The 101,282-nt window shown below is 40.4% G+C and overlaps 4 protein-coding genes across 5 annotated transcripts; 2 read left to right on the top strand and 2 right to left on the bottom strand.

Annotated features, from left to right (window-relative positions):
• Nucleotides 1-32,882: 32,882 nt before the first annotated feature.
• On the bottom strand, nucleotides 32,883-36,809 carry mzt2b (mitotic spindle organizing protein 2B). 2 transcript variants are annotated; one of them, XM_061061575.1, is made up of 4 exons: nucleotides 36,603-36,809; nucleotides 36,345-36,508; nucleotides 34,280-34,417; nucleotides 32,883-33,671 (listed from the first exon to the last, which is right to left on the bottom strand). In XM_061061575.1, exons 1-4 carry the CDS (start codon nucleotides 36,776-36,778, stop codon nucleotides 33,526-33,528), a joined length of 624 nt encoding a protein of 207 aa, XP_060917558.1. In that variant the 5' UTR covers nucleotides 36,779-36,809; the 3' UTR covers nucleotides 32,883-33,525. The 2 variants fall into 2 exon arrangements, with proteins under 2 accessions (XP_060917558.1, XP_060917559.1); XM_061061576.1 differs by lacking the exon at nucleotides 34,280-34,417.
• Nucleotides 36,810-38,529: 1,720 nt separating this feature from the next.
• On the top strand, nucleotides 38,530-49,397 carry trim23 (tripartite motif containing 23). Its single transcript, XM_061060820.1, has 12 exons — nucleotides 38,530-38,685; nucleotides 39,390-39,552; nucleotides 41,478-41,599; nucleotides 41,732-42,010; nucleotides 43,196-43,378; nucleotides 43,553-43,768; nucleotides 44,384-44,518; nucleotides 44,636-44,765; nucleotides 44,855-44,965; nucleotides 46,400-46,524; nucleotides 46,615-47,905; nucleotides 48,089-49,397. The coding sequence occupies exons 1-11, from the start codon at nucleotides 38,587-38,589 to the stop codon at nucleotides 46,792-46,794; spliced, it is 1,743 nt and encodes a 580-aa protein (XP_060916803.1). The 5' UTR covers nucleotides 38,530-38,586; the 3' UTR covers nucleotides 46,795-47,905; nucleotides 48,089-49,397.
• Nucleotides 49,398-49,454: 57 nt separating this feature from the next.
• ppwd1 (peptidylprolyl isomerase domain and WD repeat containing 1) lies at nucleotides 49,455-56,526 on the bottom strand. The gene is made up of 11 exons (XM_061060819.1): nucleotides 56,359-56,526; nucleotides 56,144-56,246; nucleotides 54,886-54,989; nucleotides 54,430-54,550; nucleotides 53,873-54,320; nucleotides 53,588-53,778; nucleotides 51,847-52,039; nucleotides 51,575-51,756; nucleotides 51,416-51,497; nucleotides 50,646-50,828; nucleotides 49,455-49,688 (listed from the first exon to the last, which is right to left on the bottom strand). Exons 1-11 carry the CDS (start codon nucleotides 56,489-56,491, stop codon nucleotides 49,545-49,547), a joined length of 1,884 nt encoding a protein of 627 aa, XP_060916802.1. The 5' UTR covers nucleotides 56,492-56,526; the 3' UTR covers nucleotides 49,455-49,544.
• A 589-nt stretch (nucleotides 56,527-57,115) lies between these two features.
• On the top strand, nucleotides 57,116-86,563 carry cwc27 (CWC27 spliceosome associated cyclophilin). Its single transcript, XM_061061334.1, has 14 exons — nucleotides 57,116-57,342; nucleotides 57,592-57,688; nucleotides 58,221-58,333; nucleotides 58,437-58,580; nucleotides 58,742-58,840; nucleotides 58,931-59,034; nucleotides 59,287-59,356; nucleotides 60,043-60,122; nucleotides 60,232-60,268; nucleotides 60,358-60,512; nucleotides 71,742-71,845; nucleotides 79,827-79,936; nucleotides 80,012-80,121; nucleotides 86,088-86,563. Exons 1-14 carry the CDS (start codon nucleotides 57,301-57,303, stop codon nucleotides 86,248-86,250), a joined length of 1,428 nt encoding a protein of 475 aa, XP_060917317.1. The 5' UTR covers nucleotides 57,116-57,300; the 3' UTR covers nucleotides 86,251-86,563.
• Nucleotides 86,564-101,282: the final 14,719 nt, after the last annotated feature.

The raw sequence follows: 101,282 nt of genomic DNA on the forward strand, positions 1-101,282 counted from the left end.
GGAGGTTCATGATGAGTTAAGGTTGTTCTGTTCACAGTGTTGAATGTGATTGTGTTTGTTTTCCTGTCTCATATTCATTCTGTGCCTGTGGTGAGCGTCTCATGATGAGCACGGCGATGTTTCTGTCCTCCTGTCGTACTCACACTTATTCTCTTATTCTCTTATTTCATTGCTCAGCTTGGAGGCCATGTTGTCTTTGAGACACTCGATCATACATGTGCGGAGCAAAAATGTTCTCCTTCAAATTTAATTATTTTGTTGACTATTAAGTGTATTACAATAAAACACAAAAAAATGATTTCAAACTCTTATATCCTTTCCTTTTACTTCTCGTTTTCTTTCAATTACTGCAGACTCCTTTTCCAGCCTCCCTTATTTCCTCATCAGATTCTCTCCCTCCATAATTACCACTTATTAATCTTGAATGAGAGCCCTAACACGTTGCATGGTTTTAATACAGCCTGTTAATATGGGAGGTAATTTATGGGGTGTGTGTGCGATGGAGGGATGATGGAATGAGTGTCGTCCATCACTGAAATCATTAGAGACTAAAGCCTCTCTGTCACTGTGGCTCAATCAAAGAGAGAGAGGGGGAGAGAGAGAGAGAGAGCGAGAGAGAGAGAGAGAGAGAGAGAGAGGCAGTGATTCCTCCTCTGCATGACACACAGGTGAGTCCAGCCAAGACAGACATTTTTGCAGCTTTTCTTAGTTTTCAAACTGGGAGAGAAATTTCAAGTGTGAACAAAAGTCTAACATACTAAACATTTTAGTTTAAGAGTATGTTTTATTTGTTGATATTTCCATCCCTTCACCTTCACATGAACACCCCTCTGGGACTGGGTATCTATGCAGACAAAGACTGCACTCAGTACACTTCCTGTTGATAACAACCGATATATATAATTGGGATTTTTGTCCCTCTACTGGAGAGACAGGACAGTGGATAGAGTCGTAAATCGGGGTGAGAGAGAGAGAGAGCAGGGGAATGACATGCAGGTCTGATTTGAACCCGGGGCCGCCCCTCTTTGAGGACTCAGCCTCTGTACATGGGACGCGTGAACTAACCACTCGGGCCACCGGCGTCTCATACTGCTTTTTTTTTTTTTTTTAAGACGTCAAACTCATCACTCACTTTGAATCTTTGCTAAGTGAAATGTTATCAAAAGCTGCGTTCACTCATGCAATACAATCCTTAAAGAGGGGGATGAAAAATTAAATACAGACAAAAGTAACGCTGCTGATCACTTATGGGCCTCTACATGTGTGGGGGGTCTTCTGCCTGTGTTTTGATGTTTGGGTTGACTCGGGACATTTGTGGGCAGGGAGTGGATGTGTACTTCCCCCAGCCAATGACAGTGCCCAGGTGAGTTTAGGAGTGGATACAACTTAGCGATTGGACGCCATTCAAACTGCTGAATCATGTAGTGGCAAAGAATGAACATTGCTACTGTCTCTACCTTTGAAAACATCCTGAAATGTCGTATGTGTGAACTCAAAACGGACACATTTTTCACCTCATCCAATATTTTTCCTGCCAGCCCGCTAAAAAAAAATCTTAATTTTAGTTTATTCCATGACCAGCTAAAAACTCCTCTCATAGGTTTAGGTAATTATTGTAGTGTTAAAACTTAACAACATGCATTCCTACTGGTTTGCTGAGTAAGACTGGTTGTGACTGGTCCACAGTATATGCAGAAAGAGTCAGTTCAGCTCAAGTCTCCATTGTGTGAAGTTCACCTTTTTCCGACTTAGCCGCTCACCTGCAAATAAAAGCTAGAGGTTACAGCACGTCGTCGTACCTTCATTATTATTGTACACGCTGCACAAGACACTATCTTCTGCTTTTATTCCCCACTCAATTTCTTCTTCATCCAATCAACCGAGGTCCAAGTTATTCTCATTGATGTCACAAGCGCCGCCGTGTGACATCATGATGCGGTGAGTCAAATTGAGAGGGAAATATGTTTAGAGATTCAACAATTGTATAGCACGAGTCAGGCAACGATTGATTGTTGTATCCATATTTTTGTCTCATCCTTACACTGAGTAATGTACAGTACAATGTATGTTGTGTCACTAACATACATTAAGTTATTTAAAGTGATGTCTTCTTCCTAATAGAAACCAAAATGTACTTCTTTAAGAAGTGCTTTCCGATCTAAAAGTCCAGCGTTTGTTGGACCAATCCATCAGTTTTTTTACCAAGGGACAATCTGGGTTTTATGCCGACTTCAAATCCACATCTAAACATTAAGTTATATCCAGACATGACGCTACAGTAGAAGGGTAACTACAGCTTCATATTTGGAAGCTTTGGGCCCGTTGCAAAAATGCTGTGTTCCATGTCTCAGGAGTGAGAACAGTTTCAAGAAGAAGCAAATGTATTCCTGCGTCTCCTCTCTAAGTCTTTCTCTCCTTCTCCTCCCCTCTTTCCTTTCTTCTCCTCTCCACTCCTGTCTTTGTGTTGTGTGCCCCATTTCAGAGGCTTTTCAGGGACTGAAGTGGGCGCTTGGCTACGCTGAAGTGTCTGCACTGCTGTGTCTGAGCCTGCAATTCAACCACTGTATGTGTGTGAGGGGGGTGTATGTATGTGTGGGTGTGTGGGTGTGTGTGTGTGTGTGTGTGTGTGTGTGTGTGTGTGTGTATGTGTGTGTGTGTGTGTGTGTGTGTGTATGTGTGTATGTGTGTGTGTGCCGGAGCCTGCAATTCACCAATTTCACCGCTAATTAGCCCACAAAGGCTACCGGCAGGGAGGAGCAGAGGAGGAGGAGGAGTGGAGAGGAGGGTGGAGAGGGGTGGCATACGCGGGAGGTCCAGGCCTGAAGGGGGTGGGGGTGGGGGGGGGGGCGGCGATGCTGGCACAGCTGAGACATATCACAGGACGAGACAGACGCCTTTGTGTGTGTGTGCGTGTGTGTGTGTGTGTGTGTGTGTGTGGCTGGTGTGATGATGGAGAGTCTTTGTATCTGTTGCAGAGTCGGAGCTTGTGTCCCTCGTCTGCTCTCTCTCTCTCTCTCTCTCTCGCTCTGGCGGTGGCCGGGTTGGTTGCAGCTGTAGTTCAGCGAGTCTTAACTCCTGAGGCTGGTCCCAGCATGCCCAGCAGTCCCACTACGCCCACTGGCACAGACTGCTGGTCCGCTGCCATTACTACCCCTCTGTGTGTGTGTGTGTGTGTGTGTGTGTGTGTGTGTGTGTGTGTGAGTGTGTGTGGAAGTGAGGCACAGAGAGGAGGAGAGGGGGAGAGATTCACATCCGTCTTGCCAATTGTTGTGTTACGTATCAGACGGGGCCTTCGGGGAGGCAGGCGGCCTGGCTGCTCGCCACCTGAGCTGTGGAGTTTATCCAATGTTTTGTTGTTGTTATTTATTTATTTGTTTGTTTGTTTTGTTTCCGCTTTGTCCTATTTGCACAAATTCACATACAGGGCATTTGTATGTTAATGAATGTATGTATATGTGTAGAGAATATTGCTGTGTGATGCCTGTTAGAGTTTAAAAAATGTAATCATGATCGATCATTGTTGAATTTTGAAATAGTTGTACTTACTGTTTGTAATTCTTAAATACTCGAAATGTGCAATTTTATTTATTTTTATTTAAAATGTATTCATCCAGTAAAACCTCATAAACCTTGAGAATCAAATTTACAATTGGCAGGCAGCAGAACATTTGACAAGTTACACACAAACAACACAAGAGCAATTAGAAACACTGGTCATCATATGCAGAGTCGCAGAGCAGAGAAGTCATCTTCAACCTGACTCTGATGCTTTTTATCTCATTTTTAATAAGTTTAACGAGACCAGCTCTCCTGCAGCGAACCTGAAACTTCTTTTTTAAGTTTCAAGACTCACTTTGGGGACAGATAGAAGGACCACGTTATGTGAAATTACACAAGTATGAGGGGAGCAATATACTGTAAAGTATTGTCTTATAAATAAGACAATGCCAATGTTTATGACAATGCAATGCAGGCCAGCTAACTCCATCATACAAACACTGAAATGCAAAGAGAGCTACTCAGCAGCCTGTTACAACACAGCTAGGGTGGCACCTGTGGAATAGAATAGAACCAAATAGAATAGAATGGAATAGAATGGAATAGAACAGAATAGAATAGAACAGAATAGAATAGAATGGAATAGAATAGAATGGAATAGAACAGAACCAAATCGAATAGAATAGAATAGAATGGAATAGAATGGAATAGAACAGAATAGAATAGAATGGAATGGAATGGAATAGAACAGAACCAAATTGAATAGAATGGAATGGAATAGAACAGAACAGAACCAAATAGAATAGAATAGAATAGAATGGAATAGAACAGAATAGAATAGAACAGAATAGAATAGAATGGAATAGAATAGAATAGAATAGAATAGAACAGAACCGAATAGAATAGAATAGAATAGAACGGAATGGAACGGAACGGAATAGATGAAATGGAATAGAATGGAATGAAAAAGAATAGAATAGAATAGAATGGAATGGAATAGAACAGAATCAAATTGAATAGAATAGAATGGAATGGAATGAAAAAGAATAGAATAGAATGGAATAGAATGGAATGGAATAGAACATAACCAAATGGAATAGAATAGAATAGAACGGAATGGAATGAAAAAGAATGGAATGGAATAGAACAGAACCAAATTGAATAGAATGGAATGGAATAGAACAGAACAGAACCAAATCGAATAGAATAGAATAGAATACAGTAGAATAGAAACATATTTGTCCACAATGTGGACAATTGTCTTTGGCTTCACAAGAACAAAAACATGATGATCAGAGTCAATCTGCTTACCTTTTGTCGTGATTATAAAATGTAGCGCTCGGGACGCTGAAGGCCTGGCGGTTGGGTCGCGCCCCGTGTGTGGAGGCTGTGGTCCTCCGGGGGGGGCGGCCCGGGTTCTTGTCCAGTCTGAGGCTCCTTTCCTGCACGTCCTTCCCCACTCTCTCTCTCTCTCTCTCTCTCGATTTCCTGCTCTGTCCACTGTTCTGTCAAACAAAAGCAAAGAGCCCAAAAAAAAATCTTTAAGAAAAAAAAAGCGGTGGAGACATCAGACAGGGGTCTGCAGGTACAAACATTTCTGAGACAATTATTAAAGAAGAGAGGGGCATTTTAAGTTATACACAAACAATATGGTCAGTTAATAACACCTGACTGTGGCTTCTAAATCAAAGCTGTAACATGAAATAAGAAATAAGAAAAATGACTTGAAATGCATGGACTGATCGCCATTTACTTTGTTGGGTTTTATCACGTCTGTCATATGTGTCATCTCATCAACTGTTGGTATTAGGTTTTATCTCCTCACCACTACATCTTGATGCTGGGTTAGTCCCTGCTCTGGGTTTGCAGGAGGCCTGGTGGTTCTGTTCTTCATGATCCCAGACCCAGTCCTTTGTGTCATTTAATGGCCTGGTGCACCTGTGGTTGACTACAATACAGCTATTAAAAAAAACATATATATCATATAATGTAATATATGTTTAATATATATATATAGCTATTGTTTCATATACACCCAGTTACATAGCAACACTTTTATTCATACTGCCTTGCACTTGTCAAAACAAGTAACATTTCTTCACATGAAAAAAAGAAAAGAAAATATATGGGGCACACAGCCAACTCCACATGCCTATATATATAAAACATGAATAAATGCTTTGTATGCGTTCATGGTTGAAAGATAGAAAACAAGACTGGGAAAGAAAAGTTCACTTTATAAACATTTTCTCGTCTTTGAAAGTGTTCACACTTCTCCGTCTTTGAGGCCAGAAGAAAAAGCTTTGTCGTCGGGAATGAAAGAAATAAAATAGACAGAAGAATGAAAACAACAGTAACTTCTGCAAAGATAATAAAGTGAGTATATTCAATAATATTCTTGATTATAGTCGCTGTCGCTGTCATAACAGTTAGCGAAATTACACAAATGACCATTTCATGTAGGCAAATACATGTTGTTGTTCTCACAGATAAACTCTGTTTTGTCACAAAGTATTTTTTTTAAATATCACAGGCCGCCAGATACAATTCATTCGACTTTGCATGCAGACACGTTTGACTGTAAAAACGGGCTTTTGCTGATTGACAATATTCTCCAGATGTCCATTTAGCGGGCCGAGGTGGAGCGGGGGCTGGGGTCTGTGTGTGTGAGTGATGGCTTCCTTGCCCTGTCTTCTCTCCCAGCTAACCACTGATGGATTAAAGCTCTGGACAGGTTTCAGCCCTATTGATCTCACCTGCCATGGCTGCTCACATCAGTTGGTGTGAGGGGGGTAAGAAGGGAGCATGAGGGCGGGGTTTCACACTCGGATGGTTTCAACTTTAGTGAACTTTCGATGATTAATCTACATGTTTTATGTGCGTGAATTGTCAAAGTCGAAACTAGAAACTAATTTTAAATATTAATGCAAATGGAGAATTTGATGCAAACTGTTTTTAGAGGAAGAGGGTGAAACAATAATTAAAAGAGTAAACCTCTTCTACTTTGTTAAAATCATTGTGAAAAAGTGTTAGATAACCCTGGAGGGGAGTCAAATAAAGATAAATAGAAACACCAGTAAGAGTCTACAGCAAATGCAAGGAGCTCTGTAAAACATACTTAGCCTCATTAAATAAAAAAACATTTAAAAAAAGGGTTGTTCACATATTACTGTACCTTGATTATGCTCCATTTAGCTCAGCCTATTAGCATGCTCAATGCTGATATTTACATGTGATAATGATTACCTTGTTGGACATTTTCAGTTCGGCATATTAGCATGCTTACAGTAAAAATGCTACAAAATTATGTTTTTTTGATGACCAATATTTAAGATTTAGTTCAGCAATAGGCCTGTAAGTAGGCTACGCTATGTTCCGTATTAGCGTTTTAGCAAGATTTTCTAACAATACAAAGGTTGAGCTTAAGTTTACGTATAAATATGCTCACAATTTGGCCTCACAATATGTTTGAATGCTATGACGTTTGCGATGTTTACAGTTTTAGTCCAGCGTGCTCATGGAGACAAATGCTTTTATGCTGATATTTACACGTTTCTTGTTTGTGTGGAAACTATTCGAGTTCAGCATTGTATGCTAACATTTGGGTATTAGCATTTTGACATTCACTAACAAGGCGGAGAAATAATGTTTACGTCTACCATTTGGTTCTATCAACATGTTCATGATTCTACTATGCTGATATTTACACGTTTTCTTGTTTACATTGTGGACTATCTGAGTTCAGCATATTAGCGGGCCTATGCTAACATTTGTCTATTTAGTAAACGCCATAGCTGTTTAAAGCTAAATCCAGTGGCTAAGGTTTATGGAAATGTAGGATTGCAGATTTTTCTCAATTGCATGCAAACTCTTAATTAAACCTTTGACCTTAACATTCTTGCTACATGAAATTTAGATCACAAAAAAGGTTAATTAACATCTCACAAATGGTACATTACACTCCACACAATAGTTGTTATGATATTGTCCTGAGTAAAATAAAGGACAAACAACTGGCAGGTCAAAATGCAAAAAAGAAAAATATAAAAGCATAAAAGAAATGTGACTACAACAGAAAAAAAAAAATATCACAATGCTTTCTCAAAGACAACCGGTGAGCCTGTTTACGTTCACACTTTTATGGCGTATTTCAAGATAACAGAGTTTAGTGAGCACATCTGAAAACACCCGCGGGATGTGTTCACTGCAGATTCACTATCGAGACTCATTTTCATGTGGAAGACTATCACCATCCCGCATGCTGGCTTATCTAACTAACTGATAAATAACACAGTCTGTCACAACGATAACAAGGTCAATTCAATATGGCTGACCAACAGCAATGTTTTCCCTAAAGCGTTAAGCAGACCCATCTGATGCCGGCGCTGACCTCCGTGCTAATGAACAAAACACAGAGAGCCAGAGAGAAAATGAATATGAATGAAAGGCAAATCTATCAGAAACACGCCTCCTTTAAATAACCCCCTCCCTCATATCCCCTCCTCCACTCCTTTCCTCACGCTCCCACCCTCCCTCCCTCCCTCCACCCCTGTTATATTTTATTCTCCAACGCGTGGTGAATTTAATAAATATATGCAAATGTGTGCTGTGGAACATGACGAGTGTAAATCAGGCGAGGATGTTCTTTGAGCGCTGCCGAGATTGAGGCTGAGAGCTGACCCCGGGTTAATCATTTTTCACTTCCCTATCGCATTCAATTCTGCTGCCTGCGTGCGTGTGTGTGTGTGTGTGTGTGTGTGTGTGTGTGTGTGTGTGTGTGTGTGTGTCCGTGTGTTTGTGTACATGTGTGTACTACACAGAGGCATGCATGTGTGTGTGTGTGTGTGTGTGTGTGTGTGTGTGTGTGTGTGTGTGTGTGTGTGCATCCAAACTGTGCTGGGGGAGGCAACACAAAACTCATTACAAACTTCATACACATGATTAGGATAATATTTACTCCCAAATTTATGCAAAATGTGATGTTTTAAATTTAAATTTTGCTAGTCCCTAGTTTGCTTTTAATTCCTTCCTTTCGGGGTTTATTTGCGAGATTTAATTGAACTTCCTGAAGGTTTCCTTTAAGTGCATTTTGATTGTGATTTTCCCGAGGTTTAAACACTGCGATCGATAGTCTAGAGATCCAACAGTCTTATATATGTGCTCTTCCAAAAGTCTATAAAAGAGGAGAGTGTCTCTGAACTTTATGTCCTTGGTTGTGATCTCATCTGAATCAGGTAGAGTCGGTTTCATTACATGTTGCAAGAATTGCCACCCAGTTTTAAATAAAGCCTTTTGTTCAGTCTGTCTTTTGTTCCCTTGTCGTTAAAGAGTGTTTATTGTGAGGTAAACAGCACAATGCTAACATGCTATCAGCGTTTTAAATGGGCCAGGTGTGTAATGTCTGTCTGCTGCATAATTACCAGTCTTTACAGTGCACTCCTGCAGAATGTTCACACACTGCTAACCGGTTTGACAGTGCAAGCGCGCCTGTCACACGTTGAGATTTATTTTGCACAACTGTTGTGTAGAATTGTATTTTTAACGTGTCGATATCAGCAGAGCACGAGTTGCCATTCGTCTTTCTCAAGCTGTTCTCACACATACACTTTCGGAGAGATCTATAAACATTTCAGGACAGCTTGCTGCTGAAATCTTCCTGAGTTGCTTATTCAAGTTTTCCCTGTTGGACTGGAGGCGGGTGGGGGGTATGTCTTGGGAGGAAAGTCACGACGTATTCACAGTATCAGCAAAGGAGTGGAAAAGAACGTATACTTGGAAGAAAAAAAAAAAAGGAGTATAAAGTAGCTTCATTACGTGCACGATTACGATAACACCAGTCATTTTGGCATCGCCTCCTCCCCCCTAATCCTGGTGAATTCTCCTGAATATTTTCTGCTGTGTTCACATATCAGCTTACTGTTATGTGAACACAGCAGGAACTTTTTGACCATTAGAGGGCTGGCAGTAAAAGTCGGGGTGACAGAGTCGTTGGTTTGCGTTCTCCCACGCACAAAACTGGAGTTTCTTGCATGTGTGAAATCACCATAAATGACGTAATGCAGCACGGAAGACGCACTGCAGCTTGAGCGAAATGATTGTTGTCGTGGCAACCTTGTTGAAAACAAACTCTTGAGTTGATCGCAGTCGAGACGAACGGGCGAAACAGACCTGAGGATGAGAATATGTTAACAGACGACGTAACAGAATAAAGTAAAGTAAAACGTTTTTATCACTGCAGCGCGTACAGCCACAGTACGGCAGCTTTCAGTAGCAGCCCCCCGCTTCCTTATGAAGCGAACGACCCAACATCCTGTGTTTCCACGGCAACGATGAACACGTGTCTGTCCTGGCGGCTATGTTATGGCGGTGGCCATTACAAGACACGTTGCGTTACAACTAGAAAATTATGGATTTCTCTGGCTCACATAACTGTTGTAAATATTTAAGGTAATGTGATACTCAACAACAAAAAATATATAATATAGGTTAAGTCAATTTTTTTATTATAAATTTAGTTATTTTAGTGTAAAAATTCTACATGTTGCACGTTTAAATGATTTAAATGATGTTTATTTTTTGTATTATCTATCTTGAGTCTTAGAAATGTAAACTGAAGTAAATAATTATCTAGAAGTTTTGAAGATTTCATAATTTTTGTTTCATAAAAACATCTCAGAAGGAAGTGATGAAATGACACATCAGCTACCTTTAATAATATTAAGTATCAGTAATGACGGAGATGATTCTGGACCTGGTTCTACTGGTGGGGTTTTAACATTGTCAACGTTTTTGTACACCCGTCTTTGTTCTGAAATGTTACAAATGAAAACAAGTCTTTGTGAAATCACTCAAAACAGAAAAAAAAATGTTGCTCTCTTATTAAACTATCAGGTTGAGGATAAATAAACGGTGAAGTTATGTGGGTTTGAATCATGCAAACATGACACCCACATGCTTGGTTGGTGTCTGGTGATTTCAGTCAGGTTTGAGAAAAGGTTGAGTTTGAGTGTCAGTAGATTTTATTTTTTTGCTGCTCTGACTTTTCAGCCTAGAGGAAAACCTCAATTAATAACAGATTTGAGCCTCACTGTTTTCTGATCTCTGCCTCTCTGCAGGGCTTCTTTTTTTTTTAAAAAGATGTAAATCTATTCAAAGGATTTTTGATGCACTCACAAAAGTTTTTCTAACCAGCGAGAAATCTTTACTGGGTCTCAACACCAGCTTCACGTGTCATGAACTGGCCAATTGATGCCACAGCGATGTTTGCATGTTGCATTTTTTCATCTGTCGGATCTTTATATTAACTTGTAATCTCTTTGATATTTTGGATATATTTTATTTTACAAGATACAAACTAGACACATTCATTTGCATTCTGTAAATTGTTATCTGGCAGAAAAGCAGCTCAAATGACAGAAAAGGAACGAAAAGAAAAAAAGATCCCAAACATGTTGTTCGTTCTGTTTCTGTTCGGGCTTCATGATTAGAGATTTTAATTGACTGGCTGCTTGTTTCAGCCGACTTGTGCCGCTTAAAGCTGAAAAAATGATGACAACAGCATCGTTGTGGTGCCTCAAAAGTAACACATAATGTCTGAATTAAAAATGTCCAACACTCATACTACATATCACATGTGCAGCGGTGTGTGGATGTATCAAATGCAATTGTGTTTGCTGCCTCACAGCCAAAAAAAAAAGGCTCCTGGTGGACCTCTGTGCAGAGTGTGCATGTTCTCATGCGCGCATGGGTTCGCTCCAGGTACTCCAGTTTCCTCCCACAGTCCAAATACATGTTTCTGTGACACCCTGTGGCAGCAGTTTCAGGTGTTCAACACTACAATATAATAATAATCCATCTTGTTGCTGATGGCTTAGTATGTTTTCATAAGTCATGAAGGAATCAGTATTAAAGCTCCTGTGTGAAACTTTTGGTTTGAGTTGATTTTGGCACAAAGTAGTACGTCTTATCTCTAAGTAGGGCTTTGTAATAAAAAATAATTATATTATAATAAATTTATTTTCACGGTCAAATGTATCACTAATCAAGAATATTTGCCATGGAAGATTTAGACAGAGTCTATTTCTGCAGCAAGTTGTTGATCACTTTGTTTGACACCTACCCCCGGCAGCAGTTTCAGGCTTTAAAAATAACTAAAAAGGAAAAATGTTAATTTTCTCTCTCATGGTCACACAGAGGCACCTGTATTATTTTCAGTCAGTTTCATAACCATCTAAAAACTCCTCACAGGAGCTTTAAGTCAATCTAAATCTCTTTGCTCGGACACTTAAAGGAGCAATATGTAACTCTGACACCTAGTGTTTAAGATGGGACTCCCTATAGAGTCCATGTGCACGCAGGTTGCCATGTCGCCAACACTGAAGCTTCAGCGTTTAGCCATCTCTGCATCGGTTCTGAAACATTTATGCCCTAAAGAATTTCCAATATTTATCCTAGATTTACCACGTGTCTGGATGTGGCGCTTAGCAGAAAAATGGGGAGGCTTTCCAGGTCTGGTAGAATCAGATATTGTATTTTGTTGTATCGTGTCATATTATGTCGTTTTGTATTGGGAACTTAATGTGGTGCTTTAAGATCTGTTTAATTACATAATGCATTACCTACATTTTTCAAAGTGACCATTAGTCACGTCTCTTACAGTCGTGCAGTAACGTCTCACTGCAAACACTTTGCAACACAATTAAAGCCCAGGTTGTTTGTTTTCTGCGACCCGAGACGTGCTGTAGTGCTTCATCAGGTAAACATCGGCGGTGAGAGCCCTTCTGACGCTCGTCTGACATGTAAGAGCTTCAGATCCTACAGAAATCTATATATCCTGCGTCTGTGTCCTCACATGCACAACAGTCCTCTCTGACTGCTGCACGCGTAAACACGCATGCCTCTCTCTCTCTGCTCTTTTCAAATAATTCTAATCAAACATAATTTACTCACTATCTCAGCACCTCTTTGCAGCCCTCCTCGCCCCTGCTCACTCTCGCGCACCCTCACCCATCCTCACCCCATCCCGGTAGCCCCTAGCCCAGGGCCTGTTGCCAAGGAAACCGGTATCTCATTTCTGAAGTGTCAGTTTGCATTATTGTCTTCACGCTTTCCAGCAATCACCTCCCTCCCTCTCTCTCTGTGTGTGTGTGTGTGTGTGTGTGTGTGTGTGTGTGTGTGTGTGTGTGTGTGTGTGTCCCTTGTCTATCCATCCCTACCTCACAAATGCACACAAATACTTATACATACCCCCCTGTCCAATTTCTCTCTGTCCCTCTATCTGTTCATGTTTACTCTCTCTTCTTCCTCCCTCCATTCTTGTACATATATTTTTAAATTGCCACCACCTATACTATTCCACCTCTGGCACATCTGCAATGCAAAGTTAACACAATAAAAATATCATGCATAAAATATGTATCTGTGATAAACATATTTAGCAAGCTGACACTGCACTGGGTTTTTTTTTTTGGGTTTTTTTGTCGCATCACACTTTACTGTCCCCTAAAGGGATATTTGTTAAAGGTGGTTGTACTTGTTTACATAAGAACATTGGATGGATTTATTATCATTTTAGGAAGCCACATTAAAGAAAAAAAAAAATAGTTACAACTTCTTTAAAAATATTAGGAAATGAGTAAAGAGATAAAAAAGCAAATATCAAGGACATTTAAAAAAAATCCCCTGTAATTTATTTACTGTGACTCTTTAAGACTAAAATGGTTTTATTTCTAACAGTGAAAGAAATAAGAAGACATTTAAAAACAGCTAAACTGAGGAAAAGAAGATGATGATGAAGAAAGAGGCAAAGAAAAATCATGAGGAGGTGAACAAAAAGAAGAAGATTCAAGGAGACGCAGAAACAGAGGAAGAAGAAAGAGACGGAAATACAGGAGGAGGAGGAAATGATGAAGAAAGAGGCAAGGAACGAAGACCTAAGGAAAAGAAGAAGGAAACAAGAAAGTAGAAGCAGACAGAGGATGAAGAAAAGACAAAAAAAATACCAAGAGGAGGAGGAAAAAGAAGATGATGAAGAAAGTGGCAAAGAAAAAGAAGAAGAAGATTCGAGGACAAGCAGAAAAATAGGATGAGAAGACAGAATAGAAGGAGGAGGAGGTGAAGAAGGGGAAGAAGTTTTTTTAATATGATTTCTTTTTTCACGTTCTGAGACCAGATGTCATCAACAGCGCAGGAACACCAAATGAGTGGATAACATTTCTTTGGACTTGTTCTCTTTCATCCCCTTCATCTGTACAGACTGCTTTTATTCTGAAGTTGTTCCAGGGTACTTGTTTGTGAAATCAAATGTACTCTCAAGGCAACTTATTATGTCTCCTGCAAACCTTCATTTGAAATAAAGTGAAGTCATTAAACATGTAGGCCACGAGTACATCATGTATATAATGACATAACACAGATCTATCTCCTGGTACATCTCTCTCTCTCTCTCTCTCTCCTCCTGTCCTCTTCTCTCCATCCCTCCCTGAGCTCGGAGAGTTGTTTTTGCACTGTATGTAAAGTACTCGTTAATAATGGGAAAAAGATCGTTTTCTGATGAGCCTGACCCCGGAACTTGCTGGAAATGGCAATTAGTCCAGACACGTTGTCATAATTTTTAGAACATATATTAATAATGAAATACAATTGGGTATGGACAATATTTCATCTGGTGCAAACGCTTTTTATCTCCCTCTCTCTCTCTCCCTACCTCCTCTGTCTGTCCCTCTGATTCTAGCATTGTTTGTGCTACATATAAATCAAAGACCAGTTTGTAAATATGATCATTTTCTGATAAGCCCAGACCCTTGAAACCTGTGAAAAGACCCTTAAAGCCTCCCGTGTATGTCGCATACAGGTAAGGTGTGTAGTAATGAATAACCTATGTTTCATATATTTACGTTTGATTATAATTTGAAGTTGAAAAAAACGCCTTTTAGCCAAGAACTGTAAAGAATCTTAGACATTTTTAAAAGCAAGAAATTTAAAGAAAAAAATCTAAAGTTTATGGAATTCATTGAAGCAACCTACTGGATGATGAACGGGGCTGACAGCAGAGACACACAGCCAACATGCAGCCATCATGAGTACCATGCAAGGAGCACGCCTGAGCCGTCACGCAGACAACTCACATCCAGTCTGAAACCCTGTTAAAACCATTTTCAGCTGAGTTTTTTGCTGATACAAGTTCTCCTATTCTCATATAATCATATTAGAGTAAGGTTCCAAAGACATTTTTATCCAGCGCTTAAAGACTTCTGACACACCACAATCCATTTTGCTGCTCCTGGCTTGTTGACGACAACATCCAGTCTCAGAGTGTGAAAACAACAAACCATTTTCATTTCCTTTTTTTTTTTTTCCTTTTTCACATTGGAAAATGAAAATTGAATCATTTTTTTTTTCTTCAACTTTTGCTCATCTTTTTATAACCATTAAAAAAAAGGGAAACTCCCCTTGCATGCCTGAGCCGTCACACTACACAGCCGTCACGCAGACAACTCACACCCAGTCTGAAACCCTGTTAAAACCATTTTCAGCTGAGTTTTTTTGCTGATACAAGTTCTCCTATTCTCATATAATCATATTAGAGTAAGGTTTCCATTTTTCAATTTTGAAATATGCAATTTTAAATGAAAATCAAAAACCACACTGACCGGTGCTGCACACATCCAGTTCATGACAATAAGGACCAAACCCTTATCTAGACAACTCCAGCTGTGCAATAGGTGGTCCACAAACATCAGGCTGTTAACCTTTTTATCTTTGGCTCTCCACATAAACATCTCCTTAAACACAAAAAGCCATCATCTATTTAGCCTGCAAACAGAAGTTCACTCTTCTCTTTACTTTATATTAGAGTCAATTTTTTGAAGTCCAACTGTCACTCTTTGAGATGTCCTTTTGGTCTCAGCTCCTCCGAGAAATATTTGACTCTTCAGCTGCTAAATACTAAACTATGTTGACAAGTTATTTCAGAACTTTGCTGATGTTTGTGCTGTTAACTAAGCCCCCCTGATGACTCTTTAAACTAGTGAGAGCTGTGAGAGTGAGCCGGATGTTGTCGGCAATAAAAAAAACAAATCAAAGAGCTGAAAGTGGCTGCAATGAGTGGAGAGGAACTGTAGAGCTGTGTGTCATTTATCTTTGGTTGCTTCGCCTTGAGGGACGGTCTTTTTTTTATCTAAGAAGTCTTGCAGCCATTGTTGTTGGAAAGCTTTTGATTATAGTTGCGAATTAACACAAAATTGTTAATCAATTAAAAACAATAAAAACTTGAAACAGTTAAATGAATGAAGATAGAGTTAAGGTCCTCCTCTCTTATCTTTACGTGTTGTTACAGAGGAGAAAGAAATGAATAACAATGGTATATGAATCATAACAACAGCAGTCATTGTGTGCAGTACAGAGCAGGGGCGTGTCCAGAGGGGTGGCCCCCCCAAAATCCAAATCTATGATTGGCTATTTTCCTAATCAGAGACTAGACTTAAGTTAAAATCAGTTAATCTGGATCTTTTCAACAGCAGACTGGTAGTTTTCTTTACCTGGTATTGTAGTTACTTTATTTGTAAGTACTTTTAGTTGTAAATAAATTGTTTGGATACTTTGCTTTTATCAAAAAAAAAGAATACCAAGCTAAAACTTGTGCACACTGTCTAACTTTCAGTGGACTTACTTGCCAATAAAGGTATTTTAAGACAAGTTAGACAGCTTACTACTTTAAATTGCGAATTTGGACATACATCATCGTTTTTGAGTCCCTAAAGAATCAAGCTAAGAAGATTTATATTATGCCAAATTGTGTTATTTACAGGTACATATCATTAGAGAGGATAGAAAGGGTAACATTAATGACATTCATTTGCTTGTGTGTGCCCACAAACTTCAGACCACCCCTCCGTAAGTCAGCGCCCCAGATGGGCCACCCTAGTATAAAAAAGGCTGGACACGCCCCTGGTACAGAGGCACGTACAATTTGCAGTAGCTTCAATGTAATCTTGTACAAGTGAATAACCTATTTGCAGCATAAAACTTGGTAAAGACTCAAGCATTCAGCACTGAATTCATAAATAAACAAGTGACTTACACATAGCTGCAGGCACAGACAACACACTGAGTCACAACTCAGGAACATGTGGGAGCTGGTGGGAGCACATGGCACACTGCCTGATTAAGGTAAAAACTGAAAGTGAAACTAAGTACCATAAATATGCCTTTATATAAATGTCCACTAAGGGGCGCTGTGCTATTCCTGAAAACAAATGCACCTAAATCAGGAATGTAGCTGGCCTTTTTGACACACAGATGCTGAAAAACAAAGGCTAAATTAACTTCTTTCCAAGCTGCATTTTTTTCTCCCCGCTTCCTCTCTGTGGATGAAATGTTGAAACATTTCTAACTGACGAGTACATTAAAAAGGTTCAAGACAGAAGAATGACTAAAATGTCGGTATGAGCCAAAGTAATGCAGGCATAATGTTTAAGTATCCCCAAAATGTAATGAACAAGCTCTCCCCCATGTGGGTGCTTGAATGTAGTGAGGTGCTTCCACAAAGTGAGCACCGGTTCATGAAACAGTTATGTGAAGTGGAGTGTTTTTGAAGGTCTTAAGTGAACATTACCTGTGATCTCATTCTCATTAGCAACTGAGAACACTGTGAAGTGTTGATAGTCTCCGCAGTCTGAAGATGTGCATGAATGTGTGAGAAAGACGCCGGTTCCTCCTCCGTCTGATGGCAGCTCCAAACATCAGAGGAAGCAGGAGATGATGCCGAGGAAGAGGATGAGGATGACGACGAAAGGCTGCAGAAGAGACGAGCATCTCGATGGATGTGTTACCCTGGGAGCTTCAGGTGAGAGCACAGAAGAAACGTTTAATGGATAATGGATGTGACATGTCGCACATCTGTGAAGGATTAGGGAAGTTAAGTTTACTTACACCTTCACAACGGGGTGAGATATCGTATTGTTATGTTTATCAGCCAATACGCAGACAACTTTAGAGGTTGCATTACTTAAAGAGGACATATTATCCCCCTTTTCCATCTGTTCAAACAGTCCCCCTGTGGTCTAAATGAAACATCTGTGCTGTGCTTTGGTCAAAATGTAACATGAATCAAGCATCAGAGGAGGTTTGTGACCCTGTATAAACCAGCTCTCTCAGAACGCTCCGTTTTGGTGTGTGTGTCTCTTTAAATGCAATGAGCACCCCCCCCCGGTAGACATCACTCCTCTGTTGCGAGAATAAAAATGGCTGACCTGCGCAAAAGTTTTGATCTAGGCTGGGGGTGGAGTCCATGGGTGGAGATATCAGGAGAGGGGAGGGGATTTTTTTAACCAGAATCCCACTGTGACATCACAAGGAGAGAAAATTAGAAACGGAGCATTTTTCTCTGTGTTGTAAGACCACAAACAAAGGACTGGATGGATTTATTTCACATTTTGTGGGTCAGTAGACACTCAGGTTATCCAAATATATGTTCAAAAACACAGCAGAATTGAATTTTTATAATATGTCCCCTTTAAGATATATTACGAACAAATCCTGGTATCAATACTTGTCACTTTTTTAATATCTCTTAAAGCAACAATATGTAACTTTCCTATTTTAAAAGTTCCAAAATCTAAGATATCTACTGAATTAAATCATAAAATGATCTTACTATATCATCAGACATTAAAGAAACATGCTATGTTGAAGTGTTCTCTCACAACAATGCAGCAGTAGTTCAAAGCAAGTTTACTCGAGGCTTAAAGGGTGTTGCTCGGCTTTTGCAGCCAGCCTCAAGTGGCCACTTCAGGAACTGCAGGTTTTTTTTCACTAAGGCATTGGCTTCACTTTTCAACACTAGAGGTTCCAGATTTTTATTTACCATTTGAAGCATCAAGACTGTTTATTTTATTCATACAAAAAAAAAAAAAAAAAATGAAGCAATCAAAGACAATCTGAGAACTTTTAATAGTGATGCTTGATCTAAAATGCTGCTTATAATTTTGTAATTAGTTAAAACTTTTGATGCAGGAGTTCTTTTCTGCAGTGGAGTATTTTTGCGCTTGTCTAAGCATTTTTCTTCTCTCTGCTCCTGTGCACATACATCAATGTTTTCACTATAATACAATTGATGAAGTGTGGTGGGTAAATTGTGATTAGTACTACAGTAGAGTACAGTAAGTCTTGCTGTGAACATCTGTTCCTTCTCTACAAAAGCAGCTCTGTACTGTCCGGGGCTGAGCCGTCCGAGGCCTCCCAGGACCTGGAAGGTTAATATTTGAAGGGAGGATGGCCCATAAATATGAGCAAAGGGACTTTTAATTAAATAAGCACTTCTTAAATATTCTCCTGGGCCTGCTGCTTTTGTTTAAACATGATTGATTGACTACTATCTCTCCAGGCAGGACCATTAGTTTCGCCACTCCCCGCCATACTCCCCTGTATTCTCTCCGTTTCTCCAGCTCTGCCAACATCTCTCCTCCCTTTCTCTCTCAATTACCCTCCTTCTCTCTCTTTTTTTTCCCTCCCTCCTTTTTTTTCTCATTCATCCCGCACCTCCTCCTCCTCCTCCTCCCTCCGTTTTCAGTGTGTGTTTGTGTGTTCCCCATGCTGTCAGCTCTCGTTCCTTTTCTCTTTCCATCAGTCCACGTCCCTGAGTCTCTCTCAGGAGGCCCATATTTCTCCAAACTCATGACAAGGTAATGAGGCCATGCTAAATCCTACCACGCCCTGGAGCTACATCAGAAGGTGGAGGGGCCGGTCTGCCCCTGCCTGGCCCCGGCCCTGGCCTGCCTGGCTGCCTGCACGTCTGTTTCTCCCCCGCGAGGCATATGCCGTCATCTGAACGCTGAATAAAACTTCTGATCTGCAGAATTACGCAACCAAAACCAAATAAAGCACGCCAAAATAAATTCTTCTCCTCTGTTTTTGTTTGTTTATATCTCCTTCAAATCTTTCTGTCGCTCCCTCCTTCCCTCCCTCCATCCCTCCTTCCTTCCTCTGGAGCTGTGCTGTAGCAGCAGTCTGCCATGCTCTGCTGATTTCTAGCTGGAAGATGGGGATCGGCGGGGGAGCTCAGTCTGGCTGTGGGCAGCTGAGCCATGGACAACACACACAGGAACACACACACACACACACACACGAAGAAAAAGCAAAAATGTGTAAGTTAGCAATGAGAGGAATTTTGTGTTTTATGTTTCTGTGGATGTTTTGCAATACTTCACCAGTTACGACTCACAGTACAGTCGTCTTTAATCTGCCTAACCCTGCATACCTGTGAGCATTGGATTTTTTTTATTTAACACATTTTTTTCTATTTATTATCATATATGTGATTTTTTTTTTCCTTCTAAAAAGAAAACCGTCTCGCTTTGTAAAGAAATGTCATGTTGTCTTAAATGTGTCACCTTGAGCTGAACAAATCGCTCTCTTTGGTGTTCTGTGCATTTGATACCAGACAATTTATGAAAAGAAGTCGTTTGCACACGTCAATATCTGTAACAGGTTGTTTTTTTTTTCAGGCAGGTAGGAAGCATACCAAACATCTGCACACAAAGATCGAATAGAACACTGATTGGTAAGAGAAGGGGTGATGGTTAGTTTTAAGTAATGTAGACATGAACAAGTGTTGGAGTCTGTTTTTGTTTTAAAGACAAATTATTCTGTCTGTTTCTTCTGTCCTGTGTGTGATCTGAGGATTCCTTGTGGATAGATATAAGGCTGAGATGTTTTCTTTTTGTTTCACAAATCAAATTGTTCTCTTATTTTTTTTTTTTTTTTAAAGATATGTTTTGCCCATTTTTCCCTTTACTGGACAGGACAGCTGAAGAGAGACAGGGAATGTCGTGAGGAGAGAGAGTGCGGGATGACATGCAGCAAAGGGCCCGAAGTCGGATTTGAACCCACGGCTGCTGTGACGAGGATTATGACCTCTGTACATGAGACGTGCGACATAACCACTAGGCTGCGTCACAATAGTTCTCTTATTTACTGTTTAAAAAACAAGTGTAAGGGTTCTGGCTTGTTTTTGAATCACTGATTAATTCGATGTTAGGCTACATTTTTATTATGATTTAATTATTTATTTTCTCTTTTTTTTTTTAAGTGTGATCAAAGTTTTTGATTGTTTATTGTGTGCATAAAATTAGTGTTAGGGTTTGTTTAAAAAGATCCAATAGTCCTCCCTTTTAATAAACGAGACATTCACGAGTAAGAGGTGTCGGGTACATGTGTTTGTATCCAGATCAAAACGTCTTCTCATTGTTGTTGGCAAGAATCATGCTTAGGGTTTGATTTTGTTTCCTTCATCAAATCATACGTTTAAAATAAATTAATTAAAAAAATAAAGGAAATGTGAATAAGGCAGAGGGGTTGACCCCCAAAAAGAAAAAATATTAAATCTTTTTAATAATCAAAAAAAAGGGTAAGGGTCTTTGTTTGTTGCAAAGACACACTAGTCCTCCTTTACTTATTGCAAAGACAAATTAGGGTGTAAGGAATCGTTATGTGTTTATTAACAGATCAAAAAGTCTCATTTAGTGTAAGTTAGGGTTTGTTCTTGTTCCACAGATCAAATAGTCCTAATATATACTTTAAAAAAAAAAAACAGTGCTAGGGTTCAGGTTTGATGTTTTGGTTTTGTGGACCAAAACAAGCGTTTGGTTAAGATTGGTTTCCATTCCAACAATACAGTAGTCCTTTTTTTATTTCCAATATTGGACAGAAACCAGTGTAAAGGTCATTAAGTGTTGTGCTACAGTAGACCTCTTAAAAGGGGTTAAAATAGGGTTAGGGCTTGTTGAACAGATCCAAAAGTCCTCTGATGAATTGTGTTGCATGTTTGTTTCAAAGATAAAACAGTCTTCATTTTTATTGTGGACAAGAAAAAAAAAAGAAAAAAGCAAGGTAAAGGTTCGGGTTTTGTTTTGTCTCATTCAGTAGAATTCTTAATTTGAGGACACAAAAATAAGTTTGGGCTTTTGTCACAGTTTAAATCGACCTTTTATTTATTGGGGGTTAAACTAAGGTTAGTGTTGGGACATGTTTCTGCTTCAAAGACACAGTGGTCTTGTGATTTTCATTTTTGATGATTATTATGTATTTATTGGAGGGGGGGGGGGGGTTATAAGGGTTTATTCTTGCCCACATGAAATAATATTATTTTGTCTTTGAGTTCCACCTATTTGTACATGCATTTCTAGAAATAGAATAATTATTATTGCAAACATAAATTGATTTTGAAGCCTATAAGCGTGCATTGAAAACTACTCTAAGAAGTTTTATATTGCAGGCATAAATCATGAATACATTTAATAATAAATTAATTTATATTACACACAACACAAATTAATTAAAGGGAGCGATGCCATTTGTCCCTTCTTTGTAGTGTGACATCACTCTTCATGTTAGGAAGGTGGCACATGTTGATGCTAAACTAAAATAATAAAAAACATTTAGAGTTAGAAGCATGTTGGAAAAGTAGAAACAATGATATCTGTGTTAAACATGGGGGGGGGGGGGGGGGGGGGTAAAAATAAAAGGGTACTTGCAGTGTAAGCAGAAGAAATCCTTCAACCGTTACAGAAAACATCATCAGACAGTCTTTCATAGAGCAGGTGTGCCAAAAGAAAGATGGGCCTCTTGAGTTTTAGGAGTAGAAAACAAGAAACAGAATGCAGCAAGAAATAAAAAAAAAACATGAGTCGAAAAAAACATGCCAGGCAGGAGGGGAACATTTCCAAACCTGTCATCATGTAACAGCTTTGGTGGAATTCATTAGCGCGTATTGATCATGTAAACAGAACAACATGTTTACCAAACACTTTAATGATACTCCTGAAAAACTGAAACGCAAACAGAGACACTGACACGGATCGGTGTGTGTGTGTGTGTGTGTGTGTGTGTGTGTGTGTGGGATGGAGTGACACTCCACAGAGAGGAGAAGAGCGGAGAGAGGAGGCAGGAGAGGTGATGGTGTGATAATGGAGGCGGTGGAGAGAAAACACTCGGAGGGGGTGTCGAGGAAGGGGATATAGAGACGATGGTTGCACTCCCAAGTATTGGACAGAGAAGCAGGTAAAGGATGCTGCAGGTGAATGGAGGAGGGAGGACTGTGTGTGTGTGTGAGAGAGAGAGAGAGAGAGAGAGAGAGAGAGGAGGAGAGGAGGAGAGGAGGGGGTAGGGAGGCATATTAAAAATGCAGCAGTGGGGAGCAGGCCGGGGATTCACAGTAATTAGATGACAAAACGGCGGCGGGCTGGAGATGAGAGAGAGGGGTCACACACAATGCCACTGCCGCCGGGTAATTTGTAAGTGTCAATCACCAGCCTGCCAGGGGAAAAGTGAGAGGGAGGGGGGGGGGGGAGTGGGAGGTGAGGAGAGGAGGGGGGGTAGTGTATAGAGGAAGGGGGGAGGTGAGGGGGGCAGAGATAGAGGGAGTGAGACAAAATATGAGGGTGCTAGCGGGCTGCAAAAGACAGGAGGCAAGGAGGTTTTTAGAGAGAGAAAAAAAAGTCAGAGGAGACGAGAAGAAATGCAAAAAAATAAATAAAAACAGTGTGATAGCAGAGGAGACAAGTGACATCTGATTTTTTTTTTATATTCAGACGAGAAGGAACAGGGCGGGGGGAAGTCTTGCCACAGAAAGTTTTCAAAATCAAGCTGAAACTTTTGGAAAAAAAACCCAAACTTTTTTCTTCTTTTCTTACCAACAACCTGAGCTGCACAAAATTCTACAGGAGGGTTTTGTAAACATGCCAACGTAATGTGACCCACAGAAGCAATTCCTAAAACTGTCCAGCAGCTTAACAGGCTGTAAATAAATATGGACAACACATCTGTCTTCATCTGTTTTTCTTTTTTTGCAAAATTGAAGCAGAAATCCTCCCCGCTACAGGCGCTGACATTTTGCCCTGGTGACTTCATTTAGAGGAAAGAAACGGGCAGACGGGATCTGACTGGTGGAGCTGCAGAATTGAGGCCTAAGCTCTTTCGCTTACCATAGCGTGCATTTAACGGTTAACGATTGAACCTCAAAGATCTTTCAGGTAGTCCAAATCAGAACAACTTCTTGAGTCAGTTTGAAACAGACGCTCATGGTTATGGAAAGTCTTGGATAGTCCAGTAAATGGGGCGGCAGTAGCTCAGTCTGTAGGGACTTGGGTTGGGAATCGGAGGTTTCACCGGTTCAAGTCCCGGCACGGACCAAGTCCGGAAATTGGTCTGGTAGCTGGAGAGTTGCCGGTCCACTTCCTGAGCCGAACCCCAAAACTGCTCTGGAGTGCTCGCTGTGGGCAGCCCGCTCACTCTGAGACCTCTCAATTAATGCATGTCCATAGGATCCTGTTTGTGCATGTGTGTGTAGCATGTTCATTAAACAGTGTAAAAACTGAATTTCCCCTTGTGGGATTAATTAAGGATAAAATTATTATTATTAAATGCGGAGATCAGAGATGAAAGTTTTTTTTTTTTTTTTTTTTTTTTTTAAATGAAGGACTGATAGGAGTCACAATGTTCCCCTCACTAACTTTACACCGCTCCTGCCTTCATTAAGAAACTGTCAAGCTTAAAATTAATTGCAAACTTCTGTAAGTTCAGGTGCGTCGACACGGACACGGTCAGATCACTGAGGCACAAAAGGAGCCGAATGAAAACAGCATTAACCTTAACAGGATCAGCAGTGTATGTAAATATTCGGCGTGTTATAAGGGTAATCGTATGGGCTTCTGCCGGGTGCTTTGACAGACAGGTGAATGTGTCTGGAAGGCGGCTCTTTTATGCTTTTCAGAGTGTGGGTACAATGGGGGTATAGTCGTTGGCATTATTCCAGGGAGCCAACAACAATGGGCGAGCATGCACGGCAGACTGTCGGGGTGCACGGTGCGACACATGCACAGGACACCTGACATCGCGCAGACACGCACAGGCATGCGTGCATGGAGACCAGGGGGGAACGCAAGGGGGGCAAAGAAATGTGCATAATCTACCTTAACGTATGCAAAATACTCGAGTCAGGGCAGCGACATGACATGACATGACATGACACTACTGACTGACACATGATGGATCCCTTATGGGCATGAAGCTTTGCACAGTAACACATCACACACACTAAGACAAGGATGTTTTAGTCCAATAGTTCTTAAAGAGAACTAAAGTTTTAGAAAAGAAACCGTATACATACTGTATCTCATAATTGCCGTTTGCCATTTTTTCCGTTGATTTGAGTCGTACAAAGAAACAAATATAAAAGCAGAAAGTAAACTAAACAAGTTTGAAAAGTTCAGTAAGTTCTGCAAATTGAAGGTGTATTAATTAAAAACACATTGTTAAAGGCAATTAAAATCTTCGCAGTGGGGGAAAAAAAAAGTGAAATACAAAAACTGACGAGACAAAGAGACTGTTACAACCTCTGCCTTAATTAAAATGAATTTGGAGCTGTGTAACCCACGCATGCACACAAAAACACCTTCGGAAGCGTCTTATTTGAGGAATGATTAAAGTCGTCTTTTTTTGTACCTCATTTATTCTTCAGTCAACAATTAGCGGCTAATAATACACAGCAAAGTGATTGTTACCTCTCTTTGATTTCAACCGCTTTCACACCCCTTTTTTTTTTTCTTCATGGAGTAACAATGCGCTTCAAATTGACTTCATCAAAGTGGGTAAAAATATCCCTGAACAGTTTCTCAGGGCCGAGGTCAGAGGCATGGGACAAATGCAGGGCTCCAGTTTTTGAGATATAAATATATGATAATGAGTGTAAAAGCATTGTACAAGAAGGAATGGGGCAATATACATTTTGAAATAATTTGTTCATATATTGAACTTGAAAATATCACAAAGTAGTGAACATGTCCTGAGAGCCTGAGTGGACGTCCATCATTAAAGGAAATCTTAAAATCATTTCTTAAAGCTCCTCTCAACACTCTCCGATGTGTTGATTTTGGACAAAGCGGTACGTCTCATCTCTTTATTAAATTGTCCTATACATGTCTTTTCCCCCTTTTTTTTTTTTTTTTTTACAGGTTTCTTTTTGGGACTTTAATGCCTCCATTTCGAGACAGGACAGTGCACAGAGACAGGAACTGGGGAGAGAAAGCGGGGATGCCGTTTTCACATATGCACTCCGGATAATATCTAGATAATTGCAGGAGGACCGCTATGGAGATTTTCCCGACCTAGTCGTTCACATATGCTCCTCACAGCGGGGGACTTTCCCTGTCAGAGGGGAGGGGGGGTGGGGGGATTTCCTGAGGTAAGACGTGACGTAAATAAACAACGTGGAAGTAGCGGCCGAAGCAACAGAGTCCGCTACACGACGCTATAATGAGAATATTTGCCTTCATATCAATGCTATGTGTAATCCAATGGAATGACAACATCCAGAAAAGAGAGGAGAAGAACATACTGACGAGCAGAAAACAGAATGCAGTCGTTTAATTACGTGCACGGAGATCTACCCTTTCAGACATCAGCTCACTCGGATTTTCTGCGGATAAAATACTAAGCGTCTGGCCGGAGAAACTCCGGGTAACGTCTGCGCGAAAAATGCGGCTGTTTGCGTTCACACATGGCCTAAAGAACCTCCGGGTAGCCAAATCTGCGGAGTTTTTCAGGAGATTTGTGTGAAGACCCCCTGTGTGAAAAGGGTTAATGAAATATTTCTAACTTTCTTGTGGCTGTCGCTGTCTTGTTTTTTTCTGAGCCTAAACGAGAGGATCAACAGGTTAGCAAGCGCTACGTTATAAGCGTGGTGCATCTTTGAATTGCAGAAATTGGACATTGATCGGAAAGCAAAATGAACAGAGTGTAAATAAAATGTTCTTACTGAATAAACGTCTCCTCAGCGAACTGAATCAAAGAATTAAAAAAAAAAACATCAAGCGAGGGAAGAAAATCAAACAGGTGAGATTAACAGTCAGTGAAACAGCTGTGTCACACCTTGCATAGTTTTATTAGCGAGTGCAGACTGTTGACAAAGCTTAGAGGCGCCTTCCTGCAGTAATACTGAGCTACAGTGAGCAACGCAAAACAATTAATCCAAGACACAACTCGCAGGCAGCTGTGCACAAAGTCTCGCCTTTTGTGTATCAGTGTTTATATATATGTGTGTGTGTGTGTGTGTGTAACCTGACAGGCTGCCACACAATAGGGGTCCAAGTGAGTGTGAACTCTATTCGCTCCCACAGCTGCTATTAACAGACGGAATGAACAGCTTCTCGCTAATAAAGTGAATAAATAAATAACGCTTAAGAGGCCATGTTTACCTCCTCACTGTGTCTGTCGATAAAGCTACTTAACAAAAAAAAAAGCAGGAGGAGTTTTTTGCTTTCTAAATCTCCGTATACATGTTGGATTAACTCTCTTAAGTACGTATGGGTTTAATGTATTTACCTGAGTGATGACAGTTAGCTCTGATGATCTAATGTGAGCTGGATTCCTGGTCAGATTCATCTCAAAGCAGCCAATAGTTACGCTGAAGTAATTCACTTTGTATTTATGTGTTTTTTTTGTTTTTTTGTAGTTTTGAGTCTCGCATTTTCAAAACTGTAGCGTTGACTCAGCTGTTTTCACAGATGCACTCCTGAAAATGTTTGGAGAATTTCAGGACTGCCCAAATGATTTTGTTGTTCACACATGCACCTCACAGCGGTTGACTGTCGTGATGGAAGGGGGGTGTGGGGGGTCTCCTGAGGCAAGAAATGAAGTAAAAAGAACGACAAGGAAGTGGCGGACGAAGTAACAGAGTCCGATATACGACGCTAAAATTTGAATATTTGCCTTAAAATCGATGCTATGTGTAGTTGGAAATAATCACAATATCAACAAAAGAGAAAAGAAGAACATACTGGTGAACAGCGTACGTAATGCAGCTGTTTAATAACGCACACTTAAGGCTGAGACGGTCCCATGCAGAGTCTGTGATCGTGCACCGACTGCAGAGAATAAACGTCGCCGCCTCCTCCAGCTCGCTCGAGGGGAATTCTCCCGATAATATCCTGCTGCGTTCTCACGTCAGCTCACTCAGACTTTCTGCAGAAGTATACTGACCGGAGCGGCTGACCACACATGCCGCTCACCCCGAAAACTTCAGGAGTTTTGCGCAAGTGTGAACGCACCATAAGGCCGTGTTCACACTTCACGTCTTTTTTCAGAAAAAAACGCCGGAACACAACGCATCAATTTAGCACAAAAAAAAGAACAAGCGGGACGAGAAGTCAGACACCGATACAACATTAAAACATCCGGTTTATTTTCAGAATAACACCCTCCGTTTTGACGGTTCAGAAAAACCACCGTTTGTGTGTTTATAAGGTTTTTATTGAGTTTCATACCGCGAACATCGTATTGTCTCGTGCTGTCGCGAGTGAATCTGTTAAATTACCGTGGAAACTCCTTTGTCTTCGTACTCCAGCCGTGCTCTCCGTGCTGCGGACTGAGAACGCAGCCGGACGGGTGAGGATGCACCGACCCGTAACAGACCGGCGCGGACACGCAATGCGCACGTATCTGGTGGAAGTTTGCCGTTGTTGGGCACAGGTAACTAGGGACGTAGGTTACTACTCGTCCTGATTGGTCATCTGTCAGAAAGGCGCTTGACGTCACCCAGCGCTTTTCTGAAAAGTTGAAATAATTCATTCATAATTGCGCTTTTTGAAAAGGCGTCATACTTTTTCATTTTTCCACAGGCTTGTATGTAAAAAAGGCGCTGGCAGTTGAAAAAAGAAGTCAAGCGTGAACACGGCCTAAGGGTGGGAAACAACCACGGTATAGATAAAGTCTTCCTGCAAAGACATTCAGAGACTACAGGGCTGCAGCAGATCCAGAAGAGAAGCTTCAAGTGGCAACTGTAAAGTTTCATTTTGAAAAAAAAACAAGGAGCACAATCCTGGCAGTCAATAGCCGATCACCTGAAGCTTAATGCAAACTTCACCACTTTTCAGAGAGCCACCAAATCCTGGTTAGTTCAGAACAGACTTGTACTCATGTTTAATTGATTGTAGCGACGGCTCAGCTTAATGTGTGTCTTACTGTTTCTCGCTCAGTTTACCCTTTTTAACTGTTTTGATCTTTTATCTACACAAAAGCACTTCTTGGGACGAGAGTTGCAAATTAGCATCCTCTATAAACACTATGATACTGTTTTCAGTTTGTCTGTGTATATTATATCTGTCCCTATCAAATAAAACATTAATTAATAAAAAAAATTAAATTATACAATCTGTAATTTTATTGATTGATAGTTCAAAAATTTATTATTTTCAATACTATCGATGCTACTTAAGATTGAAAAAATACTGCACTATTTTCAATCAGATTTTAAAACCGCTATGAGGGAAAGAGAGAGCACTCTGTCTAAATGACACAAATACATTTGCAGCGTTTTGGTACTGAAATATTGCAAATGGATTTGTGCAATTTAGACACCTTGTGCAGGAGTTTCTCTGCATTGTTGGTAGTTAAAAACAAGAAGTTAGCCAACATTGAGCACCTAAGACTTCTATTTTTGTTACCATGTTAACAGAAGAGGAATCAATATAGTTTGATTTTTTTTTTTACTAGAATTGAATCAAAGTTTAAAAATCTAGTATTGTGTAAATATGAACCTGAACAAAAAAAGAAGTGATACATTTTGAAAATATGTGTGTAGATTTTTTTTTCTGTACTCAGGATGATGAACAGAAAATGCTGCAAAAATCTTCAAACAAGCCTTTTTCTTCAGCAGGAGGTATTTCCTATTTAAATATTTGTTTTCTTCTGTGGCGTATCCAGAGTAACTGAGACATTGTTTCTGGAAACAACAGCTTCTTGTGAATTTAAAAAAAAAGACTTTGGCTAACGCTTTGATGAACAAAAACAGAATTCTATTGAAGCAGGAGCCGAAATCTCAGCGGGTTTTTATTTACGTTGTACGTCGAGCAGCAAATATGAAGGAGTAGTCTTTTTGGGGGAGGAGGTTAACTGACCCTGAAGGATCTTAGCTGCATTACTGTTTGTGAAATAAATAACACATAAGAAAATAAATGGTGTTAAAGATGCTGATCAAGCTACAAGAGGAAGAAGGATGGAGAGGAAGGAGGAGTGTTTAGCTGCTGGTTGAAAGACAACAGAGCAGAGCGGAGCAGAGAGAGAGTGAATGGAGATAGAGACAGAGGATGGAGGGGAGGTGGGAGGAGTAGGGAGGAGGGGGGGGGGGGGTGCAACAAGATGGAGAGAGACTGCCTGCACATACTGTCAAGGCAGTTAATATAAGGTGTGGAGATAAGGCCCCACAGACAAACATTGACCAAATCAGGCATTTCAGCAGCGCAGCCCCAACTGTCAGTCAGCCTGAGAGACAGACCAACAATCAGCACTCTACCTCTGATAAGGGCTCTACTGAGCGCGTGCAGGAAATAGCCAATCTGCAGCCAGCCCTGGCAAGAGGAGGGTGATGGCAGGGGGGGGGGGGGGGATGGAAAAGGGAGGGAGGGGGAGGAGGGTGTGATGATGGAGAGGGAGCGAGGTGAGAGGAAGGAGGACAACAAGTGAGGGAAAGTGGCCTATAAATTTAGAGAGAAATGTGTGGAAGAGTTCAGAGGAGAGGATAATACCTGAGGGAACGAAAAGAAAGAAAACAGGATGATATCCCTCCACCCGAGTGCTCTCACAGAGACAGACATACAGTGATGATTTTTTTTTTTTTTTTTTTTTAAAGGGAGGTGTGATATCGGCGCCTAAAATAGTGTCTCTCCTCAGGTTTTTGTCACCTGGGAACAGCTTGCAGGGAGAGAGTGTGAGAACTTGGTTTAGACCAACACCTTGCATTAATGATTTGCCAACAGCTTTGACTAGCTCATTAGTCAACGCGCCTCGCACACAATAGCATCATTCCATCGTCTCTATTGATTAATGGTGCGTAGAGTGTACACGCACGCACACATCCACATGAGTGAAGGATAACACCGCCTTTTTTTTTTTTTTTAATGGAGGAGTCTACACTTACTATGAAATTCCCTCATAACAAAATAAACACATCCAAAAAAATAAAAATAAACGCAGGAGTGGATGCCTATGGAACGACCGAGGGCCCGTATACTCAAAAGCTTAGACCCACAGTGGCCCCTAAAGGTCGCAGGAGGAACTGCAGTCTGGGCTGCTGCAAGTTTGCAAGGAATAAATTCCCAGCTGTTTAGCTTTGTCAAACACATTTAAGGTTCCCTCCAAGCAAAACAGCAGCGAGCACCAACAGCTGGCGAGTGTTTATTTTGGGAAGTGGTGTCGGAGGGGGGGGGGGTGTCTTAGCTTTCCTTTCCTTTCCGCCATTAGCCGAGACCACTGATAACAGTAGGAATCGAGCTAATCACAGAGGGTTTGTATTCCCATTTGTGTTTGCATGCACCGCAGGGGGGTAGGGAGGGAGGGAAGATGCAGGAAAACAAGGCGAGGGTGTCGTACAGAGAGAACCCAGCGAAAGGGTTAAGTTCCCTCCCCTGGTTGCATGCTGCTTTCCCTTGCTCTGTCAAGCCCCATTAAACCTGCTACACCACAGCAATAAGGTGCCATCAATTACAGGCACGCTGCCATCAATGCAGAGCGCGGAGGAGAGAGGCGAGGAGAGGCAGGCGCACATAAACAGGACAAACGGCCACATAAAAGACCTGCAGCTACATAAAGCCCTGCAGCCTGCCTCACAGACACACAGCTCTGTCTGTCTGTCTCTCTCTCTCTCTCTGCGGGTTCATGGTCTGTGTGTTTATGAATGAGAGCATGCTTTGTTTCAAATATGCATTTGTTTCAGACTCACTTTCATTCATGATAGTATGCAGATTTACAAAAAAAGGCTAAAAAAATAAATAAAAAATTGGGCCTCCTTGGTGGATTTCCTGTGTGTCTCTACTGCCCCCTTGTGGTACATGGAGAGAAATGCAGAACAAACAAAGCACAAGCTTCAATATTCAAACTTTTACAGCTTTTTAACAGCCACATTCCCTCTCTTTTCTAAAATTGCCCCGACCCCCCCCCCCCCCCCCCCCCCCCCCGCAAAAAAAAAAAGAATTCAGCATGACAGTATATTTAATCAAAGAGTTAGAAGCCTAAAAAAAATCTGGGTTTTTTTTTTTTTGTCACATACTTCAAGGTTCTTCCCTGCATTGTAAGCATTCAACAGGAGAAAGACGGTACAGCCGAACTCTTCCAAGCGCCACACAAAAGAGGACACAAAGACAACCACTGAACAGAGACCCACGAAGGTGACTTCTTTGCCACCAGCCAAGAAGAGAAAAGGAGCGCCTCTTTCTTCGCCTTTCGCTGTTGTGTTAAAAAATGCCAGAAAGATAAAAACCTTTCGTCGCAAAAAAAAAAAAAAGAAAAGAAAATGACAACAAAAACCCCTGACATTTTGTGACTGCACTTACTACTTATTAAGCACTCCCTGAGTTTCATGCACCTAAGTGTGTCGTCGTTATTGTGTCCCTCTCTCTGAATGTTTGGCCTTCATTCCGCAGAATAATGTGTGAGCGGAGTTTCACACGAGAAGTCGGTGTGCACATTCAGTTGCTGAAGAAGAAGAGGAGGCTGTGCTCACCTGAAGCTCACCTCGTCTGAACATTTCAGAAGTGGAGCAGCAGAAACTTGTGATCAACCGCCCCCCTTTTTCCAAGCAAATATGCAAAATTCAAGCTCCTGTGAGGAACTTCTGGTAGAGCGTCCATATCGGTCTCTTTGTTGATGTTGTCCTGAACATGTTTAAGTTGTGTTTTCTCTTTTTTTTTTTACTTCCTATTACCACTCTCCGATGTGGAAAATGTAAACAAAGGCTGTTTTTTTTGTGACTCACTTTGTGCGACACCTACCCAGCCACAGAGTTTACAAGCATTCATATAGAACTTTTTTCAATTAACATCAATGTCACTGATGGTCTTGTTTGCTTTTGTTGGTCATGAAGAAGCATCAATATTAATTTCAATCTGTTTCAAAACCGTTAAAAAAATCTCATCACAGGAGCTTTAAACAAGTGTGATGAGCTAACTTACATTACCATAATCTGTCTATCTATCGGCCAATTTCGATTAGTGTGGTTTCTCCTTATTTGTCGCCTCCGCCTCTTCTTTTCTTTTTCCACAACACCAGCGCCATTTTCAACTTTATATCAGACATTATTCTCCATTAGGAGTACCTACAGTATAATACGAGTGGGGCGCGACAGTGGTGTGAAAAATGGTCTTCTCGTATCAGAACAACAAGCTACCGCTGTATACGCATTATTGTGGAAAAAAGTAATAAAACATGATTAATAGAATTAGAATATTTATTTTAAATTATATAATGTGTCACAAAGAAAGTGGTATCAGCTCAGGTAAGGCGCTGAGTCTGGTTTTAGGACTGTTGAAGTAAAGAAAGCCATCAAATGTGAGAGGTCGTGTGATAGTTGTTGGATTTATTAGATTGTTTTTTATATAAAAAAAATGCACATTAAACACAGACGTATTCACATTTCAGTTAAAAAAGCTACATTTTCTGTTTGTTACATGAAGGAAAACTGAAAGTAACTCAAAGTGAGAATAGGAAGTTTGTATTTGAATTTAAAAGGATTGTTTTACTTAATCTACAGACAGAAATGTTTATATTTTGATGCTTTACATATGTGGACTTTATCCAACAATGCATGCAGCTTTTGTTTTTTATCCTCTAAGTTTGGTTTTATCCTCGTCGTCATAGTTACAGGCGTCACCTTGTCATTTGGACTTGTTGATTATTATTATTAAGGGTGCTGGTTTACGGATTTAAAAAAAATCTTTAGGTAGAAATTGATTCACTGTTTCTGGGAAGATTACATTTTTAAAATGTTTTTTTTTTTTTTTATTGCTGTGAAGATCAGTAACAATATGTCATTAACCAACACACTTCAAATCTAACTTCCAGTAGTGGAGAAAGACGTTTTTCTGTGTTTCTGTATTTTAAGTAAAACAACCCCTTTAAAAAAAAGCAACACAATAAAACATCCAGATAATTTAGACGTAAAGAAAACTATTTACAAGTGGTGTCTTAGTGACAGGACACTTATGTGGAGTTTATCTGAGAGGAGGAACTACTGCTACCGGAGCTCTTGGTCTTCTGCCCTCTTGTGGCGCTGGGCTGCCGCTGCACTCGCTGGCTGGAGGCCTCCCTGCTCTTCTCGCTGTGACTCGCTCCGGCTTTACTGCGCACTGCCGACACAAAGTAAACAGAGCACGTCAAGTTAAAGGTGCATTACGATCGTGGCTTTACATATTCTAAAAAAAAAAAATGGCACTTGAGTGGAGATGGAAAGGAGAGATGGAAATGATAAGACATGACTAAAAAAAAAAGAAGAGGAGATGGTTTCACTTTCTCACCCTTTTTTAAAATTCACGTTCACAGCAATTCAAGGGAAAGTTTTAAATTAAAAAAATCTTTTGGGATATTTTTTTCTGAACCCCGTTAACCCCTGAAGCATCCTGCGCCTTCTCATTAAACCAAAACTTTAGGATAACTCCAGAACTTTTTTAAATCCTCTTTAAACCCTCCCAGATGAATCAAATATGCAATGAAAATGTCCACACCCATCTTCCCAATCTACACACACATGCATGCACACAAACACATGCATATACACACACACACACACACACACACACATAGTTTCAACCCGGCAACCGCTGTGAAATGAGGAATGCACAGCATGTAGTCTGACACAACCCCCGGTCCTTATAGCACGCAGACAAAACACTTATTATATGAGGAACGCAGGCAGACAGACGGATGGATTTGTGGGACACGGTGCAGCAGAGGGGACCTTGAGCGTGAGCAGGGCTAGCGTCTTGGGGGCCGTAGACCACAATCTTAGTGTTGACCCTTGTGGCTCTGGGGCCAGACGCTGCGGGAGGAGCTGCAGAGAGCTTAGGGCTCTTTCCAGAGACCAAAGAGTCCTCTTCTTCAGGAAAACAAAAGAAGCGTAGAAAAAAAAAAAACATTTCAGGAGGATACAGGAGAAATCAGAGAGCGCTGCGGCATGCACACAGTGACGATCAGCTTTACATCCTGGTTCTTCAGTTCACCTCTGTTCAGGAGAAAGACCAAAGTGTGAGGTGAAGTGAGGAGGGGAGAGTAGTTTGTGAGGGGGATTAGTGGGTGCTGAGTGCGAGACTAACAGTCTGCAGTGCTTAAGATGAGGAATGTGATTTGTTTTTTTTTTTTTTGACATGCTTGAAAAGAGAAGGGAGAAGCAAAAGGCACAGGGAGAACAATAAGAGCGAGTTGAAAAGGGAAAAATCTGTCGAAATGTTTCCTAAAATTTGAGGCCTTTTCTTCACTTTGTTCAGAAAAGCTGGGCGGAAGACCTTGAGCTCTTTTACACTGTGTGGAAAAAGATCCACACACACACACACACAAAATGTTGTTCAGCCTCGTCGAACACAAAACCTTTAACATCCAAAGCTTTAAATTATTTTCCAAGACTCGAGGTATTTCAGCTTTCTTTTCACAACTTTCTAGATACAACCTGCAGGAGGTTTCTCTTTGGAGTATTTGCAGCTGCACATAAAGATGTGAGGGCGTGAATAACCTTCACGAGTTCTCCAAGTGAGGCAAGGTTTTTTTTTTTTTGGTTTTTTTTGCCACATGAAGGTTACATGTCACAATGTTACTTTCTCAATAGGTAAGCACCGAGCAGACATGAAGCGCAAATAACTGCAGCTGAATCACCATTATGTCCATTATGTTATAAAGCCCAGCAGAGAAAAAAACACGTTACCAGCCTGGTTCAAAATACAGTTTTGGTCTGTATTAGGGATGCACCGATTGTTAAAACCAGGGCCAATACTGGTACCATGATTTAAAATAACTTAATTAAGGGGGCGCAGAATGGCCTGGCGGTTGGGTTGCGCCCCATTTTTTTGTGTTTTTTATATTTTACATTTTTAAATTCTATTTTATATATTGTAATATCTTCTTATTCTGTATTATTTAAGTTGTTTCTAGTTCTGCTTTATTTCCTTGTTAATTGTTTAGCACCAATACACCAAGTCAAATTCCTTGTATGTGTAAATGTACTCGGCAATAAACCCAGATTCTGATTCTGATTCTGATTCTGATTCTGATGTGGGGACTTGGGAGGCAAAAGGCCTCTGGGCGGAAATCCAGGATTTGGGTCCTACCTGTGGCTCCTTTCCCGATTTCCTACTCTATCCACTGTCCTATCAAATAAAGGCAAAAAGCCCCAAAATAAATCTTTCATGAAATAACATGAAACTGATGTTTTCTTATTTCTTATTTTGGTTTTAAGACTCCCACAATGCAGAGTTAGGAGGCGGCTTAAAGCCTCTGGAAACCTGACATGAAATATTAAAAATGCACCTGTTATATCAAAATGTAACGCATCATAAAGCATCGATTAAAATCTGAGTGAAAATAAACATTCAGAACTATTAGAAAAAAAAATCTTTTAAAAGCAGCTTAGGTCATTTCTCAGGACTGTGGGGGCGGGGCATCTCACATGTGTCAATCAAAGTTCTCATGTGTACCGTAATGCTGATTCAAGGGGGACAAGGGGAAAAAATGAGTTTGTTAGACCATGATGCACCTTTTTCTTCTCATGACAGTCGTCTTAATAATGATGATATTTAGTACAACAACAAACTGAGCGTTATAGTTTGAGGTGATTTAAAATCTCAGACAGTTGAAACCCTGCTTCTGTTTAACGGCCCCCTTTGTTTTGTGTCCAGGACCCCTGGACTGTACCTGTCAGGGAAACCTTTACCAGCGTCATATCAACAATTATATAAACTTAAATCTAAGTCTACATGAACTCGACTATTCACTTGGGTTTGTTGTTGCTCGTGACCTCGCTGACAGACACTGACCTCTGGCCTCCGTTGGTGCTGCGGTGATACCGGTCGTGTGGGAGGCCGCTGAAGGCTCCGCTCCGCCGCAGCTCTCAGCGACCCTCTGACCTGCACACATCGCCTTCAGAGTCTGGAAGACCGCTTGAGGAGCCACGTTCATCTTCAACAGATCCACTATGATCCTGGGACGAGAGAAATCAAAAACGCAGGAATGTTGAATTAGGCTCTTTGTCTGTTTCTGGACTGCAGAGTGACTGGTGATTATGTTGCACTCACTTGAAGACCTCTTGGTCCACAGTGATACCTGCAGCCTGAGTCAGCTCAAACAGCTCCATCTCTTCAGCACTGAGGACTTTCTTCTTCTTGATGGCATATTTCTGCACATTACTGGTGACCAGCAGGGCAGGGGAGTCCGGGGCGGAGGGCAGAGTCTGTGAAGGCTGTTGAGACATCTCCGACTGAAAACCAGACGCGGATATGAATGAGAAGGAACATTACATTATACACAAAACAGCTGCATTATTGTGGTTTTTTTTACGCTGCAAGCAACCGCAGTACAGTTCACAGGTATACATGTGGAACAATTAACCTTTATGGACATTTTCCACCAAATATTAACAAACATATAAACAACAGACCTGAAATGCATTGACAAATTCAACTAATAGTCTACTAAAACAAAATACACACCGTGAAAATGGGCAAGTTGCGCGTTAAAAGCGTCGTTAAACACAACAGTTCCTCCTGCTTCAACACAAACGAGGCGCGCCAAAATTACGTCATAACCAAGGGACACACAGTTCTCTGCACTGGGAGTTGTAGTTCTATAGTCACACGATTTAAGTGTTTGAACAAATCAATCAATCAATCAATCAATCAAAAAATCTGGCTTTTAACAAACTTTTTGCATTTGTTTATTAACACCGAGTGAATTAACCTACACAAAGCGATACTTTAACAATGATTCTTTTGGCCAACCATCAGTAAAAAAAAAAATCTCAGACGGTATTTAAAGATAATAATAATAATAATAATATAATAATATTATTAATAATAATAATAATAACAATAATATTAATTATAATAATAATAATATTAATTATAATATAATAATAATAATAATAATAATAATAATAAAAGATGTATTACAAATCATATATGAAAAGGAGAGCAAAACCTGAACTCGGATCTTTAAAAGCTGGCATGACATTTGCTTGAAATACTATTGTTGTGTAGTCTGCTTTATATTTACAGTCTCTGGTAGACATGTTACAATACAGAACATGTTTGATTGAATCTCAATTTTTTTTTTTTTTTTTTTAAATCTTACAAGAGTGGTGGAATAAAAATAGAAAATGGCATCAACGGATAAGATTCATCTTAGGTGAAGGACTTGCAGAAACAACATAAATCACAAATGTGGATACATAAGTGTCCGAAGCACTTGATATTAAATGTAATATTTTTCTAAAATAATAGAGCCGGTTAATGATAACTGTAAAATTGCATGCAAATTATTTCTTTAATATGCTCGGATAATCATTAGCCGGGGTTTTTTTAGGAAGATTTTCTGTCTAATTCTGGCTGGACAAAAAGTACAAGCGTATTATATTATATGGTGGTACCATCATTTTTTTGCACATTTACATTTAATCTTTTTTGCACATTTACATTTAATCTTTTTTGCACATTTAATATTTTTTGCACATTTACATTTAATATTTTTTGCACATTTAATCTTTTTTGCACATTTACATTTAATCTTTTTTGCACATTTACATTTAATCTTTCATATTTAAGACTAGTAATGCTTGGTTAAATCCTGGTTGTATATATTATATTTTTTAGTGCTTATTTACTTTGTATTTAATATTATATTGTGTTTAAATTTACTCATATTGCGTGTTTGGACAACCTGCTGCTGTAACACCACAATTTCCCAGTTTGGGATCAATAAAGTAATTCTATTATATTCTATCATTTGAGAAAAAAAAGCCTACTGTGTAAGTGCGCACGCTCTTAAAGAAGAAAGTTATCGCTTTTCTAACTCTCTTAAATACTCGAAAGTGATGCTATCTGATCAAGAAAGTAAAATAAGTTACACATAAAGTTTGGTACATTACATTATCAAGTAGAAGTACAAAACAGGAGGACGAACCAACTGATTTTGCTAATAATGCTGGAACGAAGAGCGAAACCGGAAGTGCTTGTGGAGGCATCATCTTGCACCTGCTCAGTCGTCTTCGCTTGTCGTCCAAGAATGGCCGCTGCTGCAGCAGGAATAAACAAGCAGGGCGCTGTAGCGACGATGGAGCCCTGCATCCGACACGGGAGGGGAGCCAGTGGAAACAGCGTCAAGGTTGTTATGCTTTCTCTAGAATAGAGAGAACACGATACAAACCCGCAGCGATTCGCTTGTTTTTGGGTTAGTTTGCACAAAGGGATCATCACCAGGCTAGTTAGCTGCTGCGTTGGCGTTGCTGTCCGCAGTGGATGCCAGACAGTCATCATGCTAGATTCTGCGAGAGATATGTGTAAAAGTCACATCAGGATAAGGTTATTTTCTGCTTATTTATTTGTTAAATAACTTAGATGTCTTAATGCACAATCTTCAGACTGGTGTTGTTGGTGCCTTGCGGAATGCTAACATTGTGTCTGCATGAGCTGTGGTGCCATTCAGGGGCAGCCTGCAGCCTGCAGCTCCACTGTGTGGCACAAGAGCTCACATGACTGATTTCTAAAGTCGCAGCACAGTTTGCATGCAAGTTAGCACCTGCTTTTCTCTATAAAACACTGTATGTCGACTTAGTATTTGTGTAAAGATCGTGTGTAGAAAGTGACACATTCAGTGAAGGTGACTGCAGCTCTGACTTTCTCAATGACTCTTTGTTTTATTGTTTTTATGTAATTCTCCATGTAGATTATCCCTCTGCATTAAGTCATATAAATATTAAAATTGGTGCCAGGCTGTTAAACATACCTCAGTTTTTTTTTTTCCTGCAGCAGTTTCTGGTACATGTAAGTGTTTTCTGGAAGCTTATCATGTTGTGTATTCATTTGCAGGTGCTGGAGTGTGGTGTCTGTGAGGACGTCTTCTCCCTCCAAGGAGATAAGGTCCCCCGTCTTCTGCTGTGCGGTCACACGGTGTGCCATGATTGTCTAACCCGGTTGCCCCTCCACGGAAGAGCGGTCCGCTGCCCCTTCGACAGACAGGTCACTGAGCTGGGTAAAGTCAAACATCAAATCTGATTTTTTTTTTTTTTTTTGCAAGCTTTGCTCCTTTAAAATCTAAAAGAAAAGCCATGACGATTAGATTCACTGAGACCTGACACATCACGTCTCGTCTGTCTGTCTGTCTGGTGAAAGTCTGGAAGATCAGGTCGAACCAGCAAGAGACAAGAATGTAACTGACAGAGAACATTACATCATCTTCAAATCAGAAACTGCAGTGATCTCTGAAATCATGACTGCAGATTAGATTGATTGGAAGCTCCTGTGTGGAAATCGGGTTGTCAAAATTCGAAATATATATATTTTTCAAGATTTGTTTTTGGGGCTTTTTGTCTGTAACGGATAGGACAGTGGACTGAGTAGGAAACTAAAGTGTGAGAGCGTTGGGAATGACCATGCAGAAAAGGAGTCACAGGCCAGACTCAAACCCGGGCTGTCCGCTTGGGGGACTATAGCCTCCGAACATGGGGCGCAACCTAACCACTAGGCCATCTGCACCCCAGAATTTGCCATACATTTTCATACAGCATGTTTTAAAACCTTACAATCTCTATTATTTTTATGATTTATCAAACTTAATTTGTGTCTAATTTCTTGTTTTTTTACTTACCAAATATTTCAAGCCTTGATTGCCCACTGTCTAAATTGCACAAATACATTTGAAGCGTTTCTGTATTGAACTGTTGCCAATGTATTATGTGCTTTCTGATATGTTTATTTATCAGAAAGATTGATAAAAAAACAGGTATTTATTATTTAATAGCATCATATTGAATGTTAAACTTCCCCAGATGAAAGATGTTTTAAAAGTTGGTCTTTACATTTATTTATATATATATATATATATATATACATATATATATATATATATATATATATATATATATATATATATATATATATACTTAATTAATTAATTTAGCATCACAACTTCTCTTTCTACACGGTAACAGCTCCACCAGGAACTGAAAGCTTTTCTGTCACAGTAGTAAATCCTGGATCATAAATCCCCCCGACTGAGCTGCATTTATTCCCCTTGAGTTTATTCTGACACATTAATGTGTAACTGTGTTGTTGTTGTGTATTATGTGTTATATTTTACAATGTTTTATTCACGTGTATTTTTGGTATTTGTGATTTTTGTTTTTATGTCCAGCTTTTTTTGCCCCGGTGGTTTGTAGCTCTATGTCGTTCCTTATTTTCTGGATAACATTCTTGTGTTTAAATCGACATTAAGGTCAACTTTAGGCACAGTCAGACCTCCAGTATATGAAGCATGACAGCATGAAAGACACATTCATAGGTAGATAGGCATATCACACATGTATCACAATCTGTGTTTTATGTGTTCCTATTTCTGAAAACTTTTGGACCAAAACATTTACAGCATATTAGAGAACTTTGTGCTAACTCTGGTCACAGTTCTTTCCAGCTCAAACGTTCACAATAAAAAAAAACTGCCATATTGATAATCCCTCCCAACAAAACCATATTATTTGGGCTCTAATGTGGACGCATACTCAAAGGTCAAAGGTATCTTTATTGTCCCCACAAGGAAATTTGTTTGCAGCTGGAGACATACAAATACATAAACAACGCTAATAAATCATCCAAACATGAAGTGCATACAACATGAAACATGAAGCCCAGCAGAGACGCTCCAGCATCCAGGTAAAAATGACAAAGTGCAACGTGCACTGAGCGAGGAATACTGGACGTATTCAGCTGGTTATGAGAGGATAGAAAACACACCTTTAAACACTACCAAAAGTAAGACCTGCTACAGAAACCTGAGTATGAAGTGATGACTGGAGGGAAGCAGTTATTTCTGTTTTCCTTCAGACTGTCATTTTTTTATTTGTGCAGTCAGGGAGGAGCTCTTCTTGTCTTACAGCGTTTTCTTCTTCCTCTCATTTTTAGGGGACTCTGGAGTTTGGGGTCTGAAGAAGAACTTTGCCCTGCTCGAGCTCTTGGAGCGACTCCAGAACGGAGCCTCCAACCAGTCGGGGATGGCGGAGGACGCTCTGAAGGGCATGGGAGAAGTAAGACGACGGAGATGTTTATTGTTTATGGTCTAACGCGGCGGTGCATCATGTTTTCTGTTAAACCGTCCGGCCCTGCTGGTCTGAAGCGTTTACACTGTTTCATGAACTGTCCCCGTCTTCTCGTCTCAGTGTATAATCCGGTGTGACGAGGACGAGAGCCACACGGCCTCCATGTACTGCACCGTGTGCGCCACCCACCTGTGTGCCGAATGCTCCCAGCTCACCCACTCCACCCGCACTCTGGCCAAACACCGCCGCGTCCCGCTGGCCGACAAGCCGCACGAGAAGACCCTGTGCCCGCAGCACCAGGTCCACGCCATCGAGTTCGTGTGCCTGGAGGAGCCGTGTCAGTCCGGGCCCCTGATGTGCTGCGTGTGTAAGGAGTACGGCAAGCACCAGGGACATAAGGTAGTCCAGCAGGAACTATGGAATTCACAACCCGGGTCCTACTTTTTATATATTTTGACATCTGAATAACTTTAGGTATGAAAAGTTTCAGCTCGCTGCAGAGAAACAGGCCGTAATAGCTGCAACCAGATAACGGTATAAACTTTAAAAGATTGTTTTTGAAGGAAACACAATCATTGACTAGAGATTACGCGGCACAGAGACTCTGGTGTGCACAGTAGTTTGTGGGAAGTTTCTGAAAATGTAACCTAAAGGACCCTACAGAGAAAAAGCTTTTTGTTTAAATGATACCTTCTTTTCTAAAAGCAGAAATAGACGTTACATTCCTGACTTCAAAGCATCCAAACTCCATTGACAAATCCTGAAACTCTACCTGCTGGTCTACAGCTGCCTTGTTCTGTGTTAAGCTTGTTTTTTTTGATGTGTGACTCTGATTTTTTTAAATAGTCAGCCCGGGTCAAAAAACAAAACAAAACCACGAACTAACAAATTAGTCGAGGCGGGAAAAGGAATGTGTAAATCAGTGAACTTCTTGTGATGAAAGATAAAACAGAAAAATCAAAGTAGTAATCAAATTTCCACCTCTAGGCACTAAATATTGGGTCTTTCTTGTTTCTAATTACGGTACAAAAAAATGCAGAAATGTCCTTCACACCGTCTAAATTACACAAATGCACTGCAACGTCTTTTTTGATTCTCTGATTTTTTTTTTAAATTTTCAAAAATCCAAAACAAAAAACAGCAACCAGAATTTACATTTTTAGACACTTCAAATCCGTTAATTACCCCCTTTACCTTTTCTGAAGATTATTTCCTTTTTTTAATATAGATGGGAATGGAAACAACAGGAGCAAAAATGTACTGTTTCATACTGAAACATTTAAGAAGTGACACAAAATACAGCAAAATGACGGCTGGAGTTTGGTGGCTTTGAAGAGATTAATGTTTCAGGTTGAGACTCTTGAAATACCTGTCACTGGCAGCTTCTAGTGAACACGCTTTAATTGGGTTCCCTCGCCTGCAGGGACGACATCCAGAGCAGTTACAGCTTGTTTCACAGCTGCTGGCTGAAGAAATCTACTGGAGCTATTCCAACACCTTTTTTTTTTTTTTTCTTTTCTGGGATCCTAAAATATGTCAAATTTTGCCCAATGTGTTTCCATTCTTTCTCTCTCTCTCTTTCAGCATGCCGTTCTGGAGACTGAAGCCAATCAGATCCGTGCGTCCATTTTGGACATGGCCCACTGCATCCGCACCTTCACAGACGAAGTGTCCGAGTACTCCAGGAAGCTGGTGGGCATCGTGCAGCAAATAGAGGGGGGGGAGCAGATCGTGGAGGACGGCGTCGGCATGGCACACACTGAACATGTGAGACACTGTTTCTCTGTTCACACATGCACTCCGCCCAGATCTTTTCTCAGCTGCTCAGTTTCTTCACAGCGGAAGGCAAGACATGGGGAAAAAAAAAAGGACGCTGCAGAAGAAGACAGTTTCCTCTATTTACTTAACCCCCCCCCTCTCCCCCCCGTGTCTCCCCATCAGGTCCCTGGCACGGCAGAGAGCGCCCGCTCGTGTGTGCGGGCTTACTTCGCGGACCTCCACGAGACGCTGTGCCGGCAGGAGGAGATGGCGCTGAGCGTGGTGGACGCTCACGTCAGGGAGAGGCTGATCTGGCTGAGGCAGCAGCAGGAGGACATGACCATCCTGCTGTCCCAGGTGTCCACGGCCTGCCTGCACTGCGAGAAGACTCTTCAGCAGGTACGAGACAAGACGAGTTCAACATGACAACAAGTTTTAGTTTTTTGTTTTTTAAAGATTTCTTTTTGGGCTTTTTGTGCCTTTTTAATGGAGAGATAGGACAGTGGATAGAGTTGGAAATCAGGGAGAGAGAGAGAGAGAGTGGGGGAATGACATGCGGGAAAGGAGCCACAGGCCGGACTCGAACCCGGACCGCCCGCCCAGAAGACCACAGCCTCCACACCAATCAAATGACTTTTATCCAAAATACAAATTCAGTTTCTGAGAGGCGTTCGAGGATAAGAAAACGAGCAAGATTGGGAAAATTATTTCTCTGCAGTTCTGCAGTTTGTATATTTGATGTCTTTATTTTGACATCGTCTATGCAGCTGGGCTGATGGTCACCAACAAAATGTTGTTGCATGCACACTGACAGTAAAGTATCTCATCTTAATATAAAGATAGTAAAGAGGAAATGATCAAAGTTTAAAAAAAAAACAACTTCCTGGTGAAGAGAAACATCTTGTTGGTTTGTTGATTTAAGATCGTTCCTCTTCTTTCTCTCACTGATGGTGTTTAGTTTCAAAAAGAAGACTTCAGTAAAAATGATTTCTGTCACTTCCCCTCCTCTTTCAGGACGACTGCAGAGTTGTGCTGGCCAAGCAGGAGATCAACTGCCTGCTGGAGACGCTTCAGAAGCAGCAGCATCAGTTCACAGAGCTGGCAGATCACATTCAGCTGGACGCCGGCATCCCCGTCACCTTCACCAAGGTACACACTGTCCTCACACACCGCTGTGCTGAACTGATCGCTCACAGTAGAGAGCCCTGGATGTGTTCAGGTGATATTTTTATTTTAAAAAAAAAGGGAAATGTGATGTTTCTTTAGGACAACCGGGTCCACATTGGTCCAAAGATGGAGATCCGTGTTGTCACTCTGGGTCTGGACGGAGCCGGTAAAACCACCATCCTCTTCAAGCTGAAGCAGGATGAGTTCATGCAGCCAATCCCAACCATCGGTACTTCCTCTGACATTAAAATAAGCTTACTCATTCAGAAGAGTCTTTTTTTTTTAAATTGTTCTAAATAAAACCTTTTATTTTGAAAGGTTTCAATGTGGAGACGGTCGAATACAAGAATCTGAAATTCACCATCTGGGACGTGGGAGGTAAACACAAGCTGAGGCCTCTGTGGAAACACTACTACCTGAACACTCAAGGTAACGTCTGTGCTGCACTTTACATATGTTGTTCTGTGTATATATGAAATATGCAAAAAGGATTCAAATTCAGAATCCCATCAACACATTGCGACGGACTCTGCAGGCTCTTTTTTCTTCAGCTCATTTTGATATTCAAACAACACGTGTTTTTTCCAGTGCGGTGGTTTGAATATCAAATGTTTCTGCAGTGTCAGTGTAAAGTCGCCTGAGGGCAGAAAACGGATGTGGATCTGATCCTGATCATTCCGGAGCGTCTCGTCCAGCCTGAGTTTGGATGAGCGCTCTTACATAAACAGAAATGTGACACCACTCTGTTCACAAGAGAAACCGAAATGATTGAATACGCTTCATATCAGGCGTGTTATTGGCATCGGACAAAGAAGCAGGAAAGCTTGCGGGTGCTCTGAATTTCTTCTTAATTCTCAAAACAGTTTTTTTTTTACCCTCTTTCTTTTTTTTTTTTTAAAATGTGTTTTTATGGAAATCCATGTTTCACGTCGGTCTCTTCTTCAGGTCAGAAAATCTGGATTTACCCGAGAATAACATCCCTGTTGTATAGATGAATTCAATATATGAACTCTACAAGTCTTGGAGACTCATAAGCTCATTTGGTTACTATAGCAACCATGCAGCACCATGAACTTTGCCCACTTTCTAGAAACCTGTTTTTCACTGAGCAAAGAAGGATATTTAGCTCTGAATGAGTCATTATAAAAAGAAACATTAAACAGGGGTGGGAGTCTTTAGATGGTAACATTTTTCACTATTTCACAGCATTAACTCGAAGGCATACTTTTTTTTTGTGTGTAGGGGTTGGGGGGGGGGGGGGGGTGGATCATATTTTAATGGCCAATCACATCCCTGATGAAATCTGTTTTGATTTAATTGGCTAAAAATATATTAAAAAGTCCAAGAGGTGTGACTAAGACTTCTTTTTCTAGGCATTATATGTCCGTTAATATAGTCTGGGTAGCTGTATTACTGTTTAAATGCAGAACAAAAGGCTATTTTTAAGACACCCTTTGAGGAAATTGTCTCTTACGGGATCGAAAATTCTTATTTTAGTTTAATTTTTATTCACAAAAAAAAGTGAAATTCCTTCCTGTTTTGCAGAACGGAGCGTGAAAGTTCAAGTGCTCCATGATGTTAATGTGCACACTAACTTTTTGGGAACTTTTCGTCTTGTTCTGTGTTCAATAATCATTTTCTATATTGTGGTTTCTGTAGGGAGGGGGAGGGGGTTCTTGGGGTTCTTGCAGTTCTTGTTAATATCTGAAACACTAGAAGTTAATTTCAGTGTTTGTTTTTAAAGTTCAGGTGAAGTAGATCTGCTTTGAGATGTGTCGTCTATGTAGCGGGGTTTAGTTGGTGAAGTTCTGATGAATGATGGACGTTTTTAACAACCACTGACTTTTCCCTCTGTGTGTGCAGCGGTGGTGTTTGTGATTGACAGCTGCCACAGGGACAGACTGATGGAGGCTCACAGCGAGCTGGCCAAACTGCTGACGGAGAAAGAGCTGAGGGACGCCTTGTTGCTCATCTTTGCCAACAAACAGGTACCACCAGAATCACACCCTGACATGTCACTGCATAATCTGAAGTTTCAGCTGGTGCCGAGCTGGATCATTTTTTTAAATGTTTTGCAGGACGTTCCCGGGGTCGTGTCTGTGGAGGAGATGACGGAGCTGCTGAGCCTACACAAGCTGTGCTGCGGGAGGAGCTGGCACATTCAGGGCTGCGACGCCCGCAGTGGGATGGGCCTCCACGAGGGGCTGGATTGGCTCTCCAGACAGCTGGTGGCTGCTGGCGTCCTGGACGTCGCCTAAATGTCAGCTCGCTCTACATCTCTACTGACTCTGCCCCCCCCCCTCCCCCCTCCCCCTCCCCCTCCCCCCTAACAACTGAACCTAAACATGAAATACAAAAAGGCTCTAAGCCTGCCCTCCTCATCTTTCCTCCTTTGCGCACCACTATGCACAAAGAACACAAAGATGTAAATACTCTCTCTCTCTCTCTCTCTCGCTTCACTGATTCAGTAGATGGAATAGACAAAACCTTCTTGCAGTAGGACCCAAACCTCTGGCTCTAAAAAGCTGAGAGAAAGGGGAACTTTGGTATCTTTAAACTTTGGCCCTATTTTTTTTTTTTTTTTATATTTCAGGGTCTAAATGACCAAAAGTTACAAAACAAATATGGAATTAATCCAGTTTATTGCTTCAGCCGGCAGCTGAAAACTGTCGCAACGTATTCAAATATGCCAGAACAAAATCAAGTCTCCTTAAAGCTCTTGTTTTTGTCACTGAGCTTTTTAAATGAAGTGTCTGAAAACATGACAGAAAGGATCCCTACAGAGATCAAGCTTGTTGTTAAGGACTGAGATCCCCTCTATGTGATGTCATAGCTCTCTCTAAAGCCTCCACACTACATCGACAAAATCTTTCATTTTAACGTTTTTTTTCTGGTTATGAAACCGACTGAAATGAACACTGATGAAGTTCTTCATCTTCTCCTGCCTCGATCAGTCACTTGATCATTTGCATAATCCGATATAAGGTTTTTATCAGATCAAATAAAATATCCATGTAATGCACAAGAACACTAAACTAACCAATACTATTTTATCGGGATCCTTTCTGTAATAATGACGGACAGTTCAAATAATCTGAGAGGGACTTTTGCTTTAAAAAAAAAAAGCACTTAAAGCTCCTGTGAGGAACTTTCAGTTTGTGTGATTTTGGCGCCCCCCCTGTGGACAAAAGTGGTACCTCTTGGCAGATTTTGACCTGTACATGTGGCGGTAGTGTTTTCTGGTGGAAAAATTATAGCCTTGCTTGTTTTTAGCAGTCAAACGTTTCATTTACCTTTAATTTAAAATGTAAAAAAAAAAAAAGGTTAATTCAGCATTCTTATCAGGTAGCTCGCCACAGAAGGGTGAGGGTTAACTTTATAGAAATAAGACATCATTATAGTGATGGTCCTGTTTGCTTTTGTAGCTCGTGCAGAGGCATCAGCGCTTAATCCCCCTGTGTGGTCATAACCTGCAAAAAGCTCCTCACAATCGCTTTAGTGGACAAACTTTGAATAATAATAAGGGTTTGTGTTAAACATCACCGCCTGTAGCTGCCGGGTGGACAAATCTACCGGCTCAATTCTAAAACCGTTTCTACTTTTAAAGTCAGTTTGACCCTGAAATACTTCTAAAAATAGGATTGTGGTTCAGTAACTGCGCTCTTAGACTACAAACTGCTTCATCTTGAGCCAGCTTAAACGTTGCTTTCTTTCCTCTCTCTCTCTCTCTCTCTCCTCGTTACTCCCAGCGTGTTCGTCCGACATCTTAAGCTAAATAACTAAAGCTCGGTAGATGTTTATAACGCTCATCGTGCCCCGACAGCGTGGACTCGAGTGATTCCTCTCATATTGTCATTTATAATAACCTCCTCTGTGCGTGACAGTAAACTTAAAACATCCAGTAGTTTTTAAATGGTAACCATGGCAACATGCCCATGACAATTTTACGCTTAATTCCGTATATATCCGCAGGTAAGTGAGACGGGACTTGAAAAGGTTCTCTCTGTGTGTGTTATAAGAGTTTCTGTGGCTTCAAACTGATGCTCAAACGTTCAGACTTTGCCTTCACATCTATTGTAAGCAATAGCAGCGACTTTTATTTACGCGTTCGTTTGGTTTTTTTTCTCCCCCCCGTGTGCTAAATGAACCTATTTAAAGCCGCAGCTGGTCTTGAAATGGCGCACGTCATGTGTAGTTTTTTTGGGGAGGGGGGGTTTTTGAAATGTAGTGTTGTTTTCTGTTACAGACGTGTTTACTGAACTTATTTATGAGCGTGAACTTTGATACGAGGCGGTCGGGGGAAAAGGAATCTGTTCACGCATGGATTTCTGCCTCTTGCTTTGTGGAGTTTGCCGCACGCAGATTTGTGTGGCATGCACTCGTTTGCTGCCTCTCTCTCTCTCTCTACCGGTTTTGATTTTAGACGCAAATGAATGCTGCAAAAACAAAATGTCTTGTGGAAACTATTTAAAACACCTACCAGGTCCCGTTTGTCGGTGTGTGTGCGCGGATGAAAAACGTGCACCTTTTTGGTCTCCAGCCTTCAGCTCTAATGTGAAACGTAGTGAAATATGGATCCTAACACTGACACTCGTCTTGTGATTCTTGAGAAAACCGTCGTTTTGATTTTGTCTTTATTCATTGCTATGTAATGTTAACTATTTGTATGTATAAAACTGAAAAACATGCACGTGTGAAAAGCCTTTCCACATAGTTTGTGAAACCTTTCCGTTTGTTTTTTTTTGTTTCTGAAACGTAGAAGCACAATGCGCATCGGAACCTTTGTTACGAGTCGACTTGATGATGGCTTTTTGTAAATTATTCATAATGTGATGCTGTAAAATAAACTAATTGAACTTAATGGTCTGCTTTTCTTCTTTTTTTTTTTTCTTTGAGTGGTTGAAGAATCATCAGTAAGCACGTTCACTCATCATTCTTTAATCACATGTTCTGGTATAAAATAAGAAAAAGAGACATTGCTGTACAGGAAGTGACGGAGACCGTGCGATCACTTGACGGTGATGTTGATGATGCTGATGTCTTCGTACGGTTTGTCCGTCTTGGGGTTCACTTTGACATTGGAGATCCTCTGGACGGCCTCCATGCCTTTGGTGCACCTGCCGAACACGGTGTGCTTGTTGTCGAGCCACGGCTGCAGGATGGAGGAGAAAAAAACAACGCGATGTGATTAATAATTTAAATGAATAATAAGAGCGTCTGAGCACTTCCAGAGATTGAAGGTCGAATTCTTTTGGAATATTTTATCAGGTAGGGTACATGACATGGTGTTTTCCACATCGTCACTGTGACTAGAAGGTAACACTCCTTTCTAAAAGAACAAATAACTTAAATTCATATGCAGTTTGTTTTTCATCAGCAGGTAATCTGAAAACTTTCCAGTGTCGCGGTCTAAATGAGGGCCATGCCTGCTGCAATCAAGATGAGATTTTTTCATTGATATTTATTGTCTTAGTCTTGACTCGGTCTCGGTTAGTGAAGTCTTCACTACAACACAATTTAAAACCTAATCTGCAAATATTTCAATAATAGGGAATATATAGAAAAAACTAACAAAAAAAAAAAGCTTAAAGAAAACAGATTTGCTGGTAATATTTTTTTACCAAAAGCTACGGGGAGCAGACGAGAGGGACGGGGGTCTACATTCACAAATATGTTATGAAAACGTTGCAACGCATTTGTGTAATTTAGACGGTGTGAAGGACATTTCTGCATTTTTTGTACCGTAATTAAAAACAAGAAATACCCAATATTTAATGCCTAGCGGTGGAAATTTGGTTGCCATGGTATCAATACATTTTTTTTAAATAGTATAGCAACTAAGTTTAAAAATCTGGTACCCTGTGACAATACATGATTTATTTTTATGCACTTGATGGCTTATTAAACGTATGTGACTAAGCCCCATTATGATTCTGATCACTAACTAATTATCAAACTTAGCTGGAGTCCTGGATAATCTGCTTCTGTTCAATCTTCTCAGAATGCTTTAGCACCCTAAGTGGCTCGACTCGTACGATTCCTGACACCACATCTAATAAGATGTGCTGAGAAGGGGTTTCCACTACGAACTACAAATGAAGCAACTCACAGTTGGTACAACGGTGACGAAGAACTGGGAGCCGTTGGTGCCGGGTCCTCCGTTGGCCATACTGAGCGTGTACGGGCGGTCGTGTCTCAGCGTGGCGTGGAACTCGTCCTCAAACTCTCCTCCCCAGATGCTCTCTCCTCCCATTCCTGTGCCGGTGGGGTCTCCTGTCTGAATCATAAAACCCTGGAGAGGAAACACAGAAGATTCAATCACAGCTTAGTTTTCATCGGTTTATGACTTTTTGGTCTAATTTTTGAAACATGAACATTTTTAAAAACCTGTTTTGTGTTTGAACTTCGGTCGCAATCGCACACAAAAATGAGCTGGGTGGGGTGTTAAAATAAGATGCTTTCAAATAGTTTTTATAAAGAAACAGTGTTCCCTTTTAAGGCTCCTGTGAGGATTTTTCTATATGCAATATTTTGGCGCCCCCCTGTGGACAAAGCAGTAAATCTCATCTCGTTCCTGATTTTGGTAGGTAGTTTTTTTCTGATGAGCAGTCAGTATTTTTCCGTTGTAATCCTGTTTGCTTTTGTGGTCATAAGAAGGAATCAGAATTAGGAGCGGCTGTGGCTCAGTGGTAGAGCGTCGTCTTCTCTCAACCTGAAGGTCCAGGGTTCGATCCCCAGCTCATGCAGAAACAGGTCCAATGTGTCCTTACTCCCACTTCTTCAGTGGTGTATAAATCAGTGCGTGACTCAAGTCATAAAGAAACCAAAATATGTAGTAAAAAAATAAAAGACGACTTTACAAACACATCACTAACGTACCTTGATGACTCTGTGGAAGATGTGTCCGTTGTAGTAACCGTTCCTGCTGTGGACGCAGAAGTTCTCCACAGTTTTGGGACATCTAAAACGAGAGACGATATGTTAAAGTGGAATGTAAAGTAGACTTCTTGATAGAACCCGGTGTTTTCTAGAACTTACTCTACTGGGAAAAGCTTGATGTGGATGTCTCCCATGGTGGTGTGGATGATGGCGCTGTCTGACACCCTCTTCGGACCCTCAGCCTGCGTGGCGGCCATCACCTCCTCCTTCGAGGGCTTCTCGTTAAAGATGTCTCTGTCCGAGTCGGCGCCCTTGGTGTCCTCCGGTTCTCTTTTTGAGAACTTAAGTCGAGGAAAAAAAAGAATAATCCATCAGGAACTGAAAGCAGAGCGACACAATGCAGCTGCAGCACCTTTGATTTGTTATCTCACCATGTAGAAGCGGTTCTTCTTAAAGGCGGTGCAGAATATGGTGGGGTCGGGCTCCACGTTGTCTAAGGCCGGGTTGTCCGAGGCCTTCATCTCCACGGTGGGCGCCGCCACTTGCATGGCCTTGGCGACCCCCTGGAACAAGCTCAGCTGGACCACGCGGATGTTCTCCAACTTCCCGAGGATCCGCACACACCTGAAGACGAGATCGAGACAGATGTGTGATAATACATTCACTACAATAAAGGTTCTGCTTTACATGAAGGTCATGTGACGGACGGATCGACTACTTAAACATTCAAGTAAACAATCAACAACTCATTGAAGCGGCATCATGTCGCCCATCAAGTAGGTGCAGGGCAGTGAAGAAAACAGCACATTGGTCACACCCATCCCCCCTCCTTTGTTCAAAAATGATCACCTGAAGAAGCCCTCGGGTCGAAACGTTGTGATTGTGAAAAAAGTAAAACTTTTTGTTGCATTTGATTAAGTGTTCAGACCCGTCTTCTTCCTCAGTCTAACTTTAACAGTAGTTCATAGCACGGAGATGTGGGGCTCCAGCTCTTTCTTTTATTTAGCACATCTTCATCATAACCTCTGTCAGCCTATGTGTGTGTGTGCGTGTGTGTGTGTTCATTAAAGAGGTATAAAACAAAACCTCAATAAAGAGCATACAATGTTAACACATGTACTGGTTTGGGGTGTTTTAAACGTCCACCATGTGCAGGAGAAGAAATGAGAAGAATACAAAACTTCAGGGAGAGGAGAGGGGAAATCAAAATAGTTAGAATGGGAGGCTAACCTTCTAGCTACATCATGGAACATTAGAAATACATTTCCCCCTGATGTAACCCAGATGAATACATTTTATAGTGCAGTGTCATAAAGATCCAAGAAAGAATTTAAAACGCTGAAGAATAAATATAGACTCCAACGTGCAGAAAAAGACTTCAATTTTTTTTTTTACATGTTCTCCATAATAATCTTCTCTAAAATATCACTGGGAACAAATACAAACACCTCTGCATTGTTCAGCAAGATATTAGCCGTAAAAAGCAACAACATGCGCTATCAATTAATTAAATTCGAAGCTTGATCCAAAGGCAACTTTTGAGTTCATGGGGAACTCCCTTCTCCTTCTTCTTATTATCATGTTACTTCAGCATCTTTTGCACTATTCACCACTGCACTGTTCCATATCTAGTCATGTAAATATTAGTCTTTTCTTATTAGGTTTATTGTTGATATTTAATGTTGCACCTGTACATAAGTAAGGACAGAAGACATTTAAGCTTTTAAACTTTAGCCTGAGTTGCATATATCATATATCAAATTTGAAACTGTACTGTGGGCTCATGTTTTTTTGTATGGGTGGATATGTATGTATATATGTGTTGTGTTGTGTGTTTGTATGTATATATGTGTTGTGTTGTGTGTTTGTATGTATATATGTGTTGTGTTGTGTGTTTGTATGTATATATGTGTTGTGTTGTGTGTTTGTATGTATATATGTGTTGTGTTGTGTGTTTGTATGTATATATGTGTTGTGTTGTGTGTTTGTATGTATATATGTGTTGTGTTGTGTGTTTGTATGTATGCTGGCTGCTGGAACACTGAAATTTCCCTGCTGGGATGAATAAAGTATATCTTATCTTTATCTTAAGAGAGCACAGTTCACCAAAGTTAAATTCTTTGTGTGTGTGTAAGCATACCTGGCCAATAGATCTGATTCTGATGAACATACCTGTTGGTTTCTACATTGATGACCTTGATGCCCAGCATGGTGCCGTACAGCACAAAGTGTCCGGTCTCATCAAAGATGATATTGGTCAGTCGGATCCCGTCCACCTTCTCCAGCTCTCTCTCCACAGCCATCCGCCTCCCGAACTCCATGTCAGGAAGCTGCTGCCTCATCTGCTGCAGCTCTGTGAACATCTGACACACAGAGCGGGCGTATGGGTGTTAGCACGGGAAGTCACACCATCAGTAAATATACCTGTGCAGAACGATGTGTGAGGCGAGGACTTACAGACAAAGATTCATCAAACACTCTCATCAGCTTCCCTGTCAGGAAGCGGAAGATCCGGACTTTCCTGTCCGTAGCGATGGTGGCCATTTTCTTCCCGTCGTAAGAAAACGCCAGGCTGGTCGGATACGTTTTGTGTTTTGCAAATTCATACAAGTCTGTGTCTGTTTTGTATTCCCAGCTCACGTATTTGGGAAATCGGAATTCATTCCGGAGGCCTGTCCAGTATTCAAGCATTCCCGCTTTGTCGGCGGAGACGATGACTCGGAATTTGGGATTGAGGCGGATTTGGGAGAGCGGAGAGGAGTGCATCTTGTCAAAGACGTGGAGCGGCTGGTTGCTTCCTCTCCCGTCGTAGACGAAGATCTTCCCCGTGGATTTTTCTGAGCAGGCAACTGTGGAGATGGCATCGCCTGGGTTGTAAATCCACTCACTCTGGCCCGGCTGAAAGCTGCACAAAGAAACACCAAACAAATACTCTTTACATCAGGAGAGAGGCGTCTTTGTTAATGCTTTCATGTTGACACGTTACACGCCGTTTCCTTCATATTTACACTCACCCCAACTTCAGCATGTTGATCATGTCAAAGTTGACAACATCAAAGACTTTCATGGCCTGGTCGTCGCCAACAGAGCACAGAAGAGCGCCTTCAGAACTGACTGCGATGCTTTCTATCACACCTGCACAAAAAGGGAACAACAACATGTCACATCTGTTTCTACAACATCGTGTGCAAAACACTGGAATGAAACGAAGGAGAGGTGGCGAGCGCCCATCGAAGTGCAGGACAAAGATTTACCAACTGTGAGTTAACTATTAAATTGTTAGTTCAAATTCTAGTATAAATATTTAATTACGTCTTGACTTCTCTGTGTCAGTAATATGAATATATTTGGGTTAAACTTGAGAATGATGCTTTTGGTCTTAGGGAAATGTAATTAAATCTTCATAGTAATTTAATAATAATCTTTCGGTGCGAGGCCTTCATGCGCCTGTATGAATCCACAACACTTACTGAGATGACTTCGAAAGTGTTTGACAAACTCGATTCCCTCGTCCTCCTTCTTCTTCCAGAACTTGACGTGGCCGTCGGCGCTGGCTGTGATGATGAAGTCTGTCCTGGAAGAAGAATATTGACTTTGATAAGACACAAACGCAGGGGGGGGAAGAGACAGATAAGGTGATGCCAACTGACTTAAAAACTTCACCATGTCTTTATCATTTGCTGCTGTTGTGTAATAAGCAGTCAGGTTTATTTTCATAGCAAATTTCGTATGACAAGCATGGACTCAATGTGCTAAAAATTCAAAGTAGACAACAAACATACATACAATGAGACAGCAATTCCAACACACATAGAGCAGCAACATGAAGGCCAAAATAAGGAGCAGCGAGGACAGTACAAGGTAGACTGAGTAGATGAAAGCGTGACCCAGCTTTTCAGAGTCTGACTGTGGCAGGAAACATTCAACTTTGAATAAGTAGATTATGTTTTGAATATTACAGGTAATAAACAACTGTTCATCTCCCCTTGTAAAAAAATGCATGGAAGCATTTATATCTTGCAACAATCTTAATAAATGTATATTATCGTCACTGATTTGAGCTAACAAAACTTTTATGCTTGACACTTTGAATTTGAAATAAACACAAGGTACTTGTGTCCTAATGACGTGATGACATCCCTCATCCCAGCCCCCTATGCCCTGCTGATAATAACATGCATAACCTACCCTAGGGTTTAATTAAGTTCAGTCAACTTTCAATAAGATGAGCAGGGAGAGTTGACACAGAGGTCTAAACAAAGTTAAACACACACTGTATAGGCTTCTGCTCATGACTTTTTGTACTTGAGGAAATTTGAGGTCCAAACTCCTCCATATCCACACTGACAATGTTCAGAGAGCTTTCCTCAAATCCTCTTTCAATAGATCAAATGTAAAAGGAAATTATTATTATATTATTATTATATTATATTATTATTATTACTATATTATATTATTATATTATTTTTTTATTATTAAATTATATTATATTATTATAATTTTATTATATTATTATAATATTGTTATTATTTTATTATTTTTATTATTACATTATATTATTATAATATTGTTATTATTTTATTATTATTACATTATATTATTATATTATTATTTATTATTATATTATATTATTATAATATTGTTATTATTTATTATTATTACATTATATTATTATAATATTATTGTTATTATTATAAATGGTCAAGTTGACTAGTAAGCATCACTTACTTGGAACAAGCTATGTGTGAGATGACGTCTCTGTGCATGTAGCTCCGTTCATACATCGCAGCCGACGGAAGGTTTTCCAGATAAACTCTTTCAAACTCGAGAACTGCAGAAAAAACAAAAACATGAGTTAGCGGGAGTTCAGTTAGCATGTTAGCATAGCTTCAGTGGGAGTCCCGGATGTGTCATAAAGAACTATCTAACTGTCTGAAACTCACCTTTCCTTTTCTTGGCCGAGGAAGCTTCACTCGGCATGGGTCCGACCCACTCCTCCTCTTCTCCGTCTCCATCCTGCTCTGGTTCATCTTCTGCTTTTCGCTTCAGTTCCACATTGTTTTCAGCCGCCGCCATTGCTACAAACCTTCCGTGTGGTCCTCTCCGAATTACGGTACTTCCGGTTTTCGCCTTTGACGCTCTGTGGAGTAAATGTTTATTTAACTTGTTAAAAGTTTAATCCCGTAATGTCCGGAGTCAAGACATTAATTATGCGTTTAATTTGTATTCACTATTTATTTCTGTATTTCTGTGTCATTTTTCATTGACGAAATATATGTATTTATACATTTATTTTTATATTAATTGATGTTTTTTATTTATATATTTATGTATACCAATACTAGCTTTAGGGCTTAAAATCTATATTTTTTTGCTCATGACTTCTGTCTTTATTGTGCTTAAAAATGTCTGCTTAGGTTTAATTTAAGTATTTCTGTCGTGGAACAACAAATCTCATTTGTTTCCGATGACCAGTTGTCCTGGAACACTTGGGGCAAACCAAAATCAACATTAGAGAGGGGAGTCAACAATAGTGCTTTGCTTTTTCCGTCACCAAAGCAAATTAAAAAGTTGATATTTTTTATAGAATAATAAAAAATAATATAAAGCGCCAGCTGAGAAACTTAATTAAACATTAGTATTCGGAAATAATAAAATAAATAGTGTATTTCTTTTGATTTCCACCCCCCACTTACTCGGAAGTAAACAATACGCTCACATGTATGGCCAAGATGGCTGTAGACAGAAAAGTATAATATTTGTATTCTTGTAAAGCAAGCAGATTTATAAAGCATCACCCACAGTGTCATACTTTTAGGTTTACAACAATAATAGGAAACACGACAGTTTCTTGCTGAATCGAAAAACACAAAGCAAGCGGCAGAATGAGCAATATTTACATTCAGGAGCCGCCAACTAATGGAAAGGTGAGCGCCACTTTCTTCGATTTCTAAAGTCTTGTTATTTAATTTCGAATAATAAAAATCTTAGAATGTAGAGCAGAATCCCTTAATCATGCTTGGGTGTGATATTTATATGTTTGAAAGCTGTTTATTCTAAAGTCATGTGTGTGTCCTGCAGTAGTGTAAGCAATCTGTGTCAAATGAAGAATAACATTTAAAATATAAATGTTAAAATATCGTTTGAAGGCCACGCTTTGTGATTCTTCTCCACAGGTCCTGTTGAAAACCTCAGCAGGTGACATTGACATTGAGTTGTGGTCCAAGGAAGCTCCCAAAGCATGCAGGAACTTTGTGCAATTGTGCATGGAAGGTAATCATTCATATCCAGTTAAAAGATTTGATTGATCTTGTGTTTGAGGGATTTATTGTGTGTTTAACATGCTGCAGGAAAAAACACAGAAACAGCCGTATCAGTCGCCTAAAAGACCAAGTATTTAATAGTCTTATATTTTAAACAGTATTTAAAAATCATGCCAAAACATGTGAATAAAAAACTCTGTATCAGTGTTGATATTTGTAAATATATTGTATTTATTTATGTTATTTCTTTTTTTTTTTTAAATATTTATTTTTGGGCTTTTGTGCCTTCAATGGAGGGATAGGACAGTGGATAGAGTTGGAAATCAGGGAGAGAGAGAGTGGGGAAAGGAGCCACAGGCTGGATTCGAACCCGGGGCGCGCACTAACCACTGCGCCACCAGCGCCCCCCCGTATTTATATTATTTCTAATGAACCAAATAACACGTTCATTTCCATTGAAACGTACATGCAAAGTGTAACCAGATGAGCAAAGAGTCGTACAATGTGATGTTATTATTGTCTGATACGTCTCCGTCCTCTAGGTTACTATGACGGCACGCCGTTTCACCGAGTGGTGCCTGAGTTCATCGTTCAGGGTGGAGATCCCACTGGAACCGGCACAGGTGGAGAGTCCATCTATGGCCGACCGTTCAAGGTCAGACTCTGACTCCTTATTCAAACTGTCAGGAATGTATCGCACATCAAACTCATCATAAACTGGAGTAACTGTTTGTTGATGTTGTATTTTTACTTTTTAGGACGAGTTTCACTCCAGACTGCGCTTTAACCGGAGAGGTTTGGTTGCCATGGCAAATGCTGGACCGCATGATAACGGCAGTCAGTTCTTCTTCTCTTTGGGACGAGCAGATGAGCTGAACAATAAACACACCATATTCGCAAAGGTACATTTGAGCACCTTACCTGTGACCTCTTGTGTGTTTATTCTGCGCAGACATCTGACATGAGAAATGTTTCCATCCTGCATGGACCCACGTCAGGCATGCACACGTGGAATAATACGACCAGTGACGATTTCTGCATGTTTTCTTTTAATGTCCGGCAGGTGACAGGAGACACCGTTTATAATATGCTAAGATTGGCAGAAGTGGAATGTGACGGCGACGAAAGACCTTTGAATCCCCACAAGGTTAAAACTACAGAGGTATTGACTCATTCTTCTACTTGTTTGATCATTTTTAAGTCGTATGTTTTAGTGATATCAAACCGGTTTTATTTCTGTTTCTCTTAACAGGTCCTTCATTCTCCTTTTGATGACATCATTCCTCGTGAAACAAAGAAAGCCAAAAAGGACAAAGATAAAGAGGAGGGGAAGAAATCCCAGTCGAAAGCCACCAAGTGAGTCATCGGATCACCTCTGTGTGTGTGTAACTGTGAAGCAGCAACACGTGCTCAAGCAGAAAGTGAAAGTTCATGTTCATCAAAAATGATCAAAACATACAAATTAATGTGATTTGTTTGTATTATTATTACAATAAAATGTTGAATGAGCAGTCCAGTAATAGTAATAATAATAATTATAGTTAGGGCTCGACTGAAATCTGTTTTTAGTTTGAGGATTGCTTCTGCTGATGCTTCTGAATTTTGTAGGAACTTCAGTCTGTTGTCGTTTGGAGAGGAAGCTGAAGAAGAAGAGGAGGTGGCTAATCAAGTCAGCCAGGTACTCGGACACATAACTGCTGTAGTCTCTTCTGCTGCTGGCTGCCAGTTAAATAAGAGTCCAGTGTCCATTCACTCTCAGACAGATTATAAAAGAACCAGTGTGTCATATTAAGGGGGATTTATTGGCAGAACAGGAATATAATCCTCGTGAAAAGGTGTATAATCTCCTAAAAAAAGGTATATTATTGGGTTTTTACAAGGATACAGAAGAGTAAAACCAAACACTGCCTCTTCCATGTTTGGAAGGAAAGTATGATCACAGTTATTTAGCCTTTAAAAACGTGTCTCCATGACCATTACTCCCGCTCTTTTTCACATCGAATATCTAATTAAAACCAAAGCTCTCAGTAAAATTAACCCTTGGACATAAATCAGCTTAATAATGGGACAGAATCGTGGTGTGAGAACATTTATGTAAGTGTATTTTAGTTTGAAAGATTTCCCCGTGTTCCATCTGATAACATAGAGGAGGCAGGGTTCATGACCTATACTGCAGCCAGCCAGCAGGGGGAGCTCTTCATTCACCACATTACATTTGGTAGCCATGATCAGTATGTGTTTGGCTCTTCAGTGGAAATTTTAATCTCACTTTAATTATCATATTAATATGAAATCGAGTTTCAGAAATTGAGATTACTCTGCAGTTAAAAAGGTTTATTAAGAGTTTCTCTGGTTTTTGCTCAGACACTGAAGGGAAAAAGCAAAAGCAGCCACGACCTCCTGAAGGACGACCCCAGACTGAGCTCTGTTCCAGCAGTGGACAAGTAACTACAATGACTATATATACATGTTTATATATATATATTAAACATCAAAGAGGCAACTCCTCCAGCAATGTGTTATCAACAAATATTCTTTCTTTCTTAAAAAAAGGAAAAAGAAGAAGGGAGCATCAGGAGATACGCTCGAGGTATGTCGACCTGTGAAGATGAAAAGTTCGATCTTTTTGCTTTACAAACGTCATTTTTTCTGATGTTATATCTCCTTGTATTCCTTCAGACGGATGATGATGATGATGACGACGACGATGATGATGATACAGATGAAGACTCAGAGAGGAAAGCGAAGATAAGGGAGCTCATCAGTAAGAAGCTGCAGAAAGAAAAAGGTGCAGAGCTCAGTGAAGAAGAGCGAGGGAAGAAAAGCAGCCGCAGGTAAAACTGCATTTTTTTTTTTTTTTTATGTGTCAAACAGATGGAAGGTTTGTTTTGTACATATTGACTTCATCTTTGGTCACTAACAGCTTCAGAGGTATTTATAAAGCTGTTCTTCCTCTTGTAATAAGATGTAACAACCTGGTGGGGGAGCTGTTGAGCTGCGTTGTTCAGAGAAAAGGTGACCAGCACATGAAGTAACTCTCTTCCACAGAGACAGCAGCCGGGCTTCAGATGGTTCCTTTACAACATCTACTGAACACTGATTGAGGGGCTGCTTCATTCAACATTATAACAACATTATTTAATTATTAATATTTGAATTACTAACTCAATGAAATGTCAACTATTGATGAGAAAAGGAGAATTTGACAGCGATAAAGGTGACATTTCCAAACGTCTTTCCTCCGACCAATCATCTAATAATCGATCAAGTGTCTTAAAGGACAGCTGCTGATTCTCACCTTAGAGAAACAGACTGAGGTTACGTTTGGCCTTTCTGCTTGATGTGCAAAGGATTTAACAATTGGTCAAAATAGTTTCCAGTTCATATTGTTTAATTTCAGCTCTTCATGAAGTTCATCTTGAAATGTCGGGAAGGATTGAAGTCATATTTGGACACTCCTCGACTGTGGGCCGACTAAAAACAATCATTACTGCGTCAAGGGCGGTAAAGATTTGTCTTTAGGCTTGTTGTGTTTTTTTATAGGTAGAAGCAGCTTCATGTGCAAATGAATCCACCGATAACTTTGTATTTTACAGCGTGATTGAAAACATTGAACGATGTTGAGATCCAGCCCATCGAGTGTTGATCATGTTGGACGGTTGGCTTGACAACAGACGGGATCTAAATGTGATTCACGTTTGATGGTTTATGTTTAAACATCATATTGCTTATTTGTATTATTAGTTAATCGACCCATTAATACTTCATTAATAGAAAAAATTTGACATGGAAGGTTTGTTCACGAATGAGAAGACTAGCAGATCCTAATATCTTTGAAGCAAAAGTAATAAAAAGAAATACAAACAATATGAAGGAATGAAATGAAAAAAAAAGAGAAATAAAAACAATTAAAGGAATAAGAAATCAATAAAGAAGACGTTAAAACAATAAAAAGAGAATGAAAGGAAACACAAAACTGAAATCATTTCAAAGCACAAAAATTAGTGAATAAAAAAGGAATAAAATCTAAAGATTAAAAAAGACGACATGGGGAATTTTCGCTTCACTAATAATTTTGACATACAGACTATTTGTTTTATCCAGTTTTTTTTAAATTTAGCAAAAGCATTCTCTTCACATTCATAATTTCACATAATCTCAGAATAATTGCAAAACTCTTCCCTCAAACTTTCAAACATTGGAGCATTTCTTTTAGCAGGAAGAGTTGGATATGAGGCTCCCCGTACATTTAACAATTTAACTCTTCCAAAGATTTTTCCACATTACATGACGTAAAATGATTTACAAAAGAACACAGGAAGCCTTCCCCTCGGAGGGGTAGAGATCGAAAAGAAGAAAATGAAATACAGAGCAGGTTAACGGATGAAAGAAACATCAGCCATGTGCTAATAAGTCAAATCAAATCTGGTCTTTTAGGTTCGACAGCTTCAGTCCATTTGGTCTGTTTGTTTGTTTTTTTTACGTCATGTGTGACGTTTGAGTCATTTCCATTGAGAGACACTCATTCAGAGAATACGATGCTCCACTTTCTCGTGGCGTTCTCTGAGCTAACGGCGAGCCACAGGACCCCCCCCGTACCTTCCAGTTGTGTTTCTCTCACGCGTCCACATACAAACACTTACAACTCTCCGTTGCAGCTTCCTGGACCGACATCAGTGGAGCCTTTTTTTTTTCTGTTTGAAAACAGGAATGTTGGCACTCCAACCAAATTACTTTCTGTTGCTAGAAGCAAACGGTGCGTGTGTGTGAGTGAAACGAAGGTGAGAGTGGAAGGTGAGGGTGTGTGAGACGGCGTCGGGACGAAAAAAGGAGGCGAGGAGAGAAGAGGGAGTGATTTCTCTTTCATCCCTCTTTGATGCTTATTAGTTATCTCTCCTTCATATCCTCTTAACAGGTAGCCCTCAACACACGTAATCAACATACCCTTCTCTCATTAGTGCTAATGGGATAAAGAGAGGGCGCCCGCTCGGCTCTGTGTGTGTGTGTGTGTGTGTGTGTGTGTGTGTGTGTCCTGACTGACAGCCAGCCCAATGCAGGCAGACTGTAGTATATTAAACACAAGCGCAGATTGTTTTGCTACAAGAACTGTAACCCAACACAGTGGTTTGTCTTGGCAGCGAATCAAAGAGCAGGCCGGTAGGTACAGTGTTAGCCCGGGACAAAGGGGGCATTGTTGCAGGGTGAGCTCTGCTCTCCCACTGTTGCTTTTCTTTGAGCTTTCAGCTGCTCTGTGAGCAGAGGAGGGAACACCAACTGGTGTCTGGTCACCTGGGAAAAACGGAGAGAGGATGTTGAAAGCAGTTTTCATTTCTGTCTGATTGACTTTACTGATGTGGGACTTTTGTTTTCTTTAGGGCAAATCTTTTTTTTTTTCTTCTTCTTTTGAAACAGGGCTCTATATTTGACATATTTTTGAGTTTATTAATAACTTGTCGGGATGCTGGTGGCCTAGCGTTTAGTGTGCAGAGGCTAAAGTCCTCGAGGCTGGGCGGCCCGGGGTTCAAATCTGACCTGTGGCTCCTTTCCCGCATGTCGATTCTCACTCTTTCACTCTTCCTGGTTTCTGACTCTATCCACTGTCCTATCTCTAAAATGAATGCATAAAATGTTGTTCTTTCCTCACAATGAGAATAACAAAGTGTGTTTTTAACCAGAAACAGCCTTTACAGCCCTGTCTTAAAGCTCCTGTCGAGAGTTTTTAGCTGGTAATGAAACAGACTGAAATGAATAGTTAAGCCTCTTCATGACCTTCTAGAGCAAATGAGACTATCAGGAACAAGATTTATTGTTTTTAAAGTGTGAATCCCTTGTCCTGGGTTGTGTGTCATATGAGTGGATTGACAGCGTTAAGCAGGAACAGCCTTTTTATGCTTTTCATTGAATTAGTGATGCATTTGATTTGACACAGGATAAGGTCTTTCATCAGACAACACGTCTCACATGTTCGGTGGGCAAATCAGCAAAGAGAACAGATGTAACACTTGGTTCACAGGAGGCGCAAAAGTGACCTGACTCCGTTGACAACAGCAGTCTTTTTCACCTGCTGAAAACGGGATCTGCTTGCCTACCACCGCCTTGTTTGGTTTTTCTGTTTTTTTGTTATCATGTGGGGATACTTTGCTGATCTTGTTTGTACATGTGTACGTAGTGTTTCCTGATTTAAAAAAAAAAAAAAGTTCACCCTGTTGTCTTTTAACAGTTCAATACTACAACTCTCTGTCGTGAAAATGTCAACAAACGCTGATCCTGCAGCCTCTTTTAACTCACATGGTCAGATATCTACCCGGCAACAGTAGTTACAAGTATTAGAAAATAACTTTATGATGGTTAATTGATGGTTACTTTGTTTCTGAAGGTCATACAGAGCAATCAGTATTATTTTCAGTCTGGTTGATAAATTGTTAATAAGAACTCTTAACATGAGTGAGTTAAATCCAGGTTATTACATGCCTGTTTTAAATACTCGATTCTGATTGGCCTGGTACGTATAGCAACTGTCTGCTATACCTTTAATAGCAGGCCGAACAGAGTCTGATGTCGAACTAGAAATTACCATAGAAGATGCACCCGCCAGTTTTAAATTGTTTGCATGGCAGCGTTTTGGGTACAGACCGAGAGACAAGACATTTTGCATCTTGTGATTTGTGACATTTTTGTGACTTTCAATCGGATAAAGTACTATTTTTTCCAGTCATATATCTTGTCTTCCAAGTTTTCTCAAAAAATTGTGTCAAAATATATCCTCGTCTAGTTGTCGTGAATCCAACATGGTGTACCGTCTCGTCAGCTGAGTGTATCGTCAGTCCTCTACGTTGCAGCCATTACAGCTCATCCCAGCTGTTGACTTAAGTAAAACAATTCAATTCCTTTAATTTCCCGTGAGTCATTTAAACCCCGATCTATATATGTATTTAAAAAAAACAGGGCTCATCGTTGAACCCTAAGAATAATTCTTTAAAACTCTCACGTTGAGTGTTCGATGTGTGATCAGTTTTTTGGTTTCTGCAGTGCACTCAGGTCTCAGTTGGAGGGGGGGATGGGGGATGGGGGAGTTAACAATACTTATTGTATTTCTTCCCCCCCAAAGTCCAGGCGTGCTGAGACGACCTTGGAATCTGGATTCTCCCTGAAACCAAAATAGTTTTTTACATCAGGTCCAAACTATCCGACATCGCAGCCAGATGATATTCCACTGCGATGTCCTTTCATTGCAAAACGCTTGGACTTGTTCACATTCACGAGAAAGTTGCCAAGTAATGTTGCTCTGTACCTGTGGTGAGCAAGTTAAGAGGCACTTTAAAAGATGAGTCATATCTGTGAAGACAGGTCCTGTTTAGTTTGACTCGTCTTGCTGTGATGTTTTGATGTTGTTTTGAAGCTCTTGTGCTCACAGTTTGACGCTTCTTTTAATGCTGCTATTGATCAAGTGCGGTGTTGCTGTGTTTGAAGTATGGCCTCTTTCGGGGGGTTTGCTTCATAAAAGACACTACTGAATGAAGTCCCAAAAGCAGTGTATGTGGTAGTCGCCACTTTTGTTAAACCCGACGGGGCATGACTGGGGAAGCAAAACGCTTCCATATGGTTGTGGGACACAGTGTGAGCTGCTCCTGCCAGCGGGGCCTGGCTCCCTCTGCTGTCTCTGGTAATCGCTTTCCATTTACTGCTGACTGAAGATAATGACAGAACTGCACTTCCTGTTATTTATATCACTTGTTATCACATACTTATATATATATATGGTGTGTACAGTATGTGGAGGCTGAGTGAGAGTCTAATGATACAGGTGGAATGACTTCAATAGAGCCCTTAAAATCAAGGTGCTATCAAGATTATCACATCATGCACATGGTGGCCATTTACAGTGTGTCATTAGACCAATACAATGGTGCTTTAGGGCTTGTGTGTAAGTTTATGGACAGAGCCATTTCTAAGGGCCTTAGTGAAACACAATTGCTGTGTCTAAATAACAAGTCTGGAACAATCTACAACCATGAAACACAACTGAACAAGAATCAAGAAATTTAAAAGGAATAAATGTTTTTTTTTGTAGCCTAAACCAACTAATTGCTGTGTTGTTTCTTTTATCGTACTGTTTCTGTATTTGTCTTTTTGCCACTCCGGTCTTGAAGAAAGCCTTCCTCTAGCCTTGTGGACAGTGTAACCTAAATGGGACATCAGACACTAATGATCCTGCCCAAGTGGCCTAACCCTGGACGCTGCGTCACACTCTATTAATTGGCTGCACCTGTCTCTTGTCATCGGTCATAACCCAACGCGTTCGCAAGGAAAGGTTGCAGAGATCAAGAAGCATTCGGCTCTGCTTTTGTGCAGAAAACTGCTTGAGATAATCCAGTTCTTGGCAGTAGGATTGTGTATGTTTTGGAACTGCCAGGTTTACACATCCCTGGCCCACTGTAGCATGCCTGCCCCATATGGGGCACTTGCTGGCTGGAAACAGTTCCAGACAGCGATGCATGTCTAGGACGAGGAGGGTGAAGACTTTTGGAAAGGAATAAAAAACCAGCAGAACTCCACTTGGACTGTGATCAACATCAACATCTGACAGTGTGCACATTTTCTGTGTCTTTAAGAGGAACAGAAAAATTCACAACTTGATATATAAGTGATATAAATGTCAAGAAAAGAATCACCCTGTATTCTACAAGATTCATAACTTTCTCCCCTCATAACTTACTAACTGAATTCCAGAGGATCTTGTCAATAATGGAGAGCTTCTTAAAGAGGAACCTTGGTCCACTGCGTGGGTAATGTGTTGGTCGAGATCACTCTGCTAAGTCATGCAAATTCCTGTGTTGAGGTTGGATTCCTCCACTCCAGCTCACAGTTCTCCTTGGCTTTTGACCAAGCCATGGAGTGCCCCCTGAGGGGAGTTCACCCAGCCATCTTGTTATTCTAGCACATTCATCCACATCACTTGCTAGGTCATTAGACTGGTTTGAGTCCTCCATAGCAGTAGAAGCTGCTGCTGGCACTCCTAATAAGACTAAGGAGTTAAATTTAACTTCTTAATATACTTAAGACTTTAAATTCCAATTGCATAGTGGTGATATTTTCCCGTTGAATTATTTTTGATTCCATCGATAATTACATTTCCTAAATTCTCTTAAAGGCTGGAAAATGAGAATCCAAAGAAATCCAAAAAAGGAAAGTGAGTCTGCTTGTGCATTTTGGAAACCAATTGAATTTTTGATGAACCATACAGTCATCACTGTACTATTTTTAAGGTTGTTGAATTCCTGTGTTCGCCTCAGACTCCTGCCAGACACTGGAGTATTAAATACAATGTCTGAATCATGAGAGAGTTCTTGGTCTACTGCCAATCACTTCTTATGCTTTCTTTATGAAAAGTTAATCATCCACAGCTCTCTGGGTTTCACTGTTTTTGAATTTTCTGAAAGAGTGACAGTAGCTGGCAGGCCCCAAGTGCACCCAGACCACTGGGAATAGCAGGGATCCACACAAAAAAACACTTAACCCATTTAGTTATTTTTATCTGGCAACTTATGGCAACATCTGAGCAGCTTCTCTTTCTCTGCTCAGCCTTCTGTTTTTTAGATGATCATCAGAATGTACTCTCCTGTTGGCAAATGGAGATCCTGTTGATAGATTGATGGATTGAGAGATTGATGGATGTGTCTTTGTCATTGGCAGCAGAAATACTGCGTGAGACTGGTTCAAATCTATTTTTCAAACTGAATTATTTTCAATAGTGGTGATGTCTCCTCTTCTATGGCTTTCTATGGCCTCTATGAACTGTGGTGTTCCCCAAGGCTCAATCCTTCTACCCCTGTTGTTAAGTTATACAGTAAAGGCAAAGGCCGGCATAAATGAATAGATGCCTGATCTAAATGAAAGAAAGAGTTTACATTGCAACGTATGTCAAAGAAATCTCTAAAATCATGTACATATAAATGCTTTGTCCTCCAGAGATCTCTGACAAGTTTATTTTTACAACTATGAAGTGTCCTGCGATACAACCGTACTAGAGTCTTAAAAAAAAGTGTATTTAAGTTTAAAAAAAAAAAAGGAAATCTTAACGTCCGAAATGGCCAAATTAGATTTTTCTACATCTCCAATACTGGTAATGGTGCCTGCCCCAGTCAAAACTTGAGAAATTTTCCAATATAGGTCAACCATTTTTGAATTTTTGTTTAGTCTTATGTATTCTTGAGTATGGAAAAACAAAACAATTTGTAGTGTTGTGATGTGAGGGTCTTGGCAGGAATTTGCTGAGCCCTAAGGTGTGACTCAACAGGTGTTGTTGGGGCTTTTCCTGTCCTCTCTGGCCTCTTTCTCTTTATTAGCACCAGGGCTGTGGAGCCGATTGTTTGGCTATTGCCTAGGATACGTCTCTTGTTTTCTGAATGGCAGCATGTTAAGGCAAGTCGAAAATGATCACTTAGCCGAGCAGTTCCTCACTGTATTATATATGACTCAAAAAAAACCTCACCTCTCAGCTCTGGAAATGAATGGACTGTATTCAAGTAAGAGCCTGAGGTCGGTGTGATAGTACCTCGTCTGTGTGTCCAGCGTTTGATACTAAATTGTAGGGCAATTTGTGAAAAATCTCTTTCACCAATATGTTTCAGCCAATTGATATTCTCCTACATGAACTCAACTGAAACCCTTTATTGTCATTGTGTGACAGGATTCAGCAAGATTAGGAGCGCCAACTCTGGTGTTGGCATAAAAGTTAAAAGGGTATGCTTGTATAAAATATTAAAACATTTACACAGACAAAGCATACGCTGTACATTGAAAAATATTTTAAAAAAAACTACATCACATCAGATGTTTCAATAAATATCCAAGCAAAGTGCCAGAGTCAAAGTGCTGTAGTACTGACGAATTATAAATAGATCATTTATTTAGCTGCCTTATATAGTAATAGTCTTTTATAGAGAGAGTATTGTTGTGAGGTTCTTTAGGAAATACATCATCCATCAGACAGAGCTCAAATACACGGATCCTGTGAAATCAGTTGATAAACATAAATTGAAGATAAAGTGCCTATATGTTTTACTTTTGACATATTTTTAACATTTGTCTGGAATCAAGTTCTTCCAGCTAAAAAAACAAAATCAAATGTATACATTTCAAAAAGTGTTAATTGAATATTATGAAGCCAACCTTTATTTTGTCACTTCTGAGTTACCCTACATGAAATGAGTGCCAAAAAGGTTTGTTGTCATTGCTTCTAGACAGAGCTTTGCAGGCAACTTTCTCGTGCAGGCCAAGTCCAACTCTCTGCCAAAGAGTTCTGCTCTTGGCAACTCCGTCTAAAACTCAGCTGCAACATTTTTTCTTCAGGAAAGAGAGGACTAACAACTGTATGTCTGACTGATTCCTCATGTGTATCCGTAAGAGCTGCAGGGAAGCTAACAAAGAAAAGACATGGCTTCAAATTGGGTCAAAGCTCTTAATTTTTACCAAGGCACATTCAGTTAAAATATCCATCAGTTTGATCCCCTGAAGGCTTTGTGAAATGTCTATGTCAGAATATAAACAATGGTTAACATGAGTGTTGGAAAGGTAGACACAGAAGAGTGAACGTTTCAGATAAAAAGAAAAGAAGAAGATATAAATGTATGTCAGTGCTGAGGAGAAGCAGATGTAAGAAACAAAGGCAGCCATTGTTTGGTCTGGAGATGCCTCACATGTTTCTAGGCCAGGGGCCCAGACTGAGCAGCTTACCTGTGCTTTGTGGCTCTGCAATAGAACGGGACAAAAACAGAACTGTCAGGCAGTACAAAAATATTATCATTTCCTAACATAACATATCTGCTCTAAAACTGGCAGTAGACTCAATCATATGAAAGGGAACAATAATCAGCATTGCTGGCCCTGGTTCAGACGAGCATTTAGCCTTGCATGAGCTGGGCCTCAGGCCACCTGCCAAAGGGGACGCTACCTTGAGTCAAGTAACAAGGATGTGCCTTAGCCTGCCGCTGTCATCCTGTTAAAGATTTTATAAGGGTGGCTGGACATGAACAGTGCCTGTAATATTTAATGTTGTTCCACTTGAGGGAAGGATGTATAAAGTCTTTCATTACATCTGCCACTAACATAGCATGACAGTTGTTTATTTAAGGTATCAAAGGATGTTTCTGTAATTCATTGCACACAGCTTGTTATTTTGCCATGGGGTTTTATCCATAGTGCATGCTTATGCTTATTGAAAGGTTGGAACTCGAGCCAAACATGTTGGACTTGATTGGTACTCATGTTATGACCTGGCAAGCCCAACAATAAAAAGGACAACTTGATGTGGCATTGCAATTACATTTCATGAAGGGCACATCATTGTTGTGTACCTGGATTTGAAGGGACACTTGTCAGTGTTGAATTAAGACTTGCCTGGATTGACTCCTCAGAGTTTAGCTAGGGTGCAACTTGGGTGGATTTGGGATTTGTTCCTTTTGATTTAAGAATAATTTGGGACTTGATATTCTTGACTTTACATTTAATTTGGCAGTTGATGAGCTTGACTTTGTACTTCCCTCAAGCTACATTGCATTTGATTTCGGTCTTCTTATTTTGATTTTGGACTTGTTTCGCTTGACTTTTGACTTGCTAGGCTCAACATTGGGCTTCATTTTGGACCAAGTGCTCTTGATTTGGGACATGTTTGTCTTTATGAAAGCATTATTTGTCATTAACTTGAGACTTTTTGTTCATGACTTGCCTGTATTTTGAGTATTTGTTGGTCTTGACTTTGATAAGACTTAAGACTTAGCGTCATTGACTGGATGGTTGTCGGTCTTGACTGTCGACTTGGCTTGTAACTTGCTGGTCATGACTTGTACTCTGACACTGGTCTTACGTTAGTTGTTACAGCCCATCAATTGGAACTTCCTGGTCTATGACTTGTTGATCTATACTTGAAATACTCCATATGCTTTTTGTTTTTCTTGCCCTACAATTCGTTGGTTTCGTTATAGGACTTTGTGGTCTTGACTGGATTTCTCTATCTGTTGACTGGAGACTTGGCTTGGACTTTCTGATATTTTTAAGTCTTGCTGTTCTAAGGACACCAACCTTGCTTCCATTGGACTTGAGTTGGGATTTTATTTGGGTCTTATTGGTGTTGACTTGAACCTTGACTTGGGACTTTATGGTCTTCACTTTGGCCTTGACTTTGAACATTTTGGTCTTTACTTTGGAGTTCCTGGATATATTTTTTGTCCCTCATTTGAGACGTGTTTGTGAAAACTTGGAACAGATCTTAAGTCTATGAAAAGGTTGGTCTACAGTTTAAGACTTCTGAGTCTAAACTGTAGATTTTGTGGCTTTGACCTGACAAACCTGCTTGGGACTTTAAAAAAACAATATTTTCCAACCAGTGAATCCACTTCTTATCAAAAGTAGTCATACCAAATAAAATGCTTCTTGAAGACGCAGCACATACAATGTTTCTGCTTACGCTAGATCTTTAAAGAGTTAGAATATAGATCCGCAATCATCCATACGGTTGAGTGACAGAATCTGAATCCATTACAAATGCTCAGAACATTGAATGAAGGTATATTGAACTAATGGGTTAACATTTCCAGCTTTAATGAGTCCTACTTTCATGCAAATTGCTCGTCTCGAAACAAGAAACACATTGACATTTTTCTCACTTGAGTCTGCTCTCTTCTAGTGCTGTCCAGGAGCCTGGAGGGGGAACAATTACTTTATTAAGGCTCCATTACATTTATTGGGGCAAAACAAGCTTTTAATGTACATTCTTCATCCTGACACTTGCACAGAGTGTTTATACCCACATAATTAATCACGGGCATTACATTTTCAGAACAATTGGTGTTTGTTTGTGCATACCATAGTATGAATTTATTTTTAAAAGGGAATATGTAAACGCTTCTTTTACAGCCGGAGCCAATGGGACCAAAAGACTTCTCAAAACTTTGATTAAACACTTGTCATGATCTGCTTTAGTCTCTGAATCTGTACGTATGAATTATTTTAATTAATTAAATTAATTACTTTTGATTTTAAACTCCTCATTTCTCTACTTCCAGTGATGAATTGCGGAAAGAGGCGCGTCAGTTGAAGAAGGACCTACAGGCCATAAAACAAAGAAAAGAAGAGGGTTTCAAACCTGCAGTGGAAGAAGTCAAGGAAGGTATGTGGGCAGATTTTCTATCCCCTTCATTTACTGATAGATGTTTATCACTGTTACCCATTACACTGTAAATTTATGGGTGGTTGATAATATACTGTACATGGATCTTGACAGGAAGTCTTTTACCGCAGAGCCCTAAGTGTGAACAAAGTTTCTAAGAGGGTGGTCTGTGCTGCATTCTCTGCTAATGGACACTAACACAGGCAACCCTCTGATTTTGTCAATTAGTAACAGACGTCTATTTTTCCCCCCAAAGGGTCTACATTTTTGTGTTAAAGCTCTCAGAAATGTGTGTGTGGGGAAATTGTTGAGTGGCTGCTATAGTTGCACATTGAATCCTGTTGTGTGTTTGTTAGTCTGCAGCTTTTTGGTCGATGTTAAAATAAATAAAATCTACCCCCCCCCCCCGCCAATCTCCTCCGGTCCTCACCACACCGATGTCTGTCATAACGCAGTCAATCTTCGGGTATTTTTGCTGATGCTAAGACAGATTTTTGAAAATGACTAAAGCCTCTGAGGCCGGAGGTTAGCATTGTGTAGTTGTGCAACAAAACAAAATTGTTCACGGGGGGTCCTGCAGTCTAACTGATGGATTACCACCAGACAAACCCTCCAAAAAAAAAAATCATAATGGGCTTTTTTTGTTGCTCAAACATTGTTTTTGTCTGCACAAACACTGATGGTTTTATGTTTTATAACCCAGACACTGATTTGTTCAAGATTTAAGACAAAAGAGAACAAAATACAATTACTGCATTGTACTGAAAGATTAACAAAGAATGTGTTGCTCTTAGTGATATCTGCATAGAGTTAAGCTGTTTAAGAAAACACACTAAGCAGAAAGAATCCTTCTCTTAATCAATCCAGTTATAAAGTCAAGTGCTGAGTCATTAACGGCCCTACATTGTTTGACCTGAGTGGCATCTAGCCTGAGCTCCCCCATTATCTCACAAAGTATTTCTACTCTGCCAGGAAACCTTTTGTTTTGCACTTCTCTTTGCAGCTCAGCCAGAGGCAGGGCGTTGTTTTTAAGAGTTCTTCATTACATTTCTTTGTTGGAAGCGAAAGTTAATTCCATTAAATGGGATTCTTAGATGTCATGGGCCAATGGCCACTGCAGGGGAGACGGATGTCAGCTGAGCTCAGATGCTGTAAATCTTCGAACCCAGCTCAACCTGCTGAGGAACACTGTGGCGAGGGCTCGTTTTATCTCGTCCCTCTTGTGAAGCTGCACACACACACACACATTAAATCTCACATTGACACTGTCATCCCTTAAAGCTTAAATCATTCTCCTGGTTCTGCTCCAGCCTCTGTGAAGGTCAACCTTCTGGTCTCATCTCCCCCCACATGCTTCTGAAACTGGTCAGTGTGGGCTGAGTGGGGATGGACATCACGCTATCTTTGTCAGAACTGCAACCAACAGTTAATCATCATCATTGATTTATTCATCAATCACATGGTTTTTAAATCCTTAAAGACTAGTAGGAAATTGTTTAATGGTTTATTTTGTATGTGAACAGTCACAAACCTAAAGGAAGGAGTAATAGATGTGTAAGTAAGACATTTTCAACAATAGAACAACCTTTTTTGTGGCTGGAAACAAAATATTTTTAAAGTAAAATGATTTGAGAAATGTCTTTCAGCAATAGTTCCTCAAACTTACAAACCTTTTAACAACTAAACATAAAAAAAAAAAACATTAATATTAGATAAGAAGAGGTGAAAAATATAATCATCAGAGCCAAAAGTGGCCCCTCGTTTTGCCGATATATCCACCAAATTTGCTCTTCAGTCTTTCCACAAATCTTTGTAAAAACATGATTTCCAGAAATATATAAAAACCTGAAAATAAAAAACCTGTCAAGCCTTGTTGTCTGTATCACCGACTGCTCCATGATACTGTCCCTTAGTTCTTAATGTTAACTTTTATATATCTTCATTCTTTGGGTTAAGAAGGCTTAATTGAAAAAACTGACAGACTGATTTGGGTGTTTGATCAATTATCCCTTCAACCGAAAAACCTTTATTCTCAGAAGTCTTGAGGATTTGAATGTTTTTGTCTGGTCAAACCAACCAGACAAAAACAAGTGGTTGAGACGAAAACCATATGGTGTTATATGCCCCCTTTTCCCCCTGTTTACGATGTTTGTCTGCGCTGTCAGCGGTCAAATACAAGCCACCACCAAAATAGCCTAAAGTAACGGTAATAATGTTGTTGATACAGTCTGAGTACAGATTTCTTGTCGGTGGAATATGAATCATTGCTTCCCAACAATTCTAACCAAAACCAGAGAAATCTTTATAGATTTAGTCAAAATGTTTTGACGTTGTTATTTGTGATTCTTTGGTTTTGAGTAGACGTTAGAGTCCAATGGGATTTTTGTTTTCTTTGTTTTGTTAGTAAGATACTTGTTGGGGAAAAATAGTTTCAAACACCACATACAAAGCGCTCCTTTGGGTCCTTCCAATATGTCCCCCAAGTGTGAACTTTTGAGACTGATTTATGCTTGAAGTGCTACAGCACAACCAATTGGTCAAATCCCCCCAAATTCGTCATGGCTATTCAGACCGCATATACACAGTTGTCCACCAAATGTTGTTCCAATTGCATAAACTGTTGATGAGCAATGACACTTTGTAACAAAAGCACTGCCAAAAGCATTTAAGGCAACTCTGAGGTTCGTCCATAGCAAACGGAGAATGAAGATCACAAAAGAGTAACACAGAGTAACACGTCCTCCATAGTTTAAGAATATGGCTTATTATCTTATTTTAGCAGATTCATCTGAACCCACATAATTTAGTTCCTGAGCCGTACAATGAAAAAGCTACAGGCCAATACCTAAGGTTCGCTCGTCATTGATGGGTACAAACAGTTAGTCATTTACCTGGAAAAAGTATAGAAGCATGTTTTTGTTTTTACTGTACAGTACTTTCCCCCGAAAATTACAACTTATAAAGCGATGCATACATGCCAAATACAACCTCTGTCTGCTCTGAGGTGATCAAAATTACATTTGCATATAATAACTAAGATAATAACACACTTACTGGATAGTTTATTCAAATGTATGGAGGTAAAATGTGTAAAAAGTCTTCCATTATGCCTTGTGCAGATACATAAAATAAACTGAGAAGACACCAAATAGAGCTCTTAAATGGTCAGACCCAATAACGCCCAGTAGCATGACAGCACATAACTTACATTAAAGCATGTTTTTGTAATTTGGGGTTTTTCTCGGCCTTGGCTGAACAGCTTTGTATGAAGGCCATTCTGAAACTATACTGTCCTTTCAATGCCGCCATAAGTTATCCCAAGTAGATATGTTACAGGTTATGCCTGATTGCTCTAGTTTTTTTATTATACTTGTTCAGTATATAAGTGTTACAGCAGTGGTAATTTAAACTAACACCTACTATATCTATGACTAAATTATGTAATGTGAGATTTTGTTCAATATGGCGCCAACGATGTGAAATGTGATACATCAACAGATATTAAAGAGTGTTAAGAGTTTATAGTTCTTATACTGATGTGCAAGACAACAAATAAGCTATAACTTCCAGTTTCTCTGTCGCTCTGCAGTTCTTCAGATTTGTACACAAAACCTGTGTTTGCAACATTTCCCTCCTGAATCCAAAACCAATCAAAGAAGCAGGTTTTTTTCTTGACTAAATCGGCACCAGGGTAGAAAAAAGATAGTTAAAGGTTCATCTGATAGAATCAAAATGGTTAAAAGCATGGCCAGTAATACCCAAGCCACCATCTAACACGTAAAATGTACACATAATGGGTATATTTGTTTATCCAGAATGCTGACTTAGCGATAATGAGATAATTAAAACTTCAGTGTGGATCCCTTTTTGAAACAAGATTTACGTGTGATCGGGATTTGCATATTTTTTTTGTCTACTCGCTACACATTTTGACAGCTGTTGGGAAAGTTTATTTATTACTGGACGCTTCTGAAGCAGTCTTTGTTATTGCATAATCCAAAGATGGATAGCTGGGGTTGACCTCAAAGTACCAACTGACAAAATCATTTTTGATGTGTTTTTGATGGATGATCGGCGGTAATTCCTCGCAGCTCAACTGTTGATTGTTTAACAGAGAAGAGGAACCTTTTATCCTATAAAAAAGAGGCGTTTGTCGACCTCAACAGTCCTCGGTTGCTACAGCTTCGGCGCCTTGATTTGTTGCTCTCCTGAGCCAGGAGACAGGAGGGGGGTGGGGGGGAGGAATGTAGTTAGAAAGGCCATCAAACTCAAAGATAGTAGTTAGTGACAACAGCTGGAGAAGGTGATGTGTGTTCCTCGTGTAGGACCTCGGGGCATCATCAGTCAGCATCCAGCATGACACAGGCAGCAGCAGGATGCAGAGCAGGAGAGGTGACTGTGGGGAGAGGGGGGTGGGGTGGGGTGGGGGGTGGAGGGAGATCACTTGTTGGTCTCATAAATCAGGAGAAAAAAGGTTTAGCCCCCCGAGCAGCAGAGCACATTTCCACGTTGACACCGCGGGAAGTGAGGAGAGTGTGGCACTAAGATGTCCAGGTAATGTTTGCTTTGAATTCACAGCCTTGAATCTCAGAGAATTGAGAATAATTGCTCACTTTTCTTAAACTGAAAATCAAGAAAAAAACGCTCCCCTCTGGGGCCTTGAAATCATTCGTTATCTTTATCCTGACCTTTGAAGTATTTCATATTTCATTTAATTCTTCTTTGAATGATGTCTGCCAAGAGCTTCCAATATAAAAGCAAATAAAAAAAATCTCATTAAGGATTTACCATTTGTGTTTTGTATTTCGGTTTCTTCATTGATCTCATTGACTTTATAGTAATATGGATGACGCGTATGGGCACGGGAGTATGGCGTCCTGCCCCTTCCACTAACAAAAACCCCAATTAACTAAGAGATGAAATGGCAAAGATCCCTCATGGCAGTACAGTTCAAAGTTATGGTTGAGTAAATATATCACTCAGGTGTTAGTGTTTGTAACGTTTCCTCTCACCATTCTTTCCCTACTCTGCTAATCCAGTAAAAAACTAACCTAATAGTTTGCCTTATTTTCATCTGTTAACATGGAGGAGGCGGAGCTTGTGACCTGTACTGCAGTCAGTCAGTCCAAAGGTTTTGGCTTCTCCTTTGCAGAGCTGTCGTATTGTCCATCTTTGATCGGCATGGAGAAGAATTGTAAACTTTATAACCACATTGATTTAACTGACTGTCCGTCACCAGATGAGTGTGGGTGTGTTATTTCCTGCTGACAGGCCTTTCTCTGTTTTTTATGATTTCACGGCATCTGTCATGCATATTTTAAAAGTAGATTTTGGACACAAAGTACGACTACTGCTCATGAAAAAGGGATATATTAATAAATACACTTGTCACATTACAGCAGCTCTTACTGAATGACAGACCGTAAAACTTCAGTGTTTTCTTAGTTACATCATTTATTTGGTGCACCTGAATGTGTCACAGCATCCTGTCAGAAGTGGCAAGATGTGTGTGTGTGTGTGTGTGTGTGTGTGTGACATCACATTTTGTTGTGGAAAATAAAGCTCTGCAGCAGCCAGCAGACTGTACACACTGTCTGCTGCTCTGTGACTTCACGGCCCCGGCCGTCTGAGCCGAGAGACGTTCAGAAGCAAATGAACTACATGAGACACCGGCGTCTCCTACTTCACACATCCAGCAGAGGAGGATCGTTCAGGAGAGAAAATATTCCCAGCATTCCCGTCAGTTCTGCAGCTTGACTCTCTTTCTGCATTTGATTAAAACGCACAGACGATACCTCTTTAGTTGTTTCCCACACAGCTGTAGTGATAAGTTCAACACTTTTGGCACTTCACCAAAGAAACCATCAACTACATGCTGATGCTGATCGCTAATGCTGCATTTTAACTTCTGCAGCAAGGCAAGGCCGGTTTATTTAAAGAGCACCTCGTCATACTTAGAGCAACAAACCAAAACCAATCGGAGCATTGAAAACATTATCAAGCAGAAATACAGAATATATTCATATCTAAGCCCAGCAACCATAGATTTGAGCACATGTGAATTGTTGAACTCAAACAACACCTCTGCTGAGGCTGAAGTCTTCTCCCGAGGTCACTTTCTAACATGCAAATATTACAAGCACTCGTGCAATTATAAAATCTTGCATGCATTGTTGTGTTAGCAGGCTAATGTTAGCACACTTAAGTTAGCTCGTAGCTTCATATTGCACATGAATTAACTGACTGCGATCTAAACACACTTACATGACATCCAAATAAGCAGCGAGTGTATTATTCTTCTTTTCTCTAGTCCTTGATTAAAACAGCTTTTATACACAAGGTCGTCCCATCCATGTAATCATGATGTAAACACAGCGCTGACAACAACACAGCTGGCAGGACTCGCACTTCTCACTCATTGTAGACATGACTGTCTACATTTACAGAGGATATTCTTGATTTATGCTGTATTTGTGTGTAAGATTTTGCACATTCTTACTTTAATCTGCTCTGTGCACCAGCTCACATTGTGCAGGTCTAATACTGAGAATCAGAATCAGAATCTGGGTTTATTGCCAAGTACATTTACACATACCAGGAATTTGACTTGGTGTATTGGTGCAAAACAATTAACAAGGAAATAAAGCAGAACTAGAAACAACTTAAATAATACAGTATAAGAAGATATTACAATATATAAAATAGAATAAAAAAAATGTATTACATAAAAAATAAAAAACACAAAATGTACAAAAGGTGAAAGATGCTGTATGAGCCCTGACAGGAAATGACATCATCAGATAATAAAATAAAGCCATGTGACGAAAGCTTCCTCTAAAAACGTAAAAAAAATACAATAAGGGCAACACACACATTAAAGTTTATTAAAAAAAAAAAAAGGCTCAAAAAAACAAAAACCAAACTATGAATGGTACCGGGTTGTAATCTTCATATATTAAAACAAAACTCCAAAAATATGACACAAACTGAGAACATACTTCTAAAGATGAGCAATGACAAATATTTCTGTAACACCGGCTTAATGACTTTTTTTTTTTTTTTTTTCCACTCCTGCAACCAGAGGGCACATGTGCTCTCGTCTTCTGAGGATTAAAGAGGTCTTTCCCGCCCGGGAGCGATCAATTACATAAGGTTTTGGGTATAAGGTAGCCGTCGGAATTTAGGTCATCTCTGAGAGAGATAAAGCGAGAGGTTAGTAGGTTGGAGCTCACCTCCACTACATCTTAGTGAGGGGTTGGCAGAAGTATGGATTCACGCAGAGAGCATGTCAGTGTGAGATGACAGGGACTGCCCTGTGTTGCCTCATCTCTTCACCTTTTTCTTATTATCATGTTCTCGGATCAACGACGGCGGCAACTGTCACAGCTTGACGAGCGCCACTCGCTTTTATCTTTTCTCTCTGATCCCTTTCTGCTAATTTCATCTGTCATGTGCCAGAGAGCATCATGGGAAGCGCTGGTATTACTTCTCTTAAAATGTTGTGAACCTGGGATTTTTTTTTAACTGTTCTTAATCTGTTTTTCTTCAGATAGCTTCTGCATTAGTGTTCATTATTTATTTATTTCTTTGTATTTAAGTTGTGCGCAGTGGATTTTTTTGTGCTCATACATATTTTTATTTTTTGTTCAATACAAGAAAAATTAAAAACGATGGAAAATAAGAAGAAAACTATTAGAAATCTGACGAGGTGTTGATCATAAGTGGAGTCAGATCTGCTCCAGGACTTCATACTCCTCAGCTTCTTCTGTTCACCAAGTTTCATAAAAATCTGGCAGGCAACTTTTCCCATCATCCTGCTGACAAACAAACAAACAAACAAACAAACAAACTGCTCTTAAAAAATACGACCTCATGACAAGTGACTGTTTTTCAGGCCAGGAAGTGGTTAGGAGTGACCAGATTCTTTGAGGAAAATATTTCCAAGTTGATCATGTGTGATGTTCCCTTTTGTCTCCTCCAGAGAAAAAGCCGTCCAGTGAGGCCGTCTCCGAGTATCTGGAGGGTCGAAAGAAGTACGAAGAGGTCAGGAAACAGAAGAAGAAAAAGGGCTCGAAGACGAGGGAAGAACAGGTAAAAGATTCAAATCATTTCAAATCCTTGACGGGTAGTTGTTGTACTCTTATTCATGTCTGTGCTCTTTGCTAGACTCTGGCCCTCCTCAATCGATTCAAGTCCAAGCTGTCGACGGCCATCACTGACGCTCCAGAGGAGGAAGCGGCGGAGGAGGAGCTGGCCGAGGATGACGACAAAGGATGGTCAGTGATAACATTTATTCCCTTTTTTTTTTTAAATTGATCTCACGGCAACTGATACAGAGAACAAGAGTGAGAACAACAGGCTCCTTTGGTACAGTATACATTAAGACATCTTTAAGAACAACACTGTAGGAAATCAAGAAGGGAATAACACATCACCTGCTCTCACTAATCAAATTACACCAAGGGCACTTTTAAAAATGCCCTTGGAATGAAAAAGGGGCAGGTATTATACGTTTTCTTCTTCCTGCTCCTGTTTGCTCATGAACAGTGTTTCAGTATTATGAGAAAATATTTTTGTAGTGTCTTATTGTGTTGAAACTGTACACTGAAATGAGCAAATAAATCAAATATGAAATAAAAATAAAAAAAGAAATCAAATCTGAAAAATCTTTATTATTATTGCAAATTTCTGCTTTCACTTCATCTTTATTGGCCAGTTATGGGTTTCATTCTGTTACACACAAGAATTAGAAATTAAACTTAGCTATTAGCTATTATTAAACTAATATACACAAGCTGACTTAACACAGCAGTGCAGTGGTGAGGAGTGCAGCAGACACTGTATTCAACAGGACAGTAAATTATGTAACAGATGGGTTAATAGTCATGAGGTAGATAGTTTATGTAGTATTTACATTAAAACAGTCTGCATGGGTTCATGACAAATGAGGGAATGGTGATTACATGTGTGTCCATAAAGTGAAGGTAAATCATTATTTTTACAGGCAAACTGGATGTTTTTTTTTTCTGTCACAGGTGATAGTTCTGACGCTCTCTGTGTTCATCCGAGTAACGAGCTGTTGGAAGAAACTGATCTTTTGTGTGATTGTTTAGGCTTTCACTTCATTGTTTACTGGAAAAAAAACTCGACTATAGTGAACCCCGTTAAGGGCGGAGCAGCAAAAAGACTTAAAATAAAGAGTCGGGGATACAGTGTTTAAAGAAACTAGCTTTCTGAGAGCAGCAACGGAACACGCTGACAAATATAATCGATATGGGGCGCTGGTGGCGCAGTGGTTAGTGCGCGTGCCCCATGTATGGAGGCTGTAGTCCTCCAAGCGGGCGGCCCAGGTTCAAATCCGGCCTGTGGCTCCTTTCTCGCATGTCATTCCCCTCTCTCTCTCTGATTTCCAACTCTATCCACTGTCCTATCTCTCAATTAAAGGCACAAAAAGCCCAAAAAATAATCTTTAAAAAAAAAAATATATATATATATATATATATAAAATAAATATCACATACACATAAATTAAATCTGTATTTAGATTGTTTTTCCTAAAATTAGATGAATAAGGTGTCATCGCCTTGCTTTAGAGCTAGCAGTCCGGGAGGTGTCTCACTATAGGAGCGGCGCTGACCATGAGGGTAATACACTTACCTCACACTAACTATGAATAAAGGATCCCTGAAAAGAAGAAGTGAGAAAGCTGCAGCGCTAGAAGTCTTGCTCCACCTAAAATGCGTGCCCTTATTCTCTGTTGTATAAATTGTCATCAGCTCTATCAGCTCTGAGCAGCACGTGAGCACCGCCGTCCCCGAGCTCGCCTGGAGAGCTCAAGAAGCAGTTTGGCAAACAACTCTGTTTTGTGGACGGTGAAGTTCGAGCATGACCAGCTGGCACCAGAAGACCTTTTTCATTAGCCCTCTGCTGGGTTTTCGCTCGTGTTATTCCCATTGATACCCTCGCGGTGAACACTGGACTGTAAAAAGAAACCATTCATTATAATAGTAAGAGTTGGACAGGACTTGGGACAGCAGCGTGCAGAGAAGTCTGTCTTTTGTAGCAGGAGGGATGAAAACTGAAAACCTTTTGTCGGATGCATAGCTTCGCTTCATGGTTCTGATAAATGTGTGTGAAAGTTCAACTCTTGTGTATGCATGATGTGTGTGTGTGTGTGTGTGTGTGTGTGTGTGTGTGTGTGTGTGTGTGTGTGTGTGTGTGTGTGTGTGTGTGTGTGTGTGTGTGTGTGTGTGTGTGTGTGTGTGTGTGTGTGTGTGTGTGTGTGTGTGTGTGTGTGTGTGTGTGTGTGTGTGTGTGTGTGTGTGTGTGTGTGTGTGTGTGTGTGTCGGGATTTCAACCGCCAGATTGGCCATCAGGAAATCAGGCCTGACGCTGTGTTTTCCTCTCATATTCTGTTTTTCACCAAAGATCTCCGAGACCGACGACACTGAGTACAGGGTTTGAAATGAATACCATGTGTTTAAAATGTGAGCAAAGTGTCCGCGTGTGAGAGATTTACAATAACAAAATCTGTAGTTGCTATTAGTCTCGAGGAGCCCCCTTGAAGTGCAGTCTGTCTGTGTCTGTGTGTCTGTGTGTCTGTGTGTGTAGGGGCCCTAATGAATTTGAGAGAAGCCTGCCTCAGCTGCAGACACCTCACTGTGCCGCCCCCGCCAGGTAGGCGAGGAGGAGGAGGGAGGGAGGGAGGGAGGGGCCGCGTCAGTAGCATAGCAGTCCTAGAAAAACACCAGTGGGAAGTCTGTGCCACTCTAGGAGCGCTGTGAACAGAATGTGGGTTACAACAGGTCAGACATTGGAAGTCAAGTCTGGGCCAGAGTAGGTAAACTATTCCATCTGTGTCTGTGTCCACAAACTCTCCCTCCTCCTCCTCCTCCTCCTCCTCCTCTCAGGCCACACTCTCTCCATCCCTCCTCTCCTCTCCTCCTTATTTCCCAGCCCCCTTTTACTCCAGCAAAAGAAAAATAAATGCAGGAAAGGCTTCTGTAGCAGCACAGAGTGGTTTTGATAAGTCCAGAACGCCGTGGTTTCCACATGGCTGTACGGACCGGCCGGGCTGTCATCACCGCGACTGCTAGACAAATTATCAGAGGCGGGCCGGCTCACCCTGCAGGAGTCCTCAAGGGGTCCGCCGGAGTCTAGCCATGACATTCTAGATGAGCTGTCACAACTCCCGCCGATTTCAAATGAACACCGGAGAAAGGCAGCGCAACACCATAACACTCAGCCAGGGGGATTGGGCAGACACACACCACATGCTCCACACAGCAAGACGAGGCATCGACATATTTCAAAGTGCACAGCAGAGAATGTTCAGTTTCTGTGTTTAGGTCCAGACACTTTGTGAGTATGAGACAGAACTGTTGATCATCAGCTTTAAAGGGAAAGTTTAAAGAGTGTGACATAAGGCAGAGGAAGTGAGTAAGCTCAGGCGTTAAGAGCTGGGCGATGTGGACTAAAAAAAATCGTATCTCTGTATTTTTTTTAGCTGATTGGTGATACACAACATATACAGAATTGTTTTTTTTCTGTGAATTTTTGCAAAATTGCCGTTCATATACTTTCATATTTATTCGGCGATGGTGTAATATCGGTGTCCCAGTCTGTAAATTCACATTGCATTTCACCGTTGCAGAAGCTCGGCACAGCAGGAGCTCCACATACACACACACAGACAGACAGACAGACAGACAGACAGACATGCACAAACACACAATGCTGCGCTCCCCCCACTGGCTCTGCTGAAACCATCTTGCCACTGTAACTGTGACATTCAGGTTCACATTACATAAATATCGCGGATTGAAATGTCTGAATAGGGCAAAAAAACAAAATCAGCTCTGAGAGTAATCCACATGGGACAAACGCCAAATATCATTCAGGCATTTTAATTGACAGTCTGCTGCACAATGTCAACATGTGCATGAAAAAGGACGTAAATAAGAAATAATGTATATTTTTAAAATGCTTCTTAAATAAAATGAAATGGAAAAAGTTCCCCTTCCTGCAGAACAAAATACACACAGCTGTGCATTCAGTGCAGGTGAGAGAGAGAGAGAGAGGTGGAGCAGAGTGAAGAGGGACAGACGGAGAGAAGAGAAATAAGCGAACTGGCAGCTCTATGGAAAAAAGCTATAAAGCTATTTAATGCAACATAAATATATCAATATAAATCATCATCATTATCTCTCTTGAAAGTATATCGATATATCACCTAGCTCTAGTTAAGACTGACACATTTTTATTCAAAAAAGAAACACATTAAAAACAAATAGATTTATGTTAAACAAGTGCTTAAGGAAAAGCTCAGTGGCTCTATTTTTTGGGCCAAATTTTACCTGACTACTCCTTCGCTTCGATCTCTGGCTGGATTCAGATTGGTGATGTTTTAAAATCATGGAGAAAAAAAAACGTAAAAATTGGTTTGAGTAAATCACAAGGCCAAAAACGTCACAGATATTCCACTCTCTGTACTCTCCAAAAAAATATTTAGAAACAAGTTCAAAGTTAAACAATCTAACTTTGTCCCGCCTTCTATCACCTGATTGGTTCTGTCTTGTTCAGTAGGACACGGCAGGTAGATACTCTTGAAGTTCTGCTTCATGGGGACTTTAACAGGGCTGTGATAAATATATTGTGCTCAATTTAGATTTCTTATTTTAAGACAAATCGACAAGTCTGAATTTTAATTTTCTGTTAGATGGACAGGGAAATGAGTTGTGTGGAACATCCCTACTTCTGATGCTGAAGTCCTACACTTATAGATTTTGTGTTTTTATGCTGAATCTGTAGAGATTAGATCGATCAGACTCCCAGGTTAGCCTACAAAAATACCACATCCCTGGTGCCTTATCTTTAATCCTTAAACAAACTCCTCTATGAACTGATGTTACCATGTGATGATGGTGATCCTGCAAAAAATTCTGAGAAAGCAAAGATATAAGGATTCATCCTTTGGGGACATGGACGTAGGTAGACCTAAAGTTTAGTTTTGGGTTTTTTTTTTCATAGCCTGTCGCGTGGCTATAAATGGATCCTCGTAATTGATTTGCGACTCCTGCTTGAATGTTTAGATTCACAGATGGCATCCATCAAGCAGCCGGAGAAATGTGTTTATTTGTGAAGTGCCAGACACTGATATCTCCTGTGAGGAAAGTCCTGATTCTTTAATCTGTCTTTTGGGGGAAGAGGAACTGATGGGGGAAATGAAAGACACATGGGCGTCTGTCCTCTGGGGACCAGAGGGAGCTTTCTGTCAGGACTTTCAAACGGCTAAAGAAGGCGCGTCATACTTAAACTGCTAATAAAATCGTACTTTTTACTCATCGAAACCCTTTAGATATGATTCATACATTAGCTCTTAGCTGTTTTAATACTGACAGACCAGGCTCAGATGATGTTTTCACCATGTTGTCGGTCTGCTGCTGGGTCTAAAACATTGAACAAGGTTTAAAATGTGCATTAAGAACACTTTGTGTGACCCAGGCTTAACAGCGCTGTGATATACTGGCCTCCAACAGAACAAACACAGATTATTAGGAAACATTCAGGTGTAGTCTGAACGGTCAAATCTCAGCAAATCTCCTGAATAAACTTACTGTATGCTTTGTTTGTATAACATTTGACTTAATGCTTCTTCAATTTAAAGTTGTACACCTGAGTATTTAAAAAAATAGACGCTTTACAAAAGAGCAAATGGGATGAGGCAGAATTTTCCTTTCTATTCCTCGCGTTCCTGTTTTCCACACTTCCTTCCCATTGAGGTGAAGCAGGCCGTGCATGAATGAGGACGGCAGCTGTTTTGGGGATGGTGGTGGCTGGACATCGGGCCGTGGTTGAGGGACATCACGGTCCGCTGGTAGTGGCTGGGCGCCAGTGACGTCGGGTGGTTAAAGCATGCTGATGCACGACTGCACATCATTCAAACTTTTGGTCTATTTTCTGTTTCATTAGAACCTTTTAACAGCTCAAACGTAGACATATTGTTATTGTTTCTGTCACAGTGATAATGATGATCTTCATGTTTAGCTGCTTAAAATACTACTTGAATTGTGTCTTTAATAAAAAGTTGTTCCTACATGTATTTCTTCGTCCTCATATCGTAATCAAACAGCTTAAACTCAAAAGTTCCAGCCTGCTGGTCGGAGTCCAGCTGATCTGTGATTTAGTAGATCCTCTCACAGCTCCTCTTTGAACTCTCTCCGCCTCTCTCCGTCTGATTTAGGATGGCCCATGTTCTGCAGTTTGATGAGCAATCCAGAAAAGTCAAGGATGCCAACATGCAGGACGAGGACACTTTCGAGATCTACGATCCACGCAACCCCGTCAACAAACGGAGGAGAGAGGAGAGCAAGAAGATCATGAAGGAGAAGAAGGCCAAGAGGTGAGGTCCTGGCTAAGCCGAACGACTTTCAAAGAAAACTGGTCCTCCAGCATCCTGCCCGTCCACTGGAACATCTGGACCGTGATGCTGACCATACGCTCTCTGTAATCTGTGATGGAAGGGCTTCCTCTCTTAAAAACAGCTGCACCCCCGGACGACTGCTCACTTACTCATCGGGACTCTTAGTAATGCTTGAGGTCATGATTTCATTACATGTAACGTTGTTAACTTTTATATCCCATTCTTCTTCTGTAAATGTTTAAATGGGAGCGTTAGACTTTGCCAGAGAAATAAATAACATTTGTTAGCTGCCTGAAGTGATTCTGTTTGTTCACCAGTCAGCGGCCGCTTTATAAGGGACACCTGTACAATCCAGAACAACAGCTCTGCAGTGATAACGCCCTTTGCAAAGCTCACTGGTCTAGGTTTTTGATAACATTGTCAGGGAGGTATGAACTAGTTTTGAGACAGCCGTCCCCTGTGGAGAAAGTGTTAGCCCTTATCTCTTTGTTGATTTTGTTCTGTGCAAGTTTAAGTCGTGTTTTTACCACAACAATGTAACTGATTAACTGCTGTGGAAGTTGAAGTCTTTGTTGACGGATTAAAAGGAGACAAAGTTAAGGATTTCATCAACTGTCCCCATCTGATGATACGACATGATACATGATAAGGATAATATTACGATGCGGTTGTTCTGCTGGAGTTGAGTGCAGGACAATCATAATATCTGTTTGACTGAAGACGATAGACGTATCAGCATTTTGTCCCACCTCCAATCCCCTTGTACTCTGGGGAAGCATGATGGGGCCGTTTCCACTATTTTCTGAGATCATAAACCAAACAGTTTCTTCGTGGAACAATCGTGGAAATTAGTTTATTGGCTGTTTCTCTAAAGAACAGAAATCTTAAAACTTCAGTAAATGATATAAAAGCATCAGAGCACAAATTTATGTTCTAGTTAAGTAGCCTCAAATTCTTTAATTCAGCCGTTATGTTTCTGAGGTTACAAATATGCTTGAATATTAATATTCTATTAGAAACCCTTGATTTCTGACATGATCCGGTATTTAATCTACAGTCACGTTCAGGTAGGCTATTTCAGAAGTCCTTTAGTGAGCCTACATGAAATAAAAAATTGACAACTCAGACTTGTTTATAGTCACCTGGAGACTCACACCAGATGTGGAGCCGAGTGGGGCTGGACTTACTTACATGGACAAAATGCAAACTCTTGAGTTTTTCCGCTGCGACGTCATAAGGTTGAACATCTGTTCTCCGAACGCTCTCACCTTTGACATTGTTTATGCATGCACATTAAAGGTAACTAGCTAACCGTTGTACCTGCTCATGCAGGTGGATTTTGTTGTGGAAACTTGCTGACTAACAAGAAATATAAAAAACGACTATGAGGTAGCCTTAGAAAAGAATGATGTACTCTTAGACAGCAGAAAGGAGGTCTAGCCTACCTAATAAACAACTGACTCAGTAATAATTGGTAGTGACTCATATAGGCTACTTACCTCCTCTGATCACTACTTTTATACTCCTTAAGCTGCCTTAATACTGCCACATTCACCAGCTGTTGATAATTATTATAAACAGGGTGAATAACAAACAAAAAGAAGGATAAAAGGGGGTTTAAGTAGGCTATAGACAGTAGGAGCTAGCTTAATGAATAGCTGAGTCATCATCGAAGCCTCGCTGCACAAAATCATTTTTTAACTCTTGAATGCAATATTTCTCATTTCGGAGACTAGTAGGGTTCATACTTAATAGGATTTGAGGAGAATTCAAAATCAGTTTCCTTTTTTTGTTTGATAAATTAAGGTAGCTACAGCCTGAAAACACTTAGCTTAGCGTACAGACTAGGCTAAGCACTGCTAACCCGACAAAAAAGAAAGAAAATCCCTTTGCTCTCTTGAACATGCAGATTTTGTCTAGTTTGTTTAGTCCTGACATATTTTCATTTTTCGTGTCACTACTTTATGTTAATCTGCTTGTGTAAAAATGTATTTTGACTTGCTATGTCCCTTCAGTCTCTATGCTAACTAAGCTAGGCTAACTGTCTCCTTGTCGTAGCTTCATGCTTCATAATAAGCGATACGTTCCACCACAGAAACTTTACTTAGGTAGGCTACTTGAACTTAATAAGGTATTTATTAATCTATAAACATTATTTTACTCCTTAAAAATGTAACTAAAAGAAAAACTACTAATTTATGTCCAGTGTTTTGATCAGTTTGTTGTGTAAAAGATACCGACGCACTGTTAAAAAAAAGAAGTTCAGGCCCTTTTGAAAGCACATCAAACAAAGGACTGGTAGTTCCTGGTCTTCAAAGTTCCTGGTACTCTTGTGAAATAGTACCAATCTTCTATTGTTAAACTCACAGTAAGAAAATAAGTGGGCTAATATTGAACTATCCCTTTAATGCCCAGGCAGAATCCAATGACGGTCAAACCAACATGTTGCTTTTTTTATTCCTTTTTTTACAATATCTATCCATGTGTCCTGCTTAGGTCACCAGAGAAGCAGCCAGAGCTTGTAAAAAGGAACTGTTCAAACCAAAGGCTTTACCTCATGCTGGTGGTTTTAGGGTAAATGATCCGCCAGTACCATACTTGTATGACCAGGAGCAGCACTATTTTATGACAGCACTACTGGGATTATGCTTAAATTTTCACAGGGGACAGGAAGGAGAGTTAATGTTACAATGTGATCCCGGCCCAGCCTGAGCTGCTGCAAATCTGAAACAGGTGAGACATTGATCTAACTCTGTGTATGTCCTTCAGGGTGCAGCTCAGGTACAAATCATCAAATAACTCTAAATGAAGATGCACAGAACTGTTAAGGTAAATCAGCTTTTCATTAGGATATTTCATTATGCATAAATAATGAATGTATGGTTAAAGTTGAGCAAAGACAAGACAGAGTAGCCTACAGTTCCTCCCCAGCACCATCGGGTTTCCCAGTGTCACTGTGCCCAGCTTCAAAGCAGGAAATACCACTCTCCGCGGCTGCTCACATGACTTCCAGGAATGAGATGGAATGGTAATAGCATTATCATGCTATCCTACAAACACTATCTCCCTCTGCCCTTGTAGTTACGGGCTATAAATAGACAGGTAATCCCTCTCTTCTGTTAGAAATTCAACACTTCCTTTTTGTCAAGGACTTCTTTCTCCGTTCTCTTAAAAACACTAAGACATTTAATAGAAATTTTAAGCACATTTTAAGAACTATTTTCTGTTAATGTTTTATGTTAAGGAAAATGTTTGTCAATTACACCACTTCTGCAATTAAAAAGAAGAAGAAGACAAATACCTAGTTTATTGATCCCCAAGGAGAAACATACAGGCTGGGAATACACACATGTACAAACATGATCATACATTCATGGAGAGACATCTGAATGAGGGGTCTACAGCTGGTTACTACCGCATAACGTAAGTTTGGTGTCAGAGATGCACTCCACCCACGATCTGCTGCCCTTGATTTGTCACTCCAAAGCTTCCCCACAAAGTTTCCCCACAGTGAGATGGAAAGGATGTGCAGGAGAAGAGAGCTCGGTAAGTCGGGGTGCGTATGTGAGACAGTGACGGCAGGTTTTCACGGTTACTGGTTGGTCACTCACAGACATCCAAGGACAGAACGGAGGGTTCCTTTTCTCTGGTGCTGCCTGCATTTTGTTTCTACTTTTGTGTAAAAGTACACTTTATGAATCGTTCAGTCAATCCCAAAACAACACTCAAATGGGCATCCGTTCATTTGAAGTGGTAATTGGTTGCTTAAATTGTTCCTCCTGTCTTTTCTGGCTGTTAAGCAATTAACTAATGAGTTAGTTAGCATTTACCACACTTCAAATCTCCAAGATCCCTTTTTGTAAATTAACACAATCAAACATGCCCTTGAAAATATTTTAGATTCGGGTTTTAATAACTCGCTCATTCCATTTTCCATATCCCATCAACTAAATAGCTTCTTTGAGTGACGGCCAACTTTTTAAGGTTTCTGGTGAAGTCAGCAGTTAGCAAGTTGGCCAAAACTTACTTTTCAGTGCATTTGTTTTTTTCTTTTTTTTTGCAGTCCGGCGAACAACTTGAGAGGCGAGAGTTGAGCTAAGGTTGAGAGGTGCATGTAGATGTCTGATGTTTTTTTGGATTACTTTTTTTTTTTAAAGCTAAATCAATGTTGGAGTATTGTTTGTCTTGTTTGCCGCAAAGTTTTTTCTGCCTACATGGACGATAGACAAAAAGGACGACGCCACTGTGACTGACGAACAGTTACCAGAAAACCTTCAACTCCAAAAACGGGGTCAACTGCCTCCAGATTCTGATTTAAACAGATACAGATTATCATGTTTCCCAGCAATTGAGCAGTAAACTTTGTAGCAAGGCTTTCATATAACAAAGAAATCCTCCTACAAAGAGCATTATGCATTAACTTTATTGATCATTGCAGCACTTTGCAGGATGACATTGCATGATGGCAAGAGTTCAGCCTGGTTCAACTTCTTGGCTGGACAGCTCGTGCTTTTGTTCTGGAGCTGTCTGCATCGGCCAATTGGCAGCTTTATTTCTCTCAGAGCCAAGGACTTGCATTTAAATGATGTAGTGATGTATATGTATGGGTATATATTGGCATGTAGAGACCATTTAATCAGTTCCTTTATCAGGGCATGTTCATATCCCGCAGCTAAGTCTCTTCTTCATTACAGTCCTGTTTTCTGTGAGCAATTTTCCCCTTCATTGCTTCTTAAAGTAGCATAAAAACTTGTTAAAACATACTAAGACGATAGGGTAATACAGAGCACTCCTTGTCTGGCATCTCTGCTGAGCTCTTCTGTTGTTACTGTGTTTGATGATCCAAGCTACGGCTACCTGGACACACCTTGAAAATGACATGTCAGTGCAGAGGTGCCTGTCAGGAGCCAGAGAGATGCCAGTCATAGGAAGAGACAAAGAGGAGAGAAGTACTAGTGTTAAAAAATAATGTAGTCATTCCTCCAAATCTTGCCAGTCGCGAGGTCCACGTGTGGCCTGTTCATGAAATCCCCAAAACCACATTAATTGGACAGGACTAATCAGGAATGAATGCTATTTCTCAGAAACTGAACTCACTAAAAGGAACATAATATAAACAATAAATTAAGTCCAAGGTTAAACTAAAAAAAAAAGCAAACCTCAGAATATCTCTACCTCAAACTGAAAATATAATATGTAGCATTATATTACATAGAAGGCCATTGTTATTGAACCTGCTAATTTGACTGTGTAAAATTATTGGGTAAATATATTCACAGTTTGAGATCACATAAACACAAAATTTAATTATACTAAAAGGATAGTAGGTTCCATATTGTGGTTTGGCTTAAATTTGGCCACTGATGCCAACCAATCGTAGTGTATGAGCAGGAATATTAATACAAGAAAAATACATTTCACTTTCAGGATTAACTGTTGTTACGGACAGGAATTTGATCAATATGGTTCAATCATTGACGTCGTTTCCTATGAAAGTCGCAGAGTTCAAGGGGTGGTAATACAATTATTCTTTGGGTTCACGTTTTTCCTTGAAACTAAAATAAGAATTACCATGCAAATTGGTCCAAAAATGTATGATTGCACAGAGGAGGGATCTCATTGACTCCTGTAATCCTCTGTCTTCTGATAAAGGGACAAATGTGAGTAAAAAGTTTCATTAAGCAACTGAAATGCCATGACACGGTAGAGATGACCAATCGCAAAAAAAATGATGCATTCATCTTTCCTCAAGGATTAATCCTAATTTATTTGTTTATTTCCCGACTTTTCCTCCAGTGCGATTATAGAATTGATGATTGTGTTATATAATGATGGCTTTATGACTAAAGGATTGATTACCATGTAAATTCTTACAAAAACATTCATGGTGCCCAGAAGATAAATCTTTAATACTCTGGGACTCTGTGAGAGATCTCAATGTCTGCTCAATAGATTGGTGATTATAGGTTGAAACGTTTGTTCTGCCCAAAGAATACGTTCTTTTTTCCCTTTTTCATCCCCACACTTTTCCCCTTGAGCCAGCATGAAGTTGACGTTTTTTGTTTGAAGTGGAATTAGGATTAGATGTTCATGGTTCCCAGAAGATGAGGACATTTTTGAGTATCTTCTGACTTTTCCTTCAGTGCCACCATTAGCTTGACATTGGGTTTCAGAAAGAAATGTTTTGCTGGGTGGATGAATGTCTTGTTGATCCATTGATTAATTGGTTATAATTTGGTAAAAACCATTTATCATGCCCAGAGGACGAACCCTTCTCACTCTATTCCTCTGACTTATGATTCATGTAGCAATGAAAAATCTCTGTATTCTTAAGAGGTGCATCTACAGTTGATAGATGGATGCAGTACTTCCAAGAGGAAAATCTTAATGGCCTGAAAAATCCCCGATCCTTTCTCTAGCACTAATTTGAGGTAGACATTTTTGTTTAAAGTCTTAACAACTATGATATTGGACGCCATGAAACTTGGTACATACATTCATTGTTTCTCATGGCTCTATCACCAATTAATTGTCTATTATTGGATTTATAGTCAAACACCTGCACAGCTAAAAGCTATAATATAAAATCATACTTGTGAAGGTTTTGAATTTACGTTAGATAGGGTTTCAAATGGATGTGCAATGGTTGGAGAGTCATAGTTATCAAGTTTCAAGCACACTGAGGCATTCATTGTACAGGGTCCTTATACGTTCTGGTTCAGCAGGTAGCTGGGTCACCTTTAAAAGATGCAACATTGTTCCTGTACTGTCCTCTGTCAGCAGGAAAGCCAGCAGGTAAATGGATTAAGTGTATAAAGAATCAATAGCCAATCACTTAGGCCAATGGAGTAAAGCCAAGAGCTTTTGCTTGGTTGTGGATGAGGCTGAAAAACATTATGTGTGTGTATGTGAGAGTCATCATTTGGTTGGATGGTACTCTTGAACAGCCTACTCTTTGTGCAGCTTACTTAAGGACATCCTCTATCTCCCGAGAACATTATGAAATCCATCAGGAATGAATTATGTTGAGATTTGGCCTCTTCTGCTCCAACTGCCTACAACTAATAAATTACAGCGAGCTAATGAGGACAAATGATAATGGGGCTGTAGTCAAAGTACAGAAAGCTACAAGGCTCACGGCCATTACTCTGTTCGGTTTCATTGTAATGCTGCTTCTGTCTCTGTTTCATAGCCCACATGTCCTTCACTCCTGCCAAGGAAAAGGTGAATCTTTGTGTAATACACGAACATACCGAGGACATCGAGGTGGGACACGTTGGAGCTTTGACAGCAATCTCGATGGTCGGCTGTAATGTGAACCCTCTTAAGATCTATTCTTTCAGTAGCTTGTAACGGTAATTATGTTCTGAAGTAACAATGTGTTTAATGGAGGAATAAGTCATTCTGTTTTACAGAGTGTGTTAGCCGTCCTTTAAGTAATCTCTTGCCACTCTCATTACAATGAGATAGTGGCTATAAAGACAAAATGATCTGCTTGCAAGCAATTTTGTTAATTGACTTGAGATTCATCAGTCAATGGTGCTCTTTGGTGAACAAAGTCTATTCCAAGAGAAGGTTAACTGATAGAGTTGTCCTTTTCTAAGATATTAAATTGGCTCAGCCAGGGCTACAGAAAAGATGGATAATTGAGGATAATTCACCCAAATTGAAATCTTTACATAAGCAAACTGTTTGTATCTTTGATATTTCACTAAGCATGGCCTTTTACAAGACAGAAATCCCAAGAACAAGGGATTTTCCGTCTGTTTCCTTTTAGCTGTAATATTACATTTGTGGATGCTGGACACTAGGGGGCAAATAATTCGGCACGGTCACCTTGTGTTCTCAGAAACATGCTGCTGCTTGGTAGCCACAAACACTTGTTTCCCTGCTCTTAATTCCTTTGATATTCTTAGCCTGGAGCCTCAGGGGTACATACCTGCATCACTGGACAGCAGTAGAAATAATAATTATGTCCTTTGGACTCAAGGGCTCACAGTTAACTCTAACATAATTTGCATTTTGGAGGAACTCATGGAACCTCCAACATGGTGAAGGTCAATGAGTGCATCATGGAGCTTCTTAGGCTAACTTTATTTAACCTTTTAGCTTCCTACAGCAGAGGTGCAGCGTAATCTAAAAATTGCCATGAAGGTGCAGTTGAAGCCTTGGACAGAAATTGTTTCATAACTATTAAGGTAGCTGAAGTATTTAACTCATCTTAGACATGTCTTCCCATTGCCAAAAAAAACAGTAGTCTTCATGAAAACCACTAAAATCAGGTTGCAGGTTGGAGGATGATCTGATTCTCCAGTTTGTTTGGTCACATACCTGTGCCTGTTGGTGGTATATGATCAAGATTTGGATCCTATCTGAACATATGAATAAATTGTTTGACTTAGCGATCGGAACAGCTACATGCTTTTGCAAATCCTAAGTGTTGTGCATCTCCAGAAGCTTGTATCTCAGGATCTTGTTCCAAAAAGGACATCTTACAGAATCAGAATTAAGGATTGGCTTCTTACAAAAGAAACTTTGTTGACATAAATTCAATCCAATGTGCCACTTCCTTATGTGACCTGTCACTTTGTAGAGGACAATGAAGAAACTGAAACTATTGATGTGCACAAAATTCGAGGTACATTTAGTGATGGAATCTGAATGCACAGAAGTATGTTTGGTTCACAGGTGATAAGAAATGTTCAGAGCTCTAGACACTTAAAGAAAGCAACTTTGAAGGTGGCCATGGTTCACAGCTGAAGCATTTCTCTTTGCATCTTTGAAGGTGTTAAGGAGAAGACACATCCTTCTTGGATATGTGATGGGGGTAACTGTTGCCCTCTCCTGTGCAGCCACTGCTCTTCAGGGCTTTGATCTTGTCGGCGGCAGTTCAATCTGGGCCTCAGCTGTGGGAAAGAGCAACAGGGCTTAACAGTACAGAGCCCAAACCAAGCCCAGTAGATAGCAGGTGCCGGAGCCGTGACCTTCCCTTCCCAGGCCAGCATTCCTGCCTGTCAGACCCCCCCCCCCAGGTCCGTGCATGCACTGTCTCCATTCACACCATCTGGAGCTGTTTGTCCTGCTGCGCTTGTTTCGGATTGAAGAGTGTCGGAAACGCTTCAAGCACTCATCGACAACGCCGCAGTAACACCGCAACTTTGATTAAGAATGATAAACTCTTAGGAAGCTATGTTGTTCGTCACTTTGCTAATCCTCACACCTTCCAGTTGGAGAATAAATACACAAACAGAGACTGGTTTAAAGTTTAGAGCTCAGGAGCCCAACCAAGAGTAATGCCGCAGGTCGTTGGTGTTCAACCCTGAGGGGAGGAAGATGATTACCACCTGAGCAACTCCGATGAGTCTGAAAGAAAGTTTGAATGCTTAAGAATATTATCATGTTTTTCTGCATTATCGCAGTTGTTCATGACTGTTGGTACATTATAGCTGGTGTATCTTGCAGGCATTTGTTTTGTCATGCAGCTTGAGAGGGGTATTTGTTTGCTGATTAGCAACAGCAATGGCTCATTTCACTGTCAGTGGTTTCTATTTGAAGTGCAAAATTCTGAAGAGGGGGCAAATCTGTTCCCCATCCTCCTTTCTTCAGCGGCCCATGAGCTCCATGACTCAGCAACCAATGTACTGAGAAATCCCCCTTGTCATTTATTCAGTCAAGTACACATACTCCTCAAGGAGACTGATACACCCTTGACTAATAAATTCAATATACTGGAAAACGTGCGCTAAACAGAACATGCTTTTCAGCAGGCTTTTATTTTGTTGTAAACAGTCAAGCTGGCGGTGCATGAAACTCAAAAGGCCTGGACAAACCAAAGCTTAAAAAGGGCAAAATTCCATCGACCTGAATTGACGTTACAGTAAAAGATGAGGCTGTTGTGAATAAAGCCGTTTACCAGAAGATTCCATCAATCCGTCTATTCATCCATTATGTACACTGCTTTTGTTCAGGGTCGCAGAGGGCATGAGCCTCCCTCCGGATGGGTGGCCAGTCAATCCAGGGCTGACTTTTTGAGACAAACAATCAGTCACACTCACACTTAACACCTGTAGGAAATCTAGAGTGACCAATCAAGACGTTCATCAACGAGCTCTGTTTGTATAGTCATTATGTCACCAAGCTCCTTGAAACAAAGAATTCACAAAGACATGCAGTCAATGTTACTGTGTGTGTGACCATAGACTGTATAAAACATGGACGTTGTCTCAGTGACATCACTCATTGGTAACTTGAGACCAATTTGAAGCCCTACAATGGCGGTCGCCATATTCTGCATTTTAATATGGGACCCAATTGTGATTCCCTGGGGAGCTGGCCCTTAAGTGGACACTTGAGAAACTGTTTTTTTTTGCACTTCCACATTGGCTTTATTTTGGATGTGACCAGGCCAATTTGAAGGCATTTGAAAAACCAAGACTGTTATGATAACGCGTTAGGATTCACTTCAGTGTCTTTAGCGGTAGGTGTGGTTGGTAGGAGGAGAAGCAGGGTCAGTACTGATGTCGCACCTGAGGGGGGGTGTGGTGGCTCTGTCTCTGTAACCTTCATTAGCAGCACCTGCGGAGGAGCCGGCGGAAATTGGTTTCGAGTCGAAGAGACGCCGCGAGGACGCAAGACACCTGAGAGACTGAATCTGAAGTAACGTTTGTTTTTGTGTCAACACTTCACGGGTGCTTTTTACGCATGAACTAAACTGATATGAAAAGAGAGGGCTGGCGGAGGAGATCGTACACAAGTGACTCCGTGGATCGAGTTGTCCGAGTGAGCTGGTCGCGGCACGTATGAGGATCTTGGCGGTGAGTCACCTACACGCACCCCCTCAAACAGACAGGACAGTTGCACACACATTCAGGTAAGGCAGGATACACATTCACATTTATGCAACACGTAAGGAGAGGCATTAAGTTACAGGCTCACTGGCCTTAGAGTCAGGCGCAAGGATAGCATTTAGCTGTGGGGTTGTGTAGCAGCGTAACAAAGACATTTATTGATTATTTGAATAAAAATACCAAATCAATGTGTGTGACAGCATGTTTTATTTTCTTGTTTCCATTGGCTGATTATCCAAAGGTATTTTGCTCATTCTAACATGTATACGTATTCAGAGAACTGGTTTGTTTCTCAAGACAATACCTTGTTTGTGTGTTTAATATGTGTTCAACACATGTGCACACATCATGCAAGTTTCATATAACTCAGGCCTGTAAAGTCATCTGCAGATTCAGACTCGAGGCCTGAACTCTATCAACTCCCCTTTTTCTCTCCCTGTCGCCCTCAGCACTGTAGGTTAGGACTAATGTAATCACAGACCCCTGTAGACGGGCCAACGCGGGAGACAGAAGCTGGGCCAGACATACAGGTATTCTAAACTGGTTACATTAAACCAAACAGGCCATCTGTCTCCCTCTGTAATTGGACACTGTGGATTAGAAGGAGACTGCTGCGTTTCCCAGCCAAGTGGGATAGTTACTGTTTATTTGGAATTAATTACCAAGGAGAGTGGAAACCTCACAGCTCCCAAAGAGTGAATCCAGACACTTGAGGCCAGGATGAGAGGAAGGAGAGTGCCATACCAAAGCTATGGCAACAAACCTGGGAATGTTCAGATAGGGGTTTGACACTGTTAACCTGGAATGGCTGACATTTATTATGTTTGAGTCCCAGATGATGATGCAGCTGGCGTGTGGGAGTCGGGTAGATAAAGACAAAAAAAAAAAAAAAAAAGGCTTTTACAAATGTTCCCCTCCTCCTCCGATTCAATCACCCTGAACTCAGGCAGCAAATGAATGGATTTCCTCAGTGGTGGTAACGGGTATCCTGGTGTGATGCCATTGGCTTTTCTCATACTGTGGGTGCCTTCCAAGAGTTGAGTGAAAGGACAAGCGTATATCTCTTAAAGCCTGTGAGAACGGAGCATCAACCCTGGCACCAACACTTCTCATTTGATCCTCAGTGTATGTTTAGCCTTTTTCTTCTCAAACAGATCACTGTGTACATGACTACAAATGTTGGGCAGACATGTTTTGATGTGTTTTGACAAGCAGTGGAAAAAAATGAACCTAAAACAGCTTTTCCTGAAAAGCGTCTTCTACTTTTTTTCCTCTACTAAAGGAAAGGCCTGGAGAAGAGCTGTATCACTGCTTTTTTCCACTCTGAAAGGAGTTGCTGGTACAAATCTTTTGAATTATGCTGTGGAAACTTATGATGTAGTGTTAGGACCCAAGTAATGAGTTATTGGTCTGAGCTTTATTTATTATAATAATAATAATAATCTATTGAAATTTATATAGCACCTTTCAAGGGACCAAAGTATGCTTTACATAGTGGATGGACCGCTTAGTATTTCCACTCTTGCTGACCAAAATGCCAAGGAACATAAAGAGCACAGTAAAGGAAAACAGAAAGAAATGACAGCTGACAATCGTCATCAAGCAGCTAGCTGCTACAGCTAGCATATCAACCAGGTGCTGTAGCAGGAAAAAACACGAAGATAATACTGTTAGTTTTGCATGTAGTAAAATGTTAAGTGTGTTAACTCAATAAATTAGTATCATTAAAGATGAATATATGGAAACAAACCTTTTGAGTCATTGCTCCCACATTAAGTAGGCTAAGCTAAGCCAGGGGGCCAACTAGCTTGCTGACTGACTGTTAGCAAGATTGTTCTTTAGATTCCTATTTTTCATGGGGAAAAATCCAGACAGAGCATTAGGGATTAGAGCTCAAGCTCTTAGTGTATCTATGTAATGAAGCATTTAGAATCACACATCTTTCAAACCTCTATAAAAAAAAAAGAAACACGCTAACACAGATTATTTTAAGCTAGTTTTGTACCTGCTCGAGAGAAGATCGTTGTGCAATTTCCTATATAAAGAAGTTGGCTTGCCAGCTACAGAATTATGTAAACTATCCCTGGGATTAAATCATTAAATGACTTCTTGAATTACATGTTAAATTAACTGACAACACCAACTTGGACCAAATCATCTCGCTATATTGCGCCAAAACGGCTAGAGCTGCCTGTGTCTTTAAGAGTGGCTTTTAATAAGAAAGGCTGCAGTGCAATGGACAGAAAGTAAAGGCTTGTTGGTTTAAATCTTTTGAATAGTCTTTGCAAAATTTGTATTCAAATACTAAGCAAGCTAAGCAAACTAGATTGCTGATTTACCATTAGCATAGTTCTTTTTCCTTCCGTCCCAGTTCTCTGTGGGAACAAGACCCAGACAGAACATATTTTTAGGGGTTAGCTGTTTGCTTCAGCACTTCATCAACTAGCTTTGAGTGTAAATTCACACCACCAAGCTTGGGGCACTGGTGGTCTGGTGATTGGTTTGTGCGCCCCATGTGCAGGCTGTGGTCCGCAGAGAGGGTGGTTTGAATCCGACTTGTGGCGCCTCTCCCGTATGTCATTCACCACTCTCCTCTCACCAATTTCAAACTCTACCCAGTGTCCTGTTCAATAAAGACATAAAAAGCCCAAAAAAATAAATCTTATTAAAAAAAAATGAACACGCCAACACATAGTCTCTTTAAAAGCTGCTCTTTTTATTGTATCTACTTTTTAAAAAAGGGGGCTGGTGAGGGGCTGTATCACTGCATTTTTTCACTATGCTAATTTTCAGTTTGCATGCAGTGAAATAAATGTACAAGTGAGACAACGCAATAAATTAGCATATAATTTACATTTGAAAAAATTTAGTAACAGTGTACCAACATTAATACTGAATATAAAATATAAACAAATAATCACATGATGCTTTTTCATTCTCTTGCACTTTAGGTACAGGTATAAGCAATGTGACATTCAAACATCCAAGTTCACAGCAATGAGTACCAGTTTGATTGATTTCTTGTTTTTTTTTTTTTGTTTCCGGAGGCTCTGTTTCCCAAGTAGATGAGTAAGTCCAAGCAGTTTGAAGGTGTCAAATGCTTCCCAGCCTCCACTGTCCTCTCCCAACTGCCTCGTTCAAGGTTTGGTAACCGTAAAAACTTGCTCGACCTTGTCATATTGTAGGTGGCTACAGAAAAGTAGCAGCAGCAAAATTAGAAATTAGTTGTTAACAGCTTTCATGAGATTCTTGCACACTCCTACATTGTCTCTCACATTTCTCCTGCTGTACCTCCTTAAAAAGTGTGGTGTAGACGTTAAATAGGCTCTCACGTCCCCTGGATAGAGGGATCAGTAACAACCGGGTGAGTGTCCACAGCAATACATGGTTAACAATGAAATTTCCCAGTGTGAGGTAAAAAACAGATACACACAAAACAATAACATGACCAGCATTTAACCAACAGAGAAACTGACAAGGGTATTATTTCATATTGTTTGGATCCAGCCTCACTTTTAAGCCCACTGGAGAGGGTCGAATGGAAGCACCCACTTGATAGCACCAGAAGCCTGGGAAGGCCTTAAACCTTCTGAGCCAGAACAGGAGGAAAAAAAAGGAGGTAAACACAGTACTCCATGGAAATAAAAAAGTAAACATCAAGAAGGAAAAAAAAAGCACCATTGAGTAGGGTGTTTTTTTTTTGTGTGTTTTCACTGAGGGACAAAGATAATGAGAGGAAAGGTTCAACGGAAGAGGCGATGACTTCATCTGGAGAGATGTCTGAAGCCTCCGACCCTCGCCAGGCGACATAGCAATGATGATTCTGAAACATGTACATTTAGCCCCAGCCAGTATGTTTTTTTTTCGAAATGCACACCTTCCCTTTTTCTCTGCAGAGAATTAGACGAGAAGAGCACCAACATCACATACCACTAGAACGGCAACCAGGACTCAGTTAGCCTAGCTTAGCATAAAGGCTGGAAAAAGCGGGAAAATTCCAGCCTTGACAACAAGGTGTTTACATCAAAGTGAAGTCGAAGGTGAAATTTTTCCCCTTACTGCTTCCATCACTCGCACCATTGGAGTAATCTTAAAGGCTAATGCTAATGTGGTTAGTGTCAAATTACATCTGGAATCAGGTATCAGATCCAAATTTTTACAACGAACC

Source organism: Labrus mixtus, chromosome 17 (genome assembly GCF_963584025.1).
Source record: "Labrus mixtus chromosome 17, fLabMix1.1, whole genome shotgun sequence".
NCBI classification, from domain to species: domain Eukaryota; kingdom Metazoa; phylum Chordata; class Actinopteri; order Labriformes; family Labridae; genus Labrus; species Labrus mixtus.

Coding starts and splice junctions, on each gene's coding strand:
- mzt2b (XM_061061575.1), bottom strand. CDS start 36,778: ATGTCTCAACAGCCTTCACAGACTCTGCCCTCCGCCCCGGACTCCCCT. Junction 36,509..36,602: donor GTGGACCAAGAGGTCTTCAA/GTGAGTGCAACA, acceptor CTCTCGTCCCAG/GATCATAGTGGATCTGTTGA. Junction 33,672..34,279: donor TAGCCCTGCTCACGCTCAAG/GTCCCCTCTGCT, acceptor TTGTGTCGGCAG/TGCGCAGTAAAGCCGGAGCG.
- trim23 (XM_061060820.1), top strand. CDS start 38,587: ATGGCCGCTGCTGCAGCAGGAATAAACAAGCAGGGCGCTGTAGCGACG. Junction 38,686..39,389: donor CCAGTGGAAACAGCGTCAAG/GTTGTTATGCTT, acceptor ATTCATTTGCAG/GTGCTGGAGTGTGGTGTCTG. Junction 41,600..41,731: donor CTCTGAAGGGCATGGGAGAA/GTAAGACGACGG, acceptor TTCTCGTCTCAG/TGTATAATCCGGTGTGACGA.
- ppwd1 (XM_061060819.1), bottom strand. CDS start 56,491: ATGGCGGCGGCTGAAAACAATGTGGAACTGAAGCGAAAAGCAGAAGAT. Junction 54,551..54,885: donor ACACTTTCGAAGTCATCTCA/GTAAGTGTTGTG, acceptor CTTTTTGTGCAG/GTGTGATAGAAAGCATCGCA. Junction 51,757..51,846: donor AGAAGAACCGCTTCTACATG/GTGAGATAACAA, acceptor CCTCGACTTAAG/TTCTCAAAAAGAGAACCGGA.
- cwc27 (XM_061061334.1), top strand. CDS start 57,301: ATGAGCAATATTTACATTCAGGAGCCGCCAACTAATGGAAAG. Junction 59,035..59,286: donor TCCCAGTCGAAAGCCACCAA/GTGAGTCATCGG, acceptor TGAATTTTGTAG/GAACTTCAGTCTGTTGTCGT. Junction 60,269..60,357: donor CATCAGGAGATACGCTCGAG/GTATGTCGACCT, acceptor GTATTCCTTCAG/ACGGATGATGATGATGATGA.